The 109947-nt window shown below is 43.4% G+C and overlaps 2 protein-coding genes across 3 annotated transcripts; one reads left to right on the top strand and one right to left on the bottom strand.

Annotated features, from left to right (window-relative positions):
* Window positions 1-40416: 40416 nt before the first annotated feature.
* Window positions 40417-83802, bottom strand: frmpd2 (FERM and PDZ domain containing 2; the record flags this gene model as incomplete). Its single annotated transcript, XM_084141446.1, has 25 exons — window positions 40417-40445; window positions 46407-46473; window positions 47056-47273; window positions 47497-47698; window positions 55193-55278; window positions 57909-58002; window positions 59965-60063; window positions 60343-60521; window positions 60957-61073; window positions 61468-61575; window positions 61679-61756; window positions 62012-62109; window positions 62252-62465; window positions 63433-63592; window positions 68407-68592; window positions 79156-79308; window positions 80314-80452; window positions 80598-80733; window positions 81091-81265; window positions 81380-81451; window positions 81532-81691; window positions 81843-82006; window positions 82312-82557; window positions 83168-83331; window positions 83682-83802. The coding sequence occupies 25 exons, from the start codon at window positions 83800-83802 to the stop codon at window positions 40417-40419; spliced, it is 3465 nt and encodes a 1154-aa protein (XP_083997572.1).
* Window positions 83803-96549: 12747 nt separating this feature from the next.
* Window positions 96550-107149, top strand: LOC311100672 (mitogen-activated protein kinase 8-like). 2 transcript variants are annotated; one of them, XM_084141611.1, is made up of 12 exons: window positions 96550-96715; window positions 99517-99697; window positions 100095-100224; window positions 100605-100663; window positions 101144-101282; window positions 101381-101546; window positions 102855-102926; window positions 103810-103992; window positions 104444-104568; window positions 105152-105215; window positions 105869-105946; window positions 106274-107149. In XM_084141611.1, the coding sequence occupies exons 2-12, from the start codon at window positions 99576-99578 to the stop codon at window positions 106288-106290; spliced, it is 1155 nt and encodes a 384-aa protein (XP_083997737.1). In that variant the 5' UTR covers window positions 96550-96715; window positions 99517-99575; the 3' UTR covers window positions 106291-107149. The 2 variants fall into 2 exon arrangements, with proteins under 2 accessions (XP_083997737.1, XP_083997736.1); XM_084141610.1 differs by having other exon boundaries at window positions 106279-106514.
* Window positions 107150-109947: the final 2798 nt, after the last annotated feature.

Genomic DNA, 109947 nt, shown 5'->3' with positions numbered 1-109947 from the left:
CCAGCCTGGTGCAGGTCTACAATTTCGTTTCTGGTGTCCTTTGACAGCTCTTTGGTCTTGGCCATAGTGGAGTTTGGAGTGTGACTGTTTGAGGTTGTGGACAGGTGTCTTTTATACTGATAACAAGTTCAAACAGGTGCCATTAATACAGGTAACGAGTGGAGGACAGAGGAGCCTCTTAAAGAAGAAGTTACAGGTCTGTGAGAGCCAGAAATCTTGCTTGTTTGTAGGTGACCAAATACTTATTTTCCACCATAATTTGCAAATAAATTCATAAAAAATCCTACAATGTGATTTTCTGGATTTTATTTTCTCAATTTGTCTGTCATAGTTGACGTGTACCTATGATGAAAATTACAGGCCTCTCTCATCTTTTTAAGTGGGAGAACTTGCACAATTGGTGGCTGACTAAATACTTTTTTTCCCCACTGTAGACTTTTTGCAAATCCAATCAGTTTTCCACATTGATTCAATTTCATCACATTGATTTTTTTGTTTAAATGTCGTACAAACAACGTTGATTCAACCAGTTTTTGCCCTGTGGGTTGTGTCTCCAGTAGCGTACTCTTATTCCTATAAAACACAATTTTCAACAACGCATACAGTAGATAACTATAACCTAGCAAATGTAATCGGTTGTCACTCAGCTAATAAAGTCTTTCATCATGCAAGCCATTTTAGCATTTGAATGCTGAAGGTGCCACTCAGATGTGCAAGATCAGGAACAGGCCACTTACCTTGCGTTGGTCAGCGCACAAAGCTAGGCACGGTGTTTGACTAGGCTACTGATATTCCCTGGGGTTGTTCGGCATGCAAAATGACTTGTAGATCATTGACTGTCAACACAAGTTACTTGCTTAGTTCGACACTGAAGAAGAGGATGCATCAGTTGTCAGAAAATATGAGGTATTTTCGGAAGGTAGAAAGAAAGTAGGCCTAATATGAGCAAAAGATTTTAGTGAATCGGAGATTCGAAAAGTTTGAATCGATTTTCTGACTGATGACTGACTACATTTGGATCAATTTGCGGTCCGTGGACGGATGCAGTCATATCTTAAACATTTGAATCGGGACCGATGCGTATCTGTGAATCGTTACATCCCTAGTAGGTTAGTAATAAAAAATGTGTTTATTCTGTTGTTGCTAGCGATATTCATAAAAACATTGAGAAAAAAACCCTACTTTTTTATATATTTTTTGCAGACCCCCTGCAGTATCTCGGGGCCACGGACCCCCGGTTGAATACCCCTGGTATACTTTACTGTAAGAAAAAAACACCACTGCATTTTTCTCTCATGTGCCCAAAACTCAACAGCGAGTGCCATTAGGTAAAATACATAGGCTATGCTACAGTTTGTTAACACCATCTGCTCTAAAATTCACTCACTGTAGGCCTATCAAAACAACACTGTAGGCTACTTTGAAACAAACAACACTGTATAACTCAAGAAGATCTAAATGCATATCCCCATGAAACTGATTGAGATCAAATGGTTGGTATGCAGATGCTGCATGGAATTTTCACTTGTAAAACTTTCATTCACGATTGAATGTGGTGTTGTTTTTGTCTTACAGTAACATAATTCTATGCTATTATATTTGGTTCTGATATTTAGAATATAATACTATAATTACTATCATTATGTGATCTTGCAGACATTGATTCAGCTTTGATCTAAATGAGCACCATAGAGATCGCCAGTCTGTAGTCCTAAAAAACGGAAATGAAACAAACCTGGTTTGTTCAGCCATTCCTAAGGGGGAAATGAATGGGGAAGAATGGGGTTTTGGGACAAAAGCCAAAAATAAGGTCTGAGGTTAACTCAGGCTTAGGACAGTGTTTCCCAATCATCTCTATTCGCCTGAGTAGCTTGAGCTCTACGCATAGAGAATATACACTTGCGCAGAACATCATCAGTACATGCACAGAAGCTTTGGGATATTTAGTCCAGCGAAAAAGGCAATTTGGTTGCCATGGCCATAACAATATGTGCTGGCTGCAGGGCTGGCTCTAGCCTTTTTGGGGCCATAAGTGAGATTTGGTTGGCATTTGTTACACTCTAGTCTAAACCAAATTTTGACTGTGTAAACTGTCTATTTCCTTCCCTTTTAAATAACCATAAGCATGATGATCACATAATGACTAGGGTACAGGGCACTCCCTTTGTAGTGCGGAGCTGCATGAAGAATGGATGTTTCTGTGGTATGCCGATATGTAAAAATATGTCTCTGTTCCTGCTCTCTCCAGCCAACCATGTGATTTTAAGACATTCTGTGAGGTGCTCTTGTTTTTCTTCCATGTCATTCTTCCATGGCCCCTTGGTCAGGGGGGCCTGCTGGAGCCTCCTGAGTTTCTGAGGTCTTGATGTCTAGTTAACAGCAGCACAATGAGGGTCCTGTGAGAGAGGTGGTGACAGCCTGGCTACTGGGGTCACTGAGCCATTAAAATACCTTCTACTGGCCCGACGGGAATCACTGGGGCCTTTCACACCACGCTTTACATGTTCTACAACAGCACTAAAGGCCCCTGCTCCTGGAGCCCTCACTAAAGCAATGATTGTCTTAAGCTTATCACTACATAGCCGAAGCAAGATCGTATCAGCCTCAGCCTTCATGATGTGAGGAGATCATGGTAGACCCTTCCCAATACCAGAGAGCCACCCATAATTATTTTATATGAGTCAGAGTCCCAATATCAATTGATGATTGTTGTCTCAGTCTAAGCTCTTGTAACTGTTCATCGTTTCAGCCTATCCACAGAGGCAGAACATTTTAAAATCGGTACAGCAGACACTGGCCAAGACCATTGACCCTCACACATAAGACTATTTAAAAAATGTAATCCTATATGACATCATGCATGCATGAATCACCTCTGGTAGAGAGATGAAATAGGGGGAGAGAAGAATATGCTCTCATTCACAGAATATCTGCCTGGGTCGCTCATCAAGGAGTACAAGACAGCGAGTCCGCCATGTTGCTTTTGGCCGGACACCAATCTCCACTTGACTTGTTTTCTTACTGCTGGCTTAGACTAAATGACCACTCTGACTGATTTCGTCATGGATGTCCAAGGGCCATGAAAACCCCTCCATTACCCATCTGATCCCTGCCAAGATGTTCATGTGTGATCACACAGACCCTCACCAGACTGGGTTCTCTGCCATACCTCCCTCATTGAGACTCAGAGAGAGAAGAGTTTACATCAATGTCCTCCTTCTGAGAAAAACAGACAGGAAGACAGACAGCCCTCCTCTTCCAGAGAGATATCCGGAACGTCTCCTACATTTGCATAGCAGCACGTAAAGCGATCAACGCCAACAGAAGATGGAATGTCTCCTGGAAAGGAAATGTTATGACAAATTTACGGCCCAAATCACAGCAAATTTCTGGATTTACTGGTAGAAGTGACATTCGAGTCGGACTGGCGTAGTTTATCCTCCCCACTCACCACCTGGACTGTTAGCTGACAGAATCATCACATCAGGGTATATTTCTGCAGGCCTTGTCTCATCCAGCCAGTCCTCTCAGCCGTCTTAGTACTGAATAGAGGCCTGACCCAGTTCCATGACCTGTCGCAGCTCCGCATGAAAAGTGAGTCATTTATCATTGGGGTTCAGACATTTGGGTTGAGTAACAAAGGTAATGAGCTGCTCTCAGCAGTGCGAGCAGCGCTAGCCGAGCGGTGCAGCTCCTCTCCTGAGACCCACTGCATCTGCAGAAACCCACCCCATGGATGCAGCCAGCAATCAACATGATTCATTTCCCCTCCTACCTTTGCCTCAAGTGACCAAATTAGGAAAATACTTTTGTGTGTTATTTCTGCAAAAAATCATGATATTTTTTCTCCAAGATACAAAATTAGACTTGAGATATATTCTCTGACTACTTATGAATGTTAGCAAAGTTATCTTTGCCTCAAAGTTATCTTTGCTTTCATTCTTCTCAGGAATAATTTACTGTAGATGGGGAAATCCCTAAGCACTAAGGCAGAGAAAGAAACCATACTGTTGAATCAAGGTTACATCCACTCATTATATGGTTTTATTTCTTCAGCTCATTTTTCAAGTCCCCAAGTTATCTTTATGCCTTGTCTGCCACTGCAGTATATTTGCCAAAACACAACTAGTACAATAAAACACAAACACTAACACAATTGACCCTATGAACTCTTACCATTGCAGTGACATCATCTGAGATGTGTCATTCTCTTTTTCATATGAAGATATGTCAAGTTATTAAGTGATGATCACTTTCCTGAACATGAACTCATTGCTTTTATTACTTAAAGCAAGTTTTAATTGACTTGTTAGTAATTCCTCATGTGAGATCCCTATCTGAAAACAAGCAAGCCTGATGTGTTTTGGCACTTTTGAAAAATGGACAATGGTATTGAGTTACAACCATTATTCACATTTGGAGGCTTCTGTTTGGAAGACACGGTGAGTTTGGCTAAGAAACAGCTGCATTTTAAAAGCCATCTGTATCTGCTTCTGGCAGCGGGAATGGACCATGGCAATAGCCCAGTCGCTCTATGGCCCCTCTTGTTTATGCCTACGATGAGTTGAGGAAAGCATGATTGGTCATAGAGCGTTGTATTCTATCCGCATGGTTATCAATCACTTCAAGAGCTCCCAAACATGAAGGCCATTTTCCCATCATCATTCAGTCAGTGAGACCATTACAGTCCACGTTAATGCACCAAATGGACTGATGACTGGCACCACTCTCTCCCCTCCCGTCCGCACAATTTTGTTTGACTGTCTATAAATCACTCCGTAATGCTGTGAGTTTGGCCCTGCGCAATTATGATGTGATTTGCCCTTAAGCCCTTTTTTCATGATACAGTATGTCAGTGCTCAGACACACACGATTCGGATATAGTGTGTAACTTACCAGCCAGTTTAAAAGTTGTGCCTCCCTCCTCTCCCCTCCACCCCCTTTTTTCATGAGAGAGAATGGAATTAGCTTGGTGTATTTCAGACATACTTTATGGCCAAGGAAATTGTTTTCCTTGGCCTCACACAGTAAGTCTGCTATTATGGGCCTTTTTCATGTCTATAAATGGATTATTTTCATGGATCCATACGGGACTGCTTGATTTTAGCCGGGATTTAAGAGAATACTGTACTCTGTTAGGGGCCCGGATTTGCTACCTGTATTCTCATAGTACTTTACTTTGATGAAATACGCAGAAAGATCGATTATCACGGTATTTGCCAAATTGTTTAGTAATGCACCTCCAAAGCTCTGGAGAAAGTAACATTTAGTTGAGGTCTGGTGACCTACAGGGGAGATGAGACATGTTAGCTTAGTGTAGCTATCCTGTTCCTCAGAGAGGGAGAGGGAAAGAAAGAAAGAAAGAAAGAAAGAAAGAAAGAAAGAAAGAAAGAAAGAAAGAAAGAAAGAAAGAAAGAAAGAAAGAAAGAAAGAAAGAAAGAAAGAAAGAAAGAAAGAAAGAAAGACAAAAGAGCGATAAATAGAAAGAGAAAGAAAGTTGAAGAGAGACACAGTAAGTATAATAATAATGATAGTAATAATAATATGAGACAGTATAATATGAGATAGTATAATATGGAACGAATCCGAAGGAAAGAATGAGAGAGAAGAACACCCACACCAACTAGCCAGTCATCCAGCCAGTCATCCAGCCAGTCATCCAGCCAGTCAGCCAGCCAGTCATCCAGCCAGTCATCCAGCCAGTCATCCAGCCAGTCATCCAGCCAGTCAGCCAGCCAGTCATCCAGCCAGTCATTCAGCCAGTCATCCAGCCAGTCAGCCAGCCATTCATCCAGCCAGTCAGTCAGCCAGTCATCCAGCCAGTCATCCAGCCAGTCATCCAGGCAGTCAGCCAGCCAGCCAGCCCAGCCAGGTCACCTGTGATACAAGTCAGTATTCAACGTCCATCCATGTCTGAGGACGTCTGGAGATGACATGGAAACTGGCCACTAGAGAGAGGTAAGAGTGAGCGCTGTTACCTTCAAGTAGGTTGGCATCTGCCTCTGGTGCCAAAGGTTGCATGTTCGAATCCAGTGATATAAATAATCCTATCCTTCACCTTAACCTTTCGGAGTTAATGTTTAACCTTAAGATTTCTGAGATAATGCCTAAACTTAACCCTAACTTAAAAAATTCTGAGTTAATGCCTAAACGTAACCTTAAACACTTCAACATTTGAGGTTTGTAACAACTTCAACATTTGACCTTTGAGAAACATGGATGAACGTCTAATTCTGACGTGAGACTGTGAGAGCTAGTTGTCCAGCCAGCCAGCTGCAGCCCTGCTCTGCTCTGTGTGCCTGTTACTGACGTGATTTCCCCTCTGACAGCTGTGAGTGCTGGGCCCCCTGCACCAGGGCAGCTTTGATCTCTGCCTCTCTGTCACTCAACATTAGTTACCCTTCAGGATGGAGACAGTCTCTCTCCCTCTCTCCCTCTGCCCCCAACTCTCCACACACTGAGCATGCTGCAGCCAGATTTGGCTACTGCTGCAAGTCAATATTGTTAATACCACTGATGTTGTTCATGTGATTTGAGTATTGAGTTCATTGGTTCATTGGTCATGTAGTTTTTAACTGTATCCCAGCAAATATGACTTACTTAGTGACTCTTCGAAACATGTTTCTTGAATGTGTGACGAAGGTCTGATTGCGTGTTGGGAACACTCATATTTGGGTGCACACTTGTGAGTTGATTGTCAAGGTACAGTAGCATAATTTGGTGAAAGATGGACTAAAAAGCTTTCAGCAGTGTTTTGCATTGGCTATGGTAAGATAGTCAGCCATTGGAACTGATGTCTTCACTTCTAAGGAAACCACTAAACTCTCAGTCTCAGTGACTCTACCTAAACCTCACATATCTACACACAACCAGACACATTCACACTTGTCAACGTGCCAACATTTACTGTACTGGGGCTAATTTCAGGTTTCGTCTGACTTATTTCTCTAATTACAGCCTCCACAGAGCATGCTCTCGCTACATTGCCAGGAACGATCATCTAACCCCAATATGAACCTTTGACATCAAATATCTTGAACATTTAATGAGCAGAGTCTAAAGGTTGTCTGCTGCATTCAACAGAAAAATCCCACACCTCACAAACCACTTTATTTTAAGTTCCCTGTCTCTCTTTTGGTCTATGTTGAAGAGTGAAGTCAGTCAGAAAGACGGAGCCAAACACCGTTCACTCAGATATTCAATTCCACTTCATTAAATGGCCTTGGGGGGTAGGGGACTCAATTGCAATGTGTAATTTCAATTAATTTCATGTCACAAGCAGGAAACAAAAAAGTTGGTGAAATGCTTCCATTTAACAACATTCAACTGGACTTCTACTGTATATGATTTAACCATCAACATATGTTTACTTCTTCCAATGCGGGGGCCCTCGCCGTAACTGAAGAATGTGTTTTTCAGATCAACTGTCAAATGTAACCCTCTCGGTGTGAAAAGCACCTCACAAAAGCACATAGTGCTTTGCCAGCATTGGGGCGGGTGGTTGGGTATTAGGGGGGGCTATAGATTGTATGGGCGGCAGTAATCCCATTGGCTCTGCGACTCAGCAGGGGAAGCATTGCCTGGATTTAAAACGCTGTTGAGAACGTAAAAAAAAGGTCATCTAGAAAAAATATTGTTAGAGAAGGTCCCGTGTGAGACAATAGGCCTGCATTGTGTGGCCTCCTCCCACCCATGTCACACTGTATACTTCTGGTGTGACATCATTCACTGTGGGTCGTCCCTTTAGTCCAGGCTCGGACAAAAGAAAATAGGAGATTTTGCTATGAATCCGTTGAATATACTTACAGTATATACTTATGAGATCCAGGGTGATGATCTTGATTGTGGTAATTTCGTTTATTCATCCATACCACGTTTTGTGTGGTCTTTGTTGGCACTGAAAGACTCATACAAGTGGTTGGGGTTACTAAAGAGAGCAGCAGATCTGAAAAGAGAGGAAAGCGTTTATTAGAAGTTTGTCAAAGTGAAGTAACTCAGGATAAAAAATTGAAAAAGTTTCAGGCAATACAAATAAACGAACAGGTGGACTTCTACAATACGTAGTACTGTCTTTTGTTTTCAAGCATGTTACAATTATTACTCGATAATTGATGTTATTATGAACTGTACTGTACACTCCCAAGTAGCCTGGTACCATAGAGACAATCTGTTCCTGCTTTGATTCAAAGCCCAGCCTCAGAGCTTGGTAGTAGTGAAAGCGATTACACAGACTGAAATATATCAGTAGACTGGCCCATGACACACACTGTGTGACTCCACGGCACATCTCTCACCAGCGTTCACCTCCAGTGTCTAGACACATTCAACACATTCTCCTTCTACCTGCCTGCACTTCAATGAGGCCTTTTGAATCCGGGGCCAATAAAAGCACACCCACAGCCAGGTTGGAGAGAGGGGAGAGGGAATGAAGGGGAGGTTGGGGGATCTGGAAGGGGGGCCGGTGGCGGTTGAACTCTGCAGCCTCCGGATATTCAGATCCAGATTCATTGGGTCAGTAAAATACAGTCCTCAACAGGATAAATGGAGCTTCAACTCTCAACAGATATGTTAGATTATCACTACCGGGGGGATACCCCCAGACGACGGGGTTCGAGTTCGCAATGTCAGTGTTTGTAATTCAAACTGCTTGACTTCTGATGAAGTATCTCTGGACTGTTTCCACATGGATGATTTTCTTTTTCTTTCTGTAGGTCGATTTAATGTTAATATGTGATATTTATATTATTGTGTTTTTGACATTTTTAGTTCTTTCGAGGAACAGCAGGGGACCCACCTGTACCAAACAGTAATTGATTAATTTAGTAGCCTAGTTTTATCACTGGATTTTAGTGTGTGGCCTAATTGCGCTGTGTGCACACTTTGCAGCCAATCAAGTTCATCGACGAAACAAGCCAAGGCGAGCAAATCCTCCATCCCCAGAATGAACCACGCACTGCTTTATTTCATCATGAAAGTTTTATGCGTGGAAAAATAACATGCTGGAAACTCAAGTGCTCAATGTAGAAAAAAAAGCAAAACAAAAGGCTTCTGTTGTTACTAAATCAACGTTAATTTGCGACTTGGCAGCCCCTGCTTCAAGGAAGCCGGTGGTAAAAGGGTATTTCTTTCACATTGCTATCTGATGTCCTGGGTGTATTTTGTGTGATCATCTGGCATGACCTTGTAGATTTGAAATCAAGCCGGGATGACTTTCTTGAAAGATGTCAATGCATATGTCTAACAGTAGATTTTTGTGTATCCAATTGCAAAAATAACAGTGAAGCATAGTTAAACCTTTGTCTAGCAGTTACTACATCCGAAATTCCGCCTCTGAATCTAAATCTAAGCACGGATGAACTGGTCAGAGAGAGAGGGAGAAAGAGAGAGGGAGAAAGAGAGAGGGGGAGAAAATGGTTCGCTTCAAAAGAAAGGCATTCCTGCCTATTCTCTCAGCTTCTAAAATGAAATGAAAAATTCCAGCCTTCGGTGTTGATAAAGACAATGTTATTCTAAGACTTGCCTTATTGAGCTGCTTTATGTTTGTCTCCGTGGCAACAGACCCATTTGAGGCTGTAAGGCTAAGATATTAGAAACAGGTGAAGACCCAGAAACCAGGCCCGTTTAGGGTTTGGAGTGAATACATCATGCAGGCACGTCTGACATGGTGTTGATGACTCCATGTGACTTGTTAACGGTCCTGAACGTCCTGAAAGTCACCTGAGCTCTATTACAGGCTATTACTGTATCTGTGCTTACATGAAACCAGGCTTTGACTTGATACCATGAGCAATCTGAGAGGCACCACGTTTGTCATCATTTGGTCTGACATTAATATGTCTAAATGCATCACTGACATGTGTTCCCTGTCTGAACTCTGACCCTGTCTGTGTAGTGTACAATTACTGTATCTTTATGTGTTTTATGTGTATGTGTGTGTGTGTGTGTGTGTGTGTGTGTGTGTGTGTGTGTGTGTGTGTGTGTGTGTGTGTGTGTGTGTGTGTGTGTGTGTATGTGTGTGTGTGTGTGAGAGAGATAGAGTATATAGACAGAGACAGTAGGTGTTATAGATTTAGAGAGTAGTCAAACAGATTGGACAATAGCCCAGGATCATATTAGTTCACACTCCACTTCAGAGAGAGCAGACGGCTATGATTTTCTTAGAACCAAACTGCCATTGCCAGAAGGAGGAAATAGGACTTTTCTGGCACATCAGAGAATTGACTTATTACTGAGGTACTGTATGTCATGCAACTCAAGATAAACTTAAACCTTGCTCCCTTAAATTGTATCAGCATGACATCATTGCGAAGGCCCTAACATAAAATCAAGAAAATGTGGATTGAAAGTGTTTTCTTGGGTGTTGAGTGTTCTATTAGGGCAACATTTTATTTGGAAATCAAACTTGTCTTGTCCAGTTAGTGTAAATGTGAGCATTCTCAATTCAGTCTGAAAGGTCCCACTGGGCACAGACGTCAATTCAACATCTATTCCACGTTGGTTCAACGTAATTTCATTTAAATGATGTGGAAACAACGTTGATTCAACCAGTGTGTGCCCAGTGGGGTGTTCAAATCGACTCAACAACACACATTATAGCTTATTAGTTTCCAAAGATTTTATAGAAGTCTGGATGAAGCCTAAGCTAACTCATGGGTTGTAAAATAAGACCTCAATGTGTGCTTGTTTATGTTTGCTGTGCATGTGTGCTTGAATGTGTAGTTCTTAAAAAGGTAACATTTTCTGGCTCTGGACCTGCATTTAATCGAACACTCAACATGATTGACAAGTGAAACCAAGGCAAACGAAATGAGCTGGAATTCATAGGATTAAAAAAAGCTCTCTAATGAAATGAAACCTGCACTTGATTACATCAAATAATGATACTTTTTTATCAACCTTATTTTTACGAGCAACTTGTAGCTGAACAAATAACTCTCTCAGAAGGAAGGCTAGCTACATGGGCCAACCTCTGGCATAGTGAAATCTGAATAATTACAGTAGCTAAATTATTTTTGGCAATAAGCAATGGAAGATTATTTCCCTTTTGATTGGACTCTCTGAGACTTCACCTCTATCTTATGGAAGGTGAGGGGCACACAAGGGTCATAATATGTAGTTAACAAAATACATATTTTTACAACTGTGCTTGTCGAAGAACAACTTAGCTTCATATTTTTTCCTCTCTCAAAAATGTTTTATACAGTGCCTTCAGAAAGTATTCACACCCCTTGACTTTTTCCACATTTTGCTGTGTTACCAAGTGTGATTAAAATGTCAACGATCTACACAAAACACTCCGTAATGTCAAAGTGGAAGAAAAGTTATTTTGTAAAATATTAATGAAAAATAAACACTAATATATCTTCATTTCATAAGTATTCAACCTCCTGAGTCAATACATTATAGAAAAGTGGTCTCCAACCTTTTCTAGCATGAGAGAAACTAAAAAAATTAATAATCCTTGCTTTCAAATAGGCACATTCTTCTTTTCTCTTCTCCCCTGCAACTCTTCACCGGGTCCTTAGTGTACAAGAGAAATACAGTGCATTCGGAAAGTATTCAGACCCCTTGACCTTTTCCACATTTTGTTACGTTACAGCCTTATTCTAAAATGGATTAAATTGTTCTTTTTTTTTTCTCATCAATCTACACACAATTCCCCATAATGACAAAGCAAAAACAGTTTTTTTGATTTACCTGGTAAAATAATGAAGAATAAACAACTTTAAAGGGGAACCTATCAAATCTGTGATTTCTTTCACAAATTATGCTTTATATTATATTTTTTCAGTTTTTTGGGGGGTCCGTAAAAAAGCTAACACATTTAGATTTTTGACTGTACTTCCCCTTTAATTGCGCATCTGGCCCTTTAATTGCACATCTAGGGAGTGAGGAACATGCCATTTTATGCAACGGGTGGGTCTAATCCTGAATGCTGATTGGTTAAAACCGCATACCAGCCAGTGTCTATTCCAAAGGTTTTCCACCGGCTAAATCTATGATGTTAAAATGCCTATTTACTCTGTTCCATCTGACTGCACAATCCACTGTCTCATCAGCCCAGCAAGGCACTTTATAAACTTGATCTCCACTATAAAAAGCATCTAGATATTATCTCACATTTCTTTTAGACTAACATTTTGTTTTCAACAGCGGAGATTTGTATAAACCTTGCTGTCTGTCTCTCCGACATTTGCAACATTGTTTCAATATTGAAATTCGATCTCCAGCTGTCCCATAGTAATGAACGTGTCGGGAGTCGGGACGAGACAGACAGGCAGGCAGGCAGTGTTTCTCAGCCAGTTGAAATCATGAATCAGCTGGCATCGTTTTTATGGATATATACAAAGAAATGTCAATTGAAAAAAGGTAAAATGAAATGAAGTGCAGCTAGTTTGCAGTCTTTCCAGCTTCAGTTTGAAGTGACTGTGTTAGCTGTGTTGTTGGCTAGCTCCTCTGAACAACAGTGTCCTGACGAGTGAGCACATTTTCTATGCCAGACGAAATCACGCCTCATTAGCTCATTGTTATGGATGTATCTAAATAAATGTAACTAGAAAACAGTTTAAACAAATGCAAAAGTGGCTACTTTGCTGTTATTCTGGCTGCACCTTTTGACGTGACTGTAAGTTAGCCATAGTTGGCTAGCTAGTAAGCAAGGGATAAGAATGTTGCCAGCCAGTATGGCAATGGAACATTTAGAACGAACAACTGGGTCGCGTCCATAGATACAGAACAAAAGTCTGAACGACTGGGTCGCGTCTCTAGCAACCGAACCGATAGAACGAACGACCAGCCGGTGTTTGGAGGATATATTGGCACGGGCCAATATATCCTCTAAACACCGTCTTCTCGGGCATTATCACTTAATAATGTGTCTGTCTTGCGATGGTTTTGAACTGTTGCTGCTCATCTCATGGCAAAGTTTGTAAATAACAAATGATATACTTCTGCCAGGTAAGCCTACTTTGCAGTTAACATTTAATTGAGAAGGTTTTGGTGAAAGTATTTCTGTCTAACCACAAGATGGTTATCACATCAACTGGCTACACACGGAGTGATCAACAAATGCCAGCACCACACAGACAGACAGGGGCAATATTGGTGAGTTTACATTTTAGTAATTTAGCAGACGCTCTTATCCAGAGCGACTTACAGTTAGTGAGTGCATACATTTTCATACTGGCCCCCCGTGGCAATCGAACCCACAACCCTGGCGTTGCAAGCGCCATGCTCTACCAACTGAGCTACACGGGGCTACATGAGTTGACATATATTGTGTTAGGTTTGGTTTTTTTAAGCTAATAGTGGGAGGTTGTCAGTGGTGGGACAATGTCAATGTTGCATTGATTAGATAGTAGCTGGGAGCTTGCTGTCACGATCGTCGTATACAGAGGACCAATGCGCAGCGTTATTTGCGAACATATTTATTAAATAAAGATCACACGAACAAAACAACAAAACGAAAACGTGACGTCCCTGGTTACATACACAAACCAACACGGAACAAGATCCCACAAACACTGTGGGAAAACTGGCTGCTTAAGTATGGTTCCCAATCAGAGACAACAAGCAACAGCTGATACTCGTTGCCTCTGATTGAGAACCACACTGGCCAACATAGAAACACAATACTAGAATGAGAACATAGACTCTACACACCCTGGCTCAACATATTAGAGTCCCCTGAGCCAGGGTGTGACACTTGCTGTTTCTGATACTTGTGAGATTTGTTTATGACAGTTTGCGGTAGAACACGTGAAAATTGCATGTAGGCTACTTACTGAATTGTTTGGCGAGCTACTCACAGGTGGGCTGCGAGACCTGTTGGAGACCCCTGTGTTAGAATTACCTTTGGCAGTGATTACAGCTGTGAGTCTTTCAGGGTAATTCTCCAAGAGCTTTCCACACCTGGATTGTGCAACATATGGAGAGTGGTACTCAGTAATGTGTACCACTCTTGGATTTGCCCCAAACATGAATGACACTTTGTATTCAGGAAAAAAAAGTTTTTTGCAGTATTGCTTTAGTGCCTTGTTGCAAACAGGATGTATGTTTTGGAATATTTTTAGTACAGGCTTCCTTCTGTTCACTCTGTCAATTAGGTTAGTATTGTGGAGTACCTACAATGTTGTTGATCCATCCTCATTTTTCTCCTATCACATCCATTAAACTCTATAACTGTTTTAAAGTCACCATTGGCCTTATGGTGAAATCCCAGAGCGGTTTCCTTTCTCTCCGGCAACTGAGTTAGGAAGGATGCCTGTATCTTTGTAGTGACTGGGTGTATTGATAAACCATCCAAAGTGTAATTAATAACTTCACCATGCTCAAAGGTATATTCAATGTCTGCTTTTACCCATCTACCAATAGGTGCCCTTCTTTGTGAGGCATTTGAAAACCTATCTGGTCTTTGGTTGAATCTGTGTTTGAAATTCACTGCTCGACTGAGGGACCTTACAGATAATTAATAATAATAACAAAATATGCCATTTAGCAGATGCTTTTATCCAAAGCGACATACAGTCATGTGTGCATACAGTTTTACGTATGGGTGGTCCCGGGAATCGAACCCACTACCCTGGCGTTACAAGCGCCATGCTCTACCAATTGAGCTACCCCACACATAAAGGTACAGAGTTGAGGTAGTCATTCAAAAATCTGGTTAAACACTATTATTGCACACAGAGTGAGTCCATGCAACTTATTATGTGACTTGTTAAAGCAAGTTTTTACTTCTAAACCTATGTAGGCTTGCCATAACAAGGGGATGGATACTTATTGACTCAAGACATTTCAGCGTTGAATTTTTTATTAATTTGTACACATTTCGAAAAACATAATTCTACTCTGACATTTTTTTAGGGTATTGTGTGTAGGCCAGTGACAAAAAAATCTCAATTTAATCCATTTTAAATTCAGGCTGTAAAACAACAAAATGTGGAAAATGTCAAGGGGTGTGAACACTTTCTGAAGGCACTGTATATATTTGTACATTATGAGGTTGGAATAATGCTGTGAAATTGTGAAAATGATGATAATGCCCTTTTAGTGTAAGAACGGTTTGAAACGACTGACTGGAATTTCAACCTGTTTTGGTGGGATGGAGATTTGGCCTGCCTGGTGACATCACCAGGTGGTAAATTAGTTACTAGACCAATAAGAAAGAGAGGGTTTCAAATCTCTCTTCCTAACAGCACATTTTCTGTTTTCACCTCCCCATTCAGACCACTCCCAGACAGTCCTAGCAAAATTCTTGATTGAGAAATTGGTATTTTCTAAGAAGATATTTTTGTTTATTTTTGACCATTCTAATTGAAAACAATCACTAAGGTACTTAGTTGTTACTCAGAAATGATTTGATATTGAGATAAAAATGGATGCATTGGACCTTTAAGAGAAGTAGAGGGTAAACAAGCCAGATAATTATACCGTTTCTCAGTTAACTACTTATCTCTTGTCCACTACTCTGTAGACACAACTTTCCATGACACTATTGTCCACTTTTTGATAATCACAGAAAGAAACCCACCAACATACTTGCATATATTGAAGTAATTGACGGTGATAGAAAGCCTAAACTGTGTTGATTAGCTTTGCAGCAGTGCAGTAGTGAGTGTTTGGTATAGTGTGTGGCTGTAAAGCTGGAACAGTGGGTCTTTGTTTGCAGACAGAATAGTGCTCCCTATGGGTTCACCACAGGATCCCAGCTCTCACAGGCACAGGGAAACTATACATTGGAATTCCTGCCTTCCTATGAATGTTTTATTAGCTAGGGGAGTGAGTCTAAAAAACCCACCCACAACACACACACACACACCGTCTTCAAACTTAATGAGTGGCGCCTGACCGCAGCATCTAATGCTTTAGTTGACTTGTGAGGGTGAGGAAAGGGGCGCGGGAGTTGTATAGGGAGAGGTGTGAATCATGCTTACCTCAGGCCCACCACTCTTCATTCATTGACTTAGCTATGTAATTTATGTCAATGGAGGAAGTCATTCACTCTCACCATGGAAATACATAGTGCTCTCACTTCTATGGAAATACAGTTCATCAAAATGAAATTGAAGGACAAAGAGTTTTTTTTATCCAAACAGAGGTCTCAAATCCAAGTAATATCCCAGATGCAAGGTTAAGAACTGGGATCTCTTCACTCATTGGCCTCTGTGCCATGGAGTATGGCTCTTGATCTGTACAGCTTTATGACTTGAGATCTTATTAAAGTGTTAGAATTACTTTCCCGAGTGCTCAGCCTGGCCTCAGAGCCATGCGAAACATACATTACGTATTTCTGAGCACCTCCAAGACGTATGATACCTACTAATGGTCTAGTTACTTTAGACAGAGACTAAAGTAGGAAGGTTGGTCGGGGAGGATGGGTGGGCATAATCTGCGACCGTCTAGCAATCCCACATTTGCATGTTAGTGTCGCGTCTGGGACAACTGTAGTATTTGAGCTAATCCTTCCCCTATCCCTTACTCTAAACTTAACCCAATTTACCTAACCTGCTACAGATCTTAATTTGACCTGTTTCGTCGCAGGAGGAAAATAATCCTGCAGCAGTGGGATTTGAATGTCTGAATAAATATTTAGAATCGCCGCCAGGGGGCAGCTGGAAGCGGTGTTTGTATATAATGCAGTACCGTACCCAGTAGCGTGTATTCATGGATGCCAAGGGAAGCCATGCTTCCCCAAAAAATGGACCAAGAAAAAAAGAAGAACACAAATAAAATAATTGATATTTCATCTCTCAGTGTTTTCATAATTTTCCATCAACTCGCAAGAGGCTGATTTTATCTCACCGGAGAAAGCCTCAGAGTGAGCGAAACAGCGCCCCTCTTTCTCTGTATGTATAGGCCATCTATCTGATGCTGTCTGGTCATAAAGAATATTACATTGTTGCCGCCCTTTAGCATTGAATGCAAGGGAAGCTAGCGAGCATTTGGCCTCCCTTGATAAAAAAAAGTATAAAATAATAGCCAATCAGCATTGAGCTAAACTGAGTGAACTCAACTGTTAATGGTCCTGGCGCACCCACATTTTTTTTTCAAGGGAAGCCAGTTTGGGATTGGCTTCTTTCCTATCACATCTCATCAAGAAATATACGTAATTGACAGGAAACAACTTGGATTGTTGCATCTCGCTGTGTTGTTGTCCTCCGGTGGCTAGCTAGCTTGCTAAAGTTGTCTCTTTCCTAAATTAGCCATGGATGGAGATAAGGATTTGGACTTGTGGTTTTACTTAATTCTTCGTACTGGCCAAAAATTATAATGGCAATTCTGATCCAACAATACATTCATATATTGTGCCCCTGGACTGAGAGGATGGACGTTCTATATGTAGCTACAGTGGGGGAAAAAAGTATTTAGTCAGCCACCAATTGTGCAAGTTCTCCCACTTAAAAAGATGAGAGAGGCCTGTAATTTTCATCATAGGTACACGTCAACTATGACAGACAAATTAAGAAAAAAAATCCAGAAAATCACATTATGGTGGAAAATAAGTATTTGGTCAATAACAAATACTCAATACTTTGCTATATACCCTTTGTTGGCAATGACACAGGTCAAACGTTTTCTGTAAGTCTTCACAAGGTTTTCACACACTGTTGCTGGTATTTTGGCCCATTCCTCCATGCAGATCTCCTCTAGAGCAGTGATGTTTTGGGGCTGTCGCTGGGCAACACGGACTTTCAACTCCCTCCAAAGATTTTCTATGGGGTTGAGATCTGGAGACTGGCTAGGCCACTCCAGGACCTTGAAATGCTTCTTACGAAGCCACTCCTTCGTTGCCCGGGTGGTGTGTTTGGGATCATTGTCATGCTGAAAGACCCAGCCACGTTTCATCTTCAATGCCCTTGCCGGTGGAAGGAGGTTTTCACTCAAAATCTCACGATACATGGCCCCATTCATTCTTTCCTTTACACGGATCAGTCGTCCTGGTCCCTTTGCAGAAAAACAGCCCCAAAGCATGATGTTTCCACCCCCATGCTTCATAGTAGGTATGGTGTTCTTTGGATGCAACTCAGCATTCTTTGTCCTCCAAACACGACGAGTTGAGTTTTTACCAAAAAGTTATATTTTGGTTTCATCTGACCATATGACATTCTCCCAATCCTCTTCTGGATCATCCAAATGCACTCTAGCAAACTTCAGACGGGCCTGGACATGTACTGGCTTAAGCAGGGGGGCACGTCTGGCACTGCAGGATTTGAGTCCCTGGCGGCGTAGTGTGTTACTGATGGTAGGCTTTGTTACTTTGGTCCCAGCTCTCTGCAGGTCATTCACTAGGTCCCCCCGTGTGGTTCTGGGATTTTTGCTCACCGTTCTTGTGATCAGTTTGACCCCACGGGGTGAGATCTTGCGTGGAGCCCCAGATCGAGGGAGATTATCAGTGGTCTTGTATGTCTTCCATTTCCTAATAATTGCTCCCACAGTTGAATTCTTCAAACCAAGCTGCTTACCTATTGCAGATTCAGTCTTCCCAGCCTGGTGCAGGTCTACAATTTTGTTTCTGGTGTCCTTTGACAGCTCTTTGGTCTTGGCCATAGTGGAGTTTGGAGTGTGACTGTTTGAAGTTATGGACAGGTGTCTTTTATACTGATAACAAGTTCAAACAGGTGCCATTAATACAGGTAACGAGTGGAGGACAGAGGAGCCTCTTAAAGAAGAAGTTACAGGTCTGTGAGAGCCAGAAATCTTGCTTGTTTGTAGGTGACCAAATACTTATTTTCCACCATAATTTGCAAATAAATTCATAAAAAATCCTACAATGTGATTTTCTGGATTTTATTTTCTCAATTTGTCTGTCATAGTTGACGTGTACCTATGATGAAAATTACAGGCCTCTCTCATCTTTTTAAGTGGGAGAACTTGCACAATTGGTGGCTGACTAAATACTTTTTCCCCCACTGTAGATGTATAAGGCTAATGTTAACTAGCTAACGTTGCCCATGAAAGGAAGTTTGGCTAGCGAGCAAGCATTTTAGCCAGATAGCCTAGGACAACAAAAAATAAAAGCGTGTACTGTATAACAGAGTCATAGACCATTTCATCAACATGAAAGAGAGGAGGATGACATTGGCATTCCTCTACAATTAGGGTGAGTAACATGTTTTTCTACTTGCATGAATGCACACACACACAAACACACACACACACACACACACATACAGTGGGGAGAACAAGTATTTGATACACTGCCGATTTTGCAGGTTTTCCTACTTACAAAGCATGTAGAGGTCTGTAATTTGTATCATAGGTACACTTCAACTGTGAGAGACGGAATCTAAAACTATGATCCAGAAAATCACATTGTATGAGTTTTAAGTAATTACTTTGCATTTTATTGCATGAAATAAGTATTTGATACATCAGAAAAGCAGAACTTAATATTTGGTACAGAAACCTTTGTTTGCAATTACAGAGATCATACGTTTCCTGTAGGTCTTGACCAGGTTTGCACACACTGCAGTAGGGATTTTGGCCCACTCCTCCATACAGACCTTCTCCAGATCCTTCAGGTTTCGGGGCTGTCGCTGGGCAATAAGGACTTTCAGCTCCCTCCAAATATTTTCTATTGGGTTCAGGTCTGGAGACTGGCTAGGCCACCCCAGGACCTTGAGATGCTTCTTACGGAGCCACTCCTTAGTTGCCCTGGCTGTGTGTGTCGGGTCGTTGTCATGCTGGAAGACCCAGCCACGACCCATCTTCAATGCTCTTACTGAGGGAAGGAGGTTGATGGCCAAGATCTCGCGATACATGGCCCCATCCATCCTCCCCTCAATACGGTGCAGTCATCCTGTCCCCTTTGCAGAAAAGCATCCCCAAAGAATGATGTTTCCACCTCCATGCTTCACGGTTGGGATGGTGTTCTTGAGGTTGTACTCATCCTTCTTCTTCCTCCAAACACGGCGAGTGGAGTTTAGACCAAAAATCTATATTTTTGTCTCATCAGACCACATGACCTTCTCCCATTCCTCCTCTGGATCATCCAGATGGTCATTGGCAAACTTCAGACGGGCCTGGACATGTGCTGGCTTGAGCAGGGGGACCTTGCGTGCGCTGCAGGATTTTAATCCATGACGGCGTAGTGTGTTACTAATGGTTTTCTTTGAGACTGTGGTCCCAGCTCTCTTCAGGTCATTGACCAGGTCCTGCCGTGTAGTTCTGGGCTGATCCCTCACCTTCCTCATGATCATTGATGCCCCACGAGGTGAGATCTTGCATGGAGCCCCAGACCGAGAGTGATTGACCGTCATCTTGAACTTCTTCCATTTTCTAATAATTGCGCCAACAGTTGTTGCCTTCTCACCAAGCTGCATGCCTATTGTCCTGTAGCCCATCCCAGCCTTGTGCAGGTCTACAGTTTTATCCCTGATGTCCTTACACAGCTCTCTGGTCTTGGCCATTGTGGAGAGGTTGGAGTCTGTTTGATTGAGTGTGTGGACAGGTGTCTTTTATACAGGTAACGAGTTCAAACAGGTGCAGTTAATACAGGTAATGAGTGGAGAACAGGAGGGCTTCTTAAAGAAAAACTAACAGGTCTGTGAGAGATGGAATTCTTACTGGTTGGTAGGTGATCAAATACTTATGTCATGCAATAAAATGCAAATTAATTACTTAAAAATCATACAATGTGATTTTCTGGATTTGCTTGACCATGCTGTAGGTCATGTAACTGTTTGTTACATGCAATACGCTCTGTGGACTTCACCGTACAGAGGTTGCTCTCTTGTTTTGTTTGTTTTGTGATGAAACAAAGGTGTGGTTGAATTTATTCTGCCACTGTGTCTTCTTATTATCTCTGTCTTAGGCCTATATATCACGGTCACAAGGCATATTAACTAACAGGTTATAGAGAAAACAATGCAATTATCACAACAAATAGGTTGTAATAAATTATGGCATTTCTTTCCCAGTGATTTTACCCAGGCACCGCTACCTTAGACTGCAGGTCCACTGGGCGCCAGTTCAAGTAGCCTATGTAGGCTATGTGCAGGTTACAGCGCGTCTCGTGTGAATTCTTATGTGGATTATAATAAATTGACTTTCACTTGAATAAAGCACTGAATGAGTAGAGGAGTTGTTAATTTTTCAATTAATTTAGATAGCCTATATCCTACATTGGGCCCCAAGTTAATTGCGTTTATTTCAATGTTTTCAAGAAGTAAAATAATTTAGCCTGATAACTTACACATCAAAGAAGTGTCTCAGCTCAACAAAATCGTCTTTGGATAAACATCTTGACAGCTTTACAAAATTAAATATTAAAGCCACACAATACAGGCTTTCAATCCACAACAAGGACGACTTCAAATTCCGGAATCAAACTGAAAGTACAGTAGGCCTATGCTACTGTAGCAGGCGCATAACAGTTTAGCAATGGAATTCTCAGCTACTGTAAGGCCCATCCACACCAAAGACCATAACTATATTAACAAATTATACATAGCCTAGCTAAAAAACGTGGGTGAGCATCCACACTGGATGAAAGTTTATCGCTTTACAGTAGGCCTACATCTGTCAATCAACTGATGGCCCAAATCAGCTCATCAACTCAGCCAGGGAAACAGAAACAGTAGGCTAGCCTATTATCGGTTTTCACACCTTTCATTATGTAACATTATACAACGGGTGGGTCTAATCCTGAATGCGGATTGGTTAAAACCGCATTCCAGCCAGTGTCTATTCCAAAAGTGATCACCGGCTAAATCTATGACGTTAAAATGCCTATTTACTCTGTTCCATCTGACTGCACAATCCACTGTCTCATCAGCCCAGCCAGGCACTTTAAAAACTTGATCTCCACTATAAAAAGCATCTAGACATTATCTCACATTTCTTTTACACTAACATTTTGTTTTCAACAGCAGAGATTTGTATAAACCTTGCTGTCTGTCACTCCGACATTTGCAACATTGTTTCAATATTGAAATTCGATCGCCAGCTGTCCCATAGTAATGAACGTGTCAGGAGTTGGGATGAGACAGCACATTTTCTATGCCAGGCGAAATCGAGCCTCATTAGTCCATTGTTATGGATGTATCCAAATAAATGTCACTAGAAAACAGCTTAAACAAACGCAAATGCCGCTACTTACTTGCTGTTCTTCTGGCTGCACTTTTTGACGAAACTGTAAGTTAGCCATAGTTGGCTAGCTAGCAAGCAAGGGATAAGAACGTTGCCAGCCAGTATGGCAATGGAACATTTAGAACGAACGACTGGAAATAAAGTATTTCCTTGTTTACCCCGGCAAATGAATGGAAACTAATGTTGGTGTAGCCTATTGTTGTTATTTAATTTGTTTCCTATTTATGTTATCCATTAAATACAACTGTCTTTAAAATAAAAGTGTCTGGTATGGTCATTTCTTATCAAGATCAGGGGTAAAATATCCCTGGACTAGCCATATTTGGAATGTGTAACATAATCAAGTCAATCTGAGGATTGTTATTTGTGCCAGAAGAGAGTGGTCCTGAATCGAACCCACACCGACATGGTAGGCCTATATGTGCGTCCTAGACCACCCCAGGCCACGATTTAACTCAATTTTGACAGTTCATCTGTAATCTTAGGTTTGCTAGAAACCTTAAAATGTGTGCTTTTTCGATAGCATATACTGTAGACCTAAAAAATCATGGGATGTGTTTTTTGCGTGTTTTTGTGTTTTTAAAATCAGTCGCTTTCTCTCATGCGCCATTGCGCTCCTTTCTGTAGGCTACCTCACTATTGTTCATTTAATCTTGCCTTTACATCTGAGATTATAGACCTATGTGTGCAATTTGTTTTGAAAGGCTACAGCAGGCTATACTTTAGGTGTAGCCTAATGTACTGCTGGCTGCATTCTGGATACACTTCAAATCAAATCAAATTTGATTTGCCACATGCGCTGAATACAACAGGTGTAGACCTTACAGTGAAATGCTTACTTACAAGCCCTTAACCAACAATGCAGGAAAAAAATGTGTTAAGTAAAAAATAGATAAATAAAAAATAGAAATAGCAAATAATTAAAGAGCAGCAGTAAAATAAAATAACAGTAGGGAGGCAATATACAGGGGGTACCGCTACCGAGTCAATGTGCAGGGGCACTGGTTAGTCGAGGTAATTGAGGTAATATGTACATGTGTGTAGAGTTAAAGTGACTATGCAGAGATTATAAACAGCGTAGCAGCAGCGTAAAAGAGGGGGTGGGGGGCAATGCAAATAGTCCGGGTAGCCATGATTTTCTGTCCTTTTGGACCTAGACTTGGCGCTCCGGTACCGCTTGCCGTGCGGTAGCAGAGAGAACAGTCTATGACTAGGGTGGCTGGAGTCTTTTTAGGGCCTTCCTCATACACCGCCTGGTATAGAGGTCCTGGATGGCAGGAAGCTTTGCCCCAGTGATGTACTGGGCCGTACGCACTACCCTCTGTAGTGCCTTGTGGTCGGAGGCTGAGCAGTTGCCATACCAGGTGGTGATGCAACCAGTCAGGATGCTCTCGATGGTGCAGCTGTATAACTTTTTGAGGATCTGAGGAACCATGCCAAATCTCCTGAGGGGGAATAGGCTTTGTCATGCCCTCTTCACGACTGTCTTGATGTGTTTGGACCATGATAGTTTGTTGGTGATGTGGACACCAAGGAACTTGAAGCTCTCAACCTGTTCCACTACAGCCCCGTTAATGAGAATGGGGGCGTGCTCAGTCCTCTTTTTTTTCCTGTAGTCCACAATCATCCCCTTTGTCTTGATCACGTTGAGGGAGAGGTTGTTATGCTGGCACCACACGGCCAGGTCTCTGACCTCCTCCCTATAGGCTGTCTCATATTTGTCGGTGATCAGGCCTACCACTGATGTGTCGTCGGCAAACTTAATGAAGGTGTTGGAGTTGTTCCTGGCCATGCAGTCATGGGTGAACAGGGAGTACAGGAGGGGACTGAGCACGCACCCCTGAGGGGCCCCGTGTTGAGGATCAGCGTGGCAGATGTGTTGTTACCTACCCTTACAACCTGGGGGGCGGCCCGTCAGGAAGTCCAGGATCTAGTTGCAGAGGGAGGTGTTTAGACCCAGGGTCCTTAGCTTAGTGATGAGCATTGAGGGCACTATGGTGTTGAATGCTGAGCTGTAGTCAATGAATAGCATTCTCAGGTAGGTGTTCCTCTTGTCCAGGTGGGAAAGGGCAGTGTGGAGTGCAATAGAGAGTGCATCATCTGTGGATCTGTTGGGCCGGTATTCAAATTGGAGTGGGTCTAGGGTTTCTGGGATAATGGGGTTGATGTGAGCCATGACCAGCCTTTCAAAGCACTTCATGGCTACAGACGTGAGTGCTATGGGTCGGTAGTCATTTAGGCAGGTTATCTTAGTGTTCTTGGGCACAGGGACTATGGTGGTCTGCTTGAAACATGTTGGTATTACAGACTCAGTCAGGGACATGTCAGCGCATGTTCGGAGTACACGTCCTGGTAATCCGTCTGGCCCTGCGGCCTTGTGAGTGTTGACCTGCTTAAAAGTCTTACTCACATCGGCTACGGAGAGCGTGATCACATAGTCATCCGGAACAGCTGGTGCTCTCATGCATGCTTCAGTGTTGCTTGCCTCGAAGCGAGCATAGAAGTGATTTAGCTCATCTGGTAGGCTTGTGTCACTGGGCAGCTCGCGGCTGTGCTTCCCTTTGTAGTCTGTAATAGTTTTCAAGCCCTGCCACATCCGACGAGCATCGGAGCCAGTGTAGTATGATTAAATCTTAGTCCTGTATTGGCTCTTTGCCTGTTTGATGGTTCATCGGAGGGCATAGCGGGATTTCTTATACGCGTCCGGGTTAGAGTCCCGCTCCTTGAAAGCGGCAGCTCTACCCTTTAGCTCAGTGTGGATGTTGCCTGTAATCCATGGCTTCTGGTTGGGCTATGTACATACGGTCACTGTGGGGACGATGTCATCGATGCACTTATTGATGAAGCCAGTGACTGATGTGGTGTACTCCTCAATGTTATCGGAAGAATCCCGGAACATATTCCAGTCTGTGCTAGCAAAACAGTCCTGTAGCTTAGCATCTGCGTCATCTGACCACTTCCTTATTAACCAAGTCACTGGTGCTTCCTGCTTTAGTTTTGGCTTATAAGCAGGAATCAGGAGGATATAGTTATGGTCAGATTTGCCAAATGGAGGGCGAGGGAGAGCTTTGTACGCATCTCTGTGTGTGGAGTAAAGGTGGTCTAGAGTTTTTTTTCCCTCTGGTTGCACATTTAACATGCTGGTAGAAATTTGGTAGAACGGATTTAAGTTTCCCTGCATTAAAGTCCCCGGCCACCAGGAGCGCTGCCTCTGGATGAGCGTTTTCCTGTTTACTTATTGGCCTTATACAGCTCATTGAGTGCAATCTTAGTGCCAGCATCGGTTTGGGGGTGGTAAATAGACAGCTACGAAAAATATGGATGAAAACTCACTTGGCAAATAGTGTGGTCTACAGCTTATCATGAGATACTCTACCACAGGCGAGCAAAACCTTGAGACTTCCTATTAGATTAGGTATTAGATTTTATGCACCAGCTGTTGTTTACAAATATACACAGACCACCACCCCTTGTCTTACCGGAGTCAGCCATTCTATCCTGCCGATGTGGCGTGTATCCCGCCAGCTGTTTGTTATCCATGTCGTCGTTCAGCCACGACTCGGTGAAACATAAGATATTACAGTTTTTAATGTCCCGTTGGTAGGATAACCTTGATCTTAGGTCGTCCAATTTATTTTCAAATGATTGAACATTGGCTAATAGGATTGATGGAAGCGTTTACTCGCTCGCTGTCGGATCCTTACAAGGCACCCCGACCTACGTCCATGATATCTCCGTCTCTTTCTCATGCGAATGACAGGGATTTGGGCCTTGTCGGGTGTCTGTAGAATATCCTTTGCATCCTTGAAGAAAATATCTTCGTCCAATACGAGGTGAGTAATCGCTGTCCTGATATCTAGAAGCTATTTTTGGTCATAAGAGACGGTGGCAGAAACATTATGTACAGAATCAATTGCAAATAACGCGAAAAAACACACATAATAGTACAATTGGTTAGGGGGCTGTAAAACGGCAGCCATCTTCTCCGGCGCCATTCACTTGTATGTCGAAGTGGAGACCAATATCTATCTTGTGTTATTAAGCTATATAAAATGACGGTTGTTGATGTGTATCGATGCATTTCAGATACATTTTGGTACATTTGAACGTTGCAGTAATAGGACATATAGGCCTACAGTAGCAGTAGGACATCTATTAATATTCTGTCTGGTGCATTTGCGCAAGCGAGAGAGGGAGGATGATTTTGATAGCTGGCACTAGTACGAATAACTCGACTGCCCCAGCTTGGAGAGAAACAGAACTGTAGGTTTTCAGTGAACGTATCTAAATCACAAGGCTCATTGGAATTTCCTGAGACGCAGAACATTTTCTGCGACAAAAGAGTAATCAAAGTAAGATCCGACATCTATACGTAAATTCACGTAACCTTTGTCGTTTTAGTACTCCTAACCTTTTACATAAATTATCCTAACCTTTGTCGTTAGTTCTCGTAACCGCCAGCGTAAATTCTCCCCGTAAATCTCCTTTGTTCCGCAACATTTAACCTGGTCTCAGAGAAAGACTTATAATACTATACGTCCTCCAAGATTTATGATAAGTTACAACATCCAATTCGTATGCTATTGTACAACCGGGTAAGACGTATGATACTATACGTCCTCGAATTTGTATGATATTGTACGACCGCTATTCCATTCATAATGTAACCTAACGTAATATATAATTACAAAATGGAGTAATACAGATATACGTACAGAATAACACGAATTGCCCTGAGACCATGTCGGAGTGCTCATTCAAATAAAACAGTATATTCCCTTTTCTGGTTTGAAATGGAGCTCATTCGTGCACAGGGGATATGCTTGAAGAACTCTGCAGGTTTCGCTTTGAAGGCCTGCACATCAATCTGATGGGGGGATTTTCCTTTCAATGGTCACTGTCTGTCTTGTAGCGTGTAGGTTTTGGTGGGATTTTGGTCTCCACTTTGCGTGTTATTCGATTGAGGGGTGAAAACGTAGATTACTACTCAATTTCCTGCTGAGGATTCACTTACGGCGGCCCATTTATCCAGCGCCTCAGAGCTGTCATAGCTTGGACCACGGTGCCGAGATACAGGAGTCCAAGCTATATTCCTCCCCCCCCCCCCCGCAACGAGATTACTCTAGGAACACTTCCAGAATCTTCTCCTCTCCCATGACAACACCTATCTCCATTCTGCACAAATAGACTTACAGGTTCTGCTCCAAAAATATGGAAGTATTCATACAGAGAATTGGACAGTGTTTTGGACAGACTCGCGCAAACAAAGTCTGCAAAAGTCTGCCAATATTCTGCCTCACATCTTCATTTCAAAGGCACTCTGCAGACGTCGTTGACAATTCTTAACCCGAGGCCTTGCTCTGGGGTTGCATGTCCCAGCACCTGTTTGAAGTGTTTGGTAGCCAATCAGTGTTTCGTCAGGGGGCTGCCTTACTCTGTCTCTTAGTGTCTATCACATTAACCTTAATTGACTGCACATGAAAAAACAAACACTTTGAGAGGCGCTGTTGAGACGGATAAGTCCTGCGGGCAAAGCAAATAAACAAAACATGTCACAAAAATAGATGTGTTCTGAAGCTGCGGGTCATATGCCGAGGTTTTGTGAGCGGTCTCCAAAACAATCTCAGTGTTGCATGTCAAGGAGCTTAACTGCAGTGCACTCAATCTGCTACCGTGTGCAAGATGGAGTGAGTCAAACCCAATGTTGCCATGGGGGCAGACATGTCATCATAATCACTTATGGCATTCAAGTCTGCACCCACAACAACCTGCGGTCAATTTACAGTATTTGCATACTTTGTGCATTGCTCTACACTCTTAGAAAAAAAGGGTTCCAAAAGGGTTCTTCAGCTGTCCCCATAGGAGAACCCTTTTTGGTTCCAGGTAGAACTCTTTTTGGTTCCAGGTAGAACCCTTTTGTAGAACCCTCTGTGGAAAGGGTTCTACATGGAACCCAAAAGGGTTCTTCAAAGGGTTCTCCTATAGGGACAGCTGAATAACCTTTTTAGGTTCTAGACAGCACCCTTTTTGTGTATGTACAGTATGTGTGTACTCTTTGTGTGTGATTGCGTGTGTGTGGTTTGCATGTGTATGTATGAGTGTGTTTATTTGTGTACTTGTGTACTGTAAGTGTGTGTAAGTGTGGAGTTTATTGTCATCTGTATAGTGCAGTTGTCTAGACAGTGAGATTTATTTTGCTCAGACAAAGGCGCGTCTTGCCCTCTGAGGAGTTGTCTAGGCAAGAGCAGGAATTTGTCCTGGATCACTCTGTCATGCTGTCACACTTCAGACTCAAAACAACTGTACCCATTAAGGGTTGACAAGAAATGGACTCCACCTTTTGAACGAAAAGAAAAACGATTACTATTTTAAACAATTGTTCAGAAAATGATGTTATAGAAATGCATGGACAGTAGGTATTATTGATGATATGGGGACTAAAGTAAGCCACTGAATAGTATGTGTATCAAATCTTAAGATACTATAGCAGAGCCAAGTTTCTGAAGCTTTAAAGTCTTAAATGACCTTGATTAAAGACCTCAGACAGCCAACATGCACGCACAGACAACAAGCTCTTATTTTACAACCTTTATCTAAACAATTGCAAAGTGGAGGTGACATTTTTACAACTTGTTCCGACAGAGAAGCATGCTATTTTCAGCTACTTTACTTTTATTCCGCCATTTTCACACTTTATAGAGCTGAAAGTAGTGGGAAAAAGTTTTTGTTGTCCTGAGTTCTTTTGACAGCTTTGGAACCGAAGCAAGATGATCTACTATTGAATCTTAATCTCTACTGTTCTAGTTTGTTAGACGGACATACTAGCGGACATAAAGGTAGTATAGTGTTGTTACCCTAAGCTATGGTGACATCCTATAACATATATTTTACTACTTTTCAGGGTATAGTTGCACAGCTGTCCTTTAAAACCAACCTCTTCTTCGCTTTGCATTATTTGTCCACTCGTCTGTCTGGGGGCTATAAAGATCCTGTAACCAGACTCCTCATCCCCTGTTAAATCATCCTTATAACGGTGGACCTCGCTTGCTACAAGAACACTTCAAGCATGGCTGAGCACCAACACAACAGCTATGGAAGTATAGCTAGGGCCCTGGGTTTTTCTTAACCACATGACCTGACCAGGAAAAACTCAGGGCCCTAAGTATAGCCAATCTCTGTCCTGTCATGATCTTATCATAGCTATAGCCTACAGGAGCGTCTCAACCTGGCTCCGAGAGCAAATTAGCCCAGTGAAGCAGGCCCGCCCATCCTCTATTAGCTTGACATACACCAGACTGTTTTGACTTTGACTCCTCCACACTAACCATGTAAAATGGAACCAATACGCAATAGTAGAAGCATTTCTGTATTATCTACCAATGGAAGAATGCATAATATGTCAGGATTTATTGATGTTGTCAATCCAGAGTGGACATGGTTTGTTGCTACTGGCAACAGCTGTCCCTCTGTGAGTGCAAAGGGTCACGTTGGAGCTCCCTTAACCCAAATAGGTGGCCATGACTACTGGATGGGGATTGGTCAACGCACCAAAACAACATCCAACAGGCCAAATTCTTCAGTGTGGAGTTTCCACTTGGATTCAATATTTCTGTCAAAAATTGAAGTGTTTCTCATATTTCGGGTCTTTCCTGTTTTGGGGCCAGCCATTAGGGCGGGTGGGTGGTTAGCATTGGGGCCTTTAAAGATGGCTGTATGGAACTGACTGTGCATAAAGCCGTCCTTCATAAGGAATGCTACAGTACACCCTAACAAATGTCTTCGATCAATATGACATTTGTTACCAAGCCACCAAAGCACAGCTTGTGGAATGGGAGTTTGTAATCGGAAGACAAAGACAATTTGGAGCAGTTTGTTTTTGTTGAGCAGCGGGGGTGTGTCTGTGTTGTGGGAGGTGTGCCAAGGACCAGGGTGTTAGTTAGGGCTGTAGTGGGCCCATGACCACCCATGCTCAAGGAGAGTGTGTGCGTGTGTGTTGACTGGATAACAACAGCACACAAGGCCCTGTCCTCTCCTGCTGAGCCGCCTGTGAGAGTCAGCTGCTAATGGCCCCATATTGAACATATAAATACCATTCCATAAATGATTAGCCACACCAGCTAATGAATGGCTGTGGCTTCCTCCATAGGAAGAAGGTGTAGCCAAACAATAAACAACATGGTGTTTTATGAACGTCCCCTTGTTGTATCGTTTTTACATTAAATGGTCGGGCTGAAGTGTGTATTTTTCCTTTTGTTCGACTGAACGGATGAATACATTTACTGTAACTCTCTCTCTTTCTCACACAACCCCCTTAACTTCTCCATGCTGAATTTGTCCAAAACGTTGCTTGGATCCATGAAAATCAATATTCAAAACCGATGTTGAAAAGAGTTCAGCCAAACAGACAACAATACTGACCATAAATGCTGGAAACCCAAAATGACTTGTAAACCCCTCAGATCATAATGCCGTAACTGTGGTGCATATATTACTATTGACCTTTGGGTTGGACTAGGTAATATCTATTCAGTCTCTCTTCTCCACCATTTTCCCAGTGAGAGAAACCACAAGCCTCTGTGATTCATTCTATTTCCTATAAAACAATAAAGGCTTATCCTTTGACCAACATCGATATGTATTTTCTACAGCTCACATTTTGTATCTCTTCACTGGTTAGTGGTTTAGGAGCAGTCACAGACGGAAATCCAAATATTCCTCAAGGTACTCTTTCTGTGGAAACAAAAGATCATAACCCATGCCGTCACAACAGGAAAAATGAATTTGTCTGAGGTCTGATTAATGAAATTATGATGAAACTCCACACGGGCACCTGGAGAAGGCACGGAATTCATCATCATGAGAAAAGGACTTGACACATTTCTCCTGAAATGTTAGCAGACTCCACATATCCAGAGGCATTTTTCTCTTGGCAAGGAGACCTAAAAAGTGAAGCGGAGCTACAACTGTCATCAAAGCCTGAGGATGGAATCTTAGTTAGTGAGAATAATGGTGTTATTATTACAGTGAGGTAATGGCAGATGGAAGAGAGAGACTGGCCAATGGAAGTAACCCTCATATCCTCGGTTCCACGGTCGTTGTCACAAGAGCAGTCATGGAAATATACTATTTTATTACTGCTCGCAATTTGGGGAACTTCACACAAAGTTCAGAGGACAGCGAGAGTGGGTAATAATTGTGAGCATTCAAGCCAAGCACTTTGCTCTTAAAAGTAGTAAAAATGTTACTAGCAGGCGGAGGAAATAGAATTCTGAGTGTAAAACGGATAGACGTGGCCGTCTCTCAGCACTCTCTCCTCTTGAGGCTATCATTTGTGTTGTTCTTGGACTTCTGGAAGCCACTGGAGGCCCGGGAATAAAAACCCTTTGGATGGAAACATGACATTGACATGAACTTATTTATCAACAAAATATTTTTTTCTGCAACTCTCTCCAAATGAGTAGGTCATAGAAATTATCTCAGAACCATTCCCATGGAAGAGCTTCACATTTAGGCCTGCAGTATATATATACAACAGTTGCAAACAATTGTAAAATAATCTCCAGGTGCACAATTACCATATGTGATTGCACATGAGGGGTATATTCCTACCACAGTGTCCAGCCCCGGGAGAACTGAGAAACAGAATCCCATCTTGACAGTTCTCGCTGCACCCTTGGCCCTCCATGGTTAACCACTCCTGGCATCTGATGGTCTGTCTGTCTGCTGTGGTAATGCATGAGGCCCCCTGGCCCCAGGCAGATTGACTGTACGGTACTGTACTGTATGGTGCACCCAGCGGACAAGATTCACCAGCACCATCTACTGGTTCATACACAGTGACACTGGATATGGAGCTGCTCTGATAATTAGACCATCAGAATGTTTTTTTGTGCTTTAAACGTATTCAGGTAATGGCGTTGTTTGTTGAAACTATTATATACAAACTATGTATGCTCCTGAAGAACGGTGATGGAATTTAAACCATCTCCACTGTAAACCAGGCAGAGGGATGTGGCCCTTCTGACCAGTGTTGAGAGTGTTAGAATGTATGACCACTGCAAGACCAGAAATATCTCTGGATCTCACACACATACAGGTACACATACATACTCTGCACAGGCCCAGAACCACACTGCACAGCCACAGAATCACACTGCACAGGCCCAGAAACAGGGTGTCAGGCCACAGCACTTCCAGAACGTTCCCAACACCATGTGTCCGTCAACCCCCAAGCCCCAGATTCCCTCTCAGGGAATGGCCACCCAGTTAATAGTTAAGCGCCCTGCCAGCGCAGACGCAGCCACAGTCCAGCTACGCGAGCCTAACTGCAAGTACGCACTTCCAGAACGTCTGGTTTGCTTAATATAAGGGATTTTAAATGATTTATACGGTTACTTTTACTTTTGGTACTTATGTATATGTAAAACCAAATACTTTTAGACTTTTACTCAAGTAATATTTTACTGGGTGCCTTTCACTTTTACTTGAGTCATTTTCAATGAAGGTATCTTTACTTTTACTCAAGGATGACAATTGGATCCTTTTTTCACCACAGGAATTCCATACTTATAGGCTTATTCTAATGTGTTAATCTACAGGCCCAGAACAATTCTGCACAGCCCCAGAACCACGTGACTTCTCAGCAGATGGCCACCCAGTTCTTGGTCCAGCATCCTGCCAGTTCAAATGCAGACACAGTCCAGCTACTCAAGCTCACTGAAAGTACGCAGCTGGTGTTAGTAATCCACTTCTACAAATGGCTTCACATCTCCAAGTACAAGAGCCTCCGACAGTTTCCATCCTGGAACAGAAAAAGATTCTGGGTCTGTGTCTGTTTCCTTGAATCCAGAACATGCATCCCTCTCGTGCTATGAAGATCACAGGCATGCTCCTAGAAATCAACAACCCTGAACTTCAACACATAATGGAGTCCCTTGAGTACCTCCGCTCTAAGGTGGAGGAGGCATAGTCGGTGCTACATGTCCACCATAAAGAAAATAAATCTGTCAACTCCATTGGAGCTTGAAGCAAAACACGGGACTGGGATTCTTAACATTTTCATTACATTGAAAAGCATAAAAAACAACATTGAAATGCATAAATATATTTATAAAGAATTGCTTTGCCAAGTCTAGATAAAGATGAGATTAATCTTGATGATAGAAGTACAAAAGTTGATTAAACAAAACAAGTAGAATGAAAATAGAAAATCAAGGTTTGTGAAAATGAGAACATTCCTTTGTTTTAATTTTTCTGTGATCAGAATATCAAATAGTATGTAAAGAGACAAGATAGCTGGGCATTTTGGCTGTAATAAATTTTCAAAAAGCAAACACACACACACACAAACACACCCACACACACACGTCCCATAAATCCTGCCTTCATGGCCCCACATCAATAATGAGACTACCCCTCCTCTATTTATAGTGTCTTGCGAAAGTATTCACCCCCCCTTGCCATTTTTCCTATTTTGTTGCCTTACAACCTAGAATTAAAATAGATTTTTTTGGGGGTTTGTATCATTTGATTTACACAACATGCCTACCACTTTGAAGATGCAAAATATTTTTTTGTGTGTGAAACAAACAAGAAATAAGACAAAAAAACAGAAAACTTGTAGAGCCACCTTTTGCAGCAATTACAGCTGCAAGTCTCTTGGAGGTATATCTCTATAAGCTTGGCACATCTAGCTACTGGGATTTTTTCCCATTCTTCAAGGCAAAACTGCTCCAGCTCATTCAAATTGGATGGGTTCCGCTGGTGTACAGCAATCTTTAAGTCATACCACAGATTCTCAATTGAATTGAGGTCTGGGCTTTGACTAGGCCATTCCAAGACATTTAAATGTTTTCCCCTAAACCACTCGAGTGTTGCTTTAGCAGTATGCTTAGGGTCATTGTCCTACTGGAAGGTGAACCTCCTTCCCAGTCTCAAATCTCTGAAAGACTGAAACAGGTTTCCCTCAAGAATTTCCCTGTATTTAGCGCCATCCATCATTCCTTCAATTCTGACCAGTTTCCCAGTCCCTGCCGATGAAAAACAGCCCCACAGCATGATGCTGCCACAACCATGCTTCACTGTGGGGATGGTGTTCTCGGGATGATGAGAGGTGTTGGGTTTGCGCCAGATATAGTGTTTTCCTTGATGGCCAAAAAGCTCAATTGTAGTCTCATTTGACCAGAATACCTTCTTCCATATGTTTGGGGAGTCTCCCACATGCCTGTTGGCGAACACCAAATGTGTTTGCTTATTTTTTTCTTTAAGCATTGGCTTTTTTCTGGCCACTCTTCCGTAAAGCCCAGCTCTGTGGAGTGTACGGCTTATAGTGGTCCTATGGACAGATATTCCAATCTCGGCTGTGGAGCTTTGCAGCTCCTTCAGGGTTATCTTTGGTCTCTTTGTTGCCTCTCTGATGAATGCCCTCCTTGCCTGGTCCGTGAGTTTTGGTGTCGGCCCTCTCTTGGCAGGTTTTTGTGGTGACATATTCTTTCCATTTTTTAATAATGGATTTAATGGTGCTCCGTGGGATGTTCAAAGTTCCGGATATTTTTTTATAACCCAACCCTGATCTGTACTTCTCCACAACTTTGCCCCTGACCTGTTTTGAGAGCTCCTTGGTCTTCATGGTGCCGTTTGCTTGGTGGTACCCCTTGCTTAGTGGTGTTGCAGACTCTGGGGCCTTTCAGAACAGGTGTATATATACTGAGATCATGTGACAGATCATGTGACACTTAGATTGCACACAGGTGGACTTTATTTAACTAATTATGTCACTTCTGAAGGTACACCAGATCTTATTTAGGGGCTTCATAGCAAAGGGGATGAATACATATGCACTCACCACTTTTCCGTTATTTATTTTTTAGAATTCTTTTAAACACGTTTTTTTTTATTAATTCCACTTCAACAATTTGGACTATTTTTTGTATGTCCATTACATGAAATACAAATAAAATTCAATTTAAATTACAGGTTGTAATGCAACAAAATAGGAAAAACTTCAAGGGGGATGAATACATTTCCACATTGTGAATATTCTTCCAAATACTGCACATCACGACAGACAGCAGAGGAATGCTAACAGTGCATACATGGACTCTAACTGTAGACAGTAACTCTATGAGACTGAATCGTCTATCACACAGGGCCAGAGGACTTTACAGTAATATGTTATACCTGCCTTCATTGATTGGTTGTGAGCAGTTGCTGAGTGGTTTGCTCAGTTGAAATATAGTATGAGTGTGAATGCACTGCTGACATCTGGTGGATTAGACTTGTGTTGACAGTGATCTATTCACATCCTCCGTCTCCTCTCCAAAGGATGTGGTCCTCATTGTGGCTTTCTGCATGGCTGGATCCAGGTGGAGACAATGTGACCCCGAACGGAGGTCAACTCTGATTAGCCACACTTCCTCTTCTGTAGCTCAAACAGCGCTCTGATACTCACCCATCCGCTCTCATCCATCACTGTTCCATTAAATGGACGGCCCCATGATTTATATAGACCAGGATATTTGCCACCCAAAAACACCCCCAATGGAAACCAGCATGAATCTTTATGGGTACAAATATACGTTTATGAGGAGAGATGAACAGAAACGGAGCTAGAATTTACAGTTCTGGCATGCCCTGCATCTTGTCCTGGGGAAAGCATTTGAGAAGGAGAGAGGGAGCACTGGAGGAAGGATATAAAGGATTATTTGAGCTCAATGCCATTATCTTACAGTCAAACAAAAGGGGCCTGGACCAAAGCTCTGAGGCGTTGTTCAATTCCTCCAGTGCGTGCCTCTCTTCTCCTTCGAGCTTCTCTGAGGCTCTCGTGTTTCTGATCGGAGGAAAAACAATGTATTTAATTTGACTTTGTTTGTTTGGATTCTGGCTCTCTTTGACACAGATGGGAGAGAGAGAGAGAGAGAGAGAGAGAGGGGTCTTGTAAAAGTGGTGCTGGAGCACTGTGGTCTTGCTGCGTTTCATGCAGGCTGATATTAACGGCTCAGTGTGGAGGCCCACGGTTTGTCTGTTTACCCTGGCCACGGCCCTGGGTGTTACCACCCTGCAGAGATGGTATAGAACCTAGAGGGTGAGGTGGAAAAGAGCAGATGCAGTGGATGATGGATTGAATTGACCAGCTGTGGCCTGCCTGCGTGTGTGTGCATGTGTTTGTCACCCACATTATAGTGACATGGCATCCTCATTGTATAGTGTTATTTCACTGAGTTAAAGTTATTTGTGTTCTCTCTCTCCCAGTGGAGGCTGCTGAGGGGAGGACAGCTCATAATAATGGCTGGAATGGCGTGAATGGAATGGTATCAAACACATGACCATGACCATGTGTTTGATACCATTCCATTGAGTCCATTCCGGCCATTATTATGAGCCATCCTCCCCTCAGCAGCCTCCACTGCTCTCTACATACTGTAAAATGAAAACAGCCACCTTGATTCATTTCCTTTGCACATTTTCTCATATAAACCTGGATCAGTCTGTGAAGATACACACCAAATGGTAGCAATGGAGCATGTTTTATATAACTGGGAGTTCACCCCATTAACCCAGTGTTTTAAGGTCCCCATGCAATGGTCTACTGTACTTAGCTTCCTGCGTCGCAGCGAGAGTCAACACTCAACTCTAACATCTGATTGCAACTCCATGGTTGTGACTGTGGAAAATTGGCATAGCATAATCACAAGAGAGAAAAAGAAAGAGGCCCAACTAAACACTGATTGTGCCCTTATGTTGAGTTTTGAGTTACTAGAAAGATGGTTTACAGGATGTGCCCATCACTGGAGTAGATATAATTTGCCCCTAACCACTGATACAGGGTCAGATATAATAACCTAATAATAACGTAATGGTTTAGATCTGTGGTAAAGGTCAATTTATACGTCAAGCCCTTTCTCCATATGCCAATGGCTGTTTCAGGTAATGGCAGCATTTTCACCCTGACTGAGGCCCGCATTTCAGGGCTTTGACCTCACCTCCAGCACCTCAAGTGTGATGGGAATAACCTTCATCCCCTAAGGCCCTTTGATCCATTCTGCAGATGTTTTTCCTCAGGAAGAGGAGGTGAGTGAAAATGAAAAACAAGATGTACAGTATCCAAAAGACTTCACACATCCCAAGACCTTCACTATTATTCAGCCAACGCCAAGACTGGTGTGAGTTCTGTGGGAGAAGGAAAAGGACTGTGTAAAGTATGACTATAACCTTGAAAACTTGTCTGAAAATCTAATCGGCAAGTTGAAAAAAATAAACCCCTCTGTGGGCCAAAGCCTTTAACACCAAAGTCAGTACAACACAAAAAGATCATTCAAAGCTGTCACCTTCCTCTCTCCCCCATAGCACACCCCATCCCCCAGCCACCCACCTACACAATACTCAAATGGTCTGCTCTGCACAAAACACCCTGGCTTTTCTAGACTTTGTTTTCATTTCCTAAAGTGGAGAGACTTGTGATGTGGATTTCTGTTATGGGCAGTATTGAATAACACTCCTGTGTGTTACTGTGCTGTCACTAGAGGGACCTCACACGGAGAACAATGTCAACATGTTAACTTTGTATACTACGCCCATCTGTGTAGCTTTCTCCCTCTCTTTTTCCTCTTGCCCCTATTCAGCCACAACACCATTGGATGCATTGAATTTGACACACTTTCACTGGTCCTTTTTAAGCATTCTTTAATTGACAGCCCCTATAATACAGTGGCTTGTGAAAGTATTCACCCCCCTTGGCATTTTTCCTATTTTGTTGCCTTACAACCTGGAATTGAAATTAATTTTTTGGGGGGGGGTTTGTATAATTTGATTTACACAACATGCCTACCACTCTGAAGATGCTAAATATTTTTTCTTGTGAAACAAGCAAGAAATAAGACAAAAAAACAGAAAACTTGAGCGTGCATAACTATTCACCCCCCCAAAGTCAATACTTTGTAGAGCCACTTTTTGCAGCAATTACAGCTGCAAGTCTCTTGGGGTATGTCTCTTTAAGCTTGGCACATCTAGCCACTGGGATTTTTGCCCATTCTTCAAGGCAAAACTGCTCCAGCTCCTTCAAGTTGGATGGGTTCCGCTGGTGTACAGCAATCTTTAAGTCATACCACAGATTCTCAATTGGAATGAGGTCTGGGCTTTGACTAGGCCATTCAAATCAAATCAAATCAAATCTTATTGGCCACATGTGCCGAATACAACAGGTGCAGACATTACAGTGAAATGCTTACTTACAGCCCTTAACCAACAGTGCATTTATTTTTTGATTCCAAGACATTTAAATGTTTCCTCTTAAACCACTCGAGTGTTGCTTTAGCAGTATGCTTAGGGTCATTGTCCTGCTGGAAGGGGAACCTCCGTCCCAGTCTCAAATCTCTGGAAGACTGAAACAGGTTTCCCTCAAGAATTTCCCTGTATTTAGCGCCATCCATCATTCCTTCAATTCTGACCAGTTTCCCAGTCCCTGCTGATGAAAAACATCCCCACAGTATGATTCTGCCACTGTGGGGATGGTGTTCTCGGGGTGATGAGAGTTGTTGGGTTTGCACCAGACATAGCGTTTTCCTTGATGGCCAAAAAGCTCAATTTGAGTCTCATTTGACCAGAGTACCTTCTTCCATATGTTTGGGGAGTCTCCCACATGGCTTTTGGCGAACACCAAACGTGTTTGCTTATTGTTTTCTTTAAGCAATGGCTTTTTTTCTGGCCACTCTTCCATAAACCCCAGCTCTGTGGAGTGTACAGTTTAAAATGGTCCTATGGACAGATACTCCAATCTCCGCTGTGAAGCTTTGCAGCTCCTTCAGGGTTATCTTTGGTCTCTTTGTTGCCTCTCTGATGAATGCCCTCCTTGCCTGGTCCGTGTTTTGGTGGGCGGCCCTCTCTTGGCAGGTTTTTGTGGTGCCATATTCTTTTCATTTTTTAATAATGGATTTAATGCTGCTCCGTGGGATGTTCAAAGTTTCAGATGTTTTTATAACCCAACCCTGATCTGTACTTCTCCACAACTTTGTCCCTGACCTGTTTGGAGAGCTCCTTGGTCTTCATGGTGCCGCTTGCTTGGTGGTGCCCTTTGCTTAGTGGTGTTGCAGACTCTGAGGCCTTTCAGAACAGGTGTAGATATACATTGATCATGTGACAGATCATGTGACACTTAGATTGCACACAGGTGGTCTTTATTTAACTAATTATGTGACTTCTGAAGGTAATTGGTTGCACCAGATCTTATTTAGGGGCTTCATAGCAAAGAGCACTTCACCAATTTGGACTATTTTGTGTATGTCCATTACATGAAATCCAAATAAATATCAATTTACATTACAGGTTGTAATGCAACAAAATAGGAAAAACGCCAAGGGGGGTGAATACTTTTGCAAGGCACTTTCTCCGTTTTGTACTTTTCTGACTCCCTCAAAGCTGGAAGGCTCCAGAAACTTTATGAGTTGGCCGGCTACCCCTCATAAATGTACAATTAGCACTGTTTTGATTGTCAGTATCAAGTAAGTGGTCAGGATATAATCACAATTAGGATTTCCTTTTCCACTCGAATAATAACTCCACATTTGTGATTTCTCACTCACATTCTCTGACGGGTGGCTTTTTCCATGTTGGCGGCATCCGAAGGTGATGAATTTGAAGTCCTCTCAAAAATAATAGTGTCTACCTTTAATCGTGGCATGCCACTTAACACATTAGCACAGTCACTTTAATTGGGGAAATAGCTGTGTGAGAAGCACATCAAAGACACAAGCAGAAACTTGAACACATGCAATCATGGACGGGTGGCAGGACAGCTGGACTGTGTGTCAGAGGTATGGATCTTTCACAATCTCTCATAATAGAGGGAGAAGGTTTCAGAGCTGCCAGGCTGCAACACCATGTCCATTCATCTGGCATGTTTTTTTCTCTGTTATTCTGGAGGAGCAGCAAGGTTGGGATACTCTATGTCATGACTGCTGCTATTTATATACCTGCTGCGGATATACAGTATTAAAGTAACTGTTTTTAAGCGTTTTTATTTCTCTCCACAAATACAAGTATAGGATGAGTCAACAACATTACTTGGGTATGAGTTAACAGAATATTAACTTTAAAAGTGAGATTTTCACTGCACAGTTACTTTAAAAAGTCAGGTCTGCAGCTTTAGCCTGGATATAACTCCCGAGCCACCACGGGAAACAGACCGAGTCAGAGATTTGGAATTCCATGATCTTGGTGGGAGTCACGTTCAGAACCCTGTCCCAAATGACTTTACCTTCAATTCACCAAACCCCCTTGGAATCCTATTGCTTTTCTATGACCATGCAGCGCTCATTATTTAATGGCCTTTCACTGGCAGTGGCTGTGGATAATGTGACCTGAAAGGAGGACAGTGTGGAGCATTAGTCTAACCACAGAGAACACCCAAAAACTCACTGATTGCCTTCTCCTCTGCTCTGGCTCAATGTGAGTTAGAAGAAGGAGGAGAACATCAGTGTCCCAGGTTACCTGTACTTGAGAGAGAATGAGAAACAGAGCGTGAAAGAGAGGGAGAAAAAGAGAGGGAGAGAGAGAGAGAGAAAGAGGGGGATGTGAGAGAAACGAGTGTCCACTCCACTGACAGTCAGACATCACGGAGAACCAGTGACCTGATCGAGGAGGTAAAACGACTACACCGTGACAGTTATATTGTTCACGAGAGAGAACAGCGGGCACTCTGTCGAGTGGGGCTGCGTGCAGCCATTGGACCGCTGTAATTAGAAACATTTGGGATCATTTGCAAGGGAACACGAGCCCAAATGGGAACCAGATGGATCAACCAATGGCGGGTTTCACCCGAAATACAGGAACCCTTATTTACGAGGGGAGGTGAAGGGTTCCTGGTCGGGGGGAGAGGAGTTCATCTCCATCCCCCCTATCCAGACTCCCAAAAGAGGATGGCCCTCTGGCTTGTATCGGCTCGGCTCTAGGGGGGGTACACGCCGTTCAGTCTACTCTGGAGGTCAAAGCCAGTCTGAAGGCTGACTGGTGGTGAAGAACATCATACATCATCTTGAAGACACTGTATTTCTAAACACACCATGTAGATGTTAAACACATTAATGTACCTCCCGGTGGGTTAACTTGGGGGTTCTCCAGTTATGAAAACACACACTCACAACGGCAAGACCACTGATGATGTTCAGAAGAGTTTAATACTGTAGAATTCAGAAACAAGAACAGAATCTAATGTCACTATTTCTTGCCCCATTGACAGATGGGTTTGTTCTGCTTGTCCCTCCACATGGTTGAGTTGCCACTAATTTAGGGTGATGCCATTCAGTAGTCTACACATCATGTAGTGTGGCTCTAAGGCCCCATGTCAGAATCAGTGTGATTCTACAGTAGGTTTATGACTAAACAGAGGTAGGAGTTCATTACAAGATGAATGTATGAGTGTATCATCAGTCAGATGTAAAGTTCATTTCAGATGCTTTCATGTGCTTTCAGGGGCAGTCATCACTTTGCACTAGATTACATTCTGTAGCTCTGTCTGTGAAGAAAGAGGAAAAGATCAATTACAAACCAAAACTCTGTATTTGATATCAAGTATCCCCTAACCATCATGTATAGGCAAAACTACTTCTTAGTGAGAAATATTTGAAATATTTTCTCCAACCAACCTGGGTTTGAGGCAAAGGAGGGATGATTTAGGGACAGCAACTGTGGATAGGGGATTGTTTTCAGCCCTATGCTGCCTCCCAGTGGACAATACCTTTATGGATCAAATAATAAGTTAATTACTTACCTTTTCTTTGATTATGCACTGCATTTGTGGTGCCTTCTGTATGCGATCATCCTACAGGCTATATTATATACGGTTAATATGAATGTTAAATTGTTCAGCAGGATAAGACGGCAACAGTATAGGTCCTGTAGCCCTGTGCAATGTTAAAATCTCGGATCCATTTAACTAGTACGTTTTAACTGCACGTGTGAATTGGTAGTTCCACTACCAGGCAAAGAAAGACTGAGATCACTTTGTAAGAGCTCTGTTCTGTTTGACCTTAAATGGATGTGATGTATTGCCCTAAATACTTCACCTGATCTCCACTCACAAACACTATCAGGGGGATATACTGAACTGTAAAGGACAGAACATTGAGGTGTATTTAAAGCAGGACAGTGGTTAAGTACTGTTTCTTTATCAAGCCTCCCTATGTGACCATAGTGCTTCAACCGTGTACCCTCTCTACTTTTGTATGCGTTACATCCTGTCTGTCTTTCTGTGCCACTGACACAGAACTGAAACCACATCCGCATCAGGCAAAACCATACAGTTCACAAAACCATGGTTAATCAATTCCCCTCACCTTCAATTCAATTGAGCTTGTGTAATAGTGCTCTCCTTATTGTCAGTGGTTCACACTGTAGAACTCTACTGCCCTAGTCCAACCACATTAATTTAATGTGAACACATGAAGTGTTCCAAAAACACATTTCCATGTGATCGCATATGATCTTATGTGAAGTTAATGTGATAACGTGTGACAACAAGTAAAGCAACATGTGATAACATGAAACTACATAATCTAGGAAAAGTGAAAAGGCCATTGACTTGATCTGAATATACATACAGTATTTCATACAGTAGTGCCACTAGACCTTCAACTAACTAACTCCTACTTACCTGAATAACAAGATATTTCCATTATTTAGCATTTTCATCACTTCACATGAGTTGCCCTAAGCAGTGCCTCCTGCTTGACACAGTTAGTTCTTGTCTGCGGGGGGACTCATGCAACACCTCTGACTCATAGAATGCAGTGATGCTGAAAATGCACATTTCACAATTATTCAGGTCACATTCTTGACATTATGAGGTATCTTCTTGTGATATGTCTTGCAGTGCTGGTACTGACCATCAACCCACCATCTAGGTGGGTACTGTAGTCCGTCAGGCCAAGGCTCTGCTGCAGTGTAGGGAGGGTCAGGCGTCTCCCCCGTCCTGCTCTTTCTTCTGGACAGATCTCCACTTGTCCTGCTCCTCGAAGATCTCCTGTCTGTCTCTCAGGAAGTATATTCCGGAACTCCCATTGGTGCTCACGTACTGTGGTGTTACATCACTCAGGTGCTAAGAATTGTTTCAATGGGAGGCAGAATTCCTTGGAAGAGATAAAAATGGAAGGAAAAGGAAGAAAAAACACAAATACATGGAGTTTGATATTATAGCCTATGAATAAAAAGGCAACTTCTTTAAAGAGGCAATGCAGTCAAAAACGTGATTTTCCTGTGTTTTACAGTATACAGTGCCTTCGGAAAGTATTCAGACCCCTTGACTTTTTCCACATTTTCTTACGTTACAGCCTTATTCTAAATTTGATTAAATGTTTTTTTCCCCTCATTAATACACCCAATACCCAATAATGACAAAGCAAAAACAGGTTTTTAGAATTTCTTGACATTTGAAATATACATAATTATTCAGACCCTTTACTCAGTACTTTGTTGAAGCACCTTTGGCAGCGATTACATCATCGAGTCTTCTTGGGTAAGACACTACAAGCTTGGCACACCTGGATTTGGGGAGTTTCTCCCATTCTTCTCTGCAGATCCTCTCAAGCTCTGTCAGGTTGGATGGGGAGCGTTGCTGCACAGCTATTTTCAGGTCTCTCCAGAGATGTTCGATCGGGTTTAAGTCCGGGCTCCGGCTGGGCCACTCAAGGACATTCAGAGACTTGTCCCGAAGCCACTCCTGCGTTGTCTTGGCTGTGTACTTAGGGTCGTTGTCCTGTTGGAAGGTGAACCTTCACCCCAGTCTGAAGTCCTGAGAGCTCTGGAGCAGGTTTTCATCAAGGATCTCTCTGTACTTTGCTCCGTTCAGCTTTGCCTCGATCCTGACTAGCCTCCCAGTCCCTGCCGGTGAAAAATATCCCCACAGCATGATGCTGCCACCACCATGCTCACCGTAGGGATTGTGCCAGGTTTCCTCCAGAGGTGACGCTTGGCATTCAGGCCAAAGAGTTCCATTTTAGTTTCATCAGACCAGAGAATCTTGTTTGTCATGGTCTGAGAGTCTTTAGGTGCCTTATGGCAAACTCCAAGCAGGCTGTCATGTGCCTTTTACTGGGGAGTGGCTTCCGTCTGGCCACTCTACCATAAAGGCCTGATTGGTGGAGTGCTGCAGAGATAGTTGTCCTTCTGGAAGGTTCTCCCATCTCCACAGAGGAACTCTACAGCTCTGTCAGAGTGACCATCGGGTTCTTTGTCACCTCCCTGACCAAGGCCTTTCTCCCCCGATTGGTCAGCTCTAGGAAGAGTCTGGGTGGTTCCAAACTACTTCCATTTAAGAATGATGGAGGCCACTGTGTTCTTGGGGATCTTCAATGCTGCAGATATTTTTTGGTACCCTTCCCAAGATCTGTGCCTCGACACAATCTTGTCTCGGAGCTCTACGGACAATTCCTTCGACCTCATGGCTTCCAAATCATGTCCAATCAATTGAATTACCACAGGTGGACTCCAATGAAGTTGTAGAAACATCTCAAGGATAATCAATGGAAACAGGATGCACCTGAGCTGAATTTCGAGTCTCATAGCAAAGGGTCTTAATACTTATGTAAATAAGGTATTTCTAAAAACCTTTTTTCGCTTTGTCATTACGGAGTATTGTGGGTAGATTGTTGAGGATTTTTATTTATTTAATCAATTTTAGAATAAGGCTGTAACGTAACAAGATGTGGAAAAAGTCAAGGGGTCTGAATACTTTCTGAAGGTACTGTGTACAGGTAACTGCCAACATAATGGAAACACAAGTAAATTAGGGATACAAAGTATATTGAAAGCAGGTGCTTCCACACAGGTGTGGTTCCTGAGGTAATTAAGCAATTAACATCCCATCATGCTTAGGGTCATGTATACTGAACAGAAATATAAACACAATAGGTCAAGTGTTAGTCCCATTTTTCATGAGCTGAAATAAAAGATCCCAGAAATGTTCCATACACACAAAAAACTTATTTCTCTCAAATTGTGCGTTCAAATGTGTTTACATCCCTGTTAGTTAGTATTTCTCTTTTGCCAAGATCATCCATCCAACTGACAGGTGTGGCATATCAATAAGCTTATTAAACAGCATGATCATTACACAGGTGCACCTTGTGCTGGGGACAATAAAAGGTAACTCTAAAATGTGCCGTTTTGTCACACAATGCCACAGATGTCTCAAGTTTTGAGGGAGCATTCAATTGGCATGCTGACTACAGGAATGTCCAACAGAGCTGTTGCCAGAGAATTGAATGTTAATTTCTCTACCATAAGCCGCCTCCAACGTCGTTTTTACGAGAATTTGGCAGTACATCCAACCGACCTCACAACCGCAGACCACGTGTAACCACGCCAGCCCAGGAATCCACATCCGGCTTTTCCACCTGCAGGATCGTCTGAGGAGGGGGAGGGCGAGGGTGCTGCGGAGTATTTCTGTCTTTAATAAAGCCCTTTTGTGGGAAAAAACGTATTCTGATTGGCTGGGTCTGAATCCCCAGTGGGTGGACCTGGCTCCCAAGTGGGTGGGCCTATGGCCCTCCAAGGCCCACCCATGGCTGTGCCCCTGCCCAGTCATGTGAAATCCATAGATTAGGGCCTAATTTATTTATTTATATTGACTGATTTTCTTCTATGAACTGTAACTCAGTAAAATCTTTGAAATTGTTGCATGTTTCGTTTATGTTTTTGTTCAGTATTTAAAAATGCTGGGCAGGGCATTATTTTGGCCATTATTTTGGCTACCATGGCACTTTTAGATTCTATGCCAAGGTGCATTGATGCTGTGTTGGCTCGTGGTGGCCCAACGCCCTATTAAGAAACTTTATGTTGGTGTTTCCTTTATTTTGGCAGTTACCTGTATATTTCCACACTATGAGGTTGGACTAATACTGTGAAATTGTGAAAATGATGACAATGCCCATTTAAGGTAAGAGCTGTTTGCAAAGACCGCCTGAAATTTCACCTTGTTTTGCATGGGTGGGGAATTGGAGTTAGATCAATAACAAAGGATTCCTGCTTGAGAAGCAGCTTTTTGTTAAAAATCTGTTTTTGTTTCTTTTTGACCATTTTATTAAAAACAGTCACAGTAAGGTACTAAATTGTTACCCAGAAATGATATGATATTGAGATAAAAACGACTGCATTGGATCTTTAAGTGTGAAAGATGAAAATGTTCTTATAAATGTAAAAATTGTACCATCACATAGTAATGTTATCAATTAAAGCTATTCTGACATTACTTTGTGAAAGGAAAAACTGTTGTGTAAACATTTTAATTGGATTATGTTGTCTGCCCTGTCCAGATGTGTATTTACCTGGAGCAGGACGGCACAAAGACAACCGGACTTCAGGAGGAGAGCCTCTCAGCAGCATGACCACCCTCTACAGGCCATAGAGAGAACAGTCACTCAATGTCATCCACAGCCAGGCAATTACGTAATTATGGGTAAGAAAGACCAGAGATGGACTAAGGAGCTGACCACTGAGAAGGGATCTGTACACTGCGTGCATGTTCTTAGATCTTTACTTATGAATCCCAACCATGTGTTAATGAGGTACACTGAATCTAAGTACTCTTGGATTCACCACAATACAATTGAATGTTAGTTAATAACCAAGTCTACATCTGTTGTATTTGGCGCATGTGGCAAATAAAATTGGATTTTAAGTTAGTGTCTCCCAATTGGCTTGATGTAACATAATTGGTATTTATTCATCAGGGGATAAATGGTCATAATGAAAGACAATGATCACAGATAATGGTGATACAGTGCTATTGAACAAACCAATCACATTGGGTGAAACTAAACCCCTTTCTCTCACACTAAATTGTCACAATATCTCTGTCTTCCTATGCTCAGATTAACACAAACCCACCCACCCCCATATACAGTATTCTAACTCACAGTTGTAGCTACAGTTGTACAGTCGTATTACGTCACACCAGTCTACGTTAATATTTACCTGGTAGGACAATCCCTTCAGCGGTTCTCCATTGACTGCCAGGATGACGTCTCCCTCCTGGATCTGCCCACTCTCCTCCGCTGGCTGGCCAGGGAAAAGCTTCTTGATCCGGACAAGACTACTGCCTGAGTCTCCTTTTGAGGGGTTGAGCTCAGGGACCAGGAAGCTGAAGCCCAAGCCATTCAGGCTCTTCTTCAAGGTCACCTCCAGAGTGTTATCTGTAGGGTGGAGGGGTTAGGGGATTGAAGTGTGTCAGAGTTCATCTTGGAGGCTTGGATGGTGGATCCAGGACTGAGTTTGGGAAACCCTGCTCTAAAGGAGGGATTAGAAATCATGCAACATCACCCATGGACAATGATAACCTTGCTTCGGAGGTCAATCCCTCGAAGCACCAGTGTTCCCCTTATACTAAAGTTCCCTTGTCAATGATATTTCCCTTACTGTCAGACACAAAGCTGTAGTCCTTGGGCCTGACGAAGAAGGGGGTGATGATGGTGGGGCAGCTGTTGTTCCTCATCTGGGTGATGTCCAGGTGGGCACTCTGAGGGGACAGGCTGCGCCCCATGAGACTGCGCCCTGTGTCTGGGCTCAGAGACACCCTGGGCAGGGTCATGTTCTCCCTCTCCAAGACCATGGTCACCACCTAGGACAGGAAAGGGTTAAATGAAGACAAACAATGTGACACGCCAGCCCAACAGGGGCTGATGAACTTTCATGTGCCTTAATTACAAACTTGTATGGGATCCGTAAATATGAATACAAATGTTAAATTATGAGCCTAGTTTAGCCAAGGAGAAAGCACTGAGCTATATAGGGATAAAGACAGGATCCTTCCTGGCTAGCCATGATTGGCTGAGATAATGGTGGGTTTGAACATGCAGACTGTTTGTCATGCATTTAAATGTGAATTCTTAAAGAGATGGGTGATCTATTGCTTAAGAGGGTGTGAACGATGCTGAATGGGTGTAAACAAATTAGACCTCTCTAGCACTCAACAAAATCTTTCAAGGGCATTCTCTCCTACTTATCTCCTAAGTGGGATAACAAGTTTATCAACGTTTAAAGTAGAATAACTTTCCCATGCTTCTTCCTATCACAGTGTATGATATACAATTTTGGAGTCTGATTTTTTGTAATCTGTAAAAAAAAAAGCATTTAGGATTTTTTCTACATAAGGAGGATGAGCGGCTCCTGGGAGGAACAGGCAAGTCGCCCACGGAGGGCTCATACCAGGACAGCCTGCTCCAAGCCAGTGGAGGTTTCCTGCTTCACCACGCCCCACAGCGCCACCTGGAGGAAGGTGCGGTGTCTCGTTGTCCTGCACAGCGGCATGGAGACGGACATGGACCAGATGGCAGTGGTCCAAGGAATGCCCACCCGAACATTGAAGGTGGCCCACTACAGGGCAGAGGAGTTCTGGGAACCCTACCTAGCCTAGTTTCAGCTAGCTGTGTGGCATAATGGTTGGGCTGAAGAGGAAATAACTGTGCAGCTTGGCCTGGTCCTACTTGCCCTGGACCTACAGGCCCTCCTAGACCTCAGCTCTGCCCTAACTAACACCTTGAGGCAGAGGTTTGGCAGTAGAGACTCCATCGAGAGCATGCAAGAGAAGCTAGCAGGTCGCAAGAGAAATTGAGATGAGAGTCTTGGCGCCCTGGCTACAGATATGCATTATTACGCCAGACAAGGGTACCCCCCGTTTGCCACGGCTGATCAGGAGGAACTGGCCCTACATGCCTTCCTCTGGAAGGCTCCAACAGCATGGGCGCCTGGCTGCCCCTGCCACACTGTCTAAGACCCTGGAGTCTATTTATTGCCTTACCTCCATAACTTGCTACATTTGCACACACTGTATATATATGTATTTCTGTTGTATTTTTGACTTTGTTTTGTTTTACCCCATATGTAACTCTGTGTTGTTGTTTTTTATCGCACTGCTTTGCTTTATCTTGGCCAGGTCGCAGTTGTAAATGAGAACTTGTTCTCAACTGGTTTACCTGGTTAAATAAAGGTGAAATAAAATTTAAAAAAATAAAAAAAGAAGCAGAAAGAGTGGAAAACATCTTGGGCCCAGAGAGTTGGGTTATCCCAAGGACAATGTGGGTAGAAACGGAGGTGGAGACCAAGAGTGACTCAGATGAGGTAGTCTGCAAAGCCAAAGTGGAGCACCGGCAGTGGACTCTACTACGGTCCACTTCGAGAGGTCAAAGCCAGTCTGAGATGATCTGTTTCCACTGTGGGCAGAAAGGCCACATTGCTCACCACTGTGAAGCCCCACCTCAGCCCTTGCCCGCCCTTGAGTCGACATAAAACGCCAGGGGGGTGATGAAGTGAGGGGAGCATCATCCCAGTCCCCTGACCCCCTTGTTGAGCCGGAACATCAAGTTGGTTGTTTGGGCCAGACGCAGAGCCTCTACCTTCCATGCAGCATCAGCGGTGAGGCCTGCTAGGTGTTGATTGACACTGTTTCCATTATATCCCTTGTTCCGTATGTTGTTCTTCCAGACACAGTGGCCCCCTCCCCTCCGGGTTGGATCCCTACCTCAGTATGTCTTCACACTGTGACAAGGGAGCTTGTGGACATGAAGGGCCGGTGGACCTTATCGGTGAGAGTCGGCAATGTCTCGTTGGAGCACAAGTTATGGTTGGCCGATATCCAAGATGACTACATCCTAGGGTTGGATTTCCTCAGTCAAGCAGGGGCATGCTTAGATGTTGGATCACGGATACTCCAGATTAAAGACTCTGTGATGGAATTTAGGAGCAGTAGAAGAAGACAACGTCAGTCGCACATGACTCGGCAGACAGTCCCACAAAGATCCTTCCTCTAGATGAGAAGGAGCAGCTGAAGCCCCCCGAAGAGGTGAGTGTGCCCCAGCAGGTGAGCAGTGGCACAGTGGATGTACCTTCGGAAGCTATCCGGCAAGCTGTGCGGGAACTAGGGAAAAGGTGTTCAGAAGAGCTGGAGCCTGAGCAGCAGGACAAGTTGGAAGCACTGCTTGCAAAGTTTGTGGATGTCTTTGCAGCATGAGATGTAGACTGCCGGAGAACCAGTCTGGTCCAGCACTCTATCAACATTGGTGACGCAGCACCTATCCATTTACTTGCCACTGGAGAAGAGAGAGGTAGTGGAGCAGAATATGGGCGCCGAGTGGCGCAGTGTTCCACTAGAGATCCTGGTTCGAATCCAGGCTCTGTCGTAGCCGGCCGCGACCGGGAGACCCATGGGGCGGCGCACAATTGGCCCAGCGTCGTCCAGGGTAGGGGAGGGAATGGCCGGCAGGGATGTAGCTCAGTTGGTAGAGCATGGCGTTTGCAACGCCAGGGTTGTGGGTTCGATTCCCACGGGGGCCAGTATGAAAAAAATAAAATAATATTGTATGCACTCACTAACTGTAAGTCGCTCTGGATAAGAGCGTCTGCTAAATGACTTAAATGAAATGAAATGAAATGAAATATCCAAGAGATGGCAGAGACAGGGTTCATTGAGCCATCCAACAGCCCTTGGGTGGCCCCTGTAGTCCTTGTCAAGAAGGATGGCTCATGGCGCTTCTGTGCAAACTACAGGCAGCTGAACTATGTGACCAGGAAGGATTCCTATCCCCTCCCACACATAGATGCACTGGACTACATCACAGGGTGACGGTGGTTCAGTTCCCTTGATCTCCGCAGCGGTTATTTGCAAGTGTAGCTTGCCCTTGAAGCCAGGTCAAAGACCGCTTTCTCGATTGGACAAGGACTGTGGCAGTTCACTGTGATGCCCTTCGGGCTCTGCAATGCTCCGTGTCTTATGGAGCAAGTGCTGGCCACAATCCCCCGCAACAAGTGTGTGATCTACCTGGATGACCTCCTTGTGCATGCAGCGGACTTCCAGGGATCTCTGGCGAATTTGTGTGTGGTTCCACTTGCCATCCGGCAGGCAGGACTTGAGCTCCACCCCAAGAAGTGTCACCTATTTCAGCGGGAGGTCAAGTTCCTATGCCAAGTCATCGGGGCAGACAGAGTCGTAACTGACCCAGCCAAGGTGGTGTGGGTTCAGCACTGGTCGACCTCCAAGGACCTCTCTGAGTTGAGAAGCTTAGTTGACCTAGCTTCTTACTACCAGAGGTTCATCAAGGACTTTGCAACAGCAGCCATCCCTTTGCACCGCCATACAAACAAGGACCAGTGGTTCGACTGGAATGAGGACTGTGCGGCTGCATTCGCTGAACTGCGAGAGGCCCTTACCAAGGCTCCAGTCCTGGCAAACCCCAACCCCCAGCACCCATTCATCGTGGACACAGATGTGGGCATTGAGGCTGTTCTTTTGTAGGAGGGGCTTGATAGGTAATAAGTGGTGGCCTTATACAGTCGGAGCCTCAACCGTGTCGAGGTTAACTACTGTGTCACCCGGCGAGAGTTGTTGGCTGTGGACAACGCACACCACCATTTCTGACTCGACCTCTACGGGACCCAGTTCCTCCTTCGTACTGACCATGCCTCACTCACCTGGCTCTTCAACTTCTGAGAACCACAGGTCCAGGTGGCTCCTTGGATAGAAGAGTTACAGAAGTGAGACTACCAGATGTAGCACCGGGCTGGTCGTCTCCACACAAACGCTGATGCGTTGTCTCGCTGGCCGTGTGAAGAGGAAGACTGCAAGCACTGCCCACACATAAAGATGGTTTCCTGCCCACAGTGGTGGAAATTCAGGCAGCAGACAGGAGCTCAGCACCCTTGGAGACCTGGAATGACCAAGACCTGAAGAGGGAGCAGGAAGGTGACCCGGTGTTGGCAACTGTTCGGGGCTGGTTGGAGACCGACCAGCGGCCTGCCTGGAACAGAGTCTCACCCCTGTGCCTTGAAGCCAAGGCCTACTATTCACAGTGGGACAACCTTGCCATTCATATGGGTTGCTGTTTCGAAGATGGAGGGAACCAACACGTAACTCTGTGGTGTGGCAGTGGCTGTGCCTCGTTCCATGCGTGTCAGAGCTGTCCATGGGTAGGTGGGGGAGGCCACTTCGGGCATAAAAATACCTTCCACCGCCTCTGGAGGAAACTCTACTGAGCTGGCTGCCGTCAAGACACGGAACAGTATGTGCATGCCTGTGACACCTGTACTGTCCACAAAGGACCAACTGGACGCTCCCATGCCCTGTTGCAGCAATAACAGGTGGGGGCCCCCATGAAGCGGGTTGGTGTGGACATCCTGGGTCCTTTCCCCAAGGCCAACGCGGTCCTCGACCAGGGCACCACAACCACTGCCACCAAGCTGGTGGAGGAGATGTTCTGCCAGTTTGGAGTACCGGAAGAACTCCAAAGCGATCAGGGGAGACATTTTGAAGCTAAGGTATTCAACAAATTATATGAGAAGCTGGGGGTATGCAAGACAAGGACCACCCCCCTGCATCCCCAAAGCGACGGGCTCGTCGAACTGTTTAATCAGACTTTGGCGATACAGCTGGTCACTCTCACCTCCAACCACCAGAAGGACTGGGACCGACATCTGCCATTGGTCTTGTGGGCTTATCAGTCAGCAGTGCAGGAGTCCACTGGCTGCACCCGAACAGCACTGATGTTTGGCAGAGAACTGCACACTCCAGTGGACTTGGAGTACCTCCACCACCTTCAGCAGTGCCCGGACACAGCCCACAACTTTGCATGCAATGACTTGACTGAAGCAGGGGTCAAACAGAAGAGGGCATACGACACCCATTGTTGAGGTCAGCCATTCCAGCCTGGCCAAGAAGTGTGGGTGTACAGCCCTCGGCACAAGCGTGGTCTGAGCCCAAAACTCATGTGCCACTGGGAAGGCCCATGCATGGTTCTGGAACTAATTTCTGACGTGGTGTACCGCATCCAGCTTCGGACTCGTGGACCAGTTGTGGTCCTTCATTAAGATCAGGAAAGAGAGGACAAGGAGGTGGTTACTCCTCTTCCCAGCCCTGGACCATCGGAAAACGCAGCGGTTTCCTCATTCGAGGGGCAAGGTTCAGAATGGGACTCACCCGCGGCCATCAGGGTGCCGTCGCAGAAGGCTTCCATCTCGAGGTTAGGATGGCACCCACCAATGGCAACCAAGACACCGCCGACGAAGAGCCCCGTCCAGGTTTCAGGACTTTGTGTTGGATTTCGGCGTTGTCTGGGAAGCCTGACCCCTAAGGTTGGGGCAATGTAGCGGCGGCAGCATATTAGAGGATCTTGAGGTGTGGCTTGTTGGAGGTGTGGCCTTGGGTTAGCTTTGTTTGGACACCCGTGGGAGAAAGTGTCATGCCAGTTCATGTGTTATGTTGTAAGCTTGTATGCTGCCAGTTCTGCAGTCTTAATTAGACAAACATACAGTGGCTTGTGGAAGTATTCACCCCCCTTGGCATTTTTCCTATTTTGTTGCCTTACAACCTGGAGTTAAAATTGATTTTTTGGGGGGTTGTATCGTTTGATTTACACAACATGCCTACCACTTTGAAGATGCAAAATATTTTTATGTGTGAAACAAACAAGAAATAAAACAAAAAAAAACAGAAAACTTGAGCGTGCATAACTATTCACCACCCCAAAGTCAATACTTTGTAGAGCCACCTTTTGCAGCAATTACAGCTGCAAGTCTCTTGGGGTATGTCTCTATAAGCTTGGCACATCTAGCCACTGGGATTTTTGCCCATTCTTCAAGGCAAACCTGCTCCAGCTCGTTCAAGTTGGATGGGTTCCGCTGGTGTACAGCAATCTTTCAACAATCAAGTCATACCACAGATTCTCAATTGGATTGAGGTCTGGGCTTTGACTAGGCCATTCCAATACATTTAAATGTTTCCCCTTTAACTACTCGAGTGTTGCTTTAGCAGTATGCTTAGGGTCATTGTCCTGTTGGAAGGTGAACCTTCGTCCCAGTCTCAAATCTCTGGAAGACTGAAACAGGTTTCCCTCAAGAATTTCCCTGTATTTAGAGCCATCCATCATTCCTTCAATTCTGACCAGTTTCCCAGTCCCTGCCGAAGAAAAATATCCCCACAGCATGATGCTGCCACCACCATGCTTCACTGTGGGGATGGTGTTCTCGGGGTGATGAGAGGTGTTGGGTTTGCGACAGACATAGCATTTTCCTTGATGGCTAAAAAGCTCAATTTTAGTCTAATCTGACCAGAGTACCTTCTTCCATATGTTTGGGGAGCATCCCACATGCCTTTTGGCGAACACCAAACCTGTTTGCTTATTTTTTTCTTTAAACAATGGCTTTTTTCTGGCCACTCTTCTGTAAAGCCCAGCTCTGTGGAATGTACGGCTTAAAGTGGTCCTATGGACAGATACTCCAATCTCTGCTGTGGAGCTTTGCAGCTCCTTCAGGGTTATCTTTGGTCTCTTTGTTGCCTCTCTGATTAATGCCCTCCTTGCCTGGTCTGTGAGTTTTGGTGGGTTTTTATGTGGTGCCGTATTCTTTCAATGTTTTAATAATGGATTTAATGGTGCTCCGTGGGATGCTCAAAGTTTCTGATATTTTTTTATAACCCAACCCTGATCTGTACTTCTTCACAACTTTGTCCCTGACCTGTTTGGAGAGCTTCTTGGTCTTCATGGTACCGCTTGCTTGGTGGTGCCCCTTGCTTACTGGTGTTGCAGACACTGGGGCCTTTCAGAACAGGTGTATATATACTGAGATCATGTGACAGATCATGTGACACTTAGATTGCACACAGGTGGACTTTATTTAACTAATTATGTGACTACTGAAGGTAATTGGTTGCACCATATCTTATTTTGGGACTTCATAGCAAAGGGGGTGAATACATATGCATGCACCACTTTTCCGTTATTTATCTTTTATACATTTTTGAAACAAGTTATTTTTTTAATTTCACTTCACCAATTTTGACTATTTTATGTATGTCCATTACATGAAATCCAAATAAAAATCAATTTAAATTACAGGTTGTAATGCAACAAAATAGGAAAAACGCCAAGGGAGATGAATACTTTTGCAAGACACTGTACAGTATGTGCATGTGATACCAAAGAGCCTACTAGAGTTCCATTGTTAAGACAGTCAACGTTTCGTCACAATATACATACACATTGCATAAGACAAATGGCACATAATCAGCAAAGCTATGATGGTGTTGCCCTGCCCTGGTGTTGCAGCTGAAATATTGATGTTCCTTTACCTCTCCTGTTTTCGCCAGACATTCCACAGCCTGCTGATGTGTGAACCCTTGAAACCTGATGCCATCCACTTCCAGCAGTCTGTCACCTGTTAGATGTGCACAAACAAATGCACGCATACACACACTGCCGATTCATAATCTCACTCTAATCTATACTGAACAAATATATATACGCAACATGCAACAATTTCAAATATTTTACTGAGTTACATTATTCCATTTTACATTTTAGTCATTTAGCAGACGCTCTTATCCAGAGCGACTTACAGGAGCAATTAGGGTTAAGTGCCTTGCTCAAGGGCACATCGACTCAATTGAAATAAATTAATTAGGCCCTAATCTAAGGATTTCACATGACTAGGAATACAGATACAGTGTGGAAAAAAGTATTTAGTCAGCCACCAATTGTGCAAGTTCTCCCACTTAAAAAGATGAGAGAGGCCTGTAATTTTCATCATAGGTACACGTCAACTATGACAGACAAATTGAGATTTTTTTTCTCCAGAAAATCACATTGTAGGATTTTTAATGAATTTATTTGCAAATTATGGTGGAAAATAAGTATTTGGTCACCTACAAACAAGCAAGATTTCTGGCTCTCACAGATCTGTAACTTCTTCTTTAAGAGGCTCATCTGTCCTCCACTCGTTACCTGTATTAATGGCACCTGTTTGAACTTGTTATCAGTATAAAAGACACCTGTCCACAACCTCAAACAGTCACACTCCAAACTCCACTATGGCCAAGACCAAAGAGCTGTCAAAGGACACCAGAAACAAAATTGTAGACCTGCACCAGGCTGGGAAGACTGAATCTGCAATAGGTAAGCAGCTTGGTTTGAAGAAATCAACTGTGGGAGCAATTATTAGGAAATGGAAGACATACAAGACCACTGATAATCTCCCTCGATCTGGGGCTCCACGCAAGATCTCACCCCGTGGGGTCAAAATGATCACAAGTACGGTGAGCAAAAATCCCAGAACCACACGGGGGGACCTAGTGAATGACCTGCATAGAGCTGGGACCAAAGTAACAAAGCCTACCATCAGTAACACACTACGCCGCCAGGGACTCAAATCCTGCAGTGCCAGACGTGTCCCCCTGCTTAAGCCAGTACATGTCCAGGCCCATCTGAAGTTTGCTAGAGTGCATTTGGATGATCCAGAAGAGGATTGGGAGAATGTCATATGGTCAGATGAAACCAAAATAGAACTTTTTAGTAAAAACTCAACTCGTCGTGTTTGGAGGACAAAGAATGCTGAGTTGCATCCAAAGAACACCATACCTACTGTGAAGCATGGGGGTGGAAACATCATGCTTTGGGGCTGTTTTTCTGCAAAGGGACCAGGACAACTGATCCGTGTAAAGGAAAGAATGAATGGGGCCATGTATCGTGAGATTTTAAGTGAAAACCTCCTTCCATCAGCAAGGGCATTGAAGATGAAACGTGGCTGGGTCTTTCAGCATGACAATGATCCCAAACACACCGCCCGGGCAACGAAGGAGTGGCTTCATAAGAAGCATTTCAAGGTCCTGGAGTGGCCTAGCCAGTCGCCAGATCTCAACCCCATAGAAAATCTTTGGAGGGAGTTGAAAGTCTGTGTTGCCCAGCGACAGCCCCAAAACATCACTGCTCTAGAGGATATCTGCATGGAGGAATGGGCCAAAATACCAACAACAGTGTGTGAAAACCTTGTGAAGACTTACAGAAAACGTTTGACCTGTGTCATTGCCAACAAAGGGTATATAACAAAGTATTGAGAAACTTTTGTTGTTGACCAAATACTTATTTTCCACCATAATTTGCAAATAAATAAATTAAAAATCCTACAATGTGATTTTCTGGATTTTTTTCTTCTCAATTTGTCTGTCATAGTTGACGTGTACCTATGATGAAAATTACAGGCCTCTCTCATCTTTTTGTGGGAGAACTTGCACAATTGGTGGCTGACTAAATACTTTTTTCCCCACTGTATGCATCTGTTGGTCAAAGTTACCTTACAAAAAAATGGGCCTCACAATGGGCCTCAGGATCTCGTCACGGTATTTCTGTGCATTCAAATTGTCATAGATAAAATGCAATTGTGTTCATTGTCCGTAGCTTATGACTGCCCATACCATAACCCCACTGCCACCGTGGGGCACTGTGTTCACAACGTTGACATCAGCAAACCGCTCGCCCACACGACGCCATACACGTGGTCTGCGGTTGTGAGGCCAGTTGGACGTACTGCCAAATTGTCTAAAACGACGTTGGTAGAGAAATTATCTGGCAGCAGCTCTGGCGGACATTCCTGCAGTCAGCATGCCTATGGCACGCTCTCTCAATACTTGAGACATGAGTGGCCTTTTATTGTCCCCAGCACAAGGTGCACCTGTGTAATGATCATGCTGTTAAATCATCTTCTTGATATGCCATTCCTGTCAGGTGGATGGATTATCTTGGCAAAGGAGAAATGCTCACTATCAGGGATGTAAACAAATTTGTGCACAGAATTTGAGCGAAATAAGCTTTTTGTGCATATGGAAAATGTCTGGGATCTTTTATTTCAGCTCATGAAACATGGGACCAACACTTTACATGTTGCGTTTATATTTTTGTTCAGTGTAAATTAAATTTGTGCTGCAATAATCCAGTGTAATGCTCTTTTAGTGTCATTATTGTTCCAGGTGCTTCACTGTAAAATAATAGAGCTTGTTCAGCATCATACTGTACCTGACTGGATGCGGCCATCTTGCTCAGCAGCCCCACCACAGACTAGGCTTTTGATGAAGACACCGCCATGACGCAGGCCTGTGTTCACACCACCCTGACAAACCAGAAACACAAGGTTATTATCCAACAACATAACAGTCTCGATGGAAATGTAAGTTTATCAATATACACCATCAATAACATTTGCATGTCTGACTAATAGCTGAAGCAGCAATGTAATTGTTTAATTTTATTTTCCTACTGGTACTGACTTTAGTGATAACTACTTTATTGAGGAAAAATGTACTTACTATGACTGAGATGTGTGGTTGTCCCACCTAGCTATCTTAAGATAAATGCCCTAACTGTAAGTCGCTCTGGATAAGAGCGTCTGCTACATGACTGAAATGTAATGTAAAATGTAATTGACATTAATGATAATGTACTATAAAGGGTTAACTCCTCATATTTTTTCATATCAATATAATAAGATCCCCCCACTCAGGCTTCTAAATTAGAGGGATGATTAAAAGGAATAATGTATGTTTATCAGGTTATAAGATCTTACACTCTCTCTGTTTCTCACACGAAGGAGGTAAAGAAATAGAATGTCTGCCAACAGACACACCAGGCGTGTGCTCTCATCCCTGATCCCCCTTCACATCATCAGAATCATGGCCAGGCATAATGAGAATGAGAAGACACACCAAGGATACTGACTATTTGTTGTTCACATAGCACAGATCAACCGTCAATCAGCCTCATTAAATACTCCAGACCACAAGATGGCAGTAGATTTCTTAAGCTATGTTTGGCTTGTGCCTGCGGTAGATAGGTAATGTTAGCTAACTATCAAGCTGCGCTAATGTTGTTGCTAACTAGCTACAATTTGTAGTAAGCCCAGTAACCAGATGGCCACAACTAGATAACTAGCGTACCTAGCAACATTATGATTACATCACAATGCATTATGCAGCTTTACTCTTTTAGTTTGAACAATTCTGATGAAAAGGGGGTGGATTACACTGGGAAAAGTGCCCTCTTTTTTCAGTTTTCTTGTCACTCCTGTCGGCTCCCCCACGTGGAGTTTCAGGCTCTCTGATTGGCTCAAAGTCAAGTGTCTGCCACTGACAAGCAGGGCGGTTCTACAAGTAGAAACTGCAGGTTCGTCGGTACCAGGTCGGTAGGTAGTAAGTACATCTTTTGTTCTAGCAAGAGAAGGAACGACCTCCTAAGTACCTATCTTTTCTCATTGTGTCTGTCTCTCTCTCTCTCTCTTTCTCTCTCTCTCTCTCTCTCTCTCTCTCTCTCTCTCTCTCTCTCTCTCTCTCTCTCTCTCTCTCTCTCTCGCTCTCTCTCTCTCTCTCTCTCTTTCTGCGTGTTTATGTTGTATTAGTATGTGAATGTTGTGTGTGCCCATTAATGGACCATTTATCAGGGCTCATAGTATTCCCATTGAAATAAGGGTTAGTGTACTTTACTGTTAAACAGATACCTACGATACCCTATCCCAACAACATCTAGAATAGCTTGCACCTGCCTTGTGAGTGGTGAGTAACTCACGTAGCCTGTTGAAGTTGACCTGTCACAGGCTGTTAGGTAACAGACAGGGGTTGGGTCTCTCTTTCACTCACACACTCACACACAGCTGGGCTTTACTGTAGGCTACTGTAATGTCCGGTAAGCAGGCAGGCTCCAAGCTGCAGGCCCTCCCTCTCCAAGGTGATTAACCCCAGGGGTCTGAGGGATTACCCAGAGACATAGAGGACAGCTGACTTCCTGTCCAGAGAGGTGTGGTCAACTCATCTGTACACCCCATAGACTTAAATACAGTAGGTCCTTCCCTCTCCCGCCTACCAGGAAATACACCCTTTGCTGATAACTCTGGTGTGAGACCACTGATCTCAGATCAGATGTTGGGGAGGAAATGGGGGCTTGTCTGACCCTCTCTTGGGGTATTGCATGGGAAATGGCCTCTCTAGCCTCAGTCTGAGGTTATATCATGTGTATAACAGTAATCTCTGGCACTGTCCAAGGGAGTTATGTGTGAAACAGCAGGTTTGGTGAGTTAACTCACAGCGATACTGATCCCTAAACCTCCAGCTTTCTTCTTCAGCTCCACAGAGATCTCATCACCCCTGAAGCAGTTCATGGAAGGAGCCCTGGAGCAGCCATCCTGGAAAATTTATAGGGGATAAGAGTTAATGATACAATTAAAATGAATGCTTCAATTCACAAGAATGGCTGTATTGTATTGTAATTGTTCTATTCTTTCATCAGATTTAATGGACATTATGTAGAGTTGATTGCTAATGTTCTTTGTCTTGTTTGTAGACAAAATCAAAACGATTGTCAATCACACAAAAGGCTTCACTTTTCCTGAATCTAAGCACATGCGGTATTCACAGTATTGTCTGTAATATGGAAAAGATGATGGTCAGTAGCCATTGGTTACCTGAACATTGAGGATGCGTACGTCAGGGAGTTGCAGTCTACTGCCAGTCTTTGGAGTCAACATGACAGACACGATCTCATCCAGGTTGTCCTCTGTAGAGCGCACATCAGTCATCAAAGTGGTCTGGGACTCGTAGTTCTTCAATAGCGGAGATCTCACATTGTTGGGTGTCAAGGAAACTGTAAAAAAAACACAAAAACACAAACAGATGAATGATCAACTAATAACGAAAGTCATGGAAACCTTTGGCCATGTACAGTATGTATCAGAGGAGGCTGGTGGGAGGAGCTATAGGAGGATGGGCTAATTGTAATGGCTGGAATGGAACATGTGACGTGTTTGATACCGTTTCATTTACTTCATTCCAGCCGTTACAATGAGCCCGTCCTCATATAGCTCCTCCCACCAGCCTCCTCTGGTGGTATGTACTGTAGTGAAGTTTTACAGAGGACAAACAATTCAAATTCCAGTAGCTTAAGCATTTGGAGGTCTAACTAAAGTGTCTAGCTGAAAAGTCAACAAGTTTCACATCTACTTAAAAAATACAGTTTAGCACTAAAACAGTGGTGTAAATGATCCTGAACAGAGCAGAGACACACAAACACATCCAGTACCTTTGGGCTGGGACACGATGAGTGTGACCTCCATTGGGCTGTTCTGCATAATCTCTGCAGCCTCACTGAAGGTCACGCCCTCCAGACTGGTGTGGTTCAGAGAGATCAGACGCCCACCTGAGGGAGAACATAACCATAACATTTCATATATCAGGTTTCACTTTTATATTTAATGTAAATATGAATAATCTTGTTGTTGGTATCCACTTAGTCCTGGTCCAGAATCAACCGTTAGCCCTTTCCCTTAGCCCCTATCCAATTCATTCAGATTTGTAGACATCACAAAAGCAGGGGATAAGAAAAGGGACTGAGGTTTGTATCTAGACAAGGCCCTAGTCTTAGTTAATTAACCAGCAGTGTGTCAACAGACAAAGCTCACATAAGAGCTTAGAAAGCCTAGAAACCTGGCATGCAAGGCTATTATTCACAAGTTTTGTGTAGCCAGACCAGACGTCATAATCCAGTGTGAGCTTTGTGAAGAGAAGCCTGGAAATAAAGCCTGGTCACCTACCTGGTCTGATGCGGCCATCTTTATCCGCTGGTCCTCCCGGCACAATGGATGCTATGAAGATACCCAGGTCGTACTTCCCCACCGTGTCTTCTCCAACTATCACAATACCTGAACAAATAAAAGGATTGCCTTTCAACTTTTCAATGTAGCTCTACTCTAAAACATGTCCTTTAATGGATATATGACTCAATGCTGTTAACGATATACTCACCTACGCCGAGCTTCGGGACTTTCTTTAAGGACACACAAATTACTTCTCTCTCTGGTATGACACTCTTCGTTAGGGTATCTATTGAACACAAAAAAACATCTATTGACAAAAGTACCACAGCTACCTGATATCAAATTACATTAACCACCTCAAAAGAAACCTGTATGCCATCTCTTCGGATGATAATGATAGACTACTATGGCTGTTGCTAGGATGTCTTCCTCACGGTGCAAGGCCTCGGAACGCTTCCAGATTGTCAGCTCTTGATCCTGTCCCTGATTACCCAGTGTTAAGAGGTTTTCATTTTTTTAGGGGCTGATAATCTATCCATACCTCTGGCTGCTGAAGACAAGGAGGGGGCCTCAGACCCACACTTCCCAGACCCACGAGACAGGGCTGGAGACAGGTTCCCAGACAATGGTCTCCCTCTGCTGGAAATGATACAGGGAGAAATGGCTTACAAACATTAGATGAAAGACATATAAAGATACTTAAAAGATGCAAGAAATTAAAGAAAAGGTATGCACAGTATATAGAAGGAAATAATAATTTTATGCTCTCCATCTCTCCTACCCCTGCTCGTGGAGGACACGCTGCTGTTTGACTCGCGCCTCGATTTTGGCGGCAATGTCATCACACAGTTTGGTCATGGAGTCGTCCTGCGGTGTGGTCAGACCGCTGTCTGTCCGTATGGTCTCAGAGACAGAGCACTGGCTCATCTGGCTGTTCATCTGGCTGTGGCTGTTCTGAGCCCGACACACTGCCGCATACTGCACTATGCTCTCCTCTGGAAAGAGAAAGGGCTCTTAAGTTCAAGTCATGGGTGGTCAAAAGTGGCTACAGTGAAATCAAGATATGTGTAAATGTAGATCTAATAACTGTGCAAATTACTCTAATAACTGTACTATAATCACAAGATTTCCCTGTTTGGCCTATCAATGAGCCCACATGGTACAACAGCGGGATATACACTGAGTGTACAAAACATTAGGAACACCTTCCTAATATTGAGTTGCACCCCTCTTTTGCCCTCAGAACAGTAGTCTCAATTCGTTGGGGTACGGACTCTCTAAGGTGTCAAAAGCGTTCCACAGGGATGCTGGCCCATGTTGACTCCAACCCTTCCCACAGTTGTGTCAAGTTGGCTGGATGTTGTTTGGGTAGTGGACCATTCTTGATACACACAGGAAACTGTTGCGCATGAAAAACCCAGCAGCGTTGCAGTTCTTGATGCACTCAAACTGTTGTGCCTGGCACCTACTACCATACATACCCCGTTCAAAGGCACTTAAATCTTTTGTCTTGCTCATTCCCTTTCTGAATAGCACACATACATAATCCATGTCTCAATTGTCTCAAGGCTTAAAAATCATTCTTTAACCTGTCTCCTCTCCTTCATCTACACTGATTTAAGTGGATTTAACAGGTTAATCAAAAATGGATCATAGTTTTTACCTGGATTCACCTGGTCAGTCTATGTCATGGAAAGAGCAGGTGTTCCTAATGTTTGTTCACTCAGTGTATAGCTTGCTAGCTGTATGGCTGAAGAGTCTGGCAAAAAGTAATGCTAAGATTCACCAAGAACAGGACACAAACTGTATAAAATCAGAAAAAGTTGTCTCTGGGATGGTATTAACAGGAATGTAGTAGTAGTGGTGGTTATGGTTGGGGCCAGGAGTTTTTCTTGACTATGTTACCTAACCAGGAAAAGCTTTTGGCCCAAGGCCAGTTATGATGGCATGAAAGGTTCTAACCTGAAGCCAGACTGTGGCTGAGCTGACGAGAGTTCATCTCATTGTGAAACTTGTGCTGGGCAGAACAGAGGTTGCACAGGTACGTGGCCGTCTTGGATCTCTCTGTGACTAAGGTGTGCTTTTTCTTGCTCCCTCTGCTCTCGATGACAAATTTACGGTGCTGTGGTAGGACAGAGAGGAGGGGTTAAGCCATTTACAGACATAACAAGCCAACAAAACAACAACAGCTACAATATCTTTATATTCAACTACACTGAACAAAAATTTAAACGCAACATGTTCCCTCTAAGCTGCGCACTGGCGTGCAGTAGTCCCTATACTGCCTCCCGGAAGAACTATCAGCCCAGGGAGAGAAACATGAGATTGAACTTCACTCAACTTTCTAGAGTTTTGCCTGTTAACACTATCAACGTTTCCCTTTACTGTGGCAATTGTTATCGAATTAATGCAATATTAGCCACTTTCAATGCAACATACCGAAACAAAACCAACTATGCAAGAGATTTTGTTGTAGGCAGAATGCATTGGAGTAGGATTCTATCGAGCACAACTCAGCCCTTACTCTACAAAGACCGGCAGCAGAACCAATCAGAGCTGCAGTAGGCCTATATGCAAATAGACCATTGCCATATATGGATCTGTGCCATTTACTTTGAACTGGACTGTGTTTACAGCTGTGGTCATGAGTAGAAGCGCTTATTTTGAGATCAAAGCAAGAGCTGCATGTAGCCATATCCTTTGCTAGTTAGTGAGTTATTAGCCCAGTTATAGATAATTTGTAGTCAGCAATAGGGGAGTGATTGCTTCCTACAAGACCACAAAACATGTACATTTCTAGACATCTTTGAAATGCGAGTCAGGTAAAGAGCTTTTTTTTCTTAAAGGGGCAGTGTTGTATTTTGAGACAGGCTTGAATAAGCTAAGTAGCCAACAGGCAGAGGGTAGCATCATTTGTCTGATTCACTGTAATAATGGTATGGGAATAATAATACATTTAATTTTGTAAAGTGGTTTGTTGCATCAAACAGCACAAAAACATTTTCAGTCACCTCCTTATCTGAAAGGACAAATGGATGAACAGGTTAATGTCAAGCCCTGCATGTTTTTTCAAAAGTCTCATGGAATGTAGGCCTACATTGAACACCACACATTGGCTGCTACTGTAGGCTGATAGAACAGCTATTTTCATGTTAAAATGTTATGGGATGCATTTTCTACATTGTTTTTGATGGTAGGCCACTCTGGTAGGCCTACATTATGATCAAATGCCACAGTAGCTTACTTGGCCAATGTTAAAAGTATAATTTAAAGCGGGTACAGCCTCAGCGTTCACAGTAAACGTTCTCTGGAAGTTGCACAGAAATTTCACAAAGTTCATGTTTGTGCTCAGCAGATCTGAAATGTGCTCAGTGCCAAAAATAATTAGAGGGAACATTGGTCCCATGTTTCATGAGCTGAAATAAAAGATCACAGACATTTTCCAAATGCACAAAAAGCTTATTTCTCTCCAATTTTGTGCACAAATGTGACTCGTTTCAGGAAACTAGACATATGTCGCAGGTCACTACTTCACAGGAGAGCCATTCAATTTCTTTTTTTATCAAAATGCGCCTTAATAACAAACTTGTATGCCATTTGTAAATACGAATACAATGTTTTAATTACGAGGCTAGTTGGTTAAGCCACAGAGAAAGACAGCGACCTTCCCACTAGCCATGATTGGCTGAGATAATGAGTGGGCTGGACATGCCGAGAGAGGAGTTCAGGTTGGTCTGCCACATAGCATGCTTCTGTCTATTTGAGCTAATCAGTATGAGTAGGTAATCCTGTCTAACCCGGCTTTTTTAAAAATGTATCGTATAGTGGAGCTGCATAAGTGTTGCTCTCCACTTTCTGGAGGATCGAGTTTTGAAATCAGTGGAATTAAAGTATGATAGCTAAAGAGATGGAGAAAACACCTGTCTCCAGGATTACATCTTCCAACTAAGGGCAACCATGGCATCCGTGACAGGGAGACGCGTCCATCCATGCATGATGTATACGGGTAAGATAGTCTAGCTAGCTACATTTTCAGATATTACACGTTTCTAATTTTGACAGAAAGTGGTTTCATTTCAAGTTAAAGTGTAGTGTTAGCTAGCTAGCTAATGTTAGCTGTCTGGCTCGCTAGCTAACGTTACGTGTATGATCTTATTATTCGTATCTCAGATTCATGCAGGGTAGTAATGTCATGAGTTGGGATTGTTCATTGTTTAGCTAGCTAGCTAACTGACATGTTGTCCACCCAATCAAAGGATCAGAGAATTAATCTAGTACTGAAAGCATAAGCTACAGCTAGCTAGCAATGAAGTGCATTAATTGGGGGGAGTAGTTGACTCAAAGAGAGAGAAAGACAATAGTTGAACAGTTTTAACAAATTATTTTTTTCTAAAATGAAGGAGAAGCGAGAGAGAGAGAGAGCGAGTGAGAGAAAGAGAGCGAGAGAGCTATATATATAAAAAATCACTTTCACTTACTTAGCTGGTGAATGCAGTTATTTAGCCTACTCAAACACCCAGCTCAAACAGAGAGGGATGCCATGTTACCTAGCTTGCTATGGCTATCCAGAACTTGAACTCTTCCAAGTCAAGGTCAGCTTTTGGTTTTATGAATTTAAATACCACCAAGGCCCGCCGGTGTAATTGCTCAACTGTTTGCTAATTGTACCCTGTACTGCATGATTGTAGCGGGTTTACTAACGCATTAGTTCTAGTACCTATGTTCTTGACTTGACGTTAGCTAATATGGTGACAACTATGCAAGTTGTGTGTAGCGATTAGCGTTTCTAATATGAAGGTTCGGCTTGGAAAGGTTTTTTCGCCTGGTCACAGACAGCTGATGTGTTGTGCACTGAAGTCCACAAGCAAAGGGAAAAAGTGAGAGGAGGAGAGCGTTTAGATGTGACAAGGAATTATATAACAATCTGGCTACTTTGAAAGTGAACTGTGTTTGTGTGTGATCAGGGGTGTAGTCTTTCCGCCGATTCTGTTGAAAAGCATTTGTTAAACGGAGCAAACGGAACCAAACTGGGATAAACATACCTGAATTTGTCCAATATAAATTCTCGTTTGCAAATGTTGTACTAATGATTACACCCTAGATCAGCTAAATGCAGGCAAGATTGTGCAAGGCGGTATTGAATGTGTCACTGTCTGTCACCTTGATTACTCAAATTTCTCTCGACCTGTGCACCTACATTGTCAACTTTCATTCATATGCTACATTGTAGCAACCTCATGATGGGTATAGGTAAAATTCGAGTATCATGTAGTAGCCTAAACCTATCAATGTTACATTTAGCTGGATGAATGGAATATGAATGACAGTCATCCAATATGCGGTAATAAAAAAAAGGCCATGATCCTAAATACGAAATACCTCTTCATAAATGGCACCGACCGCCACTGGCTCTGAAACACCCCACTGGGCACACCATGTAATTTCAACGTGGATAATTCGGTAATATTTGGTTGAGACGTTGATCAATGAGATTACAACCTATATTCACCCACTCAAAAATACAGCCAAAAGTCAGTTGAATTTCCAATTTGTTATCATTAAGCTTTCAACCATCTAAGCACAACCAAATTATAATGGAAAAACAATGTCAGAATTTTGGTTTAGTTGTCACCCAAATGTCTATCACTGCGCAAATGTCTATCACTGCGCTTTCAACCATATAAAAGCACAGCAATGTTCACATGGGAATACAATGTCAGATATTTTGTTTATTTATACAACAGATGAATGCATTATCACTGTGCTTCATCTACACTGAACAAAAATACAAACGCAACATGCAAAGTGTTGGTCCCATGTTTCATGAGCTGAAATAAAAGATCCCAGAAATTTTCCACACGCACAAAAAGCTTATTTCTCTCAAATTTTGTGCACAAATGTGTTTACATCCCTGTTAGTGAGCATTTATCCTTTGCCAATATAATCCATCCACCTGACAGGTGTGGTATATCAATAAGCTAAATAGCAGGATCATTACACAGGTGCACCTTGTGCTGGGGACAATAAAAGGCCACACTAAAATGTGCAGTTTTGTCACACAACACAATGCCACAGATGTCTCAAGTTTTGAGGGAGCGTGCAATTGGCATGCTGACTGCAGGAATGTCCACCAGAGTTGTTTCCAAATAAATGAATGTTAATTTCTCTACCACAAGCTGCCTCCAACGTCGTTTTAGAGAATTTGGCAGTACGTCCAACCAGCCTCACAACCGCATAGGCTGGTTGGATATATGGGCAGGCATAAGCTACGGACAACGAACACAATTGCATTTTATTGATGGCAAATTGAATGCACAGAGATACCGTGAGGCCCATTGTTGTGCCATTCATCCGCCACCATCACCTCATGTTTCAGCATGATAATGCACAGCCCCATGTCACAAGGATCTGTACACAATTCCTGGAAGCTGAAAATATCCCAGTTCGTCCATGGCCTGCATACTCACCAGATATGTCACCCATTGAGCATGTTTGGGATGCTCTGGATCGACGTGTATTACATCGTCTTCCAGTTCCTGCTAATATCAGCAACTTCACACAGCCATTGAAGAGGAGTGGGACAACATTCCACAGGCCACAATCAACAGCCTGATCAACTCTATGCAAAGGAGATGTGTTTTCTGATCCACCCTACCTTTTTTTAAAAAAGTATTTGTGATCAACAGATGCATATCTTTATTCCCAGTAATGTGAAATCCATAGATTAGGGCCTAATTTATTTATTTAAATGTACTGATTTCCTTATGTGAACTGTAGCTCAGTAAAACGATTGAAATTGTTGCATGTTGCTTTTATATTTTTGTTCAGTATATTCAGTATATATTCACTTTCAACATTCCTCAGTTCCCCTTCATTAAAGTGCAACTCCAATGAAAAAACAGAGTTTTGCATTATCATAAAAGGCATGATACTCACAGAGGAGGAAATACTGGCCGTTTCCCGCCAGTGGAATGTCTGACTCGTGGAGCGGGAGCTATCTTTAACTTCATACACTATGACTCCTTTGGCACACACTCCTAGGATCAGCTCTCCGATGACTGGCTTCTTCTCACGACCCACGCGGTAGAACATAACGCCATACTCAGGAAGCTGCTGGGTGGTCTGGGAGGAAGTAAGATGTTAGACCTTAGAACTGCCGACGTGCAAGCTTCCCGCACGGGCTAAGAATACGAGCCAAATGTGTACGTAATATACAGTATTACAATATGTTTGTCTTTAATGCACTGTGCAGGTGCCACAGCCTTTTAGTGTAATGATTCAAATATTAGTATTATGGAATTAATGAGACCAATATAACCGTTTATATATATGCCATTTAGCAGAAGCTTTTATCCAAAGCGACAGTAATGCGTGCATACATTTTACGTATACAGTGAGGGAAAAAAGTATTTGATCCCCTGCTGATTTTGTACGTTTGCCCACTGACAAAGAAATGATCAGTCTATAATTTTAATGGTAGGTTTATTTGAACAGTGAGAGACAGAATAACAACAACAAAAATCCAGAAAAACGCATGTCAAAAATGTTATAAATTGATTTGCATTTTAATGAGGGAAATAAGTATTTGAGCCCCTCTCAATCAGAAAGATTTCTGGCTCCCAGGTGTCTTTTATACAGCTATCGAGCTGAGATTAGGAGCACACTCTTAAAGGGAGTGCTCCTAATCTCAGCTTGTTACCAGTATAAAAGACACCTGTCCACAGAAGCAATCAATCAATCAGATTCCAAACTCTGCACCATGGCCAAGACCAAAGAGCTCTCCAAGGATGTCAGGGACAAGATTGTAGACCTACACAAGGCTGGAATGGGCTAGAAGACCATCGCCAAGCAGCTTGGTGAGAAGGTGACAACAGTTGGTGCGATTATTCACAAATGGAAGAAACACACCCGGCGCCCTCGGGACACGAGAGCGTTTCCGCCCTCATCTCCTGTCTCACCGGCAAGGCGTTGGAGTGGGCCTACGCCGAATGGAGGAGAATAGACGCCGCTACTATCACCTATGCGGAGTTCTCCCGCCGCTTCCGTGCAGTGTTCGACCATCCACCAGAGGGGAAGGCGGCGGGGGAGCGTCTATTCTACCTCCGGCAGGGGATGAGGAGCGCTCAGGAGTTTGCACTGGAGTTCCGGACTCTAGCGGCAGATGCAGGGTGGAATGAGCGGGCACTCATAGACCACTTCCGCTGCAGCCTCCGGGAGGACGTCCGCAGAGAGTTGGCGTGCAGGGATACTACACTCTCATTTGACCAGTTGGTTGACATGGCCATTCGGCTGGACACCCTGCTCGCTACCCGCGGACGTCCCAGGTGGGGGTCGCCCATTCCACCCTCCAGCGCCTCCGAGCCGAGCCCGATGGAGCTCGGAGGTGCTGGCGCTAGAGGAGGGAGAAGAAGGAGCCCGAGGGGGGCCGTCCCCTGCACCAACTGTGGCCGTGGAGGGCACACCGCGGCTAGGTGCTGGGGAGGGTCCCCTGGTGGAGGAGACGGCAGACCACACATTGGGGAGTCCTCCCAGGTGAGTAGGCGCCCCACTTACCCAGAGCTTTCTGTCGTACACATAACTATAACTGTTTGTTTTCCACAGGTTGCACCTCGTTCCCAGCATAAGGCGCTAGTAGATTCAGGCGCAGCTGGGAATTTTGTAAATTCTGTGTAGAGTTAGGGATTCCCCTCCTTCCGGTTAACAATCCTTTCCCTGTACATGCCCTAGATAGTCGTCTTTTAGGATCCGGGTTGATTAGGGAGGTCACAGCGCCACTTAGGATGGAGACGCAGGGGGGTCATGAGGAGACGATACAGCTCTATCTGATCGACTCTCCTGCGTATCCGGTGGTACTGGGGCTTCCCTGGTTGATTACCCATGATCCTACTATTTCGTGGCGAGAGAGGGCTCTTAAAGGGTGGTCTGCTCAGTGTGAGGGGCTATGTCTGGGTGTTTCCGTAGGGGCGACCTCGGTGGAGAGTCCAAACCAGATGCCCGCACTGCACATTCCACCTGAGTATGAGGATTTGGCACTCGTGTTTAGCAAGACAAGAGCGGCACGGTTGCCGCCTCATAGACAGGGGGATTGTGCGATAGACCTCCAGGCAGGAGCTGCGCTCCCGCGGAGCCATGTGTATCCGTTGTCACAGGAGGAGAAGAGGGCAATGGAGACATACATTGCCGAGTCTCTGAGACAGGGATACATACGGCCCTCCACTTCACCCGCGTCCTCGAGCTTCCTTTTTGTGAAGAAAAAGGATGGAGGTTTGCGCCCGTGTATTGATTACCGCGGTCTAAATCAGGTGACTGTGAAATATAGTTATCCGCTCCCGCTGATTGCAACTATGACGGAGTCATTACACGGGGCACGGTTCTTCACAAAATTGGACCTCAGGAGCGCATATAACTTGGTGCGCATTAGAGAGGGCGATGAATGGAAGACAGCATTTAGTACTACCTCCGGTCATTACGAGTATCTCGTCATGCCATACGGGTTAATGAATGCTCCATCAGTCTTCCAATCCTTTGTAGATGAGATTTTCCGGGACATGCAGGCGCAGGGAGTAGTGGTGTACATCGACGATATTCTGGTGTACAGTTCTACCCGGGTCGAGCATGTAGCCCTGGTGCGCAGAGCATTGAGGAGATTGTTGGAGCATGACCTGTATGTCAAAGCCGAGAAATGTCTGTTCTTCCAGGAGTCGGTCTCCTTTTTGGGTTATCAGTTGTCTGCGTCAGGGGTGAGGATGGAGGTTGACCGTGTGTCAGCCGTGCATAATTGGCAAACCCCAACCACGGTTAAAGAGGTGCAGCAGTTCTTGGGTTTTGCGAATTACTACCGGAGGTTTATCCGGGGTTTTGGACAGGTGGCAGCTCCCATAACGTCCCTTCTGAAGGGGGGTCCAGTGCGCTTGCGGTAGTCAGCTGAGGCGGACAGGGCTTTTGGGAGACTGAAGGACCTGTTTACCTCGGCTCCAGTGCTGGCGCACCCGGATCCCACTTTACCATTCCAAGTGGAGGTGGACGCGTCTGAAGCCGGTATCGGGGCTGTTCTTTCACAACGGTCCGGCACACCACCTAAACTCCGCCCCTGTGCTTTTTATTCGAAAAAGCTCAGTCCGGCGGAGCGGAATTTTGACGTAGGGGACAGGGAGCTGTTAGCCGTGGTACAGGCCCTAAAGGTGTGGAGGCATTGGCTTGAGGGGGCTCAACACCCTTTTCTCATTCTGACTGACCACCGTAACCTGGAATACATTCGGGCAGCTAGGAGACTAAATCCTCGCCAGGCTCGGTGGACTATGTTTCTAGCCCGGTTCGTGTTTAAGATCACTTACATCCCTGGGTCCCAGAACGGGAAGGCAGATGCCCTGTCTCGGCGGTATGACACAGAGGAGAGGTGCGTGGAGCCCACTCCCATACTACCTAAGTCTTGTCTGGTTGCACCGGTGGTATGGGAGGTCGATGCGGAGATCGAGCGGGCATTACGCACCGACCCTAGCCCTCCACAGTGTCCGGTGGGTCGGACGTACGTCCCGCTCGAGGTCCGGGATCGGCTTATTTATTGGGCTCACACGTCACCCTCCTCTGGACATCCAGGTATTGGCCGGACGGTGCACTGCCTTAGTACTAAGTACTGGTGGCCAACGTTAGCCAGGGATGTGAGGATTTATGTATCCTCCTGGTCAGTGTGTGCCCAGTGTAAGGCGCCCAGACACTTGCCCAGGGGTAAGTTACAACCCCTGCCCGTTCCACAACGACCCTGGTCTCACCTCTCGGTGGATTTTGTTACCGACCTTCCCTCCTCACAGGGGAATACCACCATCCTGGTCGTTGTGGATCGGTTCTCGAAGGCCTGTCATCTCCTTCCCATGCCGGGTCTTCCTACTGTCCTACAGACCGCTGAGGCTCTATTTACTCACGTCTTCCGGCATTACGGGGTACCCGAGTATATAGTGTCTGATCGAGGCCCCCAGTTTACCTCCAGAGTCTGGAGAGCGTTTATGGAACGGTTGGGGGTTTCGGTGAGCCTTACCTCGGGTTACCAATCGGAGAGTAATGGGCAGGTCGAACGTGTCAACCAGGATGTGGGTAGGTTTCTGAGGTCATATTGCCAGGGCCGGCCGGAGGAGTGGGCGAGATATGTGCCCTGGGCCGAGATGGCACAGAACTCTCTCCGCCACTCCTCCACTAAACTAACCCCTTTCCAGTGTGTGTTAGGGTACCAGCCGGTTCTGGCACCTTGGCATGAGAGCCAGATCGAGGCCCCTGCGGTGGATGAGTGGGTGCGGCGCTCGGAGGAGACGTGGAACGCTGCACACGTCCATCTGCAGCGAGCCATCCGTCGACAGAAGACGAGCGCCGACCTCCACCGCAGTGAGGGGCCAGTGTACGCACCTGGAGATCGAGTCTGGCTCTCAACCAGAAACCTGCCCCTCCGCCTGCCCTGCCGGAAGCTGGGTCGGCGGTTTGTGGGGCCTTTTAAAGTCCTGAGGAGATTGAACGAGGTGTGTTACAGATTACAACTGCCCATTGATTACAAAAATATTAACCCCTCGTTCCATGTGTCTCTCCTCAGGCCGGTGGTAGCTGGTCCACTCCAGGACTTTGAGATAGAAGAGACTCCTCCGCCCCCATTGGACATCGAGGGGGCTCTGGCGTACACTGTTCGGGCCATCCTAGATTCGAGACGCCGGATGGGGGGTCTCCAATATCTCGTGGAGTGGGAGGGGTACGGCCCGGAGGAGCGGTGCTGGGTGCCGAGGAGGGACATTCTAGACCCGTCTCTTCTGACCGAGTTCCATCGTGGTCATCCTACGCGCCCTGCTCCGCGTCCTACTGGTCGTCCCCGAGGCCGGGGGCGGCGCACGGCTGGGGCCGCGCGTCAAGGGGGGGGTACTGTCACGGTTTCGGCCGAGGCGGCTCCTTCTCCTTGTTCGCGCAGGCTTCGGCGGTCGTCGTCTCCGGAGTACTAGCTGCCACCGTTCGATGTTTCATGTTTGATTGGTTTTGTCTGTTTGTTACACCTGTTTATTGTTAGTGTTCATTAGGCACCCGATTTAGTTCTCTTGTGTTTGGTCAGGTGTTGTGTGTAATTGTTCGATGTCACGTGTTGTTGTTGGTCCTCTGTTTTGTGCTCTCTGTATTCGTTTTGCTTAGAGAGTCCTGCACGTTGTGCGTACTTACTTTGGACAGTCCGGTGTGCGTTTGTTTTCGCCTATGGCCTGTTGCCGTGTTGGCTTGTACTACGGACTTCACTAAAGACATCTGTTTTCGAATCTCTGTGTCCTGCGTGTGATTCCACGTTCCCTCTACACTTAACCCTGACATCAGATGAGACCAAAATGGAGCTTTTGGCATCAACTCAACTCGCCGTGTGTGGAGGATGAGGAATGCTGCCTATGACCCCAAGAACACCTTCCCCACTGTCAAACATGGAGGTGGAAACATTATGCTTTGGGGTGTTTTTGTGCTAAGGGGACAGGACAACTTCACCGCATCAAAGGGACGATGGACAGGGCCATGTACCATCAAATCTTGGGTGAGAACCTCCTTCCCTCAGCCAGGGCATTGAAAATGGGTCGGTTATGGTATTCCAGCATGACAATGATCCAAAACACACGGCCAAGGCAACAAAGGAGTGGCTCAAGAAGAAGCACATTAAGGTCCTGGAGTGGCCTAGCCAGTCTCCAGACCTTAATCCCATAGAAAATCTGTGGAGGGAGCTGAAGGTTCGAGTTGCCAAACGTCAGGCTCGAAACCTTAATGATCTGCAAAGAGGAGTGGGACAAAATCCCTCCTGAGATGTGTGCAAACCTGGTGGCCAACTACAAGAAACGTCTGACCTCTGTGATTGCCAACAAGGGTTTTGCCACCAAGTACTAAGTCATGTTTTGCAGAGGGGTCAAATACTTATTTCCCTCATTAAAATGCAAATCAATTTATAACATTTTTGACATGCGTTTTTCTGGATTTTTTTGTTGTTATTCTGTCTCACACTGTTCAAATAAACCTACCATAAAAATTATAGACTGATCATTTCTTTGTCAGTGGGCAAACGTACAAAATCAGCAGGGGATGAAATACTTTTTTCCCTCACTGTAGGTGGTCCCAGGAATCGAACCCACTACGCTGGTGATACAAGTGCCATGCTCTACCAACTGAGCTGCAAAGGACCATATACACTGAGTGTACAAAACATTAAGAACTCTCTTTTCATGACATAGACTGACCATGTGAATCCAGGTGAAAGCTATGATCCCTTATTGATGTCACTTGTTAAATCCACTTCAATCAGTGTAGATGAAAGGGAGGACAGGGTAGCCCTTTCCTGCAGTCAATGACCAAAAGCACCCTCTTCGGCCTCATGGGTGGAATGTTATTAATATTTTTCGTAATTTCATACTTAAAGATTATTTTTAAAAACCTGATGCAAATCCGGTGTTTCTATGTCAAACAGTTTTGTTATATTTCAGTCTTCTGTGATGTATATAAAATGTCATATTGGGATGCAAACTCAAAATTGAATAAGTTTAAACTCTATACCTGACATGGTACAGGTGTCTTCTTTTTTTAAGCCCATAACCATGTGTGTGAGGTGTATACTTTTGTTTCAAAGTAGATGTGTTTAAGATTACCCTGATTTAGCCCAATGCAGGAAAAAGGTTGAAGAAGGATTTTGAAGCCTTGAGACAATTGAGACATTCATTGTGTATGAATACCATTCAAAAGGGGAATGGGCAAGACAAAATATTTAAGTGCCTTTGAACGGGGTATGGTAGTAGGTGCCAGGCGTACTGGTTTGTGTCAAGAACTGCAATGCTGCTGGGTTTTTCACGCTCAACAGTTTCCTGTGTAGCTTAGTTGGTAGAGCATGGCGCTTGCAACGCCAGGGTTGTGGGTTCAATTCCGCCAGGGGGGCCAGTATGAAAATGTATGCACTCACTAACTGTAAGTCGCTCTGGATAAGAGCGTCTGCTAAATGACGTAAATGTAAAATGTATCAAGAATGGTCCACCATCCAAAGGACATCCAGCCGACTTGACACAACTGTGGGAAGCATTCGAGTCAACATTGGCCAGCATCCCTGTGGAACACTTTCGACACCTTGTACAGTCCATGTCCCAACAAATTGAGTCTGTTCTTAGGGCAAAGGGGGAGGGGGATTGCAACTCAATATTAGGAAGGTGTTCCTAATGTTTGGTATAGTCAGTATATACACTAACAGTCAAAGGTTTGGACACACCTAACCGTTCAAGGGTTTTTCTTTATTTTTACTATTTTTTACATTGTAGAATAATAGTGAAGACATCAAAACTATGAAATAACACATATGAAATCAGGTGGTAACCAAAAAAGTGTTAAACAAATCAAAATATATTTTATATTAGAGATTCTTCAAATAGCCACCATTTGCCTTGATGACAGCTTTGCACACTCTTGGCATTCTCTCAACCAGCTTCATGAGGTAGTCACCTGGAATGCATTTCAATTAACAGGTGTGAGTTCTTAAAAGTACATTTGTGGAATTTCTTTCCTTCTTAATGCGTTTGAGCCAATCAGTTGTGTTGTGACAAGGTAAAGGTAGTATACAGAAGATAGCATACAGTATGAAAATGTATGCACTCACTAACTGTAAGTCGCTCTGGATAAGAGCGTCTGCTAAATGACTAAAATGTAAATGTAATAGCAATATTTGGTAAAAGACCAAGTCCATATTATGGCAAGAACAGCTCAAATAAGCAAAGAAAAATGACAGTCCATCATTACTTTAAGACATGAAGGTCAGTCAATACGGAACATTTCAAGAACTTTGAAAGTTTCTTCAAGTGCAGTCGCAAAAACCATCAAGCGCTATGATGAAACTGGCTCTCATGAGGACCGCCACAGGAATGGAAGACCCAGAGTTACCTCTGCTGCAGAGAATAAGTTCATTGGAGTTACCAGCCTCAGAAATTGCAGCCCAAATAAATTATTCACAGAGTTAAAGTCACAGACACATCTCAACATCAACTGTTCAGAGAGGACTGTGTGAATCAGGCCTTCATGTTCGATTTGCTGCAAAGAAACCACTACTAAAGGACACCAATAAGCTTAGTGGGACTATCATTTGTTTTTCAACAGGACAATGACCCAACACACATCCAGGCTGTGTAAGGGCTATTTTACCAAGAAGGAGAGTGATGAAGTGCTACATCAGTTAACCTGGCCTCCACAATCCCCAGACCTCAACCCAATTGAGATGGTTTGGGATGAGTCGGACGGCAGAGTGAAGGAAAAGCAGCCAACAAGTGCTCAGCATATGTGGGAACTCCTTCAAGACTGTTGGAAAAGCATTCCAGGTGAAGCTGGTTGAGAGAATGCCAAGAGTGTGCAAAGCTGTCATAAAGGCAAAGGGTGGCTATTTGAATAATCTCAAATATAAAATATATTTTGATTTGTTTAACAATTTTTTGGTTACCACATGATTCCATATGTGTTATTTCATAGTTTTGATGTCTTCGCTATTATTCTACAATGTAGAAAATAGTATAAATAAAGAAAAACCCTTGAATGAGTATGTGTCCAAACTTTTGACTGGTACTGTATATGTACTATATATACACACAACATGACCAATAGTATGTGGACACCTGCTCGTCGAACATCTCATTCCAAAATCATGGGCATTAATATGGAGTTGGTCCCCCCTTTGCTGCTATAACAGCCTCCACTCTTCTGGGAAGGCGTGTTGGAACATTGCTGAGGGGATTTGCTTCCATTCAGCCACAAGAGCATGATTGAGGCCGGGCAATGATGCTCGGCGATTAGGCCTGGCTCGCAGTCGGCGTTCCAATTCATCCCAAAGGTGTTCGATGAGGTTGAGGTCAGGGCTCTGTACAGGCCAGTCAAGTTCTTCCACACCGATCTCGACAAACCATTTCTGTATGGACCTCGCTTTGTGCACAGGGGCATTGTCATGCTGAAACAGGAAAGGGCCTTCCCCAAACTGTTGCCACAAAGTTGGAAGCACATAATCATCTAGAATGTCATTGTATGCTGTAGGATTAAGATTTCCCTTCGCTGGAACTAAGGGGCCTATCCCGAACCATGAATAACAGCCCCAGACTATTATTCCTCCTCCACCAAACTTTACAGTTGGCACTATGCATTGGGGCAGGTAACGTTCTCCTGGCATCCGCCAAACCCAGATTCGTCTTTCGGACTGCCAGTTGGTGAAGTGTGATTCATCCCTCCAGAAAACGCGTTTCCACTGCTCCAGAGTCCAATGGCGGTGAGCTTTACACCACTCCAGCCATCGCTGGTGATCTTAGGCTTGTGGGCGGCTGCTCGGCCATGGAAACCCATTTCATGAAGTTCCAGACAATCAGTTCTTGTGCTGATGTTGCTTCCAGAGGCAGTTTGGAACTCGGTAATGAGTGTTGCAACCGAGGACAGACAACTTTTATGTGCTACGCGCTTCAGCACTCAGCGGTCCTGTTCTGTGAGCTTGTGTGGCCTACCACTTTGTGGCTAAGCCATTGTTGCTCCTAGACATTTCCACTTCACAATAACAGCACTTACAGTTGACTCGGGCAGCTCTAGCAGGGCAGACATTTTACAAACTGACTTGTTGGAAAGGTGGCATCCTATGATGATGCCACATTGAAAGTCACTGAGCTCTTACGTAAGGCCATTCTACTGCAAAGGTTTGTCTATGGAGATTGCATGGCTGTGTGCTCGATTTTATACACATGTCTGCAACGGGTGTGGCTGAAATAGCAGAATCCACTAATTTGAAGGGGTGTCCACGTTCTTTTGTATATACAGTGTATGTATACAGTGCATTTGGAAAGTATTCAGACCCCTTGACTTTTTCTACATTTTGTTATGTTACAGCCTTATTCTAAAATGTATTTAAAAAAATGTTCCACCTCATCAATCTACACACAATACCCCATAATGACAAAGCAAAAACAGGTTTTTTGAAATGTTTGCAAATGTATTAAAATAAAATGGAAATATCACATTTACATAAGTATTCAGACCCTTTACTCAGTACTTTGTTGAAGCACCTTAGGCAGCAATTACAGCCTCGAGTCTTCTTGGGTATGACGCTACAAGCTTGGCACACCTGTATTTGGGGAGTTTCTCCCATTCTTCTCTGCAGATCCTTTCAAGCTCTGTCAGGTTGGATGGGGAGCATCGCTGCACAGCTATTATCAGGTCTCTCCTGAGATGTTCGATCAGGTTCAAGTTCGGGCTCTGGCTGGGCCACTCGAGGACATTCAGAGACTTGTCCCGAAGCCACTCCTGCATTGTCTTGGCTGTGTGCTTAGGATCATTGTCCTGTTGGAAGGTGAACCTTCGCCCCAGTCTGAGGTCCTGAGCACTGTGGAGCAGGTTTTCATCAAGGATCTCTCTGTACTTTGCTACGTTCATCTTTCCCTCGATCCTGACTAGTCTCCCAGTCCCTGCCGCTGAAAAACATCCCCACAGCATGATGCTGCCACCACCATACTTCACCGTAGGGATGGTGCCAGGTTTCCTCCAGGCGTGATGTTTGGCATTCAAGCCAAAGAGTTCAATCTTGGTTTCATCAAATAAAAATGTGGAAAAGGTCAAGGGGTCTGAATACTTTCCGAATGCACTGTATATATGTTATATAACAGCATAACTCTATGGAGTGTTTTCATTGGCTCATGTTACCTTGAGGAACTCAAGCTCGGACTCGTCGGTACTCATCGTGGAGTTATTGGCATGTAACCTTAGCAATTCCTCCTTTAGGTAAGGCAAGGCTCTTTTCTCCATGACGCTCTTGGCAACGTACTGGTCTGGGCGATAGTAGTTCCTCCCATAAACCTTTGGAAAATATCAGACTAAGTCAGTCATCACTCAACTATAACATTTCCAGAGCTAATATTACAAAATATTTACCATGGATGGGCATTTGAAATTATTTTACTATTCAAATAATATAATGACATCGTATGATAGTCAATATTTTTTATAAATAATACATTTTTTTTTTGGTTATTGACTCTCGACCAATCAGAATGACGCAAATACACATGGCAGAGGTAAACAGCGAACATTCTGCACATATTTAACCCCTTTTTTAAATTGGCACAAAACTACCTCCATACTTCCATTCATTTGTATGGGTTACTTTCAGATGAGTTCCGTGATACTTGAGGAGGTCATAGAGCAAAACGGAGAACACCATCGTGTTTGTGAGAGTCTTCCCTTTCCATAATGGGGTCATATTAGTTTGTAGCCCAAACGGTTCGGACAGTACAGACAAACGTTGGCACATTGGCAGTACCGACTTCAGACGAGTCCCGTGACACTTGTGCGGGTCGTAGAGCAAAACTGAGAACACCATTGTGTTCGTGAGAGAAACATTCAGACGCTACAGACGTTTTCCTGAGAAGACAGCTTTTCGGGATATGTCCTGGTCTGACAAACAGCCCTGTAGCCTGGCACCTTCCACCGCAGATGCTGAAGGCTGACATAGGTGGATGCGGTGGATTGAGACGCAGCCCATGCTGCAGATATCTCTAGCTTAAACTGACAGATTTTGATGGGGATTTTTTTATTATGTTAATTATTTTGACACACGGGTGCGTCAATAGATGTAAGGATTAAAATAGGGCTAAAAAAAATGCCTCCAAAAATGAAAACTCATTCAAAGTAATTCAATACTAACATCCGTTTAGATATCCGGATATTCGATAAACAGTGCCCAATTCTGCCCATCCGTAGTATTTACAAGGTCATATCTATTTAAGTATGCAGTAAAACCCACCTAGACCTTGACAATCAGGTGAGTATACAGCATATCAAAGATACCATTATATACAATACCTCAGGCATGCAGTCTCCATACTCTGCTTGGAGAGCCAAGGCACCCAGATATAGGCCTGTCTCTTCATGGCAGGCCAACCTGTCCTCCAGTATATCTTTCCTCAGCTGTAGGTAGTACTGGTGACGAGTCAGTTTGTGCCTGCCAAAAACGCCAGTCACACACAACAATATGCTTACATAGAGAAAGCAGTGGACAATCTGCAATATTGCCTGACCTCTATGAATTCCATAGGTCGACCTTGAATACAATACACTGTAAGCATGAGAGGATGTGTGGTACTTACAAAAGGAGAGAGATGTCGTGGACAAAGAATTTCACCCTGAAGAAAAGGACAAACGTGGAGGTAGGCACTTTCTTCCAACTGTCGGGGGCAACCTTGGATATCTTTGTGTCATTGTCCAGAAAGAAGAACTCATTATCTAAAACCGAGATAAAAAGAAGAGTGACATGTTTAACACATGAACCATATAAAGACAACCTTTAGCTTTTTCATTACTGTAGTTATAGTACATTTACATTTACATTTTAGTCATTTAGCAGACGCTCTTATCCAGAGCGACTTACAGGAGCAATTAGGGTTAAGTGCCTTGCTCAAGGGCACATCGACAGATTTTTCACCTAGTCGGCTCGGGGATTAGAACCAGCGACCTTTCGGTTACTGGCACAACGCTCTTACCCACTAAGCTACCTGCCGCCTCTAGTACAGCCATACATGACCCAACAAAACACCTCATTGAACTATTTCCAGTAAACTACATACAATATTTGTGCATTACCATCAATGTAAGCAAGGCCAAAGTAGAAGTGTTCCACCAGGTTGGAGTGGGCAACGATCATATCAAAGACATCCCCTCCTCCTGACTTGACGTCACACTTGACCAGGATGCTCTGTCCGTTTGGCATGACCACACTCAGCTCCCTCATAGTGGAGGGAGACTTCCCTTTCTTTGACTGGATTAAGAGACAGAAAGATAGTGATTACTATAAAGACAGACCAGTGACAGTTGGGGTGATATTAAAAGGCATTTGATGATGGAGCTCTTGATGATGAAAAGTCATAATTACCACAATAGATCCGGGCAGCTCCAAGACAACCAGAGGCTCGTCTAACTTTCTAATGAACTCAGGACCCATATCCTGCAGAAATAAAGAGGGAAACATTAAGAACTACAAAAATGTAAACCCAACATTTCACATGATTCACTATGATATCATACCTTGGCTTTCTTTTCATTAAGACTGACAGTGGACTCGTTTAGATATGTGTAAAGTACTGGTCTGACGCTGCCACGGCGAAAGCCATCCAGGTAAGGGCTACAGGGGCTACGTGACTGATAGCTGCAGGAACTCTCTCTGTGACGTGACCCCTGGGGAATTCTGGGAGATAAAAAGACAGATTACAGGGATTCAATTCTTTAATTGATTGCCATAGACTGTTGGGTGAACTATCCCTTTAAAAAAAAAAAATATTTGTAAAGCTGATAATATGTGTATGTGCTTTTGTTGTTTGAAAGGCGACAGCTCTTACCCTCTGCTGAGCTCGGCTTGGAATGTTGGGGTGCTTCTGTTTCTCAGTGCCCAGGTAGAGTTGTGGTATGAGGCACTTCCTGAGAGACTGTGAAGCCTCTCTCTGACCATCTGACTCCGGTCAGTAAGTTGAGGACCATTCTCAGCCATGGACACATGATCAACCTAGAAAACACAATAGAATGACAGCTACTGAATTAGAAAAGTTGCACTGACTATCCTTAAAAATAACCATGTCTCAAATCAATATGATCCCAATTGAAACCCAGCTGTAGATTGTAGCCAATATAGAGTTCCAGCCAGCCAACAGTCCGTAGTGTCACAATATGGAATAGAGGCCAATGTATTTCTAGGAACTATGACCTTATAATGTCAGTGTGCTGGACAGCACATGGAGTGTAAGGTGATAGTGATAGCTATACTGACTACAGGTGCATTGCCTAAACCAAAGGGAATGTGGGTGAACTCACAGAGTCCCTGAACACATCTTCTACTAGCTGTCTGATGAGCATCTCTGGTGGGGGCAGTTGAGCAGCCTTGATGTGCTGTTCACAGGTCTCCAGCACAGTCACGAGATCTGCTCGTCTCTGGACCGTGTCCTCACACATACTCAGCAAGAGGTTGTTTAGGTTGTCACTCAGCTGAATGGGCTGGTTTTCAGGTAGTTGATAATCAACGGACCAGAAGAGGGTCATTCCTAGGGAATATACAATCATCTGAAGAAAACAAAGAGAAAAACAAAGAGAAAAACAAGGGTACAGTAAACATGTCGTCCTCCACGAATGATGCATGTCCCCCCCCCCCCCCCGCAGATTGGTCATTCGGTGCCAGAGGAGTAGCGTTTTAAGTGTTTTTCACAAAATTATAAATGGCGGAAAATCCATCACGGCGGACCTCTTGTCCCTGAGGCAAATTTGTTCCTTGTGAGTATAGAAACCTATGTACCGAATTTCATGACTTTAGGTCAAACGGGTTGAGGGGCGTGACCTTTCAAAGTTTGCATTTTCTATTGCTTGTTATCTGGCCAATCAGTGTAATTTTGTAAATGCCGTCTCTATGGTAAGACACATCATTCACCCAAGTTTCGTCAAAATCGGGCTAGTGCTGTCTGAGATATTGTGCGTGACGAACATACAAACGTACGGACAGAGACGGATCCACAGGACAATGAGTAAAATCTTTCATGAGGAAACCAAAAGTCAAGAACCAGAACAGTGGTGAGATGTCAAGCCAATGACCATAGGAGTTGGCCATATAGCACAGACAGATATGAAATCAGACTAGTAGTGAGATACGATGACATTGAGATCAGGGTTTATTGATCACCTTCTCCGAGGCTGTCCTGTTGGAGGCAGCGTGCCCCTCTTGTACCTCTGGAGCAGTGAAGGAGCCCAGGTCCTCTGACCGGGCACAGCTCTTAAAAGCAAGGTTCCCAGTGGCTGACAGCAGCATTGAGCCAGGGCTCAGTACACTGCACATGTTACCAGGACCTGACGAGAGGACAAAAGACAAAAACCATACTATTAACTTGCATGTTTGTATGGCTATAGGGATAATACACTCCAAAAAACAAAGTTTGTCAGACGTTAGAAGTAGAGCATGATATGATATGGTGATGCCTATCCTTCCCATTAATCTCGGATTTGAGGCCTATTTCTTCCAATGTGTAAAGATGCATATAAAAACAGAAGTCATGGGATATGAACTCAGCTCAACATAATAGCACTTTTGAGGTCTGGCAAATCTTTTGATGGGGCGTGAACAATCCCTTTAAGGTCAAAAGATCCTGCCAGTGTGTATTATCATGGATCAGGAAAGGGATATAAATATGGCCAGGTACCTTTGTGGGAGATGTCCATTAAGGCCTCGGCAGTGCCCAGTAGCAGACACCATACCTCACCCTCCTCCAGAGGTGACCCCCGGGCCTCTAGCACCTCCGCCAGGGTCACGAACGTGCCCATCCTGGGGGACACAGCCATGGGTAGATACAGTCATACATTATCTAAAGGTGGGAATCCTTTTTGTAATTTCTGCCTCAAACGCTGTAATAGCGAAATATGAGCGTAACATGTTTCATCATAGTCTCTGTGACAAAATAAGCGAAGCTGTTATTTGGATTACAATGACACTTGATTGTTTCCATAATCATTTCTAAATTTGAAAAGTGTCCACACAACCATATTATCTAATTGCATAAATCATTATCTCAAAGTGATCATTTTCTCTGACAAGATAAAGATATTAGGAGAACAACAGTACATTTGGCCCATTAGACAAGTAGCTATTGATGATTATCTACAATGAGTGAGGTGATTGCTTGGACTAATGGACTCATGCAAAGCAATACATACGCCCCCTCCCCTTCTCTACCCATCTGTTAATTTCCCCTCTCCCTCTCTCACACATGAACACCAGGCTTTCACACATTCACACTGAGCTGTCAGTTTGCCCTATAATAGGCTTTCGCAGAGCCTGGAGGATTTGCTCTAATATGGCTGCTCTCTCTGTGCCTTTCATTTTTCTCCCTCTCGTCACCAAGGTGACTGTGAAGCATTACAATGAGAAGAGGTTCTGTGACATATCAAATTACACTGAACAAAAATATAAACGCAACATGCAACAATTTCAAAGAATTGACTGAGTTACAGTTCATATAAGGAAATCAGTCAATTAAAATAAATTCATTAGGCCCTAATCTATGGATTTCACATGACTGGGAGTACAGATAGGCATCTGTTAGTCACAGATACCTTAAAAACAAAGGTAGGGGCAGAAAACCAGTCAGTATTTGCCTCATGCAGCGTGACACATCTCCTTCACATAGAGTTGATCAGGCTGTTGAGGGGTGCTCTCATCTTATCTACCAGCATAGACAGGGCTCTAACTCCTCTAGCTCCACATGGAGCCGTGCATTATCATGCAGACACATGAGGTGATGGCTGCGGATGAATGACACGACAATGGGCCTCAGGATCTCGTCACGGTATCTCTGTGGATTCAAATTGCCATCGATAAAATGCAATTGTGTTTGTTGTCCGTAGCTTATGCCTACCCATACCATAACCCCACTGCCACCATGGGGCACTCTGTTCACAACCTGAACATCAGAAAACCGCTCGCCCACATCACGCCATACACGTGGTCTGCGGCTGTGAGGTTGGTTGTACGTACTGCCAAATTCTCTAAAACAACGTTGGAAGCAGCTTATGGTAGAGAAATGAACATTCAATTTTCTGGCAACAGCTCTGATGGACATTCCTGCAGTCAGCATGCCAATTGCACACTCCCTCAAAACTTGAGACATCTGAGGCATTGTGTTGTGTTACAAATCTGCACATTTTAGAGTGGCCTTTTATTGTCCCCAGCACAAGATGCACCTGTGTAATGATCATGCTGTTTAATCTGCTTCTTGTTATGCCACACCTGTCAGGTGGATGGATTATCTTGGCAAAGGAGAAATGCTCACTAACAGGGATGTAAACAAATTTGTGCACAGAATTTGAGAGAAATACGCTTTTTGTGCGTATGGAACATTTCTGGTAACTTTTATTTCAGCTAATGAAACATGGGACCAACACTTTACATGTTGAGTTTATATTTTTGTTCAGTATAAACCTAATGTTAGAGGGATACTGGTTCACTTTTCTTTCAATCAAAACTCAACGTTGTGAAGTTATACACTGATTGTGTGATTAATGTAGCTACATGAATGTAGCTATATGTGATTCCTGAAAATCTAAATCAAAGGATATACAGTACTATGATAAAATAAACGTCAATGCTTTAATTGACAGTGTAGCATCTCTGGTTCCTGCAGGTGGAGACATGTCTACAAAATATGTAGGAAGTAAGTTGTGGTGACGTCATCATTACAGTTATACCATAAGTTGTATAGCCTTGTTGGTGTTGTGAGTCAGGGATAACAATAATATAATATGCCATTTTTTAGCAGACGCTTTTATCCAAAGCGACTTACAGTCATGCGTGCATAAATATATATATTTTTGTGTGTGGGTGGTCCCGGGGATCGAACCCACTACCTTGGCGTTACAAGCGCCGTGCTCTACCAGCTGAGCTACCACAAAATAGGTAGATGGATATTCATACTAAAAGACTGAGCTGAAGCCTAAAACTCTCTGTACAGTGCCTTCAGAAAGTATTCATACCCCTTGACCTATTCCACATTTTGTTGTATTACAGCCTAAATTCAAAATGCATTAAATAAAAACATTTACCCATCTACACACAATACCCCATAATGACAAAGTGAAAACATTTTTAGAAATGTTTGCAACTTTATTGAAAATGAAATAAAAACATTCAATTTACATAAGTATTCACATCCCTGAATCAATACTTTGTAGAAGCACCTTTGGCAGTGATGACAGCTGTGAGTCTTTCTGGGTAAGACTGTAAGAGCTTTTCACACCTGGATTGTGCAACATTTTGTTTTATTTATTTATTTTACCTTTATTTAACTAGGCAAGGCAGTTAAGAACAGATTATTATTTACAATGATGGCCTACACCGGCCAAACCCGGACGACGCTGGGCCAATTGTGCGCCGCCCTATGGGACTCCCAATCACGGCCGGTTGTGATACAGCCTGGAGTCGAACCAGGGGGTCTGTAGTGACGCCTCAAGCACTGAGATGCAGTGCCTTAGACCGCTTTTCAAAATTCTTCAAGCTCTGTCCAATTGGTGTTGATCATTGATAGACAACCATTTTCAGGTCTTGCCATAGATTTTCAAGTAGATTTAAGTCAAAACTGTAACTCGGCCACTCAGGAACATTCACTGTCTTCTTGGTAAGCAACTCCAGTGTAGATTTGGCCTTATGTTCTAGGTTGTTGTCCTGCTGAAAGAATAAATCATCTCCCAGTGTCTGGTGGAAATAGGGCTGTGACGGTCATGAAATTTCGTCAGCCGGTGATTGTCAAGCAAATAACTCTCGGTCTCACGGTAATTGACCGTTAATTAACATAAACACATTTAGCATCTCCTGGCTTTCACACATAGCCTACAAGCCACTGATACAGACCTTTGGAACATCTACATTACAAGTCTAATAAATCCATGTCATATTGCCTACACCTTCACAAAAAATCCATTATTTATTTTAGACAGGTCTAAAGAAGCATGATTTGAAGAAAATGTAGTCTATTTCAGAAGAACAGAATAGCATACTCTGAGTTGTCCTTATGTTAAGTGCTGATCTAATTTCCTCTCAATCTTAAATAAACATGCCCCATTCAAAAAATACAGAACTAAGAACCGATATAGCCCCTGGTTCTCCTCAGACTTGACTGCCCTTGACCAGCACAAAAACATCCTGTGGCGTACAGCATTAGCATCAAATAGCCCCCGCGATATGCAACTTTTCAGGGAAGTTAGGAACCAATATACACAAGCAGTCAGGAAAGCAAAGGCTAACTTTTTCAAACAGAAATTTGCTTCCTGTAGCACTAACTCCAACAAGTTTTGGGACACTGTAAAGTCCATGGAGAATAAGAGCACTTCCTCCCAGCTGCCCACTGCACTGAGGCTAGGAAACACTATCACCACCGATAAATCTACAATAATCGAGAATTTCAACAAGCATTTTGCTACAGCTGGCCATGCTTTCCATCTGGCGACCACTAACCCGGCCACCAACTCTGCACCCTCTGCTGCAACTTGCCCATGCCCCCCCCGCTTCTCCTTCACACAAATTCAGACAGCTGATGTTTTGAAAGCGCTGCAAAATCTGGACCCCTACAAATCAGCTGGGCTAGACAATCTGGACCCTTTCTTTCTAAAACTAGCCGCCGAAATTGTCGCAACCCCTATTACTAGTCTGTTCAACCTCTCTTTCATAACGTCTGAGATCCCCAGAGATTGGAAAGCTGCCGCGGTCATCCCCCTCTTCAAAGGGGGTGACACTCTAGATCCAAACTGCTAGAGACCTATATCCATCCTGCCCTGCCTTTCGAAAGTATTCGAAAGCCAAGTTAACAAACAGATCATCGACCATTTCGAATACCACCGTACCTTCTCCGCTATGCAATCCGGTTTCCGAGCTGGTCACGGGTGCACTTCAGCCACGCTCAAGGTCCTAAACGATATTATAACCGCGATTGATAATAGACAGTACTGTGCAGCCGTCTTCATCGACCTGGCCAAGGCTTTCGACTCTGTCAACCACCGCATTCTTATTGGCAGACTAAATAGCCTTGGTTTCTCAAATGACTGCCTCGCCTGGTTCACCAACTACTTCTCAGATAGAGTTCAGTGTGTCAAATCGGAGGGCCTGTTGTCTGGACCTATGGCAGTCTCTATGGGGGTGCCACAGGGTTCAATTCTTGGGCCGACACTTTTCTCCGTGTATATCAATGATGTCGCTCTTGCTGCTGGTGACTCTCAGATCCACCTCTACGCAGACGACACCATTTTGTATACATCTGGCCCTTCATTGGACACTGTGTTAACAAACCTCCAAACGAGCTTCAATGCCATACAACAATCCTTCAGTAGCCTTCAACTGCTCTTAAACACTAGTAAAACTAAATGCATGCTTTTCAATCGAACGCTGCTAGCACCCGCCCACCCGACTAGAATCACCACTCTCGACGGGTCTGACCTAGAGTATGTGGACAACTACAAATATCTAGGTGTCTGGTTAGACTGTAAACTCAACTTCCAGACTCACATAAAGAATCTCCAATCCAAAGTTAAATCTAGAATCGGCGTCCTATTTCGCAACAAAGCCTCCTTCACTCATGCTGCCAAACATGCCCTCGTAAAACTGACTATCCTACCGATCCTTGACTTCGGCGATGTCATTTACAAAATAGCCTCCAACACTCTACTCAGCAAATTGGATGTAGTCTATCACAGTGCCATCCGTTTTGTCTCCAAAGCCCCATACACTACCCACCACTGTGACCTGTACGCTCTTGTTGGCTGGTCCTCACTACATGTCCGTCGTCAAACCCACTGGCTCCAGGCCATCTATAAATCACTGCTAGGCAAATCCCTGCCTTATCTTAGCTCATTGGTCACCATAGCAGCACCCACCCGTAGTCTGCGCTCCAGCAGGTATATCTCACTGGTCATTCCCAAAGCCAACACCTCCTTTGGCCGCCATTCCTTCCAGTTCTCTGCTGCCAATGACTGGAACGAATTGCAAAAATCTCTGAAGCTGGAGACTCTTATCTCCCTCAATAACTTTAAGCATCAGTTGTCAGAGCACCTTACCGATCACTGCACCTGTACACAGCCCATCTGAAATTAGCCCACCCAACTACCTCATCCCTATATTGTTATTTATTTTGCTCTTTTGCACCCCAGTATCTCTATTTGCACATAATCTCTTGCACATCTAGCATTCCAGTGTTAATACTATTGTAATTATTCTGCACTATAGCCTATTTATTGCCTTACCTCCATAACTTGCTACATTTGCACACACTGTATATATATTTTCTGTTGTATTTCTGACTTTATGTTTTTTTACCCCATATGTAACTCTGTGTTGTTTTTATTGCACTACTTTGCTTTATCTTGGCCAGGTCGCAGTTGTAAATGAGAACCTGTTCTCAACTGGCTTACCTGGTTAAATAAAGGTGAAATAAAATAAATAAAAATAAAATCTGGCTATGCCAAATGGCTGTGGGCTACACTAGTTCATTTAGCAGACAAGATTTGCTTAGAATTCCGTGGCATTATTTTATAGTATGAAGAATACAATTGAACAAAGCTAAATAAAATAGAAAGGATATTTTCTCCAAACGATTTGAGGGAGTGCGCATATTCGGCTATTCTGTGTTGAGCGGTTAACAAATTAAAAGTTATTCCTATATGCTTAATTTTGTCACACAAGCCTTTGCTTTGGCTCCCCCTCCTGTCCAGCTCAGGCGTTCGACCTCGCTGGCCTTCTACCTGCTGCCGAACCACCTGCTGCCGAACGCCCTTCACTCATCAACCCTGGACTTGTCTCGTCATTATTACACACACCTGGTTCCAATCCACACTCTATCACTGTATATATACTCCCTCTGCCATTTGTCGTTGTCGGTCATTGTATATGTTACCTGTTTTCCTGAGAGGAATCGCTCCTACTATTTCCTGAGTACTTTATATTTTGCACTTTGGGTTCGCCCTGTGCCTTTTTGTTTATGAAGATATATTTTGAGCACAACAGCATTTGGGTTTGGTCCCGCTTTGATCTATGGTGCTTAAATCAATTCAGTAGTTCTAAACCTGTGACTGCCTCCTGCCTACTCCTCTCTTAACCTGTCACAGAATGACCGACTCAAGAAAACAGGAAGCAGCTTCACCCAACTCTTCCATGCCATCTTCGACCACCCAACAGAGGGCCGAGTGGGAGGTGAGTGTCTCCTCCGTCTACGCCAGGGGTCCAGGACAGCGTCGGAGTATGCTCTGGATTTCCGGACGGTGGCTGCGTCCTCTGGCTGTTTTCCGCAGCGGGCTTCAGTTGGACGTCCAGACCGAGTTGGCCTGTCGCGATGAGGACCTCACGCTGGACCAGCTCATCGCCATGGCCATCTGCCTGGATAATCTCCTGCGTGCCCGTCATCGCCCATCCCAGGGGTTCGGGTCTCTCCCAGGAACCTCCAGCAAGACTGAGCCCATGGAGGTGGGCATGACGGTTTCCCCTGGCTAAAGTTGCATAACCCCAGTATGTTGTGGACAGAGAGGAGGTTGTTGGGTTGGTCGCAGGATTGTCAGGGGAGGTGTCTCTCTGTGTCAATCTGTGCCACCTCCGTGGAAAGTCCGGACCAGGCCACCCACGTCCCTATCCAGGAGGAATACCAGGACCTAAAGGTGGCCTTTTCGAAGACTCGTGCCACGTGCCTGCCCCTTCATCGCCCATGGGATTGCACAGTCGACCTACTGCCTGGTTCTACCCTCCCGCGGGGGCACATCTACCCTCTCTCGCATGCGGAGACCGAAGCCATGGAGGCCTATGTCTAGGAGGCGCTAGCCCAAGGATTCATCCATCCATCCACCTCTCCGGCCTCCTCCAGCTTTTTTTTCGTGAAGAAGAAGGACGGAGGTCTCCGCCCCTGTATCGATTACCGGACACTGAATAAGGCTACTGTTAAATTCAGTTATCCCCTGCCTCTCATACCCACTGTGATCGAACAGATGCACGGTGCTAAGTATTTAACTAAATTGGATTTACGCAGTGCCTACAACCTGGTGCGCATCAGAGGGGGGATGAATGGAAGACCGCCTTCAGCACCGGGCACTACGAATACAGGTTAATGCCCTACGGCCTGACAAATGCACCCTCAGTGCTTCAATCATTCATTCACGAGATGTTTAGAGATATGTTGGGTCGCTGTGTAGTGGTGTACATAGACGACATCTTGGTGTACTCCACTACACGTGAGCAACATGTCTCATGTCAGGTCCGTTTTGGAGAGGCTGATAGGGCATCACCTGTACGCCAAGGCGGAGAAGTGCCTTTACTTTCAGCAGGCGGTCTCCTTCCTGGGCTATGGGATATCCACCGCAGGAGTGGAGATGGAAGAGCAGAGGGTCAATGCAGTATGGTCGTGGTCTGTTCCATCCAACATCAAGGCGGTGCAGCGCTTCCTTGGTTTTGCCAACTTTTTCAGGTGCTTCATTAGGGTTTCAGCACAGTGGTGGCCCCTCTCACCTCCCTCCTGAAGGGAGGTCCTCGATTCCCACAGGGGGCCAGTATGAAAAAAATTTAATAATGTATGCACTCACTAACTGTAAGTCGCTCTGAATAAGAGCGTCTGCTAAATGACTAAAATGTAAATGTATCTCTCCTCAGGCCGGTGGCAGCTGGTCCCTTGGCTAGTGCAAGACCCCACAATGCACCTCCCCCTCCCTTGGACATCGAGGGGGCCCCGGCGTACTCCGTCTGCAGCCTGTTGGACTCATGCCGTCGTGGGGGGCTTCTCCAGTACCTGGTCGACTGGGAGGGGTACGGTCCCGGCGCAGGAAGTCCTGGATGGTTCTGTCATTCGGGACTTCCACAGGCGTCGTCCCGACCAACCCGTACTGCGTCTCCGGGGTCGTCCCCAAGGTCGGCGGTGCTCCGCTGCTGGAGCAGCGCCGCGGGCGGTACTGTCACACCAGCTTTCGCTTTGGCTCCCTCTCTTGTCCAGCTCAGGCGTTCGGCGTCGCCGGCCTTCTAGCTGCTGCCGAACGCCCTTCACTCATCAATCCCGGACTTGTCTCATCATTATTACACACACCTGGTTCCAATCCCCACTCTATTACTGTATATATACTCCCTCTGCCATTTGTCTTTGTCGGTCATTGTATATGTTACTTGTTTTCCTGAGAGGAATCTATTTCCTGAGTACTTCATATTTTGCACGTTGGGTTTGCCCTTTGCCTTTTTGTTTATGAAGATATATTTTGAGCACAACAGCGTTTGGGTTTCGTCCCGCTTTGATCCTTAAATAAATTCAGTAGTTCTAAACCTGTGACTGCCTCCTGCCTACTCCTCTCATTTACATTTTAGCAGACACTCTTATCCAGAGCGACTTACAGTTAGTTAGTGCATACATTTTTCATACTGGCCCCCCGTGGGAATCGAACCCACAACCCTGGCATTACAAGCACCATGCTCTACCAACTGAGCTACACGAGGCCTCTCTACACCTGTTACAAATGTAGAGTTATTAGTGTAACTTCAGTTGTTCTACAAACGTTGGGCTATATGTTTAGATTTTTAGTACATTGTAAGGCTGAATGATGCGACTCTAATGATGATTTGAAAAAAGTCGCTTGAAAGGCATGAGCTCTGTTTTTTTTTTGGGGGGGGGGCACAGGCTGTACACACTACATCAGTCACTCATTCACAATTTGACAAGCACTTGATAATGCCTAGAATTTCATGGCGGCATCCCCTCTGTGTGGCTGTAATGCACCCTAAAAAAATCCATGCCTTTGTGCCCTTCTCCCTGAATGCTGCACACTCCGAATCACCTCTCACTCACATGGCTCTCCATCACATGATCGGGTCTTTCTCACAGGCTACAGGTGAAGACAGACACATCAGGGATACAACTGCGCATGTCCTTATCCAATTCCGAGGTGCATATCGAAGATATTGGAAGAATTGTCCACATTTACTTTTCGTCAGCCAGTAATGTGTTGTATTGGATTTGTCCCAAATATAGCACTTTGTATTCAGGACAAAAAGTTAATTGCTTTGCCACATTTTTTGCAGTATTACTTTAGTGCCTTGTTGCAAACAGAATGCATGTTTTGGAATATTTTTCACTCTGTCAATTAGGTTAGTATTGTGGAGTAACTACAATGTTGTTTATCCATCCTCAGTTTCCTCCTATCACAGCCATTAAACTCTGTAACTGTTTTAAAGTCATCATTGGCCTCATGGTGAAATCCCTGAACGGTTTCCTTCCTCTCCGGCAACTGAGTTAGGAAGGATGCCTGTATTTTTGTAGTGACTGGGTGTATTGATACACCATCCAAAGTGTAATTAATAACTTCAATGCCCATCTACCAACAGGTGCCCTTCTTTGCGAAGCATTGGAAAACCTCTATGGTCTTTGTGGTTGAATCTGTGTTTGAAATTCATTGCTCGACTGAGGGACCTTACAGATAATTGTATGTATGGGGTACAGAGATGAGGTAGCCACTAACAAATCATGTTAAACACTATTATTGCGCACAGAGTTAGTTCATGCAAATTATTATGTGACTTGTTAAGCACTCCTGAACTTATTTAGGCTTGACATAACAAAGGGGTTGAATACTTATTGACTCAAGACATTTCAGATTTTCATTATAATTTTTTTGAAAAACATAATTACACTTTGACATTATGGGATGTTGTGTGTAGGCGAGTGACAAAACAAACTCAATTTAATCAATTTTAAATTCATGCTGTAACAAAACACAATGTGGAAAAAGTCAAGGGGTGTGAATACTTTCTGAAGGCACTGTACCACCATTTCATCCAAGTCATCAGAGAATTCACAGCCAATATCATGCTGTGGAAGGTTTAAAGAAAATATTGTATATTTACCACACTTTGTGTTACACAGAAAAATGAGATTTGAATTAATCATGAATTCCATCACTATGTGAAGTATGTAGTTTGGAGAAAAGTGTTTTTGCATACAAAAAACACATATGCTACAAAATAGAATAGCAGTACAAAAACATTTTATAGAACATTTAATTGGATGCCAAATAAGGATTAGAACAAAACAATCCAATATCTAAAGAGCACATATGCTGCATTTGTTTCATTTTGTTAGGCCCTTTAACCTATCCACAAATGTGTCCCTTTCAGGTGGCCTACAGTATTCTGGTATGAATAGATTGTCAGTGTGATACCTAGAAGTTTCCATGGTCAATAGCATTATTGATTGATCTGGGAAAACACAGGCTGTCCAAGGACACCAAGTTTAGTGGGAGATCTAATTGCTACAAAGCCATTGCATCCGCTTTACATGACTTCCTATTGTTTTTCAACCCTGGACAGATTTAACTAGCCAAGAATAAGCATTTGCCATCTTGGTTCATGATGACATTGCTTTCAATGTCTCCCGAGTGGCGCAGCGGTCTAAGGCACTCTCAGTGCTTGAGGCGTCACTACAGATCCCCTGGTTCGATTCCAGGCTGTATCACAACCGGCCATGATGAAAAAATGTTGGTGGAGATGTGAATCCAACATATTAATTTGTAGACAAACTGGAATTAAGTCATTTTTGCAATTTGGACATAAAGGCATGATAACTGGCTATATTCATGCTGTCATTGCATTTAAAACATATTTACTAACTCTTATCCTAGCAAAATATCAAAATCTATTGCCCAATAATTAAATGGATGGGCTAAAATGACACAGTAACACATCTGTTTCCCTGAAGATAACATCTCTTTAGGTTGAGATCATGCCTACCAGGCTATCGTCTAGAAGCTGTTGTAATTCAACTGTAAACTAACTAATGGAAAGCTAGGCCCACAATTACCTCCCAATGACATGTAGGCATTCGCTCATTGGTTGTGGTCTTTTACGCATTCATAGAATATCACATTTGGGTAGAATAGATGTAGGTCTATATTTTTGAGGAATTCTATCCAATTAAACCCCAAACTTTACCTTAGTTCATTCGATATCTGAAGAAGTCCCTCTTAATTTCTTCAGAATACCTGCAGCTCGAATGTAATCCTCTCAAGCATCAAATGGCATTCCACCTGTGGCTGTGCTCTCCATCGGCAAATTATTCTAGCCTATCAGCCGATTTTTCATTTATCCATCCATAATTCCATCACAGGACAGCGTGAAAATAACACATTTTCTCCATAGCATATAATGTTCTGTACTCAAACGTAATGACATGTCTATACTGTGTTTCTGTTCATTTGGACTATTTTTAGACTCCAGCTATAAGAACTCAATTGGATTATGCAGGAGCGGTTTGACAAGTGGCAAGGCAGTGCGCAACCAATTGGTGTGGCCAAGCGCTCTGAGCAGCATAGACTGTAGCTAATGGTCGTGTTCCCCTGCTCAGACATTGCATGCATCAACCAATGGTTGCGTGCCACAACATCAAATGTGTCATTGACTGACAGATTGCTATAACATATGATGTGGTTAGCTGATACGTTACCTGATAAATACCTTTCCAGCCGTTGTAAGATCTGGCAGGAGTCAGCAACGCCTAGGCAGAGGAACCGCACCCAAACTGTCAGTTGAACAGTGAGTTGAAAGGTGAGACAAGTATTGTTCCGCTCAGTTCTACTAACCCAAATTATGTTAATAATAGGCCTATTTATTTTTTTATGAGAACTTCGAAAATCATGTGTGATTGTTGTTTGCTAAAGACACCAACGCTCTCTCTCTCTCTCTCTCTCTCTCTCTCTCTCTCTCTCTCTCTCTCTCTCTCTCTCTCTCTCTCTCTCTCTCTCTCTCTCTCAATTCAAATTGCCAAAGCAAGTGAACTAGATAATAAACAAAAGTGAAATAAACAACACAAAATTAACAGTAAACATTACACTCACAAAAGTTTCAAAAGAATAAAGACATTTCAAATGTCATATTATGCCTATATACAGTGTTATAATGATGTGCAAATTGTTAAAGTACAAAAAGGAAAATAAATACTAAATTAAAAAATATATAGGTTGTATTTACAATGGTGTTTGTACAAAGATTCCCTTAATTTTGGGTCAGTGGTCAGGTATTCTGCCACTGTGTACTCTCTGTTTAGGGCCAAATAGCATTCTAGTTTGCTCTGTTCTCTCTCTCTCACACACACTATCTCTTTCTCTCTTTCTCCCCCTCTCTCTCTCTCTCTCTCTCTCTCTCTCTCTCACACACACACACACACACAAACAAACACACACTCTTTCTCTATTTCTCTGTCTTTCTCTCTCTCCTCTCTATCTTGCTCTCTCTTTCTCTCTCAATAAACTTCAGCGCGTGTGTTTATTATGGCGAGATGAGAACTAGAATGCCTAAATGCCTCTAATTTGTCCTGCATAATGTTGCATACAGCACAATCAGAGAATACACACGGGAGGTAGGCTATGCAACACTGCAGGGCGTTGCGCTCTTGAATGTCACCCAGTTCTCATCCGCAACCGGAAAACATCGCAAGGTTTCGACGACGTCGGTATGAAATAGCAGAAACTGTTTGTGTCACGGAAGCTCAAAGATTAGGTTACGTAGTACACATGTACTTTGCAGATCCAGGCCTGCCAGTGGAAGGAAACGCAGTGGATTCAGAGGTTGTCTTACTAAGAAGAAAATAATATAAGATATTCAAACATTCTGCTGCAAATTTAAACGGAAGATCAGAAACCGCGGTTTGACAGTTTTGGAATTACTAACGGGTTCTTTTGGAGTGAGGTGAGTTCTATTTGAAACCTTTATAATACATGTTATTGTTAGCAGTGGGGGAGGGTATTAGCACTGATGGGTCGCAAGGAACACATAAAATACAGTAAATAGCTGCAACCAGCTTGCTGGAACATATTATCGAGTTTTGGCCTATAGGCCTATTGCAATTTTAAAGACGTGAACCGCCTTAAAATATATGGGTATTGGATACTTCTCAATGCGCGATTAATATAAATGCACACGAGAGGCTATAAAATACGCTACATTGTAACAAGACTGTAACTACCTGCTAGTGTTACATTGTAACAACTACCTATCTTCGCAGCAGATACTGACAACATAAATGGCTTGGTTACATTTGGCATGCTACATTTCTGAAATAAGAAACACATGCTCACCATTCGGTAAATAAATGGGCTATTGACAATTAGCCTATCACCAATTGACTAGTATAAACTTGTGTTTGCAGGCTTACTTATTCTGCTAGTGCGTCAAGTCGATGTCTATTAAACAAGTGAAAGGTGTAGCAGCAGTTTATGTAAAATTGTAACACTTTTGATGGTTGATGTCGTCAACATATCTGGATCGAATACATTTCATCCAATATACCTAAAACATTGCAGAATAATTAATCCACGGTGTTATGGTCAGGCAGCTGTCACATCGACATAACCGTCTATCGATAATAATAAGAACGCTATTAATATAATTATAATTATGGTAATCATGTAAATATGGTTAAATCATATCTTCCTTTGACTGTCTATCCATTCGATTAACGATTGATAACACTTGGGTAAAGATTACTGTCGCATTTTGTTTTGAAAGATGTTGGAAACCTTCATTGGCCATTCCAGCCTAAGGTGTGTCATAGAAGAATGACCTCCATAACAGATGCAGCCAGGGGTATTTGACAAATTGCTTCTAATTCCGATGTTGCTCGTTGCTGCTCTCAGTGGTGATGGACTTCAGTGTCTTCATTAGCTGGAAAAGTAGGCTTGTGAAAACCACATAGATAATGTGAGAAGTCATATTAATTGAGGTTAGATGTAGACCCCAGCTGGGCATTGTGGCATGATAGAGAGACATGGATTGTTAGGCATTTCAGTTATTGCTGTGAATGCAATGGCCGCCATTTTACTGAAATGCCCCACACCACAAACTTGTGATTTAGAGCGAGACCTTGAAACACGTGACAGATGATGTAGCCTTCACCTGTGGGTGGGTGATGTTGTCCACGACGACGACATGCTTCTTGGCTACAGTTCTCTGCCTCCCTCTTATCGCAAATTCTCTCAGTTTCTCTCAGAATCTCTGTGATTTGAAGGAGCACTCATCTATCCAAGTGTCACATCTAAAGACCAAATGTCATTAATGTTACACCAAGACTTTGAGCTTCTACTGCTCCATGTCTCCTGTTTTTAATACACCTTGTTGCATACAGTATGTGTTAGTGTTTTTATCCTGTCTATTAGCTTTTCACGAATGAATTATGATGAAATGCTCACATTTCCATTGATAATGTGAATCAAAATAGTATCATTCATGTTGTTTTAATACAATGACACGCATATCATTCAATTCAGTCCCACTGTATAGCCATGGTCATCCAGTTGTTCGCACCGCCATCCATTCTGCTCCAGAGTGCACATTTGCATGGACCGATTGCACGGAGTGATTTCACTTCCCTTTGTGTCGGTAAAGCATTCTGTTCAGGCTCCTCCAAACCATTTTTTAGTCCCTCTCATAGCACGGCTTCAGGCCGTTGACATGCCTTTCATCCGGGATGAAAAACCCATGCTCAACACCCCTTCATGTGGAGAGGAGAAAAGAGGAGGGGGAGGGTGGCTGTATAGGCATATGGAGGTCAAGTTATGGTCTGTCGACTGTGCAGCCATTAGCCAGTGAAAATGGCCTAAATTTGAGTAATGATTTGTCTTCTAACTCCATATCAAATCCAGCACTCCCTCCCTCTCATTTTCTCTCTCTGCCTCACTCCTTCCTTCCATTTGCCTGAGCAATGAGTCTTCAATAAATATTTTTGCAGGCTCAAATGGGCATCGGACAGTGGTATTAGTCCCTCTCGATGTGATAGCCGTGTGATTTCTCTATTGGCTTGTGATAAACTTTTCTAGCGCTGCCCCATATCTCAGCCAAGCAAGCAACTAAAGTGTTTTGTTTTTAATTTGCTATGTTTAAATGCTAGCAAAGAACTTACACAAACCTCAGGAAAGGCCTTTTTTAAGCTGTAGAGAAAGGATGTATGCAATGGATTTGTTGACCTGAATGTTTGGCCTAGCTAAGACAAACACAATTGTGGCTGAAACATTGGTCCCTGTTTAGACCACAATTGATTGGAAGTACCAAGCAGTTTGCTGGGCTGATTTTGTGCTTTGCAGTGCTCTGGTTTTACATTTATGAAAGCTGTAATCCAAATCCTGCAATGGATTGTTACAGTATATTGTTCTATGATGGGATATTTTCTGTATGAATTCGCTCATACCAGCTAATCCTATAAACCCAGAACTATAATGTATTGTAATGCATTTAAACCTTTTTAGATTACTGTATGTGTAAAACAGTATACCCTAGCTTGCCTAAATGATCCAAATGTCATTGCTATACAGGGAGGACTTGATTGCCTTCACATACTGAATAATTTCTCCTCATGCATTTTTTTACACTCAATGCAGCCTATGCCAATCAAATTCCCATAGATTAACAACTATGGCTTGGAATGCCCAGGTAATAAACTGATAATATGCACACTATTTTTTTTTATCTTCCTGTTTCTTTTCCCTCTGTCTTAGGTCTTGAGACAGAAGTTCCACTTGGATGCCCAAAATACACACTTTGTCCAGATTTCATCATGAATCGGAATAAGCGTGAAAAGGAGTTTTACAGTTTAGACGTTGGTGATTCCACTTTTACGGTTTTGAAGCGCTACCAGAATTTAAGACCCATAGGTTCCGGAGCACAGGGAATTGTCTGGTGAGTAGACGGAGCTGTGAATTAGAAAGGAAAAGAGATGCGCTGTAGCCCAATTCGCATGATCAAGTGGCTATGTTGTGTGTGTAACTTTGGAAAATAACATCTATCTAACATAACCATTTGCTAGCTATTTTAAATGGCATTGGAAGTCAATATGATATTTTATTAGCTGCTGCAAGTTGTTTGTATACCATTGTTCCAGTATTACACTTAGATAATTTGAACCCTGTTATTGATCTAGGATGTGGGAAAGTAGGAACAACTCACATGCCTCCTAGTTAAAAAAAACAACATATTTTATTAAAAAAGGATGAAAGATATTTATGTTTGGCCATGCTCACCTTCTTCAGATTGCATCATGCAGTATGGAATAACCTGTTATATTTTGTGTTTCCAGCTCAGCATATGACCACAACCTTGAACGAAATGTTGCAATAAAAAAACTCAGCCGGCCTTTCCAGAACCAGACCCATGCCAAAAGAGCTTACAGAGAACTGGTGCTCATGAAATGTGTCAACCATAAGAACGTAAGCTATTTACCTCTCTCTGAATCTGTGATAGCAAATGGGGGAGTGCAAGTGGGACAGGGAGTTGTCCGAATTTATAGAAAAGAAAGTAGACTGCAGCGACTGTTGTACCATTTAACCAAAATGTAAAATGCATCGTATTTTCACTACAGAGATCATTCTAAAATGTTGCTATCCTCTTGTAGCTTTTACATGAATTCTTGATGTTTACATTTTTCAAATGTTCATTGCCTATTTTATGTAGTCTTATCCATTTAGCAAAGAACCCTTCTGTAGTTTTAGTGCACCCTTAAGCAGCGTATTGTCAGCATTAAATACAATGTTCCTCCATATGCTGCTCATAGAACCATGATGCATTGATGCCTTTTGTAACTCCACAGATTATTGGCTTATTAAATGTATTCACGTCACAGAAGACACTGGAGGAGTTTCAAGATGTGTAAGTAACGTCATCATCGCCCTTAGTTATAAAATAAACAAGCACAAATTACAATAGTATGTGCTCAGTGTTCCCTGGTAGGCTATAGTGCTGAAATGGCAAGAAGTATATAAAACAATTGTTTTGTGCAGTGTATGGTAGTGGGGATGGGGTCTATTGTGGGATAACAGATGGGTTAGTACATTGCAGTGCATGGGACGAAATGTGATTAATTCTCAGAGCGGAGGAACTGTGAGAATCTCTGCCTGCCTGATTGGAGCTAAAAAATAAAAATGAACAAATCATAGCCTGAGGGTACACAGACCATTTCACTATGATGGAGGAGCAGCCTGTGTGTGTGTGAGAGACGTGTAATCGGTGTGTATTCTTGCGTGTGTTTGGGTGTATCTGTGTGTGTTTGCTTGTGTATGCATACGTTTGTGAGTGTGTACGTGTCATCTCACCCACCCTTCCTTCCCTCTCCTCTGTATCCGTCCCCAGTTATATTGTGATGGAGCTGATGGATGCCAACCTGTGCCAGGTGATTCAGATGGAGCTGGACCACGAGCGGCTGTCCTATCTGCTCTACCAGATGCTGTGTGGCATCAAACACCTTCATGCCGCGGGCATCATACACAGGGTAGACACACGCACGCCTTGCCTAGCCTGACATTTATAGAGAGTTATCCACAAATCCCATATCTTTAAACCATATCCCCTCCTGGCCCCCACCCTCAGGATCTGAAACCCAGCAACATCGTGGTAAAGTCGGACTGCACACTGAAGATCCTGGACTTCGGATTGGCCAGGACAGCGGCCACGGGCCTCCTGATGACCCCGTATGTGGTGACCCGCTACTATCGCGCCCCTGAAGTCATCTTGGGCATGGGTTACCAGGCCAACGGTGAGTGAGTGACCGATCATCGGAGCTGTGCGTGCCGCAGAACGCTGCCTTTCGCATGCTGCACCCACAATATCCTGAGACCCACCCTCACAGCCACACCACCCTGATGGTGGCATGCCTGGCTATGCATTGTGGGTTCCTTTCCTCCTGTATAGAGAGCCAGTGCACAGCAGATGTAGCACTTGTGTTTTCTAAGAGGACGTCCAGAGATGGTGCAGCTGGACTAGATGTCAGTGTGAATCCAGTCACTTATGGATGCACTAGCTCACTTTAGTGCGCATGCCTTTAACAATTAAAATGTTCTGCAAGAATGTCTTATGTGCAAATGTGACGGGGCTTGATATCTCCAAATCATTGGACTCGGTTTGTTGTGCGATTAAATTCAGCGCTCAAATACGGGAAAAAGTTTATTTAACTTCAACTTCAACTGCCTGGAAATATGGCCATCGCTGTACTCTTGACCAAAAATGACCCAAACTTTCCTGCTGACTTGTTGCTTTGCTTATTTTCTTCTCCTTCTTTCCATGCTACACATATTTAGTGGATATATGGGCTGTTGGCTGCATTATGGCAGAAATGGTTCGCCACAAAATCCTTTTTCCAGGAAAGGATTGTATCCTTGTGCTGCTTGCAGCAGTTCAGTTCTGCATAAAAAAAAAGAAAACGTCACCAAGTTTATATGTCAAAGAGCAACTGTCGAAATTCTATCTCTCTTCTGATATGCCTGACACCTCCTCACCCACTTCCAACCCCCACACCTTCACTCTATCCCCCAAGCACACAGCACTGTAGCTTGAAGCACCTCTGACTCACACATCAAGCACCTGAAATAGAATTCAACGATGGTTTGCTCTTTCATTTGTACCAAGAAATGCAATTGCAAAAGATACCCTCTTATCTCATATTATTGTTTGCCGTTCTTCTTCAAAGATAAACAGCCATTTGGGCAGAAAATATTAAATGGACACTGTCCTAACACAGAATATCTTATATACTGTATATGGTGGACTGGTAGGGCTTTTATCAATGATCTAATATTGGCATTTGTCTATTTAATTGATAGTATTAATTTACCCCACTGAGAATCTTGAGGGTGGTATGTAGGCAGTTCTCTGAGAGTGAACCAAAAAACCCACACCGTATCATGATGCACTGCTTAGCGGTTTGACATGAGTGTTTGCATGTGTTCATTTTCTTTGTCACACAACATCACCTTGTCTGCATCATTATTCATTCCTTGTTTTATTATTTTTCATTTTGATTGTTTTGATTTCTGCATGCTAATTGTATTGTCATTTCATTTCTCAGTTGATGTCTGGTCTATTGGCTGCATCATGGCAGAAATGGTCCGAGGTAGTGTGTTGTTCCCTGGCACAGATCGTATCCTTACCTGGACCCTCATCGTCCCTCCATTGTGTGTGTGAATTTGTTATGTGTGTGAAAGAGTGTGTGTGTTGTGGTGGTGAGACCGCCCTACTACTGCATACAAATTAATTTCCATTGGGTTGGGTATATGTGAATGGGTTTGTACCATATAGATAGATACTAAAACCTGTTTTAGCATGGGCAGCGCCATTGAGGACTTTCACCATTTTTAAGTAGTCAACTAGGTGGGACTTCCTATGGGTTAAGGAAGGATCACATAATTCCATCCAGATCACCAGGAGGGATCAGCCAATTAATTATACTTGTGAGGAAACATTCTATAACTTCAGATGAAAGTAAATCACCAACCTTGGCTTATACCGGTTCAAATAACTCACTCTAGATGGCAGTATGCACCCTTTCAGTTTGTTTGCCAACTCCTACAACTAGTAGAAGAAGATAATTGACTACTTTAAAATGTAGATGGCCTCAATGGCGCTGCCCGTGCTCTCACAGACGCCATAATGGGACGGATACCATGATGCCATGTCTATCTAAGTCTATGGTTTGTACCTGTCGGAGGCCATTTCAACTCAAGGGAAAACTGTTCTGATCACTTCACCTCATTATACAGTCCCGCACTGAGGCTTGTGGTTCTGTTTTCAGTGTTTTGTGTGTCCGTCTCATGAGAGAAAAGACGATCAAACAGCTTTCCCTTGATTACTCAATCACAGTTGCTCAACAAAGGCAACAGTGAAATAAATTAGCCATGTGTCCAGTGTCCATAATCCTCCACAACAACCGATTTCTTTATCCTAACTACAAGCCCAAAACTTTGTCAATCGTCCCTCTTGTGAAAAGCCCTGTGCAGCGTTTTTCTTACATGTTGGAACGTCAGATATTGATCAGTGGAGCAAGGTGATCGAGCAGCTGGGGACTCCCAGTCAGGAGTTCCTGATGAAGCTCAACCAGTCGGTGAGGACCTACGTGGAGAACAGACCACGCTATGTCGGCTACACTTTTGAGAAGCTCTTCCCCGACGTCCTCTTCCCAGCCGACTCGGAGCACAATAAACTGAAAGGTAAATGTGGAGAGCACACCCCCCTGGGGGACACCCAAAGCATGACAACTGCAGTATTGTGTGTCATTGTGAGGTGCCAGTTGTGAGATGCAACATGTCTCCTACATGTTTGTATGACAAAAATATTCTAAATGTATAGTTAGTTATTTGCTGAATATAAGTACATTACGTGCCTAAAACTTTCTCTGATATGCGCTAACTAATGGAGTCCGACTTACTTAGGTGATCAATTGTTAATTCCACAGAAAGTAGTCAAGTTAGATGATGGTTAATACAGTATTTTATGTAGTGGTTTGAAGCCTTACTCCGCTTTGATTCTGATCATGTTTGACTAAGGGACTCTATTCTGGCCCACTACACTACTTTATCAGCACAGTGAATGTCAGCCGAGTGAAGGAGGAGGAATTTGCCCATGCCATTAATTTCTCTATTCATCTTAATTGCCTCGCAGCAAGTCAAGCCAGAGACCTATTATCAAAGATGTTGGTAATAGATGCCTCCAAACGGATCTCTGTGAGCGAGGCTCTCCAGCACCCCTACATCAACGTGTGGTATGATCCAACTGAAGTGGAGGCGGTAAGCACTTACTTGCTCATTATGTGGGCATGGAGGGGTGGTTCTTGTGTTGTCTATTCTTATGTTAGATAATAACATGACTCTTCAGATCTACTGTGTGTGTGTCTTAATGTGTGCGCATGCTTCTAAAAAACACTTAGTGGTGGTTCACAATAAGAGGGAACATGCAAGCCCTGTGAGTTTGCCTGCCTGCAAAAGGCTTAGCCCACATCAGATGATAATCGTCTCTGACTGTTTATCAGGCCGTCGCTGAAAGCAGGTGCTCTGGATTTGACATCCATTGACAGGCATGTCGTCATCACAGAGATTGCACTTGGATGTGTCAACCTGTTTTTCCTCAGTCACGAAATCTCCACCTCGGCTACCGTGCAGTGTGTGGGTGAAGAATGAAATGTTGCACTCCCCTTAGTCACTCACCAGTCCTCAAAACGGACAAAATCAGCCTTGAGACGTGTAGATTTGGCAGCAGTGCAGCGGCGCCTTGCACACATTTGAATGTGACTCAGCCAAGTGAAGAGAAGGTCATCAGTCCCTGTGTCACCCCACTTACAGTACACTCTGTTCTGTCCTCTTCCTGTTGCAGCCCCCACCGTTGATCACCGACAAGCAGCTGGATGAGAGGGAACACACAGTGGACGAGTGGAAAGGTACTGTAGAGAGAGCGAAGCCATTTTTCTTACCCATGCTTTGACGCATACACTCTGAGCACTTTTACATTTTTGCATTATGTTACATTACAATTGCACGTTATTCTACTAAGAATCTACATCTCACGATGAACTTGTGGGACATTTAATCTTAATATTTGAGTGTCATTCAGGTTTTCCCCTTTGTGTATATGTCTGTTTGTCCTAACAAATCCCTGTCTCAAGTCTAAAGTGAGAAGTGTGTGGTGTATCCTTCGCCTGCCTCCCTGTATAATCTAAACCTGGTCTGATGATTTAACCCTGATCCCTCTGGGAGCGTGATAATGACACCCAGAGTTTAACAGAGCCCTGTTTATTGGCTCTATTCTCAAGTGTCGACTCCCTGTGTCACATCATGCTTGCTGTGTTGCGGTCTGTCATGCTCTTCATAGGTTTATGTCTCTTGTCTAAGGTTGCAAAATACCCAAACGTTCCCAAAATTCCCAGATTTTCCAGAAATCCCGGTTGTAGGGTTCCCAGATTTCCTCCTTATTCCCTCCTGATTCCAGGAATCTTCCAACCAGGATTTCTGGAAAACCTGAGAGTTTTGGTGAAGTTATCGAAAGTTGCAACTGTACTTGCTCTCTTTTACCAAATGTTGTGTTCCACTACAGATTTGATATACATGGAGGTCCAGGACTGGGAGGAGAGAACGAAGAATGGAGTGATCCGGGGACAGCCAGCGTCTTTAGGTTAGTTTAGAGAGTTTTCTCTACAGGGAATGAGCACTCCCACTCTGATTATAGCCTGTAACTATGGCCCAGTGTTTTTCCTGGTCAGGTCCCGTGGTCAGGAAAAACTCCTCGTCCAAGAGTACTAGGTGTGGGAGCAACAAATTGAGACTGACACTCTCTCTCTGCCCATAATTGGCTTCTGCTCCAGATCTGGCTTGAAGGACGATGTTAATTTCTTTAAGAACCTTTCCTCTTTCTGTCTGCTGAAATGTCATTGCCTAACCAGAAGTCATTTGTGGTTCAAGTCTGACTTGATGCCCCTTCAATGTTTCTCCATACATGTAGCACAGGTGCAGCAGTGAGCAGCGGCCCCCAGCAGTACCCTTCTACATCGTCCTCGTCAGTCAACGATGTGTCCACCGACCCCACCCTGGCTTCCGACACGGACAGCAGCCTGGAGACAGCCTCTAACACGGACCCGCTGGGCTGCTGCAGATGACTATCACCCTGCCCTGGGCCCTGTCCCACTGGTCCCGCCACTTGTCTTCAATGGTGTAGAGTTTAGGCCAGTTTCACTGTTTAAAAAATATATAATTTTTCCCGAAAACTACTGCTACAGAGTTATTTGAGTTATTAGATTTTTGATTTTTGAGTCCAGGCTGTAATGTATTTTTTTAAACCTGAGATCGTTATGATTTCACTATGCTGTGGTTTCGACCGATGGTGAGAATTTGAGAACATTTGTAAAAGCTTTATAAAAGCTTTTTTTGTGTGTTTTTAGTTTCATCAACTTTTATTTCAAGATACTGCTATTTCAACTGGCCATATCGATGTAGAATGAGTTTGTACAGATTTTATGGTAAATATATATTTTCAATTTGAGTTTGCAGTAAGCCATTTCAACCATATAATTTTAGTACTCCCCTTCAGAATAGTAATATTACTTTGCCTATTTTATCTTTTTCATATGGGATTTTGTGTTTAATGCATATATCCATTGGGTTGAATTTCGAGAAACTTTAGAACTGTTTTCCTCTTGTGAGTCACTACTTCCTTGTAAAAAAAATCCAAGTTGATATAACAGCTTTATTTTTTTAAATCTTTGTTTTTTATTAGTTTAGTCTTAAAATATCTCAAAATGCTGTTTGATTCCTGAACCATTTTCCGTTTTGGTAAGAGAAGACATTTTGTGTTTCTTTTTTTCAGTAAAATGTTTGCCTGAATTTTCTTTTGAGATTTTATGGGTATTCCAGTATATGATCAAAATAATGCAGATAGGTCCAGAAAGGAAACTAAGGAGCTTTTGATAATTTTCTTTATTTGTCAGAGAGCTGAAGGCACTGCTTCGTCTGCTCTGGTCAGTTATTCTTAAGTGATTCTTTTCTCCAGGTGGCTCTTGCTTTGACAGTGGGGTTATGTTAAACACTAGGACTGAGAAATGTGGCAGTGGCACTATAGTATGGGCGTATGCTGAGAAGCTTTATGAGAAATGGGATGTGACTAGTTAGAACACATGACTTGTGAGGAGTCCTCTGAAGAATGTGCTTTGATTCAGTCCAACCATGCATGTAGAGAGGGTTTGTGTATGTGGTGACGTTGGTTGTCTTTGGAGGGATGGAGATTTTGCAGGCTGCAAGCGCAGAAACAAACAATCTAAAAAAAATTGGATCAAATTTTATTCATGTAATATAAATATACCTTAGTGATTTTGTTTTTGCGGTCACCAACGTGCAACGTATTGAAAAGTTCTAATTGGGAAAATAATGAGTTTACAATATGTAAGTAATAAGCTGAATCTCAGAGAAGGTATTGGCTAAGCCCTTTGCAGAAGGTGTATGCATGTGTGCACTAAATCTATTTCACACTAAGCTTAGTACAGTACATCACAAAATGGTTACAGAACCACCACGAAATCCAAGTTAATCAATGATTCTGAACTGTATGCAATAATAATGTCCCTCCAGTGTATATATATATTTTTTGCTTTTAAAAGGAAAAAGTGCCTGTAGTTTGTCAAGCATTCATTCCTGAGTATCTAGGAAGAGGAGTCGTAGTCATGGTGTGTATAGGTTATTAACGGTTTCTGATAATGACTATAGTAGTTTCCACAAATAAGTCAATCACATTTGAGGCGGTTATCACAAATGTATTGTATATTTTTCTACGGCATTGGTATGACCCAAAAGTTGGAGACTATGTTCTGTAAAGAGGATGATGTATGCTTTGGAATATTTTAGCACATAATATACGTTTGAAATAGTTTCCGAAAGGGGCAGTTTTATGTAGGTCTTTCATCAAAGTAAAATACTTTAAAAATATATAACAATCACTGGTAGGCATGTATGGTTTGCATAATGAGAATGTGTTTGATGATTTTTAGGAGGGACGTTTCTTGCCTAATTTCCTCTATTTATATTAAACCAAATGTATTTGCGCTGAATGTTTACTATGGCTGTGGCAGTGTAGATGTTATGTGGTGGTGTTGAAGAATTCCTGTCCTAAATGATGGAGTCATTTCAGAATGTAAAATGTAATCTAGTGGATCATTTGGCAACATGACGTGTTGTGGAAGGGGAAGGTATGCAGAATAACAGCCAATGATATCTATCCATTATTATAGGAGCTGTGTTATATAACACAAGAAGATAATTAATCAAGAAAAAAGTCAGACTTTCTTTTGTTATTTTAAGTGGTCTTAATTTTGTTAGCCCAGCATTATTGGGGACACATTTGGAATTTGTAGACTTTCTTTTGCTTTTGCATCACATCTCTCAAAAAAAAAGTATCATCATGATTTTAAGTAGGCTTTGATGAACTACCTCACTAAATTTCGATAAGTTCTTGGATACTTAGTTGCCCACATGATTAGCTATTGAAGACATGTGAATACAGATTCCATTTATTTATTTGAAAGTGTACTATTGTCAATGTTAGGAATCTTCTAGTTTTGTACATTATGAATACTTCACCTACAAGTAAAGATAATTGTTTATGTACATTTCCTTTAAAACAATTTTTTTTAAATTATTTTTTTTACAGTTCATGTGCAATACCTTCCGCAAATTGTGCTAGGCGTAAACTAAGTGATGGATCTAGCCCATGTTAGTTTGTATGTTTCTGAAGGTAGAGAAATGTTTGGTACTGTCAGTCCATGTTTTCAGTTTTTATGAATTAGGATGATTCTCTACGACTTTAATCTAGTCATGATGTTACATAATCGGTCCTATTCCAGTCCAATCTGTGGCCAGAGGGAGCAGAGAGAGGGGAGTACATCATGCATGGCCAATAGATTTTGATTGGTAAGGCCAAATAATTATAAATAAAATTACAAAGATAAGTAATGCCTAAAAACAAAGTCATATGTATGGTGCTGGTTTGTTATGTTTGCTAGTGAAGCCAGCCATGCAAGTAGTTAATAATTCCTGGCTCTGTGCGTCTCGGACCGCAGGCAATGAAAAGTGCACTACTAGAATAAATGCATTGGGATCTGATGATGCCCCCCAAAAATAAAAAACATGTACTGCAAATAAAATAAACACAATTTGAGTCATGCATTTGTAGGTCGTTTTTGTACATGATCTTGAGATGTGGTATAATTTGTTGGTATTATGAGTAAGACACACCAAGCGCTAAGTATAAGATGAACTGAACCCAAGCTTGCTGACCCATATAGTATCAGTCACAAAATGACACCTGTCATCTTTATTTACTTAGATTGATTTACCATAATGCCATTCATTACAAGTATGTAGATTCATAATAAATAAGCGCCTTAAATGTTAATCAAAGACTATAAAATTGAACCTAAGTTTACGTTTTAGGAGAAAATAAACATTTCAACTGCTGTCATTGACAGGGCGACCACAATAGACACTTGTCTAAATCAGTCAAGTTTATCAAAACACCACCTTGTAAATATAAGCATATGAACAGCATATGAAAGCGGTAATCAGGTAACATTAGTTATATGATTCTGTATAAAATGCAAAAAGAACCCAAAAAATACAGTCACATTGCCT

Source organism: Coregonus lavaretus, assembly GCF_964263955.1.
Source record: "Coregonus lavaretus genome assembly, chromosome: 25".
NCBI classification, from domain to species: Eukaryota; Metazoa; Chordata; class Actinopteri; order Salmoniformes; family Salmonidae; genus Coregonus; species Coregonus lavaretus.
The sequence above is the reverse complement of the archived record's forward strand: the minus strand, read 5'-3'. Positions and strand labels throughout refer to the sequence as shown.

Coding starts and splice junctions, on each gene's coding strand:
- LOC311100672 (XM_084141610.1), top strand. CDS start 99,576: ATGAATCGGAATAAGCGTGAAAAGGAGTTTTACAGTTTAGACGTTGGT. Junction 100,225..100,604: donor AATGTGTCAACCATAAGAAC/GTAAGCTATTTA, acceptor GTAACTCCACAG/ATTATTGGCTTATTAAATGT. Junction 102,927..103,809: donor GTTGTTCCCTGGCACAGATC/GTATCCTTACCT, acceptor TTGGAACGTCAG/ATATTGATCAGTGGAGCAAG.